Source organism: Chiroxiphia lanceolata, chromosome 2 (assembly GCF_009829145.1).
Source record: "Chiroxiphia lanceolata isolate bChiLan1 chromosome 2, bChiLan1.pri, whole genome shotgun sequence".
Classification (NCBI taxonomy): domain Eukaryota; kingdom Metazoa; phylum Chordata; class Aves; order Passeriformes; family Pipridae; genus Chiroxiphia; species Chiroxiphia lanceolata.
Genome location: NC_045638.1, coordinates 81,886,091 through 82,005,439, shown reverse-complemented (window position 1 = coordinate 82,005,439; position 119,349 = coordinate 81,886,091). Strand labels below are relative to the sequence as shown.

General features: G+C 40.3%; 5 protein-coding genes and 9 non-coding genes across 27 annotated transcripts; 4 read left to right on the top strand and 10 right to left on the bottom strand.

Annotated features, from left to right (window-relative positions):
• Positions 1–14,328: 14,328 nt before the first annotated feature.
• CEP295 (centrosomal protein 295) lies at positions 14,329–59,362 on the top strand. Of its 9 annotated transcripts, none has more exons than XM_032679690.1 (29): positions 14,329–14,369; positions 16,001–16,134; positions 18,013–18,213; positions 20,093–20,217; positions 21,057–21,150; positions 26,798–26,905; positions 28,269–28,409; positions 29,507–29,690; positions 31,489–31,680; positions 32,601–32,825; positions 34,051–34,154; positions 35,561–35,773; positions 36,849–36,946; positions 37,068–38,154; positions 39,094–39,265; positions 39,403–39,555; positions 41,111–41,332; positions 45,682–45,788; positions 47,296–47,410; positions 48,952–49,179; positions 50,733–50,887; positions 51,123–51,282; positions 53,145–53,785; positions 54,430–54,600; positions 55,690–55,807; positions 56,548–56,754; positions 57,314–57,416; positions 57,952–58,051; positions 58,851–59,362. In XM_032679690.1, exons 2-29 carry the CDS (start codon positions 16,027–16,029, stop codon positions 58,896–58,898), a joined length of 5,580 nt encoding a protein of 1,859 aa, XP_032535581.1. In that variant the 5' UTR covers positions 14,329–14,369; positions 16,001–16,026; the 3' UTR covers positions 58,899–59,362. The 9 variants fall into 9 exon arrangements, with proteins under 9 accessions (XP_032535581.1, XP_032535577.1, XP_032535582.1 ...); XM_032679686.1 differs by having other exon boundaries at positions 34,030–34,154; XM_032679687.1 differs by lacking the exon at positions 14,329–14,369 and adding an exon at positions 14,395–14,638 and having other exon boundaries at positions 34,030–34,154.
• On the top strand, positions 46,973–47,056 carry LOC116783547. The gene has a single exon (XR_004355743.1). It is a non-coding gene; the product is annotated as a small nucleolar RNA U2-19 (small nucleolar RNA).
• A 725-nt stretch (positions 59,363–60,087) lies between the features above and the next one.
• TAF1D (TATA-box binding protein associated factor, RNA polymerase I subunit D) lies at positions 60,088–72,754 on the bottom strand. Of its 3 annotated transcripts, none has more exons than XM_032680311.1 (15): positions 72,707–72,754; positions 72,288–72,361; positions 70,812–71,063; positions 70,241–70,709; positions 69,802–69,977; positions 68,953–69,010; positions 68,381–68,656; positions 66,751–66,802; positions 65,389–65,525; positions 64,994–65,041; positions 64,110–64,147; positions 62,749–63,597; positions 61,947–62,027; positions 61,068–61,140; positions 60,088–60,425 (listed from the first exon to the last, which is right to left on the bottom strand). In XM_032680311.1, the coding sequence occupies exons 3-7, from the start codon at positions 71,048–71,050 to the stop codon at positions 68,501–68,503; spliced, it is 1,098 nt and encodes a 365-aa protein (XP_032536202.1). In that variant the 5' UTR covers positions 71,051–71,063; positions 72,288–72,361; positions 72,707–72,754; the 3' UTR covers positions 60,088–60,425; positions 61,068–61,140; positions 61,947–62,027; positions 62,749–63,597; positions 64,110–64,147; positions 64,994–65,041; positions 65,389–65,525; positions 66,751–66,802; positions 68,381–68,500. The 3 variants fall into 3 exon arrangements, with proteins under 3 accessions (XP_032536202.1, XP_032536201.1, XP_032536204.1); XM_032680310.1 differs by having other exon boundaries at positions 63,524–63,597; XM_032680313.1 differs by lacking the exons at positions 60,088–60,425; positions 61,068–61,140; positions 61,947–62,027; positions 62,749–63,597; positions 64,110–64,147 and adding an exon at positions 64,154–64,282.
• On the bottom strand, positions 60,895–61,024 carry LOC116783541. The gene has a single exon (XR_004355738.1). It is a non-coding gene; the product is annotated as a small nucleolar RNA SNORA25 (small nucleolar RNA).
• LOC116783540 lies at positions 62,142–62,280 on the bottom strand. The gene has a single exon (XR_004355737.1). It is a non-coding gene; the product is annotated as a small nucleolar RNA SNORA8 (small nucleolar RNA).
• Positions 62,854–62,985, bottom strand: LOC116783545. Its single transcript, XR_004355741.1, has one exon. It is a non-coding gene; the product is annotated as a small nucleolar RNA SNORA18 (small nucleolar RNA).
• Positions 63,875–63,947, bottom strand: LOC116783537. The gene has a single exon (XR_004355734.1). It is a non-coding gene; the product is annotated as a small nucleolar RNA Z40 (small nucleolar RNA).
• Positions 64,633–64,764, bottom strand: LOC116783542. Its single transcript, XR_004355739.1, has one exon. It is a non-coding gene; the product is annotated as a small nucleolar RNA SNORA1 (small nucleolar RNA).
• LOC116783538 lies at positions 65,159–65,297 on the bottom strand. The gene has a single exon (XR_004355735.1). It is a non-coding gene; the product is annotated as a small nucleolar RNA SNORA8 (small nucleolar RNA).
• Positions 65,621–65,747, bottom strand: LOC116783548. Its single transcript, XR_004355744.1, has one exon. It is a non-coding gene; the product is annotated as a small nucleolar RNA SNORA40 (small nucleolar RNA).
• On the bottom strand, positions 66,921–66,992 carry LOC116783552. The gene has a single exon (XR_004355748.1). It is a non-coding gene; the product is annotated as a small nucleolar RNA SNORD5 (small nucleolar RNA).
• A 190-nt stretch (positions 72,755–72,944) lies between the features above and the next one.
• Positions 72,945–83,939, top strand: C2H11orf54 (chromosome 2 C11orf54 homolog). 3 transcript variants are annotated; one of them, XM_032678745.1, is made up of 11 exons: positions 72,945–73,040; positions 73,874–73,960; positions 74,634–74,686; positions 75,603–75,726; positions 77,761–77,859; positions 78,753–78,826; positions 79,741–79,842; positions 80,674–80,850; positions 81,589–81,738; positions 82,327–82,443; positions 83,659–83,939. In XM_032678745.1, the coding sequence occupies exons 4-11, from the start codon at positions 75,669–75,671 to the stop codon at positions 83,830–83,832; spliced, it is 951 nt and encodes a 316-aa protein (XP_032534636.1). In that variant the 5' UTR covers positions 72,945–73,040; positions 73,874–73,960; positions 74,634–74,686; positions 75,603–75,668; the 3' UTR covers positions 83,833–83,939. The 3 variants fall into 3 exon arrangements, with proteins under 3 accessions (XP_032534636.1, XP_032534635.1, XP_032534633.1); XM_032678744.1 differs by lacking the exon at positions 74,634–74,686 and having other exon boundaries at positions 72,946–73,040; XM_032678742.1 differs by lacking the exon at positions 74,634–74,686 and having other exon boundaries at positions 72,990–73,126.
• Positions 83,940–84,272: 333 nt separating this feature from the next.
• MED17 (mediator complex subunit 17) lies at positions 84,273–98,699 on the top strand. Its single transcript, XM_032678741.1, has 12 exons — positions 84,273–84,542; positions 84,867–85,033; positions 85,411–85,630; positions 86,690–86,826; positions 86,925–87,009; positions 88,128–88,280; positions 89,104–89,234; positions 90,257–90,441; positions 90,970–91,107; positions 92,056–92,173; positions 93,399–93,558; positions 95,452–98,699. The coding sequence occupies exons 1-12, from the start codon at positions 84,311–84,313 to the stop codon at positions 95,655–95,657; spliced, it is 1,932 nt and encodes a 643-aa protein (XP_032534632.1). The 5' UTR covers positions 84,273–84,310; the 3' UTR covers positions 95,658–98,699.
• VSTM5 (V-set and transmembrane domain containing 5) lies at positions 86,115–105,681 on the bottom strand. 2 transcript variants are annotated; one of them, XM_032678746.1, is made up of 6 exons: positions 105,565–105,681; positions 102,286–102,615; positions 102,048–102,185; positions 100,372–100,496; positions 99,084–99,201; positions 86,115–92,208 (listed from the first exon to the last, which is right to left on the bottom strand). In XM_032678746.1, the coding sequence occupies exons 1-4, from the start codon at positions 105,647–105,649 to the stop codon at positions 100,453–100,455; spliced, it is 597 nt and encodes a 198-aa protein (XP_032534637.1). In that variant the 5' UTR covers positions 105,650–105,681; the 3' UTR covers positions 86,115–92,208; positions 99,084–99,201; positions 100,372–100,452. The 2 variants fall into 2 exon arrangements, with proteins under 2 accessions (XP_032534637.1, XP_032534638.1); XM_032678747.1 differs by lacking the exon at positions 86,115–92,208 and adding an exon at positions 96,589–97,021.
• Positions 105,682–119,349: the final 13,668 nt, after the last annotated feature.

The following is a 119,349-nucleotide window of genomic DNA, read 5'->3' as shown; positions in this document are numbered from 1 at the left end:
CCATGTGGAAAAAAAACCAGTTTGGAAGAAATAAATGTTTTATTTGCTATTTAGATTTTCAGATTTTAAATATTTAATTATTTTAAATTTTCAGAAGATTATCAAACCCCATTGGAATATTAGTTTTAATTTCAGCAGACCAAATTCTATAAGAATTTGCATTTGTGTACTGTCAGTGATATCACTGAACTGGATCATGAAATTTAGCCTCCATGTTGGTTTCTGACCCAGAAAGCTTTTCAGAAAGTTTTTCAGTCTGCAGATCTGATATTATTTCATCTGGAATACTCAAAAATTAGTTACTGTTATCTTCTGACTTGATATCAAGGAGAATTTGAATTCTTAGGGTACCACTCAGACATGATAAGAGGTCACTGGCCAGTGCATAAGGGCAAATCCGAGCAAGGAGATTAATGAGTGGGACTTGAACATTGTTCTGAGTGGAGCTTATGCATGAAGCTTGGTAGTGATCCTCTGTGTAAGGCTGAATTTTAAATTCAGTTCCCAGATTTTCAGCAAATCTATTATAAATGGGAGCTAACAATTTTTATAATGGATATATTAGAATTAACTAGGAGACATGAAAGTTGTATTTGTAAGTGTCTTCAAGTTATACTGCTTCAGAATTAACGCTGTTGCCACCACTTACTTGGGAGTGAACACGTGTTGCAAAAATATTTTCTATTTTATCAGAAATAGTGTAGACCCCTAAATTCTGCAGAGCATTCTGTCTAGAGAAGTCAGCAGACTCCCATGTTACTCCAGACCTCAAATGCTGACAGGTACCACTAGATCTGGAATAACTGTAAGTTGAAAGTGAATTCTTGGTATGCATACTGATGCCTAAAAGACCGAGGTAAAAAAAACTCCAGGCCCAATTAGGTAGGAAATAAGATAAGAAAGCAGAAAGCTTTAATGAGCCTCCATGCTCTGGGAATACAAACCGTCGCACGTGCACTTCGACTCAGGTGTTACAATTTTTATAATGATGTCCATCCAATCCCCGCTTGTCCATCTCTCGGTTCTGCCCTGTTCTGCCCCTTGTCACACCTCTTCGGGAATTGAGTCTGGGGGAGTTTGGGACCCCTCTTTCGTCACCTTCCTCTTCATCAAAGCACGCGCAGCCCTTGGAGGCCGTTGTCCATGTTTACATTCCTGGGGCAGGCGTTAGGGTGCTTTCTGCAAATCTACATTGAAAGAAGACTAAACAACTAATGGACTTAACGGAATTGATATGGGAAGGGGGTTTGATATGTGCAACCATTAGGCTACTGCTGTTACTTCTACTGGAAAATATTGATAGAAGATATAACATCATGAGAAACACATTACAGCTACATTTAAAATCTACATTCACCACATAACTACTTCTAAAGTTTATAGAAATTTAAAAAATCAAAAAACTCTAAGGCAACAATATGTAAATCAAAGTAACTGATATTCCATTGTTCTTTTGCTTTCAATTAAAAAAAAAAAAAAGAAAAAGAGGAGAGAAAGAAAAACTAAGAACGCTCCCCAAATATAATTAAGTATTTGCATATAAAAGACTTTTAACTTACCTTCTTTGCTCATTGGCAGCCTTTGGAAGCCCATTATTATTTTCTGCTGTTAAATTTACCAGAAAAAAACACACTTTTGGACAAGTAGGCATTAATAAAAAAAAAGCTGTATTGTTGTTAATTTATTTCCATAGGATGCAGACCTTTCTAGACACAACAATTATTTCTAGACACAAGTAGGAGAAAAATGTAAGATTCTGTGGTGGTGTGAGGGTTTTTTAAACATCCTAGATAAAGGTTTATAGATGCTGTTTCAGTAGAAATTCTTATTATAATAGCAAAGGAAACATAGGTATCTTCAGTTTCTCATCCTGAGTGTGCAGCTTTGTGACTAGATAACTGTGAGCAAATGACTTATTCTTTTGAGGACTTAGTTAGTCTTATTTCTACCAGTGTAATTCTGGAAAAACTCCACAGAAGTCAATGGAGTTACAATACTAATCCAGTGTTGCTTCCTCATCTGTAAAAGAGGTTAATGACATTATCCTCTCTTGGGGAATATGTCAAGGATATTTAGTTAATGTTGACTCTGTAAAATGCTAATTAATTTTTACTGCAAAATTTGTACTGTACAGGTGAAAGAAACAGCGCACAAGGTACTCATGCTTAACCCACTCTGCTAAAGACACATCATGATATATTGGCTTTCATTATAACATCTCAAACAACTTTCCCATTATCACTTTCATTAGTGAGGGAAGACTGCTCTATTCTATTAGGAAAGCAACCAGATGCATGTAAATAAATTAACACCAAAAGGTTACCAACCGTAGCATGTGCATATGTCCTACACTGTGCAGCTTTGCTTACATACGGGTCAAAAGAGAGCATTTTAAGTTTAAAATAAGCAGTTTTGATTCTGCTAAGTAATTTGTTGTTACATATAGACTGAGAGAGAATAAGATATACTAAAACGAAACGATGGACAGATAAATAATTATTGCCTGAAGTGATCTGCAGCTTTCAGGCAATTCTTTTAACACGTTTCTATCTCATTATTTATGTATATAAATGAGAAATGTCTTTGTAAGAAGTAGCAAAGATACCAGGCATGAAAGCTTTGGTATGTGTCTATCCAATGCCAGCAGGAATATAACTATAATTCTTAGTAAATCAGAATTAGTAATTTAAGTGATCATGGGACACTGTCACAAAGCAAGTATAAGCATGTAAAACTGCAATAACAATAATTTCCACTCCTGTTCTGAAGTTCATGCTGATAATTCTTGATACATTTTTCAAAAATGGGTGCATTATTCCCATTTTGCAGATGTGGAAAGTGATCACCCTAGGACAGGTGCCATGCCTAAACAAAACAGCTGGTGAACAAGGTGTGAGGAAGCCATGCAGCTGAGTGCAGAGAAGAAAAGGGCAGGAGTGGGGGATCCCATCTCCAGCAGCAGCCATCCCATGGATCTGCTCCCAATACTGCTCTCACATTTGGAAAGAGAAACTTGGCCTACCAGCTCCCATCATCTATCCACTGACATTAGATTAAAGGTAGAAGATAGAAAGATACCACATAAAATAGTATCAGCCTGTTAGAGAACTATTCCTTGTGAATGACTGTCTCAAGTGTTTGGATCTCCTGTTTTGTTCCAGATGCCACTCTTCTCAACAGTGTGTTAACACTGACTTTTTGCATTCCACCTTCAACTATCAACTTACCAGCCTGCTTTGTTATCCCCTCTACTAGTGCTGCAATGATGAGGAGGTTAATTGAAGTCCTTTAGTGTTCTAATCGTTCCAGGGGCTCAGCTGTGGTCTTTTGAATTATAGTACACAGCTTTCCACTGTGAACCAGCTCAGGTTTCTGTTCAGCTTGCAAGGACTGGTGAAATCAGACAGTAATGGTTAAAGTTTCCTTCTGTCCTAGTCAGCGTTACTGTGTCCAGTGAGATAATTTCTCAAGAGAAAAACATTGCTAAACCAGTTCCATATAAACCAAGAATGTTTTTACATTGAACTCTTGAGCTGGCAGCGTAGCTAGAGTAGCTTGGGCACCAGCTGTCAAGTATTTACACAGGATTTCAAGCTGGCTTGTTCAATTCATGCTATGATAGCTATGTTGCTACTGGTTCTTCATAGCTTTGTTTTAACAACACCACATGAGAATATGCTAGACTTACCTTTCTTGCCAAAACATTTGCAAGAAAAAGACAAAGACATTTCCACACTGGAAATCATACACTGAGAAAACATTTTATTTCCAAAATTAGGCTTTTGTATATTCACATGCTAAAAGGAAGAGACAGTATTTCCTATAAAATTTTAATTTAAGAAAAAAAATAATCAAGTAACTTTTTCCATAGCCTCTATAAATTAGCAATAGCATTGGTTTGGCCAACTTGTCCTGAAAACGAGTTCATTAAATCTAATTGCACACGCTGTATAGCAAAGAATCATATGAAAAAGGAACCTATGAGTTTTATGTCCAATTAGGAAAATACTCTGTGGTGTTCAGCACTGATTCCAGTGGTGGATGTCTGCCAAAATACATTTAAATAAAATTGATACATTTTAAGATAGAATCAGCCCTGACAACAGGGAAATCATCTATTAGAGGCAATAACTCAAAGATCACAGCAAAATTGCTCGTTAATAGAAATCACAAACTTTGGGAAAATATCAATGTTTATTAAAAATTTATTATATCTGATGGCTCAGTGGAAGAGATTAGGATATTCTTAAGATCTTGTAACTTGACTGTAGTGAATCAAAATGAATGAACATATGCCTTGCAAGTAGAAAATAGGACTCATACCCTTCCCTACAGTAAAAAGCCAAGGGAAAATGCACATTTAAATGATGTGAGGGTGAGATTCAGTGCCTATTTACGCATCACAAAGTCTGGGCTCAGCAGAGTGACTCAAGGAACTGAAATTATGCATGTAAGGTCCATATTCTCAAAGAAAATAATTAGACACTTTCCAGAGTAGCCCAGAATGCCACACAATGGGCTTAGTGGCTGGCTGGTATGAGATACTGAGGATAACGTGTCTGAGCAGTTCTCTTTCCCTGGAGCTTGGAGCTTCTTCCTGCTCAGAGTACTCAGTACCGAGCCTTCCCCCACTGCAGTGGCCTAACTGTGCAGGCTCATTCTTTCTAGGTGAATGTAGTGGCTGAAGGACAAACTTAACCGGAAGTCCCTACTCATTCATTAACTTTAAATGTTCATCTCATGATTGCCTAATGTAAAATGCAATGATAGATCAGAGCACAGCAGAGAATTCAGTCTTTGCCTGACTTCCAGATCCCCTCACCTTTCTTTCTGGGACCGCCCTGTCTGCTTTCTTTTCAGTCTCATCCCAGATTCACAGCAGCCCAGTTGGCACAGGGTGTGACCCTAAGAGACCTTCCTAGCCTGAGACAGGGCATTTGCAAGCTAAGGGTCACCCCAGATCTCCACTGCCCTGGGCAACTGCTTTGACCGCTAAGCAACAGCACTGAAGAAGCAATAGAGGCATCACTTTTAAATGGGGCAATTGGTTGTCATGTGTTACACTGGAAAAAAAATACAGTCCCTGTGTGATATATATTTAAGTTTATAGTTCACCTAGTCATTTCTGTTTGCATCATGGTGGACTTCCGTTTTCACAGAGTAGGCACCTACTTTCACAGAGAAGAGCAATAAACAGAAGTCTCATTTGAAGCATCGAGAGAGCTTCCAAGTCAAGTAGGGGCATGCCATCTCCAAGAGTAGGTTTTCTGAGGAACACAGGATTTTGAAGATTAATTTCTTATGTTCTTCCCAACTTCTTGTCTCTAGGCACTGAAGGGATGTCCCTAGAATTCCTCTGAACTGCAAGGCATGAGATGTCCTAACAGTCCGGGATTTGTTTTGCACAGACACTCAGAGTGTTGGATAGAAGGAAAGGGCTACTTGAGGTCTTGGTGCAGGGTAACACACGGTGAAGTAGATCTCTCAAATGGGATAGTTGGTTGTTGTCAAGATGACAACATGAGTTGCCGTTGCAAGGAGTCATTACAAGAGCTTCGTGACTGGATCATGCAATCCAGCTTATTAAACCACTGTTTTGTTCAGTTCTCAGATGATCTGACTGTCCTGTGATGCTATGTGACTACTCCAGCATGTATATGATCCATTTCTACATGTTATGTTAAACTCCATACAATTGTCATAAGTATCTACAAAGCTCCTATGTGACTGTTTTTATATCTGTAGGTAGAGTTTCTACTGCCAATTTACAAATGTCTGTGTAAAGGTTGGTCAGTTCTGCAGCAAGAACCATGTAAGGGTGTCTCTTGACCAGATTCTCCACTCAGAATGTTAACGAACACACGCATATAAATTGATACAGGGACAGCAGGAGCTGTCTGGGAAAATCTCTAGAACTGTCCAAAATTCCTACCTGGAGAGCTGCTGTGAAAGTCAAAATTTTAACTGTGAAGGTGGCTGAAAGTTCAGTCAATTAATTACCTTGTCTCAAGTTGGACCATTGTTTCAAATTAATCTAAATGCTTGATGCAGGTGACTACCTGGGGAGCTCCTAGACCACCCAAGGAACTCATGACTTAAGGGCTCTGGATGTGCATAAAGGTATGACACCCAGATATAGCACAGTTGCAGCTAAAGGATAAACTTGAGTTTCATACTACAACTGCAGCTCCATAACTCTTGTTATATTTCATTAGCTCAGTACCCAGTCTGTGTGGTCAGACATGGACAGTATTCTTCAATATACTTCCCAAATGGCTTCTTTGCTGGATCAGGATTTCTCAAAACAAAACCTCATATTAAATCTTTAGTGAGGGAACCAAGTATTTTAGAATAGAGATTAAAAGACTATATCCAGTATAGAAGCTAGCAAACAAGCAGGAAACTTAACTTTTCAGTAAATCTAGATATTTGTGGATCTCCCATCACTAGAGTACCTGAAGAATTCATTGCCTTTATGTATTATTAGTATTAACCTAATTTTATACTTAGGTAACAGAGACTCAGATTTTTTGGGTCTCAGTCCAGTATCTTCCAGTAGCTCAGGCATTTTGGTTTTACTTGATTATTGTTTTTTCTACTAGTGTTGCTTTTACAGATAAGAAAATCAAGAACATAAAAATTGTCTGATTCTATCTCCTTCATTCTTAAATGAAGGAGATGTTCATTTACATAGAATAAAATTTAACTTTCAGCAGAGAGCTGAGTAGTATACCTACAAACACTGACAAGCGCTGATTGGCCTTGTGCGCATAGAATTCAACCTTGGTCAATCTTTTCCATCCAAAGAATATCACTGTCTGGCACTGATTTGTGCCTAGCTGCTCTTTGCCATCTGCAATGGAATAAGATGCCTGACCAGCCAATCCACCCTGTTTGAGAGAAAGTTAACAGATATCTGCAATAGAGCTTTATTGTTTCCCCAGTATGTGTTTACTCTGCATCACAGAGAATTCATTTGCCAAATATTAATTGAATTCTCCAACATTTGGCATATTTGCATAACTATTATGAAACAGAGTATTATCTCCCCTGGTATTATACCCATTTCCCTTAGATGGTGACTCTTTGATCCGTTAATCATGTTTCCTGTATCCTCCCACAGAAACTTAATTGCTCACATCCTGCAGAACCCACTCACAAAGAAAGAAATTAGCTCTATGTAAATCTAAGGTTATTACCTTGCCTCTATAAATATAAAACAATTAAATTATCCTCTAAAAAGGACAGTGATAAAATTCCAGATGAGCACTGATCACCCAAGGAAGCAGATTGAGGCAATTTTATTGCACCAGTGGGAAAAAAGTGTTTTTGCTCTACCAAGGACATTACTGGGGCAAATGATACTGCTGTCTATGTCTTCCTCCACTACTGCTGCTGTCCTCTTTACTGACTTCAGTCTTACTGTAATATCTGAAACAAAGGGTTAGATTCAAGAGATATCTCCAATTTTAAGGCTGACATAGGCTTATACTAATAGGTACATCACTTAGGCTTTCCTGGAACCTCAAGGTATGATCTGAAGATGTGAGCACACCATAAGGGAATCATGAAAAGTCAAAGTTGCAGCTACCTAGCTCTAGCTTATAGGAAATACTGAGAAAAGAAATATATTTTAAATTACACCTCTCAGATCTGGAGGGATATGATTTTCAGAAAATATTTCTTGAGCCTCAAATCTCTACTAAATATAGCAACCCACATTAAAAAGGCTGCGTGAAAAACTGGAGACTTGATCTCCAACTGCCTCTTCTTTCCAACCACAGAAGAAAACAGTGACATGTTTTATACAGAACTCTGTGCAGTTGCTGTGTTGCATGTACTTTGAGTACGCTAAATGTTGACAAATGTATTAAAAAAAAAAGTAATTCCTGAATCTTGTTCAGGTTTAGATTCTGAACCATTTCAGTCCTGTCAACATTAGAACAGCTTGAGCATGTAAAGATCAGCAAATATAAAAGCTTAGGGATCTTTGGGATTAAAAAATTTTAACAACTTCTAGACTTCAGTAGCTTAGTGAGGCTGTTCAGGATCAGGATTCTGGGACTAAGCTCAATTTATCAGATCAATCCCAAAGAGACTAAGCCAATATCAAAGGGAATAAAATCTATGATCTTTTAGAAAACCAAAGGCAAGACTCCAGTTTACCAAGCTAGCATCTAAGTCATCAATATCTTCCCTTCCGCATTTGTTTTGCTCAGACTTGACTCTAAGTTTACCTCTTTGCAATCACTAAAGACCCTTTGTTCTTTCATTCCTCCTTGGTTTCTGTAATAGTTAGCAAAATCATGACAGAAAATGCCTCCATGTCTTTAGAGAGATTGCTTTCTGTTAAAAGGATAAAATGGGAGCAATAAGAACCAGTATATCACTGCTCCATGCTCACTGATTTCTTCTAAACTCATTTGTTCACTCTAAAGCTTTTCTGAGTTTCTCCTCTTGATGCAAATTCATTCTCACTCCTTGTAAATCTTTCTTCACCCCCCCCCATTCCTTTTGTAAGGTTCTCTTTGAAACATATTTCATCCATAAAGCCTTTTAATGACTTCATCTGTATAATCACTTTCTTTCTACTAAAGAAAACATCAAAGTAAATTTGCAGTATAATTGTAATCTGGTATATCATATGATCTGTCTGATCATATAGTCTCTTTGATTTAGACTGTGAAGGTCTTGATCAAACCAGGATCCACTCTTTTACACTGTGATCATTTTTGCTGGTATTCCATAAACTATATTAAGATATTATAACAGTTATCGAAGAATAATGGCATGTATTTTCCCAACAAGAGACCCACAGCCTGTATCTTATCCTGTATGTCACCCACTGTGGTGGTAAGTTGTTAGAGAGATAGCAGAAGCCAGGATTGAGGAAAGGGAGCATCTAAGATACATTTTTAGTTGCTTTATATATAAATGATTATTAGGGAAGCAAAAAGGATTCTGAGATTCTGTGACTGAACTGGTCATTAAGTTGGCAGGACCTGAACATTTACTTCTTTATGATTTCATCCAGAACCTTAAACCTCTTCTTTGGAGACCTATAGACTTAAAGCCTTAAGCTATTCTTCAAGATGTTTTTGCATTAATTTTATTGCTTATGGCATGGTATTTGGATGCACATCTGAGAAAAACTGAAACTTGTGAAAACTCCAGTGCCTCTTGTATTAAACGTAATAAACATAAGCCATCAAATGGAGGAGGCAAACAATACAAAACAAGCCAAATCATACTGGAGAAAAAGTAATCATTTTAAAATTAAAAAGAAATTAGTTTTCTCCTTTTGTCTGTACTACATGCTGAAAATACAATGCTTTCTACTAATACAGGACTTAACTAAAAAAGCATTTTTAATCACATAAGGAGGCCTTTTTCTACAAGGTAAAATTTGAAGCCATTTGAAGCCATTAAGAGATATTGCTGGAGTAGAATCTGTTATTTAAAGGAAATGTCAGAAAACGCAGCACTGATCTATTTTCTGCTTGAAACTACCTGCAGTAAAGAAAGGAATGTTCAATATAGTTTCTGAAATTGAATAAAAGTAGTTATTACAAGAAGAAACACAGGAAGGTTAGCCAAACAAGATATGGCACAGTAGTTGAGAAAAGCTGGCAAAGCCCAGCTGTAAACTCACTGGACTGAGAATAATTGGCCTATTAGTGCACATAGTTACTATGCATATCTTTTAACAATTGGAGAAAATTCTATGTGTGGTTCCCATATATTTTAGAAGGCTGAAAGCAGGTTACAAGAATTTTACCAAATTAACGTGCACACACCAAATTTGTGTTGTAGAATTCTAGATACACTGGCATCACTCAGTAATTAGGCAGACCAGTTCTGAGGACATACAACAGCTACATAAGGCTCCTTTTTTTCTGTAAAAACCTGAATCCAGCTCAGTTCTGTTGGCTTCAAGCTTTGGGAGAGTTCATTTTTTTTGAGAGTTTGGGAGCCCAATCAAAATGACCTTAGGCAGCACCATGGTTCATGCATGAATAATGAGTTCTTAATCACTTGTTGCTGCTCTTACCACCTCAAGGCTGGTTGTTTTCCAGAGACCCAAACCATTAAGCTGGGCTAAGGATGGTGGGAGAAGTCCCAGGAGCATTCGTGACAGAGAATGGGCATTGCTTAAGGTTGCAGTTTGTTCCCTAATAAGAGCTTCTGGATCAATGTCATAGGACAGCATGGGTTTTTTTCTGTAAGACAACACCATTTATATCTAAAACCACATCTGAATTTACAGCTATTTCTTTGTCTTTCCAGGACAATAATTTTAGGATGTCCATGGTATTAAATTTAATTACACATAATTATCCTTTTTCCAGCTACATTTTTATGCCTCATATTTTACTTCCCCTTTTTTTTTTTTTTTTTTTAGCTGTAACATCTTTTTTTATTAATAGAATCTGCACGTTGAGAATTTATACAGGCACAGCTCTGAATACAGTTGCTTTGGTACTGGAAAGCGTAGCTTAGCAGCTTTTTATTACATGACACAGAATATAATAACAAAAGCTAGCCTTCCACATCTGTCAAGAAAATTTATCTCCAAATCAGTCTCAGGCAGAGGCTATTACAGGCTGTGCTTGCACAGGCTGACCATAGTAGATTAGTCAGTCTCAAAGAGAAAGATTAACCCTTTTTCCTTCTTAGGAAACTCCATCTATTTTTGCAAAGCTTACACATAAACACACTTAATGCAAACTCTTTAACAAAAGCACTTTGCAGTTTTGAAAATGTATAAGCTGGAGGATCACAAACATTTGTAAAACCACATCCTGTTAGTTCCTGGCAGTCATGATAACTAGACATCAGGTGTCAGGTACTAAAAAAGAGAGAACAGCATGGGAAAAGTAATCACAGATCAAAACAAAATGAACAACAGGGAAACATTTAAAACTATATGACAGTGTGGTATGTGACACTGAGGAATACTGAACGCAGAGAAAGGCCAATTCAAGCTGAGAGAAGTTCTCATTTCATTCTGATACTTCAGTTATGAGCAAGAAGGAGACAAGAAGCAGAAAAGTGCAGTACTGTCTAATGAGGTGTTAGAGCAGTCAGGGTGGGGGGGGTTAGTGTCTGAATATGACACTTTCTCTAAAGCTCTTCCTTCAGGGGTTTTCAAGGAGAATACTTAATTCATGCAGGGTGCCAAGTCCTGCACAAGGGTGAGCTGTCAGGTGTTTGTACTGTTCCATTACTAGACCTCAGAAAACCTATAAAACCAGTGCCTCCCTGCTGAAGATGCAGAAAAGCCTACAAGGTCATCCTTCCCTTGTACAAGTAAGAGACATGAATGGACAGCGAAGAATTTCTAATGAAGAAAGGAGCAAGTGCTTCTATGTGGCAGTAGGAGGTACAGGTTGCATATGCTAGACCTGCCCATGAGACAGGAAATCTTTTCTCTCAGGCCACACAAAAGCAACTCCAGCCTCACTACTCTCATATTCAGACTAAACAGTCCCACAGAGCACACCAAGGCAACGCTCCTGTGCCAAAATCTCTTGCAATGGTTCATCTGCTGATGGAATAAACATCCTGTGATAGGGAAGTACAGACAGACTGCTCTAAAAAGCTGCTTTCTGGAATAGCACAAGGCCCATACTGTGATTTGAGCTCCTGGTTGCACACCGCAGGCCAATTCAGCAGCAGGCTTCACAGTCATACGACCCCTCTTCAACTTCAAATGCATGAAACTAAAATGATTTCTTCCAAATCTGTGTATTCACGTAGATTCACTCTGTGAGACATTTTTTATGTATGGAAAGCATTCTGTTCCTGAAAAGAAATTCAAATTTTCCACCAGCTATCTTGGGACTGTGTAGATAACTGCTGCAAGTATAATTCTTTTTCCCCAGGAGAAATGTGACCAGTAACTGAAGCTCAGGGGAGCCAGTACCTCCAGTTTTATATATGCCTGACTAGATGCACCGATACTGCTGCATCACTATTCACCTTTTATAAAAGGAACACCGTCTTCTTCACAAGGGGAAGGAATTAATGCAGGCCTGTAATACTGTAATACAAATGAGTGTAGTAAAAAGTCGAAAACATTACAGTATTAAAATCACTGCTTTTCAATATACGTATGTAAATTAAGTGGTAGCAGAAATAATTCTACAAGACAATGACAGAAAACACCCTTGAAACAAAATTCTTACCCAGCACATGTAGGTTTCATAATATCCCTTTTATCCAATAGTATAATTAAGGAGCACATATTTGACCTCTTTCACATTTTATAAGTAGAGGATTCTAAAATCCATAATCTCAATTACTCCCTTAATAGACTATCTTCAATTTTTTTTATTATCCGTTGACCTGCAGGATAAAGCTATTTAGAAGAGATGTTATTGTGGAAAGCGCTGCCATAATGAAAATGCTGAAGGACAAAAAAATCCAATAAGGAGACTGGAAAACAATTTGAAAGTGCACTTCTCAAGTTTAATTTATTCAATATGCATACTGTGAAACATCTGGGTGTCTAATCAGGTATTAACGTGGTATCAGCTATTACAGTCAGGAGGTTGCAGCAAGTTGCAAGCACTTGTCAGAAAGTAAAAGTCTGTGAACAAGAAGGCAGTTTAGCAGTGAAATGCAAGAGGTGGGGAAGAAAGCACATAAAGCTGCTGTGTTACCTCTTCTTCCTATGCTCATGTCTTTTCTTTTATAATTCTTTATTTTTTTTAGCCTATTTCCTGTGTGGCCATGCATCTGCATACACCAAATCACTAAGTTTTACCAAGTAATCTCAGCCTACTGGTTTCAATCCTGCAGGGCACAATTAAGTAGGTTACTAGGAGAGTTAGCTCCTAATACAAAATTTGTTTCTTCCTTTTTCTATAAGAAACTGCCATAGAAAGTAGCTACATTTTGCACTCAAATTTCAGCATGAGACAACCAATTTTCTCCTTTGTGCCTGGTTGGTTATGATTAAAAAACGTTTCTTCTATTTTTGCAGCAGCAGCTCAGAGCCTGGCAAGGTGCTCTATGCAAAGAAACAGTCTAGCACAGCCTCTCTTGCTTCATCTGTATGTGTGGCAGAATTATTTCTCTCAATGTGAATAACATTCACATTCTTCATAAATCAAGGATATCACACAACTCCACTTTCAAATCCCAACTGCTGCAAGTCTCACACGTATGATAAATGGTCTCTTCTAGCAAGAAAAGTAAAATGTGAGGAAGAATCATAGATTCATAGAATCATAGAATAGTTTGGGCTGGAAAGGGCCTTAAAGACTGTCTAGTTCCAACTGCCCTGCCACAGGCAGGGACACCTTCCACTAGACTAGGTTGCTCAAAGCCCCATCCAACTTGGCCTTGAACAATTCCAGGGATGGGGCATCCACAACTTCTCTGGACAGTCTGTTCCAGTGCCTCACCACTCTCACAGCAAAGAACTTCCTCCTATTACTATCTGATCTAAACCTACTCTCTCTCAGTTTGAACCCATTCCCACTTGTCCTGTCACTATATGCTCTTGTAAAAAGTCCCTCTCTAAAGCAAAGAAGTAAGCACAAAAGCAAGCAAATATTGCATCAGACTTACAGGGAGCAGACTTAGTTAAAGTTAGGTTTATAATGGAAATATCAGCAGTAGTTATAAGGTTGACGCAGCAGCAAAAATCTGCTGATTGTAGAAGTCATATGCAAGCCTAGAAGATGGGCAGAGCAGTACTGCAAGTCCAGGGGCACTGCCATGACCTAAACAGGGTTGGAACCAGGTGATCTTCAAGGTCCGCTTCCAACCTTCCAAACCAAACCACTCTACAAATCCATGATACTCCTTCTACTGATGCAATGCATCGAAAAAGAGTGCTGAACAGAGAAGCTACACGGAGGTAACATCAGTGAGGTAGAACTAGCAGGATTCAGTATTATTATGCTCCCTCAGCACTTCAAGTGTAGCCAGTGCCCCTCCTACGCGAACACTTAGAAACTCCGACTGCGGGCTGCTGGTGCACTGCTGTGAGACAGCCGGGGTGACAAACCCTTTCACGTACGTATTGAGATTGCACGATTCGGGGAGCGAGGCATTGCCCTGACTTAGATCTGTCCCGGGAAGGGGCTGACAGGAAACAAACTGCACCAGCGGGAGGTAACAAGGGTCAAGTGCCTCCCTCGCCCATAACGCCCATTTTATATTCGGCGCGCGCGGCCCCGCCGCCGCCACGAGACCCCATTGGCCACCGGGGGGAGGGGGCGGGGCTTGGATAGCTGGGGGCGGGCGGGGCGGGCAGGTGCGCATGCGCCCTTTCTCCTGGCGGCAGGCTCGGGGTCACGCGGCGGGAGCGGTGGCCGTTGGCGCCACGGCGGCCGGGAGGGCCCAGGCGGCGGCGGGTACGTGCGCGCGGCTCCGCTCCCTCCCTCACTCTCCTTGCCCGCTCCCGCCTTCTCGGGGCCGCTCTCCTTTCTCCTCCTTTCGCACTGTGCCCCCTCAGCTCTGGCGGACCCAGCTGCGGCCCCGGTGGGGGCTCCCGGTGACCGAGCGGACTCCGAGCCTCTCGCATGCTCCGTCCCCCGCGTTGTACTGCGGCTGAGCCGGGGCGAGCGCGGCGTTTGCGCTCTGCTTTGGCTCTTGTCCTTGCTGTTTTAGATCTCGGCTTTGTGTTGGTCATCCTCTACGTTTTTCCTCTCTTTGGGAGTGTGTTTGTGAGAATCTAGCTTGCTCCTTAGTTACATGGATAGACTTCTGCTTTGTGGCGCAGGCGCTGAGTAGGGGGGGCTGGCAGGAGCCGTGGTACTTCTGTCCCTCTTGATGCTGTAACAGGCTTGGGATTCATTGCTTTAATAACCTTGTACCAAGAGTATCTTATGGATAATTACTTCGGCTTTACACTTCACCTGAGTTTTGCTCTTTTATCTGTGATATTGTATCTATGTCTAAATATACTAAGTATATATACTTATCTTAGTATATATATCTAAATATATATACTTATCTTAGTGTATTTAGACATAGATACAATATGATACATGATACTGAAAATAAATCTTTCCAGGTGTCACATGTTGGTTAAATCGTTAGAGCGGTGTGAATTGTTCATTAGTAAAAACCTTCTGTTTTTTTAGAATTAAACAGTGGCTTTTGAAAGTCGTTGTCACAACCAAAGTCTTTCAAAAGTCTTTGGTTTGTTTTGTGAGAGTATTTTCAGGGTTATAAATATTTAAAGATACAATAAAATATTGGGGAGGGGGTGTGAAATTTTGGAGTAGGCTGCATATCAGATGAAGAAGTCCTTTTTTTTGTTGTTGTGCAGATGAAAATTATAATAGCAGGGAAAATGGGAAGCAGTCCGTAGAACCAGCAGATTCTGGTTTCACAGTGAAATCTACAGGGAAACAGAATTTGAAATGGCTGCGTAAGACAGCTTGAATAAAAAAATTGTCAGTAAGCAATTTCAGCTTTCCAGTGAAATGCTTGGCATGCAAACTGTTAAGAGTTTCACAGTCTTCAAAGCAGAAAACCTTGGACTGCAGCCAAAAACATTAACGAGCTCTATACAAGGGCTATGAGAGTATTTCAATACAAATCACCTAGGTGACCAGTCTGCTTTACTGTGTGATGTGCTTTTCAGTAGTTAGTGGGTTTGTTTTTTAAATCTTCCCAGGAATGGGTATGGTGTTCTCTGTTCATTTTGCAAATGTGCATGGCTGGTCCATAAATGTGATACTATTGCAGAGTTTGGTACATAGCTCAAAATAGCTCAGAAACAGTACCTTTTGTGACTGTGACAAAGACAGTGCCAGTGTTGTTGATTATAATTAGAATCATAGAGTTGTTAAAGTTGGAAAAGACCTCCAAGATCATCAAGTCCAGCTGCGAGTTGGAACAGATGTGAACAGTTGTAGCTCACACACTTAGATACCACGATAGATTTGGCAACATTATGGCAATGCCTGTTTTTTATAGGTGGTTTATCTATGTAACTTATGCACAATTTCTGTTTCTCTTTGAGTTGTTCTCATAGAAGTTGATTATTCACGATATCCAAAGATGAAGAGGAAAGTTACAACAGCTGGGAAATTGAGGCATAGTCCTAATGAAGAAGCCATGCTTCTGAAAGAAGAATATGAAAGAAGAAGAAAACTGAGGCTACAACAAGTATGTCTGTATTTTTCCGTGGTTTGTATTTCATGTGATGCTGTAACAAATAATTTTAAAAAAATCAACTGAAAAAATAATTTAATGTAAGCTAAAATTCAGGGTAATAGTATTGTAGAATCATGGAATTGATTAGGTTGGGAAAGACCTTCCGGATCATCAAGCCAACCATTAACCCAGCACTGCCAAGTCCACCACTAAAACATGTCAGTAAGTGCCACATCTACACGTCTTTTAAATACCTCTGGGGATGGTGACTCTGCAGCTTCCCTGTCCAGGCTGTCCCAGTGCTTGACAACCCTTCCTGTGAAAAAAATTTGCCTAAAATCCGATCTTGACTTCTACTGGCACAACTTGAAGCAATTTCCTTTCATCCTGTTTCTTGTTATTTTGGAAAAGAGGCCAACCCCCACCTGGCTACAGCCTCCTTTTGGGAGGTTGTAGAAATCAATAGGGTTCTCCTGAGCTTCTTTTCTCCAGACTAAACACCCCCAGCTCCCTCAGGCACTCCTCATCAGACTTGTGCTCCAGATCCTTCCCCAGCTCTGTTGCCCTGCACTGGATGTGCTCCAGCACATCAGTGTCTTGGAGTGAGGGGCCCAAAACTGAAAACAGGACTCGAGGTGTGGCCTCACCAGTGCTGCGTACAGGGGGATGATCACTGCCCTGGTCCTGCTGGCCATACTATTGCTGATCCAGGCCAGGATGCCACTGGCCTTCTGGACCACCTGGGCACACTGCTGGCTCATGTTCAGCCACTGTGGACCAGTACTCTAGGTCTTTTTTCACTTGGCAGCTTTTCAGACACTTTCCCAAGGCCCCCAAAACGTAATAATTCAGTTTGTGAATGATTTTAATTTTCTCATGTTTATTTACCACTAAGTGCGTATTTTGCTGGGGATACCTTCTCTGTTTGTTAGCTTCACTGGAGTACCTGTTTCAGAACCTTTTTCCCTACCATTTTTATTTGGCTGTGACCACACAGTTGTCTGTGACACATCTTCTCCTGATGTGTCATTTGTGTTAAGGATTCCTACCTCTTAGAGTGTTCCGGGTGTTTTCTCAGTGACTATGCAGAAGAAATAAGATAACTGCTATTAATATAAAACTTCACAGCTTTCTGCTAGACAAACTGAATTCCTACAATATGTAGGAAAGCTCTAAATGCTTTAGGTCCTGCTTCTTTTTGAAGAGTACCTGAGCAGAGTGAGTACCTTTGCATGGTTCAGAACATTTGATCTGTTGATCATTTTGTTTTTCTTCCATTTCTCTTCTGTCCTGCAGTTAGGCCACAGGGCTATTTCTCCAGGGGTTTTTTTCTTATGTTTTTCTTAACCTTCCTCTGCTTAGTCCTACACAATCCGTTAAGGTCTTTCACATCTTTAAAATATACCTGTCTCCAAAACATGTGTTATGTACTAATCTTTCACCCCTCTTGGGCTGTTTTCCTATATGCTCTTGTCTTTAGCAAAGAGAAATTTTACTGTCAAAGTGGAAAATAAAAACTTAGTAGACAGGCTTTCACTTATCAGCGTAGTTGTTGATTTTCTTTAAATCGTGTTGCATTGTAATAGGAGTCTTTCATAAATTACTATCTTGTATTTTTGGAGGGAAGGATTTTGCAATTTATTTATCAGTTGTGTGTTGCTCTTTGGATTTTAACTGAAGCATTTAACTAAGATTACCTTTATTATATGATATATTAATTTTTGAAAAAGAGAACAGAAACTTTAAAGTATTTTCTGGCCAGATGGTTAATGGAATAGTAGATGAGATGGAAAACTGGAAGGAGGGTGGACTTACATTGTGGAAAGTCTTGCTGCAAAAAGTATTGGGGTTTTTTGAGTTGCTAACAAAACATAAATGCTATTTCTACAGGTTAGAGAGCAGCAGAAGTATATCGCCTTGCAGATAAGGCAGAAGGTAAAGCAGAGGAGAGAAGAACAATTGCATCAGTTAGAGGAGGCACTGAGAGCTCAATGGCAGAAAGCACAGGATCAAAAGATGAAAGCCCTGGAAGAACTGTATTTATCAAACTTAAGAGCAATTGGTGAGGGTCACCGACAGGCCAAGGAGAATGTAAGTAAATACAGTATTAAATTATTGTGTTGTGGTTTAACTCCAACCAGTAACCAAGCATCACATAGCTCACTCCCCCACCAGTGGGGCACAGGAGAGAACTGGAAGGGGAAAAAGGTCGAAAACTTGCGGGTTGAGATAAAGGCAGTTTAACTGGGAAAGCAAAAGCTGTGCATGCAGGCAAAGAAAACAAAACAAGGGCCCCATTACATGTAACAGTGACTTGGGAAGACAAGCACCATCACTCCAACTATCCTCATCTTCCTTCTCCTTCCCCGAACTTTATATACTGTGGTGTGGAATATCCCTTTTGTCTGTTTGTGTCAACCTGTCCTAGCTGTGTTTCTTCCCAAATTCCTTGCCAGTGTGGCAGTACAAAAAGCAGAAAAGGTCTTGGCTCTGTGCAAGCACTGCTCAGGAATGACAAAAACATCACTGTTATCAACCCTATGATCATAACAAATCCAAAACACAGCCCCATACCTCTGCCAAAACCAGCACATGTTGTCAGAGGAATTTTTTATGTTCTTAAAATCGTAAGATTGCTGGTTAGTTTTGGTTTTTTAATAGTCTTAGTTTTAGAATCCTAATACCTAAACAGACAACTTTTTTAAGAATGGAAACTTTTTAGAAATGGTTACGTAGTTTTCTGCAGATACCTTTTCACAAGACTGCTCTACAGGCCTATCTGCTAAGGCTTTTGCTATGCAGACTTTAAAGGTTATTTTTTTTGCATTAGGTTGTATACATATATTATAGTGTATGTTTGTTCTTGACTAAATTGCATATAGTGACTCCTTGTCTCAATTATGGCAGTAATATACTAGCTTTTTCTCTAACCTATATCTTGTCTATGGTTAAGATAATACACTTAACATTTTTTTTCCCTTCAATGCTCAAATGACATGGAAAGCCTTGGTGAGAGCTTCAGAGGTCTTTGACTAGACTGCAAAATGATGTCACTTTTTATTCTGCACCTATAAACTGGTTTCACTTTCTTTAAAATCCTGTAACTTGTGTAGGCTCTGTTTGAGAGATCATTGTGGCTGTTGGGTAGAAACTTTGTATAGATTTGACTCTGAACCAGGTTTATAGAAATCAGCCAGTGGTCCCACAGATTTCTTACATGAATTTTGCAAAGTAGCTTCGTGAATTGGTCAGGATCTTTAACACAAGTAAAATAGCATTATGCCTTTCCATATCTGTGTCTTTAAATCAACTTCTTTGTAAAGTCCTTTCCAATGCTAGGATGGATGAGTTTGTGAAAGACTGTGGAAGCAATGTCATAAAAACAGAGAACTAATGATAAGGAAATGTTTCTGTTGATACATGACTGTTGCAGTTAATGACTGAAAGGTAGTAACATACTTTTTCTACACAGTCCGCATTTGCTAAACTGTGTATATACGTAACTATATTTATATATTTATATAAATATATTTATTTATATATAAGCTGTGTATATATGTAACTATATTTATATTATATTTATATTTACATATAATGTTAATATATTTATATTTATATATAATGTAAATATATTTATATGTATATTTAATATAAATATATTTTTATATATAATATAAATATATTTATATTATCCTCTTTATTAAACTGATGCAGAGAGAAGCTAAGGTTTCTACATCAATATTTGGTTAAATTGGCTGAGGAATGTGGCAGGTTTGCTGCTCTTGGTGGTAGAGAGGAAGAGAATAAAGATGGCAGAAAAAGAAAAGTTATTATTTTTACCCTTATATGGTTAGAAAGTCGTTTCTAGCTTGTGCTTCTTACCAGCAATATGTAATTTGAAATATCACACTGACAGTATGAGAAGTGAGTAAAATCTTGTATTAAGTGCTTACAATATTTTATTGTTAAGGAACCTGACTTAGAAGCTCTGGCAAAGCAAGCAGAAGAAAGGAAACAAAGAGCAGAGACGAGACATAGAAAAGCTCTGAAAGAGCAGAAGTACCAGAAAGAAAAAGTACTTCATGAGCAAGCCCGGTATGCAATAGTTGTTTAGTTTTATTAAGAATGCGTTTTACAGTATCACAAGGTGAAAGGCAAAAATTTTGATGCTTGGAGCTTTTTCATACTTGGAATTTTATGGGTTAGAGAATTAATGGTCATGGACAATGCTTGTGGATTTTGATAAGAACTGTAGCTATAAATCCAAGACAAAAATGTCTGGTATACAAGCTGGCCTTACAGACTCTCCATGAGTGGGAGAACTTTCATCCCTGTGTTGCTATTTTCAGTCAAGCTTGTTGGCTGACAGCTGTTCAGTGACATGAAGTGAAATGTTCTCAGGCCAGTTCCTGATGAAGAGTTACCCACTTGAAGAAGAAGACCTATTGCATTAGTCATGGTCTTCCTTGTTAGGATTTTTTTATTAAGCAGATTGGACCAAAATTGAGCTGGTATGAAAAATTATCTGTGTCCTCTTGGGGATAGTTGTGCTTGAGTCGATCTGAGACCTGTTGATTAAATAGTTAATTTTGTCTACATTTGAGCAATTAAAATCTGGTGAAGTGACATGGGTGCTTCCTGCAGAAGTGGAAAACAGGGATTTTGCACTGTTCTTTGGAAGGTTGTGTGTATTAACATTTTTGCATTACTTGAAATTAATTTTTAGTGGTGCCTTCCAGCCAAGTTCTCTTGACTTTTCAGTGTGCTTTTCCTTATGTCTCAAACATTCAGTGCAGGTACATCAAAATCTGTTTGGTTTTAGGTTTGCTTTTTATTTTGTACAGTGCTCTCACTGTTGCTTGAATAATTTTGCTTTTTTTTTTTGTTTGTTTGTTTGTTTTGTTTTGGTGGGATGCTTGTTATTTTTCCCCAAGACGAACAGATGCACGTAAACATGCTCTGGAAGTGGAAAGACAAAGAGCAGCCAAAGTTGCAAGCCTGCCACCCCCTCCACCACGTCCTTTTGAGGTATGTATCCATGATGCACTAGTGATCACAATTTCAGGGTACCATGTAATGTAATGATTTGTTTACTGGTCTGACTCCTCACAGCAGGATATCTAAAATTGGTATTTGCATACTGTAAGGAGAGTGGTTCAGCAAAAAACAAGAGAACTAATGAATTATGTTTTAACAGACTTCATACTACTAGACTTTGGTATTTTACTTCTGATCTCTTGTTAGGTGTGATATTTTATTTTTTTGGTTAATGTGTCTTTTTAAACTTTTATCATTATCTCATTTTCACTTAGTAGCCACAGTGGTATTAAACTCTACAGTGATCTTTCTCAGCATGTACACACCTCCTCAGCTTTCTGTCACAATGATGCAGTAATAGCTTTTTGTTTAGTTCTGTAATAAAGACATTACTACCTTTTTAGCTGTGGGGTTTTTGTTGTTTTTTTTCATCTCCAATTTCTTTGATTCTTGTAGGGAATGCTAAATATGGGGTAAGCTGTTTAATTTTGATAGGAAACCAGCACCCAAGGCTATTGAGGAGGCTGTAACCTTTTTAGGGGTAACTTTGTACCTCCATCATGCTCCTTTGATTTTACAGAGATTCTGCATAGGTGTAGAAGCTCCTGTAGGACTGCAGATCTGTGCTGCAGAAGGAACGTTATGTACATTTTTCTTTGGAGTTAACTTTTAATAAGTTTAATTTAACAGAACTTCATTAATGCAGAGTTTAAGTTGCCTTGTCTGCTGCTGTGCCGTTTCAGACCATTGGGTTCAGGGATTTTCAGACCATTGGGTTCAGGGATATTCAGACCACTGAAAAGGAAAGGAAAGAAAGGATTGAAGTATACTTGTGCCTCTCACAGCCAGTGAAGTTATCAAAACTTTTCTCAGCAACATCCACCGCTATGTACAGGTTAGGATGCAGGATGATGGGCGTTGGTATTGTATCTGGAAAAACCAGTTAAGGCTTGATACTCACAGTTTGCAGAATGTTTAGAGGGAATATCTGTATACTTTCATTTGCATCCCTCAGTACTTGCTTTCCATAGGTCTCCTCACTGTGTCCAAGGATTTTCATATTATGGAAGTTGGATATGAATGAGGATTAAAGCAAGTGTTGGAGTGGTAAAGTTTGGGGTTATTTCTGGTGAATTAAGTACATGCAATATTGAAATTTAGAACATTTGGAATAAGAACCTGTATAATACAGTTCAGGTAAATTCACACACTCCTTCATGCTGCTGTTTTCCTCTACATTGTTCCATGTGTAGAGGAACATTCTCCTCTGCGTTGTTCCTGTTGTATCTGCTGTAGTGCAGATGACGTCTGTATCAGTCCAGATTTTGAGTCTTTATTTCCTGCGTTTCAGATGTTTCTGTTGCTCAGTTTGGCATTGTTGGAAAAGCATGAGGTGCTGCAGCATTGCTTTCTAGAAACTTTTGCAGTTTAGGATGTCTTATGTTGCATTCTATTTTAAAAACCCCTGCAGGTAGTCACTGCAGTTAACCTCCATATTTGTAGATGATGTAACAGCTAAAATGACATGGTAGTTACTATTTAATGCTTTTTATCTAGCAACATCAGTGATGCATCTCTGCTCCTGTTTTATAAACACAGAATTTTCTCCTCGTTCTTTAGTCTTTTTTCACAAGGGTAGCATTAGACTTTGTTTTAGGGTTTCCCCAGGTTCTGATACAATTGAATTTGTTATTGTGTTGGATGACAGGTCTGGGTCAGTACTCTGTTTAAGTATTGCAAAATCGTAGCTGCCTTACCTAAAATCAATGTGAAAAATTAATGCATTTCCACCTATGAGCAAATGTCATTTACTTACCTTTTCAACAAATGTGATTTTTAACTGGTTTTAGCAGAGTTTGCAAACATCTGGATTTTCTACAATGTGTGGGTTTTGTTTCTTTTATGAAGTTCATGCTCTGATAAGGGCAAATTGAATCAGTAATTTTGCAGACATCTTGAGTTTTTGTTGAGGAAAGAAGTTGCTCTGTTTCAATATATCACAGTGTGTCAATTTGTTTCATTTAAAGACTGGCTGACTGTGAGCCTTTTTCCTAGTTATTGTATCTGTATGGATTTTAATCCTTTTGTGGCAGGCCTGTGTTGCTGGGAGGGCACAGGGTGAAGAATAAAGTTATTTTCTTCAAAGAGTTGTTGGGTGCCATGTACTTCATGGGGTAAAATGCTAAGTAATTGAAAGATGAGAAATTTTATTCCTGTTTCTCTTTTGAGAGAGAGAAAAGAAAAGATATTGACTGTTAGTTTGGGGGGAGGTAAATCTGGGGCTTTATCTTGTAAATGCATTACTGAAAAGGCAGTGAATTTGAATTGCTTAACTTTAAAATTTTGTGAATTGCAGCAAATTACAGGGTCATCTGCATAACCACACTTGCTTTCTTGAATCAATTTGCATAAGGAGCTTATTGAATATAACTATAATCATAATCTGATGCTTTGTTGCAAGAAAATTGACTAAAATTTTATAAAATAGAGCTGTTCATTGGATGATTACTTGGAATATAAGAAACACTTTCTGAAGATACTCCTATTATTGTTACTTTGCCCAGTTACAAAAGAAGTATTTTTACTCTATTGTCATAAACAATTTTAGTTCTCAGAAAGATGGATTTCAGGAATTGGGGCCATATTTATTTAGACCAAATGAGGAGTTACTTAACTGAAGTTAAACTGTAAACACCACTTTATTAACAAGTGTCATAGAGTTCTTGTAAACTTATTTTATTTAATATGATCTACTAGATTTTTATGTAATGAAAATAAACCCTAAAAAGTGTCACTATACTCTTATGGAGTATTCATAGCATTTGTAGAGTTGGGGTTGTGGCTTTTATTTTGGTTTTTTTTCCCCCTATTTCATGATACGTTGCTGCTCCAGTTTTGCCAGATTTAAGTATGAGATTCCTTGCTTTTTGGGGGCAGTAGGGGGAGAGGGGAAAGGAGGGAGGAGTTACAAAACCTTGATGCAGAGTATGGTATTATATTCAGCCTCAGTTGCTTTTGACATTAACTGGAAAACTGTAGCCTCCAATATAATTCTCATGTCTTCTTGGCTTTTGAATAAAATTCTGAAGATTTGATTGATCACATGTAATTATTAATTATTGATTTGTTAATTTTATATTTTTAAAATAATTCAGAAGACAGGTTTAATTGAATGTTCTGAAAGTAACACAGTGCAGGGCGAGCAGGTGGTGATCTGGCTAATGAGGTTTAGGCATGGGACTTCTCTGTTTTCAGAGCTATAATCAGTATCTACAAGTGTTTTGGTTAATGTAGAGCTGCTAAAATTCTATGTCTTTTATTGATTAAGAAAGTTAGCAACTATTTTTTTTCCTACCAGAATAACATGCATTTACTTAAGGACCATAAAATAAGTTACTGAAGTTCTGTTGTGAAGGCTAAAACTAGTTTCACCAGTTGAGGGCCTCTCACTCCATGAAAGACATTGAGGTGGTGGAGCATGTTCAGAGAAGGGCAACGGAGCTGGTGAATGGTCTGGAGCACAAGTCTGATGAGGAGTAGCTGAGGGAGCTGGGATTGTTTAGCCTGGAGAAAAGGAGTCGCAGGGGAACCTTCTTGCTCTCTACAACTACCTCAAGGGAGGTTGTAGCCAGTTGGGAGTTGGGTTTTCCCCCCAGGTAGTAAGTGACAGGACAAGAGAAAATAGCCTCAAGTTGCACCAGGGGAAGTTTAGACTGAATATTAGGAAAAATTCCTTTACAGAAAGAGTTGTCAACCACTGTAACAGGCTGCTCAGACAAGTGGTAGAGTCACCGTTCCTGGAGATATTTAAAAGATGTGGTGCTCAGGGACATGGTTTGGTGGACTTGGCAGTGCTAGTTGGACTTTATGATCTTCAAGGTTTATTCCAACCTCAATGATTCTGTGATTCTTTGATTTTAATTTAAAGGCTTCACTTTCTATAGTCTTTTTAAAATAGTAAGTGATAATCAATACTAAAATTTGTATGCCTAATCTTATGCAGAGATAAATTAAGAATATTCTTGAGACTTAATGCTGCTCTTTGTGTATATGCATTTGTTTACAGTCATGTTAGTTTTAAAACACTCAGGCTATGAAACTTGCTGTTTTAGTTAATGTGGACCAGAATCTCTTTTAGGGAAAAATCTGAGGAAGAGGAAGCTGAGAGAAAATTAATGGAGGGGATGTTATAGAAGTACAATGGCAGAGCTGTATCAGGGCTTAATTAGATGTTGATATTTTTGGTCTGTGTTGGCCGAGCCACCTGTGAGAGTTTATGTTTTTCCTGCCAAGTTATGAGAAAACAAGCACTGATAAATGGGAACTTCCTCCTTGAAGGAAGAGTTTGGTACAAACTACAGTTAACTGGTGTCTTATTATTGGCTGACCACCTTTCAAGGGCATTTGAAGGAGAAAGTGAAGAGGAGGAGGATGAAGTAAGCCCCTAGACTCATTTAGAAAAGACCCCCTGAGGTATAGTGCACAAACACGGGGGGAATTCCAAAGTACACACACATGCGCAGTAGGGGTACCACTTACATAACATTGGGAGGGACTGAAGGCCTCTAGCTGGGCAGTGCTGGCCACACCTGCCCAAGTAGACGTCACCAATTAATTGTATAAAAAGCAGATAGCTCATACTGGGAGGGAGAAGTAAGCTTCACATCAAAGGACAATGTTGCCTTTTGCGGGGACACCCGCCATCTCATGAGCCTGCCGACACTCCAAGGGCGCAACTTCTGCTATGGGTAGTTTTAGACATTCTGGGGGCGGTAAGATAACTTCATAAGCAACTTCTGGGTGACTAGGGGAGTTGTACTGAGGGCTTATTTTTCTCCTTCCTCTCTCCTGGGTTTTTTCGTTTTGTTGGCCACCTCTTGATGATAAATATTGTTTTTTGTTGACCTTTCAACAGTGTTTGGTTTTGATCTCGGCATCCTTCAGAACTCTCTCTGGAACACAGGTCCTACTGAATACTGAGAATACCTAACCTAGGTACCTAAGTACTGAGAACATCAGGCTGAAGCCAAAGAAGAGGGAGGGTCTTAAGCATCGTCCAGACTTTCAGAAAAGAGTTGAAATGTGTACCCAAAATATTAAAAAAAAACCAGCAACTTAGCATTGTATCAATTGACACTTTGCAGTGAAGTTACAGAAAACGCTCTTTGGTCAACTAATAATTGGACATGATGGTTCTGTGTTTCCTAGAGCAAGTCTGTACCTGGGAACTGTTACTTTGCTGTTAGGTGTAATTACATCGTAGGTCAGTGGTTGCCCTGCTCTTAGGTGAGTGTGACAGGTGTTGTAAGTGGGATTTCTATTAGTGCGTTAAACTCAAATGCTTTTAAGTTAGTGCTGTTGAAACATGACACTGATAAATGTCCTTTTGTGTGGAGGAGTTTGCCTAAAACTTTTAAATGCTCTCAGTTGTTAAAGCCCTCTATATCTACCTTGTGCTGATGTGGTTTATTAATTATTACATGTATAAATTTTAAACAAAAATATTTTCAGGAGAGAATTTGGGGTTGTGGATTTCTTTTAATAATAATCTAACTTTACAGATCATGTATTTTCTGTTTAATTGCTTTGCTAGAGATACTGTTCTGTGTTACAGCTGTAGTTGTACTTTTCTTCCTAGACAGTGAAAAATATTCCTCTGGTGAAGCCCTGTGGTTCTGGCAACTTTTCTGTTACACGTTACCATATTACTGGACCTTATGTGGACAGAGAAGTGGACGAAGAGCAGGTGATTAACTGCAAGTGTTTGTGCTACAGGCTTCCTTATAAGTTTCTCTACATTGCATAGTGTCTGGATATCAGCTATTTCGTTTTCTAGAACTTGTTTAAAGGTACGAAGTTATATAAAGCAGCTGCTACACAATTCACTAAACAGAATCTTAGGGCAAACTTGTAAAACCTGTTATGTGCACAGTCACTTGGGAGATCACACCTGACACTTCCTCATAAACAGACCTCTATAAGAAGGTGAGTTCACAAGACTGGCATGACATTTGAACATCCAAACTGGAAGATTTTTGGCTTACGCTGAATTAATAGTTGCGATTACCCTACTCTTCTCTATTCCCTTCTTCTTAGCAATGTCCTCCCAGATTTTACCTTGTATTTGTGTTCATCTGTTCATGCAGTCAACAGTTTCAGCTTGCCTAAAAGGTAGAAGTCTAATCTGGAGAAAAGGAACAATGAATAGATTTTTGCCAAATAGGAAAGACAAAGGCTAAAGTCTGATCAGATGAAGGGGAGGACCTGGAAGAATGAGAGATGGAGCAAGAGCTTAGCTTTTAGAGGTGATTTTTGAAAAGTAAACCAAATAACAGTTTGTTTTATTAGCAATGTGAGACCATATTCTGAGTTCCTGTTCTGGATCAGCCTGTTTTAGATGAGAAAAGGTCTCACTTTTTTTTTTTTTTTTTTATTCAGTGCATTCGTGAATTTTTAATTCATAAACTTTTAGGTTTTCTTTATATTTGAAGGACTGGATCTAAACAATAGCAGGGGATACTGTAGTTTGCTCAGCTTTGTCATGAAAAATTCCAAAATGGTAATTTTTTAGCCTTGCTTACATGGTATGATTTTTTTTCCCCCTTAAGTATTTTTTAATTTTCATGTTGGTAAAATTTTCCTCCTTTCAAAATTGCAGATTGTTTCTGGTTTCCTAAAAGAGTTTGAAAATGCTTCTGGATTATTTTTCCCCTTGTTTAAAACAAAATCGTGAGGGTAGAAGTACTCAGTCTGTGTTACTGACTGTATTATTCATTTTACCATGTATTATTTATATTTACCATGTAGGAAAAATAACCACTCTACTATAACAAATAAATCGTACAAATGGTCGTCCCCAGTATAACTTGAAACTGGAACACTTGGACACCTAAACTTATGAAATACAGAAATACACATTTCTTTTCCAAAGGTAAAAAATTGGTTTGGTCCTGCTTTCAACCAAGAGATATAAACATTCAAGGGTGTTTATATGGCATTGTATGTCTTTTATAAAGTGCTTTTGCTGCGGAATTATTCATTTATTTATTGTTATATATGCTTTAAACTATCAAAGAACTTCGTGGACTAAACTATTGATTGACTGCCAGCCAGATGCTCATTTAGCTGCTGAAGAAGAAGGGAAACGTTTGGAGGAACTACATAGGGAAGCAGAGAGGGAGAGAAGAGAGCAGCTTGAAAAGGCACATCTCAGAGGAAGTCATGCCTTGAAGAAGGTCCACTTGGCCAAGGTAGGCAAAGTAGTTATGCCTGTCTTTAATATCAAAATGACCACTGTTAAGTTGTATGTAGGTGTAATAAAGGAATACATTTACAGGAGGAAAATTAAAGGACTAAATGAAGTTTGCAGAATGTCTTAGAAAAAAAATCAAATGCTGTTTGCTTCTTTTGGCATCTGGAAGGAGTGAGAATGAAAGAACTCTAATTTTTGTTATCTGAATGTTTGACCAGCTATTAACCAATAGGTAATAATCAAGCTAAACTGTCTTAATAGGTGATGAGTTCTACTTTTCTACATTAGCTTTAGTTGGAGTTAGTTATTCTGTACTTCAAGGGGAAAATAGTTTATTATTAAGGAGGTAACAGGCTTTTTTATTTTTTAAAGACTTTTCAAAGGTTTTAGTTAAAGACTGTTAACATGCAAGTCTGGAAATGGTGAGATTGTTTCCTTTAAGAAGGAAAACCTGAACTATTGGGAAAGGTCTTTGTACTGAAAACAGCACTCAAAAGTTGTCTGTTACCTTCACATGTGTTTTTGGTGGCTAGAAATAGCAAAAGCTTCCTGTTTTATCAGTTGAAATATGATTGACCCTGAATGAGTAACCAAACTAAAATGGGGAACTATGTAAATATTAATGATGCTCCTGAAGTTAACAGAAAAAAAACCCAAAACAAAAACCCACCAAACTTCAACTTTTTTTTAAAAGGTCTCATATATAATCATAGCGTGCCAAAGAATACTTAGTTCACATCTTAAAAAGTAGCAATTGCTGAAGTGTATACTAACAAAAGTAACTTGCCAAAAGAAGTATTTGTTTACTTTGTAAAGTAGAAGATTTAATTTTGTTGAGGAAAGTTGGCCTACAAGTGTACAGTCTGATCCTTTATTTAACATTAGATATTCTAGGTATTGATGACTCCTGTGTCTAAAGGTGAGATACAGCCTTTTCCTGAGGAAGCACTTTCTCCCTAGAATAAGATTAACTTTGAACATTAAGGATTAAACAGACATCATGGTAACCAAAGGGATGCATTTTGTCAGTCCTGATATATGACTGTCTGAATGTGAACACTAAAGGTTTATGTTATCCCTTCTTTATACTTGAAGGACAGGGAAAGGCTACTGGAAGAACTGGAGCAAATGCAGAGTATGGATCGGATGCGCAGAAGGCAGGTTGTTGCACAGATGCCACCTCAGCTTTTAGTGCCAGCATACAAACGCCTGGAAGTAAAAGAAGAATGGCAGAGAGAACTGGAGTTTGCATTTGAAGAAATGTACAGTGAAGACAGGAGTAAGTCATTTGTTGAAGATTGCTGAATCTGGTAACCCAGTAGAGGAGAGACTGCTGCAGCTGCCTGTTCCCAGGTCCAGCTGGTAGCAAGGCAGCGTGTGCATTACAGTAGGTACACACACAAACAGCCTTTCAGTACACGCAGGCCAGCATAGATAACACACCATTCACAATAAACACGAACAGCACTAATGACCTCTTTCTGTTTACTGCTCTGGTTGATCAGGATGAAAGACTATTAGTGGGATGTATGTCTTTATGCGCGATATGGATCCCTCTAGCACTTAGTCTTAAACATTCAGTATATCTAGTAATTGTCCTCTGCATCCCAGATCTCTGTCTGCCACACTACGGATGCTGCAGTAACAGGTCTTAGACACCCAGTCTATCCAGTAGTTCGTCCTGGACCCTGTAGCCTTCCAGTTACCTCTCGTATCCACATACGCACTCAAATGCACACATGCTCAAATACGTGCTGTGGATCACTCAGTGAGTAGCTTTGGACACTCACTCTACCTAGGAGCTGGCCCTTGATCCTTAGTCTCCCGAGTCGCCAGCTCCTGGGGATGTGAATCCACAAGGTCTGCTGCTCCACTCCAGTTGTTGCTGCACGAGCCCAGTTGGGCATGTGAACATATGCACAGACATGCATATGCTATGAATCTCTGTGGGAACTGACAGTAAAAACTTGGTCTACCCAGTAGCTGACCTTGGATCATCTTGTCTTGGAGATGCACACACACCTGCTGACAGGTTTCTTAGGATCCCACAGTCTCCCTGGTTGCTGACTTGAATGCTTGGATCTCCTGATCCCTCCACTTGCCAACTCATAGATCCCCTGGCCTCTCCAATATCCAGCCCAGTCTTATGGGTGCTCCATACGTAGCTCGTAAACCTCTTACCATTCTTGCTGGCTAGTCTGGCTAATGATTTGCTAGTCACTACATGCTGATACTCATACCTACGTAACATGTCCTCATTATGGCCTCTGCATTTAGCAGTGCTCTGGATGCAGGTGTGCCTGTGACTTTTGGTCCCCGCTCCAGTTACTGGCCCTTACACTTCTGTGCACAGACATGCATACAAAATACAGGGTTCCTCACCCAGGATAACAGCCAGAAGTGAAATTTATGGAGAAGACAGGACAGACTGTCAGGCTTGGTGCATGACCAGACAGGTGCACTGACTGTCTCATTTTGTCTCCTTATTCTTGAATTTTTCCACACATTTCTTCTTCCCTAGACTAACTTGATCCTGCCTTTAGTTCCTCCCCTAAGTATGTATAAGCATACAATCCTAAGGTGATCTTCCCAGGTATCCCACATCCCTTGTAGGCAGTAGCACCCTTAGTTGGTAAGGTGATCATGGCAGAATTTCTGTTGTGTATTCTTCTGGGATTTCACAGCTGGGCCATCTGATAACTCTCCAGTGGCAGCTTTGTGAGCAGATAGGTCAGGATGTGCCTTTTCCTTGATAAAGATACTGGGATCCTGTGTAATTGTTTCTGTGAGCTGTTTTTTGTGTAAAGGTGAGCCTTTTATCCCATCAAGTTTTATTTTGAAAGACCGCATATTCCAGTGGAAACCCCTATGGAGATTCTGAATGAATAGATGGATAATGATCTAAACGGTTTTGAATCTTCTGCTTTGGGGAACAAAAAAAAGGTGGATTAAATCTGTTGTGAAACAAGATAATGATATTTGAACTTCTTGGGGTTTTGTATGTGAGTGTAGTGTTGCAGTCTTGTTTGCTTTGTATTCCAATTGGTCGTTCTGTGTCTTTGTGTTCTTTTAATTAGACATGAAAGGAGACCTGATTTTGCATTTTGAGCCACAACCTTTGCCAGCCCCTTCTGACAGAGTTCAAGATAATGATCTTGATATCTCTTTGGAGCAAGAATCTGCTTGTCACAGTCAACCAGAGCCTGCTTGTGATATTCAGCTAGAATCAGAACAAGTAACAGAAGAGGAAGTCCCTAGTGAATCAAAAAGTAAAACTTCTAAACTTCGTATTTAAATTAAACTTTTTATATCAGAGGAGATTTAGTTCGATATATCAAATAAATAATAGTATTAACTAAAATGTCTTAAGTAGTAAAATTTCTTACTGTGTCTGAAATACTTCAGTATCATGTGGCTTATGATTTTTATCATGGATGATAATACCCTAATGATTATGAATTTAAAAATGAAAATGTGACTTCTTTTTCTAATATGTGTCAATTTATTAGTATACTAAGAATAATTTTTAATTGTTCTAAGAACTACACTGTTAGTAGCCATAATTATTCCAATATAATTAGTATAAATTATGGAATGATCCTGGTGTATGAATTTAAATAACTATTTTCCATTTTGTGTTTTGAAATATTTCAGAGTTTAAGCTTGACTTTGTATGAAAGTCTACTTATTGATTGTCCTTTATGTTCAGGTTTGTGATTGAGTTGCTCCATATTGTGAGTAGGCTGTAAGAGATGCATGTGTGTGTACTGTTTGCTTGTGACATGTGCAGAGTAATGTGATGTGAACAAGAAGTGTGTTACTGAACTTTGCTGCTTGGCCAAGCGTTTCTGCCATATCCCTTTGTTGGCACAGTCTGGTTTATGGTTTATGGTCTGTGGTGCATTGTGTTGCCAGTGCTACTACAAAGGAGAAGGCAGGAACATGAAGGCAGGTGAGGAGATAGTACTGCTTGTTTCTGCAATAGTCTGACTGTGAAACACTGCAACTGGCTTAGTCTTTCTTTTTATAGCTTGCAAAGACAAATTACTGCTTCCCTCTTGCAGGTAAGAGAAAACATTGGTAAGCTTTTAAAAATATACCTGAACTATTTGTCCCACTGTGAAAAAAGTTTGTTTTTTAATGAAAATATTCATGACCTAAAACTCTTAATAGTATATATTCTTTATAGATCAAGAAGAGGAAAAAACTTGCCAACCTCGGTCAAAACGTGCATTAAAGAAATTGCTGAACAAGATTAGAAGCCAAAAAGAGGAGTGGACATCAAAATGTGAGAAAGAGAGTCAAAGTGAATTTGAGACTATTGAATCAGGCACAATTGCTAGTGAAGAGAGACCATTATGTGATTTAAATCTTGACAGTGAGCAACAGAAAAATACAGTATGTAAAACCGAAGGTACGTAGTACATACTTAAGGGGGGACTATGATAAAACTGTTTAATGAACTTTCAGTGTTAGTGTTTTGGCATGTTGACTGAAAGTACAGTTTTCTTATCTGTGCCCACAAAGCATTGTGGATTTGTTGAAACCACAAATATGAGAGGTTTTGTTTTTTGGTCTTATGTCCAACTTGCCCTTTAAGACCCTGTGGAGAACAAATGTCCAAAATACCTTCCTGTCTTTTAAGACTCACCCAAATTGTTGTCACACTTGATATTGCCCTGCTTTAATACGTGCTTGCCTCCAGGAATAGGATTCTAAGTGCAAAACTGGGCATTGAAGTTCTGTACCTGTTGAACTAAAAAAACGAGAGTCTTTGGAGAGAGTCACAGCTAGAAATGCACAAGATGAACATGAGCTGATGTGTGTGGGTTTTTTCTGCTTCTAGGCACCATTCTGAAATGGCTTTTTGTAAAATTGGAATTTATAGCAATTAGACATTCCAATTTGTTTGGCAGCCAAATCATCTTGGAGTTACTTCCCATTTTTATCCTTTGTGCTCTTCTGGTTAGGCTAGTGCTGAGGTTGGTGATCTTGTATGCCAAGTGGGATTTCTGAAGTGATCGAGTTGTGGCAAGTTTTTTTTGTCTTTTTGCTCTCGTAGGGTGCTTGTTTTGTAAAACACTAGAGAAATTTAGTTCTGTCGTGTACATGGATATGCCAGCATAACGCCTGGGGATTGGAGGGTGCAGCATGAGTGAAAACATACCTTGGGGGAAAGTGTGCTGCTATTTGAAGCAAATAATACAGGATTAAGACTGGCTTTTTGTGCAATAGCCAAATGTTAGATAATTTGCCCTGAGAGTGCCAGTTTTAGACCCTCTCTGTTCTAAGAGGTTAATGTGTGGCTTTTGATTCTTCAGGATGATCTTGCTACCTGGGCTCCCAAGTAGTCTGTTAGAAGTCATCTTCAGTCCCACTGTAGATGGGCCATTACTGTATATTCAAGAAAGACACGTGATAAAGGGCCATTAAAGACTTAAATAATATAAAAACCTGATTTTCTAACTTATGGAGGCAGGCAGAATAGTGGGATGGAGATATTTTTAAGAGCAACTTAAGCATTTTGTTTAGAGATATTGGGTAACTGTGAAGCAAGATGTAAAGAAGATCCAAGGCTCTTTCTGACTGCCATTACAGTTAAATAACGTGTATTTTAGACTCTGTGTTGGAAAATATAGTTGCAGATGAAAATTTGGTTCTAACCCATCCTCAAGAACAAGCAGCTAAAATCAGAATGGAAGAGGCAGCTAAAATTAGAATGGAAGAGGAGAGACACAAGTGGGTAAGTGTGTCTGTACCTATTACTATCTCAGCTATAGTGTAAAAAAACATGATTTACAGGAGACTTTAAAATGCTTCAGGTTATACAGCAGTGATAGGTGCTTTTAACAGTTAAAATTTTACTGTAACTTTTGCTATACTTTTTAAAAATTACGAAGCTGTAGCTGGAATTTAGAACAAAGTCGAAAACCCCAGTTTCTTAAAATCTAGCAAGTGCTATAGGCAAAATATGTAACCTTGTGGTTAAATGAGAATCCCCATGGTACATTAATACCTTTGCTTTATAAAGGGAGGATATAGTCAACAGTACACAGCTGAAAACTTTACTAACCTTGTGTAATACTGCAGGAAAGTCTAAGGGAGTGTGTTTATACCAGCAGGAAAAACATACAAACCTTGAGTCATTTTTTTAAAAATTAACTAGGAGACAAATGCAGAAAGCTTTTTGTGTGTCTGGAAATGATTCATTTATTATATTTAGAAAATAAGAACTTTGGGTACTGTTTCATTATATGTATCATATTTTCATTTTTGTTGTACCCCTAGAGACCTACCAGCCGCTATATGGTGGTTTATCAATTAAAAGTTGAAATTTAGGTCTTAGTGCAGAGTTAAATTGTAGAGTTTTAAGTTCAGAAGTAAAGGAAATGAAAATTTGACAAAATAGTAATATTTTGGAAAAAACCCACAACCGCAAATCCTCTATGAAACTGTGGCTACCTTCTTTAACATTCATTTGCTCCCCCTTTGCACCTGATCAGGTGTCTGACTGTGTCCACATTAACTGTTCTCCGGTCCAGCTTTTTCCCGCGTTTCTCTTCTTGATGTCTCTGTTCAGACTGGCTCATTAAAGGCTGTTGTCCGTTTCATCTTTGCCAGTGCTTTGAAATTTTTCTTTGCTTCCACTCTAAAAACGTATATGCTGTTGCTCTGCGTGGATCTAAGTGAATTGTAGCTGATAGGTACATGGAAAGAGAATAAACAATATTCAGAATAAACAAATTACTTCAGAGGTTTATGGAGTGCTCTCAAAGCTATTTCAGAAGTTTTGTAAGGCTTGAATTAACACACTTAAATGTGTATATTTAAGTACAATGCAAAATAGATTTCTGAAGTCAGTTTAAGAAAAGGACTTCTTTTGTAGTCTCTGGAAAATCATAATGTATCTTGAATGGTTAGATTCTGATTTTATCCATTCTGTTAATTTGAGGATTCAGGGACTGAAAAATCATTCTTATAAACTTTGGAACTACTTTTAAAGGCCTCTTGCAATTTGGAAATGCCTGTCACAAGCAATAGGATTTCTGTTGTAATTTGGAACAAAGTTGTGTGTGATGATGTGTATGAGGGGTCTGATTTCTTTGTCATTCTGTTCTGGAGATTCACCCTCGTTTTTCTTTTCAATAGCATGAGAAAATAGAGCAACAGAAACAGGAGCAGCTGGCCTTGCTTAAACGAATCAAAGAAGAGAAAGCACGCCTGGAGGCTGATTTTCTGAAAATCCAAATGCAATCCTGCTTGGAGGAGGCTAGGAAAAAAAAAGAAGAGGAAGAGCAAGGTCAGCTGGTACAAAACCACAGTCTTCCTTCTACAGATCAGCAAAACCAAGTGGAACATAAGGTGAAGAGTTGTAGAAAATTGTTTGTAGGTTTTTAATTATTATTATAATAAAAATCAAGAACGCTATTTGCCAATTTTAAATTATATCAACTAAGACAGTTTTTATTTCTTAGGCTGTAACAGAAATTTGTACATATTAAAGCTTCTTTTTCTAACCTAGAGGCTTGTATTTCACATGGTATCACTGGATCTGAGGGAATGGCATGAATCTGTGTCAGGGGAGGTAAATGTTCTTCACCCAGAGGGTGGTTGGGCACTGGAACAGGCTCCCCAGACAAGTAGTCAGAGCACCAAGCGTGATAGAGTTAAGAAGCGTTTGGACAATGCTCTCAGGCACATGGTGTGACTCCTGGGGCTGTCTGTCCTGTGCAGGGCCAGAAGTTGGACTTTGCTGACCTTGTGGGTCCCTTCCACTCAGGATATTCTATGATTCTGTGACTGACCACTGTATTACTTATGCATAGTCCCAGGGGCAGCCTATGTGTTTAAAATACCTATTAGTACAATCTAAATATAGTCACATAATAATTATGCATGTAGTCATAATCTTTTTCAAGAAGGAAAAAAGAAATCGTAATGAAAGAAAAGGACTAAAAAAATTTATCTGTGTGTTTTTGTCTGTCTAAATCTCAAGCAGATACTTATAGGAAAGGAATTTATGGAGGATGTTGAAGGAAGGTAATTTTTTTAATAGAAAAGCTTGAATCATTTGCACAACCTGTGCTCCTCTGAGAACCTGATTGCCTTGGCAGTGCAGCTTTATTGGATTGTTGCTCCCTGAGTTTGCTGGATACATTTATCTCTGAGCTAAGTTGCTGCAAGCACCATTGGCTTTGATGGTGTATGCTCGACTTGCCAGGAGAGACTGTAGCTGTAGGCCATCTGTTCCAGGAACTCCTTTGGTTTCATTGCCTCAGGCTGAAATCTCACTGATTTCAAGTGGTGATACAGAGTGGCTTCTGTAAACTTAGGAGAAAGAACATACAGCTTAAGGTTGTTCCTGTAATAGACTTCTGTGAGTTAGTTGTGTATGTGCAAAATTAAATTAAAATTATAATTACTTTATTTTGATTAGACTGGAAATACTACTGTATCAGAAATTAGGAGTCCTAGAGAAGACAGCCATTTACAGATGATTCGTAACTTTCAACAACGTCTTCTACAGCAAAATAGGTAAATAAATGCCATTATGAAATGTAAGCCTGTTTCAAAGTAATTTGAATTTCTTTGATTATTGAAATTGATGTTTCTTTTTACATCACTCTGAAAAGATTCATGTTGTCTTTCCATTGAGGCTGCACAAACAGACTATTGAAGCAGCTAGAAAGCAGCTACAGGAGTATCAGAATACACTGAAGCTTAGATACTTGTCTCCTTCTGCGACACCTTTGAGCTCAATGGAAACAAAATCAATTAATTTGGAGCCTGTCTCGGAGCCACTCCTACAGAGGCAAAGAGTGCTGCCAACACAATACCAGGCATTGGAACAAGTTAATGCCCAAGAATATGCGCGGTCATTACCAGCACTTTCAGGAACATTGCATGTGTTGGAAAAACCATCTTCACGGAAACAAGAAGAGAAAACACATAATATTTGTCCTGGCAAACCTGTGCAGTTTGCAGAAGCATCGAAATTGAAGCACAGAGAGTTTCACTTGCCGTGTTACTGTCCTTCACAGGAACAAGTGGGAATGTTCAAAACCTCCAGTAATCACATCACAGAACCATCTCAGTTCCAGTTGCCTCCAGGGTCAGTCACAAAAGATGTCAGTGCAATCAGAACACAACTAGAAGCACACCGACAACAACACGTTAGATTTTTGTTGCCTGCAGAAGGTTCCTTGGAGTCTCCAGAAACAGTACACTTAAAAGAGTCTTCTCAGAAGATACCTTATCATCAAACAGAGATAGAAGCTGGAGAAGAGCCTCCACTTAAGATACCCCTCATACCAGCAACAAAGGGATCTTGTATAGTTCAGACAGGCTCAGTTGATTCTTTGGCCCATCCGCAGGGATCTGTAGAGAGCACCAGCAAAACAAGCCCTGAACAACCCTTCAGTCTTTCTCAACCCATGACTTTAGCACATGAAGAATCTAAAGCCCAGAGTGTTGAGGAGTTCTTGATATCAAAATCGGGAGATGCATCTTTGTTAAATTATTCTAGTATACTGAATTTAAGGGACAGAGTGTTGGCCTCATCAGAAAGCATCCAAGCTCAGCAAAAGTATTTGAAAGACTTGCAAGAGAAGCTAGATGCACAAAGAGAAGCTCTTCTTTTTAGACAGAAAATGCAAGAACAAGTACTTTTACAGAAGCAAGATAAATTGAAGGGACAGATGCAGAGACAGCAAGAGGCTTTGAAAGAATTTTTGAACAAGCAGGTAAACTTTATAAATGCTTTGCATGGGGAATCATCCAGTAGGTGATCAAGCTTAGGAGTGAATGCTAGCAATTAGCAAAGTATCCCGTAGAGTCTTGATAGTTTTAGGTGATTTACCATAATAGAAATTTTAATTAGGACTCGTGATTTGTAATCAGTAGTTCTTCTCTGTAAGCCCCAAGAGCACAGTTTTGTTCAGTCTGACAAATACTATGAATACCTGTGCTTGGTCTCTGAACATAACTCCTGTTGAAATTGTTAGATTGTCCGAAATACCTGCAGGTACAGTCTTCATCTCTATAAATGCAGCTGTGTGAAAAGCAGCTCTTGTATTAAAAATACTTAAGCAATACCTGGAAGGATATCATAAGCATCTTGAATAAATTATTTTTAAAGCTTGTCTTTGTGTGTACTCGCTAGGAAATTGGTTTGGCAGCTGCAGTCTTGACTTTGCTTTTTCTCAGTAACTGAAGAAAAATCGAAGTTTATTTTTGAGCTTCTAGAAAGCCTCCTTTTGCCTCCCTCTGTGTTGGTATTTTTTTAAGCAGAAGGTGTTTTAGGAAAATAATTGTTCCCTGTACTTCCTGTCTTTTGAGTTTTCAGTCTCCAGGCAGCTAAAATTCATGAATTTTGGAGCTGAAAAACTAAAAGCAGACTTTTCAGAAATTGTTCCTGTTTAAAATGCTGACTATTCTGATCTAACGTAACAAAGGTCTTGAAAATGTAAATAATTGTGTTTTAGCACATTAGGTTTGTAGAGCTAAGTAAAATACCTATACATTCTGTGAGCTAAGCAAATCTGTCTGGTATCTTACATACTTGAACTACTTTCTCAACATGTTCAATATTATTCTGCATGGAATACACACACAAGAAAATTCTTGTTTGATAAATGAATATAAATATAATCTTACATACATTTGCCTCCTGCCCTTCTAAGGTGAGACATATATGCTCAAATGAAGAAATCACAGCGGCACAAAAACCTGACTGGATTAATAGAACTGACTTTTTCAAAGTCTCAGAAAACTACCAGCAAGAAAACTGCAGCAGGAGTAAATTTCATGGAAGTGAAATGGTTTCGCAGTGCATTGGTCCAGTTGAGCAAACTGGTAAGGCTGTATGTTATATTCTGTTATAATTTTAATGGCTTTACAGCTCAGATGGAGTTTTCTTCAATTTCCCCAAGTTAATTTTATATCTGTCTATCTATCTATCTAATTGCAACATACAAAACTTTGTTTTACAGAACAATCTGAGAAAATTCTCTGTAGAGAACAGAAATGGAGATCTTCCAAACCACCTGTGACAAGAGTCAAGTTAGGGCTTGGTTTGGAACAACATGAACTTAGTATTATACCAGAGATAGACACACCGAAGAGTTGCAACCTTTCTTTTGCAGGTAATATATAAAATATGTAATAATCTGCAAGAAGTAGATTGGAGGAATTTAATCTTTCCTGAAGAATCTGTGAGATGATTGATTATGAAATAATAGCTGAGGTTGGTGGATAGTGTTTAAAGGTTTAGCTTTTGAGCATACCAATAAAGTGACTGTGAAGTTTTTCAAAAAAGGAGTTTAGTATCAAGTTTCTACAGAAATTTTTAGACCATCTTTTTTTTTTTTTGTGGTGGTGGTGGTTGTGGTGGTTGTGGTGGTTGTGGTAGTGATGGTGGTGGTGGTTGTGGTGGTGGTGGTTGTGGTGGTGGTGGTTGTGGTGGTGGTGGTTGTGGTGGTGGTGGTTGTGGTGGTGGTGGTTGTGGTGGTGGTGGTTGTGGTGGTGGTGGTTGTGGTGGTGGTGGTTGTGGTGGTGGTGGTTGTGGTGGTGGTGGTTGTGGTGGTGGTGGTTGTGGTGGTGGTGGTTGTGGTGGTGGTGGTGGTTGTGGTGGTGGTGGTGGTTGTGGTGGTGGTGGTGGTTGTGGTGGTGGTGGTGGTTGTGGTGGTGGTGGTTGTGGGGGTTTTTTTGGTTGGTTGGCTGTTTTGGGGGTTTTTTTGATTGGTTGGCTGTTTTGGGGGTTTTTTTGGTTAGTTGGTTGGTTGTTTTGGGGGTTTTTTTTGGTTAGTTGGTTGGTTGTTTTGGGGGTTTTTTTTGGTTAGTTGGTTGGTTGTTTTGGGGTTTTTTTTTGGTTAGTTGGTTGGTTGTTTTGGGGGTTTTTTTGTGTGTGCGTGTGTTTGGTTTTTTTTTTATTACAAAACACTATAAAAAATTTGGAGAGCAACTACACAAGCAATTATCATTTTATAAATATATTTGTTACAGTCTGGATGCAGTCTGTACTTCTTCATAAGGAACATTAATTAACAAACTGATGTTTTCTAAATGTAAACATTTATTTCTTGTTGTATCAATTTGGTATCTTGTTTAGACAGCAAGTTTTGTTGGTGAAGGTTTTGATTGAAGAATATATTTATTTTCTTAAAAGCTCTTGGTTTAGTAACTTACACTTAGCAGTATAATCCCATTATCACAATCCACAGGTGATGAATTCCTATATTATCAAACCATTAGTCATGATAGGTAGTAAAAAGTTGGGATTTTTATTGGATTGGGTGGCCAGAAAAGGGCTGTTATGTGGTCCAGGCTGGGGAGAAAAGAAATCTTTTAAACCAGAGCAGAGAAGTTCTAATACCTCTGGATTTGGAGAAATTACTGAAGGTTTTGGTGGATTTGATGTGTGGAAAAATTTGTTTGAATTTTTTTGGAAGAAATAATTTGGAAGAGCTAGAAATTATTTTTTGATAAGTGTATGACCTGTATAATCTTTCAGCTTGTATAATTCTTAGACTGTGATGCAGAAGTGTTTACTGACCTGATGGGGCTAATTTAGTTAAAATGGAGACCGTACAAATTCAGATGGTTGTTTCTGTAGCGTAGAATGTGCATCTTAGTGTTCCTCATTAAATGCAAAACACTTCCTTTCTATACCTAAACTGATTACAAATATTTTAAATCCAGATAAAGCAGATTCTGCTGGCGGAGAACCTTCCCCTGTTTCAACCACTGGGGAATTTGCTTATGTGAAGTGCTACAGTCCCACTTTTTGTGAGAGCAGGTTACCCTTGAGCATAACAAACTGTGAGGAACAAACCTCTAATGGAAGTCCAAGGCAAACTAAACCATCAGGGAGATTATTACAAGAGTTGCTGATGATGGCAGCTGAAACTTCATATGATTCAGGTGAGGAAATCCTCTTCCTTTAAGAGATTACATGAATTCCTTTCAGCAGTGCTGATTTTACTGCTGTTTATTTGTAGAATATGACCTTGACTTAAAGGACATGCAGTGCTATTTAAATGCTGTTGAATTTTAAGTGTAAAAAAGGGTGTTTCAATAAGCATGTTTCAGAACGAATGAGGTTTTTATCTTTTTTTACTATTTACTTTTTACCATTCTAGTAACAAGTCTGCACTGCAGTACTGTTCATTGCTAGTCAACAGTTTCTTATCCAAGGCATGTGCTTTTTATCTTCAACTTGTAGAATTGTCTGTAAAGGTTAGCAGGTGGGAGCAGACCACACAGACCACTGGTGTTCCTGATTCAGTACCCAGTGATTCCCTGTATTGACAAAAAGGAAATTAAAGCTTAAAAAGAACTCTGGAGTGTTAACATGATGATGTAGATGTCCACTGAAAGATTAGTGCATATAAGAAATTACTTAAAAATACAGTTGAGACAAAAAATAGAAGGCTGAGGTCATCATCAAGCTCAAAAAACAGCTTTGAAAGAATAATCTATTAGGTGTGACAGACATGAAAATTGAGAATTGTAGAATATCTCAAGTTGAGAGGGACCCATAAGGATCATTGAGTCCAATTCCCTGCTCCTCACAGGATTACCTGAAATTAAAAAACTATGTGATTATGAGTATTGTCCCGCTGCTCCTTGAACTCTGTTGGGCTTAGTGCTGGGATCACTTCCCTGGGGAACCTGTGCTAGTGACTGGCTACCCTCTGCATGAAAAACCCTTTCCTAATGTCCAGTCTGAATGCCCTGATGCAGCTTCATTCCATTTCCTCGTGTCCTATCGCCCTGCTTAGTGAGAGGTAATTATTTTATATATGAAATTCTTGTTTTATTAGGAAGTTCTGTCTACCAACTTACAATGCATTAGTGTTGACTGTCAGCTTGTGAAAGTAGCACAGTGCTGGAGTTGAACCAGACGCCTGGAATTTTCAAGGGTCTGATCTGCCTGAATTCCAGACAGGTCAATTCTGCTTTGGCTTTTCTGGTAGTCACTATACACTTTTTACATGTTCCACTGAGTATGTCAAAAGGAACAATACTGCAATAATGTAAGGATTACTTCAACTGTGTTCTTGTCCATTTGTTCATTAAGAGCTCTTATTGGACATCACAGCTTTGAGGATAGGCTGTGTCCAGCTGTGCAAAGTCTGATTCCATGAAATAAAACAGTTTGTTCAGTTATCAAGAAAGCTTTTGTTGAAGTGATTTGGGAATGTTCAAAATAATTTTGTTACAGGGATGTTTAAACCTACTAAACATGTTATGGGTAACTTGACTGGCTTTATAAAGGGACAAAGATGGCTAGTCTTAGGTAAACAAAGAAAACAGGCTACTAAGTTTGTCAAGAAATTGGACTAACAAGTGGATGTCAAGGTTTTTATTTCCTACTGTTTTTTCCCTGTCTATACGAATCTAGCTTGTCTCTCCAGTCTTTTAACTCAAAGGCTGCAGTACTTTCAATTGCAATGCTTCTTCAAATGCAACTTGCTTCTCTTCAAGTTAACTGCATATTGAAATGCAGTTTATTGTCACTATAATTGAAAAATACTATGCCCGACTTGCTGGGAACTGTTAGACAAAATTTGTAAAACCCTGACTAAAGGAATTTGAAACTGAGTACAAGGTGACAGTGTTACATGGTCCAGGACAGTTTTCAGTATCCATTTAAAATGAATTAATACATTACTAGAGCTGCAGAGGAGTTTTCAGAAACTTGGCAGCATTTATATGCACAGCGTTACAAGCAGTACAGCTATGTAGTACATATCTGGTTTTGCTAGAAATTTCACCACTGCCCCTAATCTTTAACTGTTCATTTAGTTTTTGTTGAGACATCACTTCCAATCCCATCCAAGCTCATTTTCTTTCAGCTGCTTTTTTTGTTTCTCAGAATTGTCCTTTTGAAGTATATCTATATTTAAACTTAAATTATCACTGAAGAATTTTGTCCTTTAACAATATTTGAAGAAAAGGCTTGTATTTTTCTGAGTAAGTTGTAGAAGCATTGCTAGAGCCGCTGTTTTTGAATTAATATGAAATATCTTGGTGTAGTGTCTTTTTACGTTAGAGAGTATTATATGACCAGTGCAATAGTTTATGTAAGAGGATTAGGAAACTTTATTTGAACATCTATATTAAAAGAGAAAAACCCCAAAGCTTTCTGTGATTTTGTGTAAGAGGATTGTTCTCTTGAGCAGTTCAACAACCAAACTGCCAGTAATATCTTTATAATTTGTAGGCTGTGAGGCTCCCTGTGATACTTTCAATAACTGTTGTGGTATTTCAGCAAGAAAATCTACAGTCCCTTGTGCTTTAAAGTTTCTGAAGGAAGAATTTAAGGTGCATTTTAGGTTGTTGTTTATGATAGTAACTTTGATTATTTTTTATTTGGTTTTTTGAACATTTTTTTGCTACTTGATTCTAACCAGGACGTGTTTGCAGTTTTCCCATGTTTTCAAGGTATAATTGTGTCTCTAAAAGTGAGAGCAAATGAGTGCTCTGTGTGTGTGATCTTTGACCTTTTTCTTTGAAGTTGTATTCTTGGTGGTTTCTACCTTTGACCACATAATGTAAGGCTCTACAACTTAGGAGTTGCACTGCTTTCATGATTACAGTACCAATAGATGTTCACAAATCCTATTAATCAGTGCTCACATGTTTTTTCAAAGTAAACATTGAAGATAAAAAGGTAAACTTGGTAAATCTTCTTGGATGCTTTATCAGCACAGGTAACTTTTCTTTGATACGAGATTGTCCTTGAGTAACAGGTATTTTTTTAAAGAAACTTTTATAATTAGCTGTATTTCTGTCTTCCAGGAAGAAAGATAACTTCAACCCTCTAAAATTTAGATGCAGATATGTTTGAATGTAAAATGTCTTAAGGACTTTACTGTGAGGACGGTGAGACATCCCTGGAAGTGTTCAAGACCAGGTTGGATGGGGCTTTAAGCAGCCTGGTCTAGTGGGAAGTGTCCCTGCTCATGGCAGGGGGATTTGAAACTAGATGCTCTTCAAGGTCCCTTCCAGCCCCTTAGCATTCTGTGATTCTGTACTTGTGTGGTTAGGGAAGGATGAATCCCTGTGCTCAGTACTGAGTGGTTGCAAGTGCTCCACAAAATGATCAGCTGGTTGCAGCCAGAGAGGGCAGGTAACTGCTAAAGTGATGTTGTCATAAGTGACACCAGTGAGACTAAGATCCCAACTGCTCTCTTGTACTATGCTCCTAATGCATGATAAAATGACTTTTGGGAACTTTGGACATTTGATATTCTTTCCAATCCACTTTGGTTAGAACTGGCTAATAGAATCCAAATTGTAATTGGGAATTACAGAGTAACCCAGCAGATGAAATGAACGGTTTGATGGCATAAGCCTAATTTCCTTAGTAAGTGAGCCTGAAACTAGTGACTAGATTTGATACATACATCTCTTTCACAGTTCTCCTTCATTACATATCAATATGCTGGTCTCTTGTTATTCATTCTTAGTGGTTCCTGTGAGTAGTGTTCCAGATGTGATTGTCTTCATGTCTCTGTCACTAGCAGCCCTCTTAGAGTTGGGAGAAAACACTTCAGTTTCATTTCAGTTTCACACTTAGCACTTCTTTCTTGAAAATTATTTCTGGAAATAAGAATACATATTTTAGACTTGTTTGTGACAATTAATCTACAGTCATAGAATTATCAGACTTTGGAGGTGCTTGTCAGCACTGACTGCAGAAATTGCATTTTTTGGGTGCTGCTGTGGTGCTTTTTTTTGCACAGATACTCATATTACTTATTTTTATGTGTAAGAGTATTATGCCAAAGGTGATTCAGTTCCGTGGTAATAGTCATGCTGTACTTCAGTAATTCAGTGTTTCTGACTTCACTGATATGCTTGGAATGTCTGCTTTTCTTTGTAATCACTGTAATGGTAGATTGTAAAAGATTCCCCCCACCCTAATGAAATGATTGCAGTTAACAGTAGCAAAGCCACGTTTCATTCTGCAAAGCCAGAGCATAAATTTTGAGCTCTTCTTGCCTGCTCTTCAGAGAGCAGTCTGAGTAATTAGAAATTTTAGGAAGGCTCGTCAAGGAGAACCACAGATTTCTGCTGAAATTGGTGGTACAGTGGAGCAAAAAGTGTGTTGTAGGTGAGAAGAAAGTGGTTTAATGATGGCCCAAAGGGTGAGGCAAACAGCAGTGGAGTGTTACTGCCCTCTGGTGTGCCACAAAACATTGCTCACTATGAACTCAAAAGCTCTTTTTGTTCCTTATTGCTTCTGTTACGTTTGTGTTCAGCCCAGTCCCAGGATTCTCAAGTGTCTCAAGATTCACCAGTGCTTGCTGCTGAAGTCGGAGAGGGAGTTACAACATATTCTGGACCATCATTCACACTTGATAATACGGTTGGTCATATCAGTGTAATCATATAACATAACCCACTCTTTATTTTGTGATGTAATCTTTCTTTCTCATATTGGGGGGATAAGATTAGGTGCACTGTTCTAGGTGCAGCAGCATAACAAACACCAAGTAAAGAAGGGTAACTACTGGGATGGATCTGCTGGCTCTGTTCCTGCTCATACAGCACAAGATGCTGTCTGTTGCCCCACTGCTGTTGGCACACCGTGGGCTTACACTCAGCTTGCTGTCTGATGAGGCTCCTGGGCCCTTTTTCACAAGGCTGTTCCTTAGATAGACCCCAGCTGGGACTGGTGCATGAGCTTCTTCCTTCCAGGTGCTGGACTTTGCATTTGCCCTTGCTGAGTTTCACACTATTCCTGTAGGTCCAACCTCATGAGGTGGTTCTAGATGCCAGCCCTGCTGTTCAGTGTATGACTTGGTCCTCCCACCTCAGCGTATCTGGAGACCTGATTAAAGTACGGTGTCGTCTCCTCTGGGTCACTGCCAAGGGTGTTAAAGGGGACAGGTCCTGGGACAGAGCCCTGTGTACTCCACTTGTTCCCTTTAATCGTGTAACCCTTGAATCGCTGACCTCCGAGCCTGATTATCCAGCCAGTTGTTGTCTATCCATTCAGGTTGCCAAACTGGGACCAAAGAATATTGTGAGTGTTAAAAGCCTTGCCAAAATCAACACCAATCTCCTTCTGTTTCCTCACCCAAAGATCCTGTCATTTTGTCAGGAAATAAAAACAGTATTTAAAAAATGCTATATGTTACATGTGTATATAGAAGTACGTTAAAATGTAGATGTTTTAAATGTAATATATTTTGTATAAGGTAGTATATAATGAAAAATGTAGGAAAAGGGTTTCTTAGATATTTTTTTTATTTTCTTAGTGCACATTTGAAGTCAGAATTTCAGAAGAACTGTTTGTATCTTATTCTTCAAAATTTTTAAATACAAGAACTCTCATTCTCTGTTTTGTGACTTTGTAAAGCTTACCTTAAAATTAAGGAAGATGATGTTTTAGGGTATTTTGTATATTTTTGGTGTAATTTCATAGAATTAAATTTTAGGTCAGTAACTTGTATGCAAAAGACTCAGTGTTGCAAGTACTTGTAAAATTCCTGAGTTTTTGATGTTTTGCTTATATGTTCCTCTGAGATCTACAATTCTACTGAAGTGGGTCTGTGATGAGAAATAGCCAAATCTGATCACCAGAAGATAAAACAGTCTTCCAGGTGTCATGATTTGTATGCCGTCCTGAGAGGCTTTATAACTGTGTGTGTGTGTGGGTGTGTGTTGAGGGGAGGGGGTTGTTGTAAGTGATGTGTCTGGGACATGGGGTGTGAATGTGTTGTACTGAGCAAGGATGAATCTTTATTTGCCTGACTGTGCAAAACATGAAGGCTTCTACACTTGAACTGAGCTCAGAATAAAATGTGTGGGTTTAAAGCTTTAATCCGGACATCTGAGTACTTTGTAATAGGTGTGTTATGTCATCCTAGGAAGTACTAGTTTCAAAGGCTTTCATGCAAGGAATACCCTGTGATTTAACTTCAACAATTTCCACTGGGAGCTTTTCAACTAGTGAAATGTTGGATGCAAGCCCTGTTGGCCCTGGTAAGTGTTTGGGGTTTGTTGTTGTTCTTGTAAAAGGAAAATTGTGTTTTCTATTTATTTTATGGCAGAATGGGTGTAACTCACTGCAAGTTCTTCTGAAATAGGCTAGTGTCAAACTTCATTTAAGGTTTATTAATGCATCCTGCAGAGTTGAGCATAACCAGAATGCTTTAAGTGCTTATGATTTTTTACTTTTATTATAATTTAATATGATAATACATCTGCTTTAGCAAAGGATATCTTGAGTTTTATTAAGCAACTGTAACGCTAACAGTTTTCTAGTGGCAGTTTTTATTTTAAAATGATCTTCAAATGATACACTGATAGAAGTTTACTAATCAATACATATCATGGATTCTTACAGAGCTATGACTTCTGTCTTGCTGTTAAGAGAATTGTTCCAGTATCTGCTTGTCACTATAGTAATTCTTAATCACTTTTTTGTGAAAATGTTGTTTGAATGTCATATTGACCTTTGATAGTTTTCTGAAAAATACATGATCTTATCCATTTGGGGTTTTTTTTGCAGTCTGCCTCTTGATCTTGTTAGCTTGTTGTAAGATCAAAAATAATTCCTTTATAATAAATATATAGTTGTTCCTGACGTTATTACTTGTGGACATGGAAGTGAGCTTGAAAGTGATTAGATAGTGATCTGTAGATTTATTTACTTTAAGGCTTAATATTGTGTTAGTCTGACATCTGATTTCTTAAGCAACCTGTGTGTATATGAGTTATTCTATGTTTATAAATCAGATTTGAAGACTACAGTTTTTACAGCCTGAGATTTCAGTGTCTTATTTTAACCCTAATGATATTACATAAACTTCATAAGTCACTTGACAAATCTGTGTTTTATTGATGTAAGAAAGCAAATTCTAAGATCACTTTCTTGTAGCTTTTCTTATCTATTGTTTCTTAGTTGTGGAATTAAAATACCAGAAGTTTTGGTCATTCGGCTGCGTGAATAAATTTTTCAAGTCTAGCTGTGTCTTCACCGTACACTCAGTGCTTAGTGATGACCTTTTCTGATAGCTTTGTGCAATTCGTCTGTAAGCACACAGACAAAGAAGGGTTGGTGCAGTAACTAGGAACATGATTTTGGTTGCCTTGATCCCTCAGATTTCTTGTGTTGGTATTAAGCAATTTCTCTTTAATCATGAATAAAACTCTTGCACGGTGTCATAAAGATATTCAAGATCACATTGAAGGATTGACATGTTTATATGCAGTAGGAGGTTACTTTATGCTAGCTAGCATAAAATAACAGTATTAATTCTTTTCTGATTTTATAATTTCAGTATTTCCTAATTCTACATCCTGTAAAAGCGCTAAGCTGTACCGGCTGCTACCTAATTAGATCAACTTGTATTTGTGAAAGTGCGTGGTAAGATTTATAGGAGCACTGACAGGAGACAATTAAAAAAACAAAACACCAGAACTCTTTATGAATATTTCAGGATATTAAGCAGAGTCTTTTCAGATGATGTCATGTAAGTGATTTATATGCAAAATTGTGAACATCTAACTTATTATTTCAGGATTGTCTTCTAATGGTACAGAAGGTGGAATTTTGAGAGAAACAACAAGCCGTCCTTGGAACTCCTTGCTGTCTTTTACCTTGCAACAGAGGCAAGAGAATTTGTCTGGAGCATCTGAAACTCGGCTGTCTGAAGAAGACATGCACCTTTATAAAGAAAGTCAGACACAGCAGGTCTTGGGGAAACATACTGGGAACTTGAACTCAGAGGACAATACATGTTTCCAAGGTATTTGCTATTTTATAGCATTTATGTGCTGTGCTCTCATCTTACAGAATGAGGAGTTAAGTCGATGTTATGTGTTGGTTTCTCTTGTTTATGTTCGGCTTACATTTTAAAGTTAATAAGGATTCTATGTGCAAGAATTTAATACTCTGATATTCTTCGTCCTTTGTGTTAGATATATGTTAATGAAGCATTGTCTGGTGCAGAAAAGCAAGGTAGTCTGATCAGGTGTCTCTCAGTTCTGTGCAGCCCCTGCTACCATGGCTTGGCTTTTTGCTACCTGTGCCATTTTTATTACTTGTTTATGCACAACTTTTACTTTGGGAAGATAGAGAAATAATATATAATACTTCATTATTCACATGGGGTCACATAGTTGATGAAACACTCACTGATTAACAGATTGGTGGGGGTTCTGTGCTCTCTAGAAAAATGTAACCCTTCATCAAAATTAAGAACATCATTGTTAGGTATCATGACGATAATGTTAGTGTTTTAATTCAAATTGCTTCCTCCTGGAATGTTTGAAAACCTGGAATCACAGAACTATAGATTAATCTAGACCAGAAGGACTTATGTTTATGTGGCCCAACTTCTCCTTGCTCATAGCAGAGCCAGCTTAGGTTGCTTAAGGTCTTGTCCAGGCAAGTTCTGAATATTGCCAAGGATAGAGATTCCACACACCCCTGGGCAACATTTTAATAACTGTTCTTTTCCTCTTTTTTTTTAATTTTTTCATTGTATCCAACCAAAATTTTCTGTGTCTGTCTCTTTTTCTTTCACTGAACATGTTCAAGCACACTGACTGCATTTTCCTTAAACTGAAGGAGGTTAAGTTTAGTTAGGTATTAGGACGAAATTCATCACTCTGAGGGTGATGAGGCACTGGAACTGGTTGCCCGGAGAAGTTGTGGATGCCCCATCCCTGGAAGTGTTCAGGGCCAGGTTGGATGGGACCCTGAGCAACCTGTGTAGTGGAAGGTGTCCCTGCCCACGGCAGGGGAATTGGAACTAGGTGATACAGCCCAAACGATTCTAGGATTCTCTGTACTGTCTCTTAGGAGGTAGTAGGCAGCAGATATTTTTGTGCCATTTCCCCGAATTCTTCTCTTAAGATTGAACAAACTCAGTTATTCAGCTTTTCTTTGAACATCATGTGGTACATCCACCCTTTGATCATCCTTGTGGCTCTTCACTGGTCTTGCTCTGCTGTGTCACTGATTTTTGTACTGAAAAGCCCACAGTACTTCTGATGCAGTCTCACAAGTGCTGAACAGAGAACTTAAGGACTTAATCTTTTCATCAAAAAAAAAAAAATTTAATCAGTGTATCACTTTCTTACTACTTTTTATACTTGCATTGTGTCAGGGTGGAAGAATTGAATGCTGTAAAGGTTTTGGTTTTACAAGCTACTATTTGTATAACTGCAGAATATGCTTTATTTACTGCATAAAGATACAACTTTTGTTTGGGGTTTTTTTCTTTTTTTTGAGGGGGGTTGTTTTGGGCGTGTGAGTGATGTGTATTTGTTTTTAAAATAACCTTTTTTCTTACAGCTCTAGCAGCTGAGCTTTGTTTTCCAGAAAGAGAGAAACCTTTTCCAAACTTCCACCACCATCTCTTTCAGCCTTTGGAACCAAGTGTTGACTTTGATACGTCATCATCGTGTTCTCAATATGGAATTTCACAAGACAGCAGAGAATTTAGCAAGGTACTACACAAAAACTGGTGGAGGAAATACTTTAGCATAAGGGTTTTTTTTAAATATATAGTCCCCACACTGTGTTTTATCTAGAAGAAACACAGGAGTATTTTTTGATATATGTAGAGCTTGGAAGTGGTTTTGCTGGTGGTAGCAGAAATGTGATCCAAAAATCAAATACTACCTTCAGCTTTTTATTCTTCACATTTCTGAGAAAATTATTTTTTTTTTTTAATACCACTAGACTTCAAAATTTTCAACAGAAAGTCCAGACATGCTTACATTTCTAGAAGTGGGAAACGCTGGTCTGAGTGTGCAAAGAAGCAGTCTACCTTCTTATCTTGAAACAAACAGGCAAAACAACATTCCATCAGAAGAGTCCATTACAGAAAATCTTACTCCAGGTATGTACAGTGTGGTCAGATTGGTGCTTTCAGATTCAGCCTGTTGGTAATTATGAATACCAACCCTTAGGATGGGTTTGCCATGTTGAAACGGGCACAGATCTCTTTGCTGCTCTCAGTCCTGCTTTGAAATGTCTTAGCTGCTGCTACTTTCTCACACAGTCTCTTCCACTACCTTTAATGGGTAGAACTCCTAAATTCTGTGAAATTTATTTCCGCAGCAGTTACTACTTTGGTACAAAAGCAGACCTGCTTATTTAAGTCCCTGTAATGGATATTATGTTACTTATTCCTTCTGCAGTAATTATGTTAGTGAAGAAATATCAACTCTAGCTGAAACTGTCAGTTTAAGTCCTTTTCCAGACATTTGTTCACGCATATCCATTACTTTTTAAGTTTGAGGAAGTTAAGGAAGTTCCAAAAATTGATAAAAATTTTATGAGGTGCATGTGCTAGTCTCTGAACTTAATCATTTGTTTTTTATATACATTACGTTCTTCAAGGAACAATTTAATTTTCTTTTCCCACTGTTAAGTCACAGCAATGTTCTATACACTGATTCTTGCTCTGATTATAGAATTGCTTTATCTCTCTACAAAGTAAGGGGGAGGGACAAGAGAAGAAGAAAGGAACTTTTAAGTGATAATGTTGTAATTAACTTAGTAGATTAAAAGTTTGTGATTGCAGAGCAGCATTACATTAACTAGCTCATAGGAGGAAAAATATTTTTTAATGTTTTGCAGTTGAATTTAACTTGGTATTTCATGTATTCTAAAGAAAAGGACCAATCTGAAATTCCAAAGGCAACTAGTAGCAAACTAAATATTTCATAAAACATTATTTGCCAAGAATCAGGTATTTTCAGTGTTTTTCAGCTTTCTGTTGGAGCACCTTAAAGTAACAGGAAATGCAGCACAGTATCTTAAGTAATAAATAGATGTATTTACAATGTAAACATTCCTGGTCAATTATGTTTGTGATTTGCATATATATATGCACTTAAAATTTTTGGACACACATTATTCCTGTTTAAAGCTGCAAGCAAGTGGCTATTATGCTTTTCTTTCTCTCTAGCTGGCAGTTGCTGGTACAAGAAAAAAAGAAAGTAATAAAAGATGCTAAAAGAGGTTTACACTTAAAGACTTTGTGACTGTGGTCACAGCAACTAGGATTTAAGAAGCTCCCTTCTAACTTCAAAACACTCTATTTCTAAATTGCTTATAGAAACAATCTTTGTGCTTTGAGTCTTAACTGCAATATCTCCCCATCTCTTATGTGTTTTTATAATCCCAAACTAATTACTGTTGTGCTTTAGAAGTATGGAAAAAAATAACATAAGCAACAGGCTAAGCGAGTAAAAAGCATTTTGGGTTGTCAGTTCAAGGAAGGTAATTTAGGGTGCAGTGTTGTAACTTGTAGGAACAGCAGTCCTTATTCCAGTTTGAATGTTGTCTTCTGCTTTGAAAGTTTCTGTAATGGTGTTTTGGATTGTTTTCTTTGTGGTTTAGAGACTTTGTTGGAGGTGCAAAAGGGACTCAGAGGACTTCCATTTACAGAGTATAAGTTGTAAAATGTATGGATGTCATTATGTCACCACCATCACAAAGTCCATCCCTAAACATATTCTAAGAAGCAACAAAAAGTATAGTTTTTCAAAATTTTGTGTGCAGTGATGGAATCATTTTCTCTAATGTTAATGGTACTATGTTTGAGGAAACTTAAGCAGACTTTTTTAAACAAAATGTTTCTTCCTATTTACTAGACTTTTTGTTACACATTACTGAAAAGTCTTATTATGGGGAGACTTTTAAAGTGAAAATTTTGTTAGCAAGCAGTTTGACTTCTGACAATTTTTGAAACAGGATCTGAAGAATCTTTTCACCCCCTTCAATTAGAATCTGCACTGAGTGATATCTCTCAGAATGCTGATCAGCCAGTGGATTGTAGGGCTGCATTACAGAGATCTTTTGAGCAAGCCCCTGGAACTGAAGATGGGGGCCATGAGAACTGTGTTTCATCTGCAAGAGAATATGAAGAACTGTCAAGAAGTATGGAAGGTATTAGCCTCCAGTGTTCAGTGGAAGGTTTGCGAAATGAAAGTCTGATTCCACTGGAAGAGCAAAAATCATTTTATCAAGTAGATACCACACCAGTTACAATGGATGAAACTTATTCTCCACACTTATTAAAAGAGACTGTGTCTTCAGAAAAATTACCTTCGGAGGAATTTGATAAGAAGCATGTGAAGCTTCCTGAAAAATCAGTTCCTGTACATGAATTAAATAATGCTGTGGAGCTGAATTCTCAGTGCAATATGAATATAAAGGAGCCAGAGCAAAGCTTTCCAGAAGGACAGGAATGTTTGAGGGTTCTCAGAGAAACCAGCTTGGAAGACTCAGACATCCATTTGCATGCTGTTGTACAACAAAACAGTTTTTTCCTGGAAAGACATGAGAAACATTCTCGTTCTGTGCCCAGAAGCTCATTTTGTATTCCAGTCTGGGTGAGTAAAACAGATTTCCAAAAGCAGGGGGTTTTGTTGTTGCACCAAGTTATTTTAGACCTTTAATATCTGAAAGCTTGGCAAACATTGATTTTACAGTTCTGGTTCCTATTTTCTGGACTTCTGCCCTACTACTTTCAGATCATAGCACTGAAATAATTAGCAGTAGCTAAAATGAGCTGAGTTCCCACAATGGTTTGAGGAGCTGTTTCTTGAGGAGCTCTCTTACTATCGGTTGGTAGAGCACACGCAGCTGGGTTTCATGTCACTGTTACCTCAGTGTCCCCATTTAGAAGCCTGAAGGAGGTAAATAAATTAACCAAAGCATAAGCAAACTTCAGGAAATAGCTTTGATGTAGCATTAAAAGAAATTTGCCCTAGAACTAAGTAACTTAAACTTGAGGAGAGTGAAGGAGAGGTGGAGGTTTTTTTGTTTGCCTGCTTTGCGTTATTTGTTTCAGTTTTTTGAACTCTGATATACATATTCTCTTTCTGTATTTCATGTATTGCTTGGGGCAGGTTTTCTTCTTTCTCTTGAATGAGCCTCTTCTTTCTAACAACAGCTGTTGCTATTGCTGGAAATATTTTTGTTTTGTTTTGTTTTTCTATTTTTACATTGATGACTTGTATATTTTCTTTTCTAGGAGACTGAGTCAGGACGTGGTATTATGGAAGAACCAGAACTCACTCTGATAAGCTCAAATGACATCAGTACTGCAGAATCGGACATTGAACATATTAACCAACAGAAAACTGAGGATAAAATCGATAACCCAACCTGTGTGGGTCAGTCTGAATGTAATGTTTTTACTGAGGTGAGCATTATCTAATGTAATTCTAACTTAGTATTGATCATAATAAAGAGAGGCCCCACTGTAGCAGTTAATCCACTGTTGCAAAACAAGAGAATGTTGGGTTATCCGAGCTTAGTAATTGCTTGGATCATCCTAGTTTGACATTAGGTTTTCTGGAGAGATCTAATGGATCTTAAATTCGGGCTATTCTTTAAAATTACTACCTTGTCATATTGGTGCAGACAGAGTTTGGAAGACTTGCTGCAAGAAACAAACCGTTTTGCTGGTGTTTGCAAGATTAAATTGTATCCCACTAGTTGAAAACTTGAATGAGATGAGAATGTAGGACTAAAGGAAAAGGAAAAATCCCCTACCTAGCAGATGGAGCCATAGCAGGCTCACACAGCAGTTTGAGGTTTATGGGGAAAAAATAACCAGCTTGTCATTCTGCCATGCTTAGTTAGCACATGGTGTGCTTTTTGCTGTTTGCTTATATAAAGCAAAGGCTGTAAATTGCAGAGGGGCTGGGTTTTAATGAGACAATAATTTGGGTGCTGAAGCAATAATGTAGAACCAAGTAATCTGTGTCAGTTAGATGAACAGATTAGATGAAATCATGCTTTAATTGCAGGAGGCATCTACAGAAGATCCTAAAAGTGTCCAAGGCTGGGTCTTTATAAAGTAATTGATACGAGGGAGAAGTGAAGGTTGACAGCTGGGGGCTGTACGGCTGCAGTGGGTGTCACCTGCCACTGAGAAAGAGAGGAAGAGTCAAATGGGATAAGAGTAATGGGGGAGAACTAGAGAGAACAGTAGGAAATGAAAGCAGATGGAATTATGCTGCCCTGTATTAAGAACAAGCAATTGAGTCTGGTGGGCAAAAAAGTCTTCAATGGATTGGGTTTTTTTTAAGTTTTAAAATGTTTTTAGAAAGTAGATTTTTCATAATTATTACAAAGATCCATTTCTGATTTTTCTTTGCATCTGCTATAAGGGCAAAAGAATGTATTTTATTTGCATTGGGTCTAAGCTAGTGGTACAGTAGTACTGCTCCACTCAAATTGGTGGTGTATTTTAAGCATTTCCAGCCACTGATTCCTTTTGAAACAGGAGAGAGAACTTTTACCACTAGCTCCAGATGCAGATTATTCGGCGTTCACAAGGCCTGACAGCTCTCCCAAAGCCCAGAGTCCCAACAACAGTCACTGTCCGTCACATCGGGCTGCAGGTAATTATGTGTAACTTAAATATACTGAAGCTGAGATAGAGATAGTAAATTTTTTTTATTATTAAAATAATCAGTAAAATACACTTCTCATTTGGAAAATTTTTTTAGAGCTGCTTTTACTTAGGCGAGTGCATCTTGCTGTTCAGGCTTGGTTTGTTGTGCGTTTGACCCAGGTTTAGCGTGTGTCGTATTGCTTGTCTCATCCTGTCCCAAGTTATGAAAGTTCTACACTACACTTGTTTTTGTATTGTAACAGCTTAACTTAGAAAAATTCTGTGTTGTTTTGTGATTTGTTTTCACAGTTGCACATTCACTTATTTCTCATTTCCTGTTAGTCTCCCAAGCCCTGTAGCCAAAGAATGGGGTTTTTTTGTTTTTTCCCTATTCTGATAATAGTGTGGAACAGCAGTAAAATACTGAAATATTTTTTGTCTAAAATGAACCACAGTAACATGAGTTGACAGAACTTAACTGTGTTAGGGACTTATTAGGTCTTTGATATGTTTTGAGGCATCAAGATGCTTTTGATGCAGTATTTGTCAGCAGACCTGCTGACCATGACTGGATTTCATAGGTCTGAATTGCTGCCTGTTTTGCAAGATGCCTTGTCACTCACAATGCCATTCTCCTAGTGCCATTTACAAAAGTGGTCAACTTCAGTATATTAGGAGAAGTACATTGAAATGCATGACTTACTGCTCGTTGTTAACAGTGAGAAATGTTGAGACTTTCCTTCACAGTGATGCTGCTGGAGTTTGCAGCTACATCTGGAAGTTTGCAAAAATCCTTTTTAAAAAGAAAGCAGAACTTCATCCAGGAATCTCTGAAAAGAGTAGAAGAAATAAAAAATAGAGAGAGAGAAAATGAAAAGCCGGAAGCCAGAAAGCTTCGAGGAGGAAAGTCTAAGGAGTTGAGAAGCAGACAAAAGGAGTTTTGTCTTCTCTCTGGTAGGTTTATCTGGGGACAAGACACACCATTAGGTACCTTTTAATTGCCGTTGTGTATCAAAGAACAGAGTTTATATTTATTATGTGTTTGCTATTGCAAACTGGGATATTCTTTGTTTTCTTGGGGATGCAGGGAGCTTCCCCCCCTCCACTGCCCTGCTGCCTCTTCAGTTCAGTGTTGTAAAGGCTTTTATGGGTGCTCTTTCACAATCAGCCCACGTTTGTTGTTATAGGTATCTTTGCAAGCAATGGCTGTTTATCAAAGAACAACCACATTACTTGAACTGGTGCATCTCTAATGCCTGTTACTGGGGACTTGGAGGTCGGCTGTTGAGAGCTATGGCTGGCCTAAAGCACAGGCAGCAGCCTAACGAGTGAGACTGTGAGGATTTATTTTAACACAAGACATCATCTCCATTGTGTCCATTGTGCTAGCTTGTTTTCTTTTTCTTTGTCATGTCATTTAAAAATCTTTGAAAACCCGTCATGCTTTTGAGTTAGCTAAACTAGAGAGTCAAATTTAAGATATGTTTGGCTTTTTATTTTTTTTTCTCCCTAGGAAAAAATGGTGCCAGTCAGTTGAAAAAAGTAGGAGAAGTGAGAGTATCTTCTCCAGAGGACAGGAAGGCCGGAGAAATTGAAATGCACCAGCGTACATCCAGGTAATGCATGAACACAAGTGGGAGAAGTTTGAATTAAAACCAACAGAAGTAGTTAATCTGTGTCTTATGAAAGCTCTTGGTCAGACAAAACAGTTTGTGATCTTCCAGTTGAACCCAGTGCTGCTTAACACAGAACAGTTGGGAGAGAGGAGCCGAGTGTTTGATCCAGGTACCTGCTGGGAAAGGCCCTTGCATGGGTGGCAGTGAGGAACACAAGGTCAGCCTGCTGGTTTCACCAGGCTGAGGCTGCTGTGCCACTTAATGCCTGACACTAGATAAAATTTGAAGCAAAGTTCACCGTTGCACTTGGGCACTTATGAGCAGTAACATGAACCATGTGCAGCTCCTGAATGTGGAGAGTGTTTGTTTGATACAGCAGAAGAATTTGAAGTGATTCTAGATTATTGGAGAGATGTGTCAAATTTTCCTAATTGCTAGCAAGTGAGCCAGTGTAAACCCTTAAGCTTGTTAACTTACTCCAGCTTTGCCACTTCCTTTCTGCCAGGACTCAATTTTCTTCCTGCTGTTCCCACAGACTTTATAATCAACTTGAAGAAGTAAAAATCAGAAAGGAAGAAAAAAAAAGGCAAGAAACTTATGCTAAAAACAGAGAAAAAGCTAAAGAGTTTCAAAAGGTAATAGTTTGTTACACTGTCCTCCTGGCTGGTGAGTCTCATGACTTCATTGAGCTTCTAATCAGTCACTTAAGTGTAGTTTGAGTGCAGTTGAAATGGAGACCATCCAACCAGTCTGGATTTTAAGTGACGGCATCGGTACATCCACATAAGAATTTCCTTGTCAACACTATGACTGAGCTGAAACTTCATCTAAAATGCATGGCTGCCTCAGGCTGAATTTTTCTGGTGATCTGAGTTTGAGCAAAAAGGCTCCAGCTGTTAGAAAATATACATGGTGAAAGAATGGCAGAGTTTTCAATAGTTCAAACTAGACTGAATTAGGTTTGGTGGGTTTGGGGCTGCTTTGGCTGCTTGAGGTTAGGGTAACGTTCTGAGTATGCCTGAAGTTCAGGTTGCAAGAATCTTGTCTGGGTTTTCCTCTAGTTGCTGTAGAAGAGGGCTTGGACTAGAGGACTGGAGTCATTAATTCCCTGTTCTCTTGCTGGGCCTTGGACAACTGGAAGGAAGGAAATGCTTGATGATCCTGAGAGGCTGTGACTACTCCAGGGGGCTCCAGGCCCAAATCCTGCCTTTAGCACTGACCACCCCAACTTCTTTTTGGTAGAATAAATTGGTGCTCTCGTTGCATTGCTTTACAGATTCCATAATTAACATAAAATAAATAAGCACACCTCTCCCACCTGATGTTCAGGTCAAACAGATGGGGCAGTACCTCAGTTGTGCCCCTCTAGCTCTATGCTGGTTTTTAGTGTAGTCGCTTAAGCTGCACTAGTCTCATGGTTTGTTTTATTTGCAGAAAATGCTGGAAAAACTACGAGCCAAGAAGTCTTGGAAAGCACTGTGACAGGCAGCAGACTTTGAGCAAAAGCCTTGCTATGGTATTGGTACAACCCAGACAATGTTTAATTGCAAAGCCATTAGGAATCCTCAGCTTTAAGCTGTAGGAAAACAGTGATTAACCCAAAACCCCTGTACTACCCTCCTGTTCAGGGAAATCACTACAGAAGCAGATGGCCTGCTGCTTACAACATGGTTTGTCTCGAGTACACAGGAATGAAAGGCCTTTCTAGATGTGCATTTATGTTTTAAAGGGAGATACTAACTTTTGTAATATACATGTATAAAACATTTTCAAATAAAGTTGTGTTTTAAAGATGACTTGAATCATTTTGAGGCAAGACATTTCTGTAAAGCTGGAGTTTTTATAAGTTCTTTGGACTATGATTTAAGAAGTGTGGGTTCCTGTACACATGCAGTATGTCTTTCAAGCACTTGAAGAGAATAAAAATCTTACTGTTGCTACTTCCATATTTTTCTGCCCATGTTTGATGAACTCCAATTCATAGTTAAGTAGTTAAAGCACCAGGGCAAATTATAGCAAAAATTGTGCTTTAAAATTTGAACTTGGTTATCAGCAGGTGCAATAGCAGAGATGTTTCATTCCATCTGATCAGGGTTAAAACATACCAGTAAATCACAGAATAGGTGGGGTTGGGATTTTTAAAGGTCATCTAGTCCAAGCCCCTGGCAATGATGAAGGTGCTATAAAGGTCTCCCTGGAGACTTCTGTTCTCCAGGCTGAACCCCAATTCTCTCAGCCTGTTTTAACAGAAGAGATGCTCCCATCCAGTGACTTTTATGGGCTCCTCTGGACCTGTTCCACCAGAAAGCTTAGCTTAGTTTGGATGTACAATTAATTACACTGTACAGGTCCTTTCACTGATTTCTTTGAGTCTGGTGCAGTTCCATGTACTGGAGTAGCTAAACAATTGTTACCTCCTGCATAAGTAAAAAGCCTAAGCCAGAATCAGTTTGTTATGCCACGGAGGTAAGTGGAGGCTGTTTGCAGTGCAAATAATGAGCAGTACAGCAGGTATATGGTCTCAGCTTCACCAGGGCAGTTCTGCAATATTCTAGCTCCTTTCTGAGAATATGATCAGAAGGGAAGAGACCAAGGCTCAGGAGATCATCGGTGAGGATTTTCTCACCCTTCTTTGAAAGCCACAATGTAGCAACAGGAAATAATCCCAGGCTGCAGCTCAGAGACAGTTTTATTTAAATGCTGTGACATTCTGTACAGAAAAAATACCTATCCAGGGCTTCAGTACAGTGAGAATTCAGTGACAGGGAAGTTAAGGAAAACACCTGATCAAGTTATTTTCAGTCAAATTACAACACAATATACTCAGCTGGGTCTTTTCTAACATCACACAAAGGCACCTTCATATCTCACAGGAGGGCAAGAGGCAAGTCACAATATGCACTACTTTTCATGCCAAATAACTGCAATTAACACTTTAGGTAAGATCTTTCTCCATTTGGAACAGCTGTGTAGCTCACTGCAGCAGACTTTCAGCAGTATCACCAGAGCCTGAGAGAGAAAAAAAAAAATCTATTATCACTTTTACTCCAAAAAAAAGCCATTTTCCCACTATCCAGTCTAAATGTCCCCGGCACAACTTGACATTTCTTCTCATCCCACAGCTTCTTAAATGGCAGACTGACCCCCACCACACTACAGGTAACAGCAAGAAGGTCCTCCCTGAACCACTTCTTCTCCAGCCTCAATATCTCCAGCTCCCTCAGCTGCTCCAAAATGAACTCGTGCTCTAGACCCTTCACCAGCTCAGTCGCCCTCCTCTTGACACACAAGCAGCAACTGGGCTACAAGACTGCTCATCCCACAACCCTTTTGTTCTCCAGCTTCAACTTTCTGTGCTACAAATGTCAGCTGGTTTCAGAATGAAACTGAGCAGCCTTTCCTCTTCATCAGCATCACAAAAACCTAAGGGCAGAAGATTAACATCCTTTTTCACCTCAAAAGGCTTAAGGACATAAGGTGTATCTCCTCATAAATAGACCATAGCACACACTACGTGTCCACGGCATCCTGCAGAGGATTTCAATTTGCGGTCACCGCGTTAAGAGCTGCTGGTTTTTCAGCCATGCAAACCCTCTTTGAAGTGACCTTGAATCTCCTTATAGTACCAACCATTTTGGTAAGTGCTCTTACCTTCACACTCACTTTGGTAGCACTCAGGTGGAGTTTCTCATCCCTCTGACATGCAGCAACTTGGTAGCAGACACTGGAAGTTAAAGAGTCAGGTTTGGTTAGTGTAAGGGAAGAGTTAACAACGCACAAGTTGGATATAAATTGTATGGAGCAGCCTTAGTCTCCTTTTTTTTTGCTTCTGTTCAAAAGCACTGCTTTCTCAAGAGCAGCTCTGGAGTCCAATCTACAAAGGTTCCACCTAGAACTTCGGAGGCACCCAAGGATACCAACCCCATACCTACACCTCAGCAGCAACTTCCTCCTAACAGCAAAGGGAACATTGTGTCTGTGACCTACATTGAAGCTTTATTCCCAGCAGCCTTGGTGCCACATCCTATGGCAATACAAGAGTCTGATGGATTTGCTTTACGGTCATGTCCACAGCTCACCAGAAACAGTAACATCCCAGCAGCCTTGGTAATGACCAGACACTCCTCTCACCACCCGTACCACGACTTCACTCTGCCCATCCTTTCCAGTGATGGACCAATTAATCCTGCCAACATTAAAGCCAAGTTGTGTACCAACAAGCCTAAAATCTTTTAAAATTTTAAAGTACAGAGGAGATGTACTTGATTCCTCACAACCAACAGCAAAGACACTAGTACTACAAACCACTGCACAACTGTGACAGCCATTATATACACACACAATAATGACTCACAGACAAGTGACTGCTCAGATACTGCCAAAATCTGGAGCAATCACCATCCAGTAATCTCTGCTACTAGACAACCATTTTTATACTTCTTTCTAAAACAGTTTAAGTTTAAATGTCCTAGAATCACACTAATTTAGCACACAAACTGTGTAGTGTGATAGTAGTAACTTACTGCTTACCTGTAAAACAGGTTGCTTTTATCTTCCACAGCTCATCTTTTTAATACAGGGAGGTTCACTTCGTTCAGTATCCTAAAGCACCTGTTAGAAAGAAGAAACTGAATGCACTTGCTGAGTTCAGAGGCCAATACTCAGCTCTCACACTGGAACATGAAAATAGAAAGCAACTACACTCAAATCACTGAAGAGGTCAAAGACTGTTTCAGAAAAAATACCAGGTTTAACAGACACAGCTGAACGAAAACCAGTGATGCCAAACACTGCACTGCTGTAGCACAGCTTTTTGCACACCTCATCAGGAGAATGCAGCTGGGTGGAAGTGCCATACAGAGAAACAGCTGCAGTTCTCCATCCATGAACAGCTCATTTTAACATTCAGCCTTCTTCCATGCACCAGTTAGTGTCTGGGAATAAGAGGTACTTGTCATTTCACAAAAGCTGCCATGCAACTGGAGAGGGAAAACAGACTCCATGAATTTCACCTAATGCTCCTTTCACCTGAACAGCAGCTGCTCAGTGTGAAACTGTGGAGCATCTCTTGACATAAAACAAACGCAGTAAGTTACTTCAAGACAGACACCACAGTGCTGTCTCTTCTTGCCTACAGCCACTACAAGAATAATTACTCCATGACTGAAGGGGGAATTGACTGTTTCAAGCCATCCAGAACAGTCAAGCAGCAAAAAATAGTGTTATAAGTCAGGTATCTACACTAAAACCTAGGTGAAGAATAAGTTCAGCCTGTGTAATTTAGTACATTAGTTGCACCTGAAGTCCCAGAACACTATATTTTGACTCTTACCAAGCTTTTCCACTTGAATAATTTTTTTCATTTCTATCAAAGCATGTCACAGGACACCTAAAGGAGAACACGGTGCATTATTACAGTTCCTAGGATGCTACATGAAGATGTCTTGCAGTTTTATCCCACAGAGCTAACAGGTAGTTCAATGGGTAAAGCGAAACCACAAGTTTATTCTGTGAGGCATTTCCAACGACACGAACCTACAGAGAAGATCCTATCGGGATAGACCTCAGCATTCCTTGTACTATATATTAACATGACAGATACAAATCAAGCAGATTGGAAATGTATCTGGTATATATCCTGCTAAGTGTCTTTTTTAAGTCGTTTCAAGATATTTTGGGGAAGAAGGAGAGTAAATGATTTCAACAGCTGGCACCTGGAGAAGATGAAGTAACTCCTTCATATTAGCAAGTTTTAACACTGAGAGTTACCTGAAAAGCAAACATCAAAGGCAGTTAACTACAAATATGTAGAGAATCCTCCTTATAAATCTACTGTGAAGTGCAACTCACTTGTCCAAGCAAAACTATCAGTTTAAGCAGTTAACCTGATCACCTCCTTTCTGAATGAGAAATTTGTATGAATGCTTTTTAGGCAAATCAAAGTTACAATAAATTGTTCCCCTAAGAGAGTGAATGCTACAGTAATGCAGTGTTGAAACCAGTTCCTGAAACCCTAACAAAACAGTAAACTAGGTTTGATAGGACTTCCAGCCACCAGAGTTCTTCAGTCATTAAGGTACATGCAAAACTTCAAATGTCATACTAACCCTAGAGAAAGCTTCAGATTGCTGTGAAATGGCATCCTGCATTTCTTCTGTTATTTTCTCTAAATACATGCCTCCTGAAAAAGCAAAGTAATGTTACAAACCAGCATGATGTTCCTACAAACCAGCAGAACCTACGACAGCACTTAGTACTTAAGTGGTTCTAACTACCACAAGCATTACTGAGAGTTTCTATTTGGAAGCAACTATAGTGTCTGAATATTATGCTATTTGACAGCTCCTTTTAATTACCTGTTTATTTTTAAAAGAAAGTCACAGTCATGATCTTTCCTCACTGAGACAAGACATTTTCATGTAAAAATAAAGTGATGTAGAAAGGACATTCGTGTAGTAATTTGTTCAGAAAGGCCATTCTCACTCACTCTCTTCAGAGCAGTTGAACATTTTGCCAATCATCACAACAATTTTCTCACAGCATTCTCAAGTTTGGGGTTAGATAAACTCATATTTTCTAAAACACTGCATTTTCTCAGTAAGAAAAGAACAGCACTACAACCAGCTTATCAAGTGAAAGACAGGCAGCTGACCTGCAACAGGCAAGTGTTAAAAACCAGTCACACACACTTACCAAGATGGTAGTTCAGACTGGACTACCACGTGGACGTCCTAGAACAAAGTGAATTGTTGCATCTGATCAATATGGCCAAGATTCTTCAGTATTTCAGTAATTTATTCGGACTTGAGTACTCTTATACTTAAAATGAAGCAAATAGACTGTGGTCCTGTTACACTGCCTGAATGCTAATGACAAAACAAAGCATTTCAACTGAAATCAAAGCCATGGTCCAGTATACCACACAACTACCAACAAGGTCTATCTGCAATTTAAGAAACTGGAGCACTATGGCACAGAAGGTACAACTAAGGGAGTTACCTCACAAAGAAAACACGTACACCATTTTAAGACATCTTAAAAATACACTCTAATAAACCACGTACAAGAATTCTTCACTGCAAGTATTCTTCCTCTACCTGCTAATTCTACTTCCTTTAGTAGGTAGGATGCAGAATTCAAGCACATCGAAACAAGTAAATTGTTAGATTTTACAGTAGCTGCATTAAGTACGTTTGCAGAACTGTCCCACAGAGTAAACTGTTACAGGTCTCATTGTCACCACTGCAATTAACTTTACAGTGAGGAAAGCATAACCTGTCACTCTTCTAGCCACGTTTTTCAATTCAGACACACAGTAGGTTGTGCCTATTTGCTGAAGAACGAGGCAAAACAACTCCATAATGCCTGTGGAATAGACTGTTTCTTAAGCCTAGCCAGTTAACTGCGAAAGAAACCTGTTTAGTGGTCACCTGCTACTTGGATTTATGTCTCAAAATAAAATGCCTCTTTTTTTTTTCTTCAGAAAAAGGCAGCCAAAAACCTAAGACTTGAGCTTTTATGATCCTCGTCCAACTACCTCCACCAAGGAAAAAGCCAACTATTTCCTTAATACTTACGCTTAAGTAGAGGCCTTCCACTTCATTCCAGACATCACAGGAATGTCCCTTAAAGAAGAAATAGTTTGGAAAAATGTCACTTTTTTAACTATATATTCATCCCATAACAGTTTAACAGTTTTTGAATGTATTTGACAAGCCTCCCAGTTTGGAAACACTAAATCTACTTGTTTCAACAGAAATACCAAGTTTAACAAGCACATCTGCATGAAAACCAACGATGCCAGCTGTTGAAATACTGTAGCACTGCTTTTTGAACACTCCATCAGGAAGACACTGCTGGGTGCAGATACCATCCAGTGCACAAATTAGTCTGATTAACGTGCTGTGGAAACAGCATGTCTGAAGAAGTCCAATACTCATACAATGAAGCTCAAATGGAATTCAAAGCTTACCTCTTTCACTCCCATGTTGAACAGAAATTCACTGAACTGACAGATTTGTGAATCAGCGGGCCAGCAAACAGCCATAATAAATCAAATGCTCCCCAAAAAATTAAATCTGCCCACTGCTGCAGCATTGGTGTTCTCATCTGCAAAGAAAGAGATACAACTGAGCTACCTACACTTCTACAAATCTGGTACATTAAACTCATGCCTGAGATTGACCAGTGGAGTTCATGCAAATATTGTCCCTTCATATAAGTAACACAACTAATACGTTCATCAGCTGTGGGTTGCAAAAGAAGGGTTTTTTCTAAGCACTAGGTTCCAGGTTTTTGTCTACAGAAACAGACAAAACCTGATCAAGTGCTAGAACAGACTGAATGCATTCATCTTTTACTATCTTTGAAACAGCATGTGAAGCTATTTCCCAATTCACTGTAGTTACTGTTAAAAACTGTCACCTTCCACTACTACTGTGTTTTCTCATACTAGAGACGGGTAGGTTGAAACAAAAAGTAACTGTGGCAAGGTGTTCAGCATCAGACATGCCATCCCAAGAACAACCTATGCTGTGTTAAACAGTGCAGTACTCCTAACTACATCACTGGCCAAGTAAGACGCCCTGTTCCTATCCTCTTTATCCTCTTACTGAAGAATGTTCTTGTACGGTTTCATTACTTGATCACCTTTAGCTCAGCGCTTCCCATGTTACAGGTGTTTTCCTATGCAGTAACCTAAATGGTGCTTTCTTCCATGCTATTTCCTACACTGTCCTGAAGCCACACAAACTTGATAACATCCTACAGTAAGAAGCTTTCACAGCTATGTACATGCAAGACTACCAGCTCCTCTCTGCTGTCCCTCCTGTTCTTGCATGGGACATGATTTAAGATGGAATTTTACCACAGGGAAGCCATCAGAAGCTGCAACTGTATGATACGCCCTGGTACAGAAAGTGTGTGTGAGGCACCACGATGAGGCTAAGTGTACAGTAGTTCCTCAACATCTTCAGCAGAGAAAATCCCAGGTAGCACTGTCCAAACCAGACAAAGTTGCCCTGCAGCACGCAACATCAGGTAAAAACAAAGTATTTCAATACAAAACTTCTAACAAAAACTGCACTTAACAGATATTCAACAACTCAAGTTTTTGTTTTCATTCAAAGAGGCTATAGGCGAATTATGGTCAGACTGGTGAAAGAGATGTGGGACTGAACTCTAGACCTTGGAACCTTCACACACAAAAGCTGCGCAGCTGTGAAGCACTGTAATGCATCCACTTCAAGTATAGAGCACTGTTTTTTCAAAACCTCTTGTGGAGTACAGCAAAAAAAGCTACCTGAAGGAAACAAAACTGAAACCAACAGCTTACCTCGTGCAGCAAGAAAACTGACTGGTATTTCATCCTCCAAAAGCAATATAAACTAGAAGAAAAAGCAAAGTAATAAGAACTGTCATATACGGTCAAGTCAAGTCAAAGCTAGGTTTCAGCAATCAATGTAACAGTTGTAATAAGTTGATCTGCACGTGTACTTATCCAGTTCTAATCAGAATTGAAATTTAGTTCATTTCTGAGTCACTCAGCAGTTGAACAACAAAATTCATCACATGAACTGCAGAATGAGCAGGACTCCACATACTCCCTTCACTATGCCTTACCAAGCAAGAACCCCACTCCTAGATCCAGGATTGAGTCTTTCAAGCCATTGAGTATTTCTCAGGTAGATGCCTAAAAGAGTTACACCTGGCCATTAATTATGGACTATTATTAAATGTGATCTTCAAATACTGAAGAGTAATTTTTCAGTCCTAGAACCACCAAGTTGTGATTGGGAAACTTCCTTCACAAAGGTTTGGTATCTTAGTTCAAGCACGTAAATAATCCAGCTTGACTTGCTCTCAATACTGAGCACCTACTGCCAATCACCTCAGACTACCATTAAACCAGTAGATAAAACCTTTCCTGGACAACATCCTTGTTCAGCACAGACTACTTCTACCTGCTGAACAGCTGTTAGTTGCTGACAGCAATTTGGTTAAGAGCATCTGAGGCAGGCAGATGACTGTTTGGTCTCTAAATCTTCTTTATTGACAAGGAAATTTTTTAAATTTTTTTTTTATATTTTCAGCTACCATGACACACAGTAGGACTTGGCTGTATTCAGACCATTTCTAAACACTTACTGGTCAGGTTTCCTACTGACTAAAACACCTTAGAGAAAGTTATTTTCCGCTGGGGCAATGCCTGTTAAGAACTGTCATTATGAAGAGCTTTTATCTTCTGCTAAGTCATGTTCACATCAGAACCCATTCTGGATAGCAGAGGGCAAGAGGGGAAAAAGAATTTTTAACCCAAGATTCACTACACTGCTACAGTTATTTTTAAGATAACTTACAAATTCAGATTATTGTATTAGTTCAGGAGCAGAGAATTAGTTTCCTGAAAAGGTATTCCACATGGAATAGACAACCTCAATCATAAAAAATCGATTTTATGATTATCTGAATGCATTAACCATATTTTGCAATAGACTTCTGCTGAAGTTGACCAACCACTTCGGCATTTTTGTTGTTGGTACTTATTTGCATTAAGCTTCAATTCTGTCTTCAGCCTTTCAACTCTAAGTATTTCAAATCTGCACCTCTAATCCACAGACCATTCACAAAGAAGTCAGCTATGAAAACCGAAGAAAGGCATTTAAACTGCCCTTTTAACTTGAGCATATAGGTGTATGCATGCAACTGCATACTGTTCTATACTGTGCTGCTGCTATGTTATGGTATTTGGACCTTGTCTGCCTGTTTAATTACATAAATTCTATGATCCACTGGTTAACAGAGGTCAAGTTGCAGAAGCCAGAACTTCAGCAAGATTATCAGCCATTGAACCAAGGATATTATATTCCTGATAGAGAATAGCACAGAACATACTTAAAAGCTTAACAAAACAACAGATTATACTTGCTTTGTAACTGCATCAGACACAAGCCCAATATACTCACATTACACCAGATGTGACTGGGTAGCCTGGTGGATAGCTCAACATTGACTTCAGACCAATGCTTTAAAGGAAGCAGGCCATGAAAAACGACCACTGACACCTCATTTGTCCCATCTGCTGTTCACAGAGGTGAACCTTGCACAGGCAAGGAGTTCTCCTCAGCACTGTCTTCGTCATCCTCTATTTCAATCACTTCAGTTGATTTTGCATGTTTTGTTTCTGGTTTTGATTTTTTCTTACTGGGAATTGTGCTGCTTATAATGAATGAGCTGTTCTCCTAAGAAAATGGAAGACAAGTTGGGTTTTGAGATTCTTAAAATACAAGTAAATAGTGAATTTGCAAACTTCATTAACTCTTGAGAGAACTGCAGAATTCCTATACATTCCAGCATGTTATTTAAGAGAGTGTGGACTCTCAAAATAACCCCCTTCTCCATTACAGATCGAGATTCACGGGTATCACGCTGTTAACTCTGGATCTAAGCTCAAGAACTAAGTACTGAAAACATTATTATCTACTAAGTCCTTAGGTTTAGCAGAGAAAGGTTAGAGAGTTTCTGAAGTATTACTTACCACTACTCTGGCATCATATTGTTCTTTATTATCAGAATTCAAGCTGTCCTCATCATCACTGAAATATAAAAAATTCAAATCAAACTCCGTACTTTGATAGTAGCTCAAAATGTGTAAATTATTTTCCTACTACAAGCCCTGTTTTCTCTTAGAGCCTTCTAAAGTGCTACAGCTTGTAGGTAGGTAGCTTGTAGGTTTAAGATACTTCTACATAAGGTCATTCTCAAATGATAGTTTTTGACAGCAGAATGACATCCTAACTAGTAACACTAGTTGGACAGAAGGAGTGCTTAGGAGCAGAACAAAGATTTAGTAGCAGATATCAACAGCAGTATTAAGATAATTTGCATTACACTGCCACAGGCTAGAAAGCCAGCAAGTTGGAAAGGAAGTAGAATATAATCACAAGCAAGACCATAAGAGGATAAGCCTCAGCTAATAAGGGTACACAGCTTTCTTCTCAATATTGTAACTGAAGTTTCTCGATAGTGCCACGAAACACCAGTTATGAACTTAATTCCGCTCTCATCCACAGATTTTCTCTGAAGATAGAAAGGACTCCCTAAAATCACACAAAAATCACATGCTACTACAAGCAACTGTACTACCTCCTGAATTCCTGAACTGTGAAGAGTAGCAGACTGTACTGGTCTGGAGTCAGTCAGCTCTCTTCACAGCACCCTGTGCCATGCTTTTTTTGGATTTGTGACTAAGTGTTGAAACCCTACCCATACCAGCAAACTGGCTGAGGGCAGTGCGGGGTGTCATGCACCTACCTGTACACACACATTTATATTTTAGTTAAAAATAAAAGTCTTATAACATGTAAAAATATAAAGATCAACTTACTTCGTCTCCTGAATAGGAGAAATGGGGCCTTCATCATCTAGGTATTTGTGCTTCCGTAACACCACACATTCTTTTTCTAAGTCTTCACCAGCCTGAAGGGCTTTTAAAGCTTTTTTAAGATGTTCTTCATATTTAAGCACTTCAATGTACTTGAAATATCCCTTTGCAGCTGCTTGCTGAAAATAAAAATTTATCAGGTAAGATCTTATAAACACCACTAAAAGCATTTATGTTATGAACTGAATTTGTAATATTACACTGACACTGATATATGTTCTTTCTCTGTTTGCCTTAAAGGGTATTGGACAACATCAGATGTCTTGTTTAATAGAAATAAAATCTGGTTTTTTAATTGTTCTATTCAAGCACATCAGGTAGAAGCACAACACAGCCAACTTACTAAAACAGTAATACTTATCTCACAAATCAGAAGACTTACCTCATAGCCAAGAACCATCTTTAAGGGAATATGTTTCTCCCCATAATGTTTTTCGACAAAAGGGAACTGAAAACCTCTGTCCAGCAGCCTCCTCTTTTGCTCCTGAGGTGAGGCTGTCAGTGGTGGCCTCCCTGTGGGCATCCTTGTGCCCTCACATTTTTTCTTTTTCTTCCTTTTCTTCCCTGAGCCAGCTTTGTATTTTCGGTGTGCGGCGGCTTTAAACTTCTTTCCCCTGAAGTGATAGGCAAAAATGGCTTTCAAATTGAGTTTTGACTTCTGCTGCTTGGAAACTTCCGATGATTTCATTGGACTTTGGGGAGACAGAGAAGAATCTGACAAGCTTTCATTGTCAGGCACTTCTGCAACAGATTCAGCTTGTTGCCTTGAAGACTGACACCTCCTTTTTTGCTTTGAAGGTGCAATGGAGCACTCAGGACGGCACTCACTGCCACGAGCAACACAGACATCACTGAAAAAGAAGAGTATTCACTTTCAAAAGAATGTTTACTTCTATGATATCTGAGACAGGTTCTTCACAGTAAAAAATTCTAAACTAGAGGTAAAAACTCACATTTCTGAATCACTGCTGATAAGTAAAACCTCAGCTGAAGCAGCTGATGATTCACATATACTGTTAAGATGATTCGAAAACTCCCCAGGAGCAGCATTCTTCTGCCTTGACTGTGAACACTCCTTTCTTGTATTTGTCTGCCATGTATACTCCTTGGATGGCTCCTGATGACCATGTATCAGACCTTGGGCACCATGGTAATCAGAGCCAGAAGCCTGAGGCTCATCTTGATCAGTCATATTTCAATTTGCCCTAAAAATCAATGAGAATTAAAGAAAATAAAGAAAACTATATGTTAATGAGGTAACAAGCTTTCCACTACTCCAGTCTCACAGGGTAAACTTAAAAGACCAATGCTGAGCAAACTTCAACATAGATTTTCCTATGAACCACGAGCAAATAGATTAAAAAGTAACAGTTAAATCACAGCCACTTATTTCGGGATATTCATAGCATTTAGCTCAGAAAGAATTTTTACAGCACTTTTGGTCACCAGTGGAGTTTCCCAAGGCTCAAGACTGGGGACCAAGTGCACCCTCAGTCAGTTTGCAGATGACACCAAGTTGGGCAGGAAGGATTTCCAAAGGATCTAGACAGGCTGCCATCTATGGGCTGAGGCCAACTGTATGAGGTTCAACAAGGCTAAGTGCTAGGTCACAACCACCCCAGGAAGTGCTGGAAAACTGCCCCACAGAAAAGGACCTGGGGGTGCTGTCAACAGCAGCTGAACATGAGCCAGCAGTGTGCCCAGGTGGCCAATGGCATCCTGGCCTGTATCAGCAACAGTGTAGCCAGCAGGACCGGGGCAGCGACTGTCTCACGGTATTTGGCACTGGTGAAGCTGCACCTTGAATCCTGTGTCCAGTTCTGTGCCACTCACTGCAAGACAGACACTAAGATGCTGGTATGTGTCCAGAGAAGGGCAACAGATCTGAAGGATCTGAAGCACAAGTCTTACGAGGAGCAGCTGAAGGAGCTGGTGATGTTAGCCTGGAGAAAAGGAGGCTCGGGGGAACCTTCTCACTCTCTACAACTGCCTGAAAGAAGGCTGCAGCCAGGTAGGGGTTGGTCTCTTAAGGACAAGAGAAAATGGCATCAGGTTGCACTGGGGAGGTTTATATCATTGGAACAGGCTATGCAGGGAAGTGGTTGAGTCACCATCCCCGAAGTGGAATGGTGTAAACGTACACGTGTAAATCCAGTGCTTTGAAACTATGGTTTTGTCCTGGACTCGTCAATAGTAGGTTAATGCCTAGATGATTTTAAACACCTTTTTAAACCTAAACGACTCTTTTATGCTATGAAAGGTAATTATGGACAGCAACCTGCACCTATGCCCCAGCCACACTATGCCTTACAAGGGCATACTGCTAACAGGCCTGACAAACATAACAGAGAGACAGATCAGCCCAATACCAGAGCCAGGACACAGGCAGAAATGTCACTCCGACCACACAAGCTGTGGCTGGTACTCACAGATCGCAGCTCAGCATCCTTTGCGGCCTCTCCTGCAGCTCCGTCCTGGACAGCTGGTAGAGCACGCAGAGCCCCTAGGGAGAAAAACCAACATCTAAACTTACTGTTTCACAGAGTCACAGTGTCTCCTCCCAGAACAACCTCAGGCTGAAAGGCGCCAGGTACACCGCTCGGCCCCTCGCCAGGCTCGGCCGCCGGCATCGCGCCAGGGTCGGGGCTGCGGGAAGGCATTTTGAATGCGGGCCCCCACCAGGTCGCCACGGCCGAGGACACGCCGTGGCCCCTCGCACACCGCCGCCACACGCCCCAGTTCTCGGAGGACGGCTGAACACCGCCGGGACTGTGACCCCGCCCCGGTTCCCTTGATGCCCGGGTACCGGCACCGCGGATGGCGGCGGATGCGCCGCTACACAACCCACCTCCTGCTCCGCCGCTGCCCCAGCGCAAAGAGCGCAATATGGCCGCCCCGCGGCTTAAATAGCGCCGGGAGCTCGCGAGAGGCGCGCGGGCCGACGGGAGGGAGGAGGAGCGGGAAGCGAAGGAGGAGCGGGAAGCGAAGGAGGAGCGGGAAGCGAAGGAGGAGCGGGAAGCGAAGGAGGAGCGGGAAGCGAAGGAGGAGCGGGAAGCGAAGGAGGAGCGGGAAGCGAAGGGAGGAGCGAAGGGAGGGATGCCAGGGGTGGCAGCAGGGTGGGCGGTCCCCGGACCGGGGTGGGGTGAGCCGAGCGAGCCAGCCGAGTCCGGACGGTGGGGCAGGTACGTGCGGTCTCTGCGGAGCAGGGATCGGGCAGTTCCCGGGTCCTTCCACCCGGCTCGCCCAGGACGTCCCGGCTTCCCGCTCGGTGAGAGGCTGTCGTTACTGCTGTCCTGTTTCTCTCCAGGCTTCTCCGAGCTGGCGGCTCCAGCCTGAGCAACCCTTTACTTCCTCTCGCAACCGTGCCAAGCGTGCTGCCAGCTTTAGTGCTTCCTTGCTCCAGAGCTCCTCGCTGCCTTTGCCTGCCGGGATGCTCTCTCTCCCTAAGGACCCCAGCCTCGCCTTCCACGCCTGTTCCTGTCCCGCCGTGTCCCGTCCCTTCCCAAATCCCAGCCGCTCAAGCAGCCCTCTGCTGTCCCGCAGCCTTCCTCTGTCCCGTGCGGGGTCTCCTCGCATCGCTCCAGCCGAGCAATACGTCCTCTGCATCTACAGATGTTTTGCTCCTCTTGGTGTCATGCTGAGTTTCTCCTCTCTCATTGACTGACATCTTCAGTTTTTTCTCTTTCTGCCCCCATCAGTCCCCCTCCCTGACTCTTCTCTAGCCTGCCTATAACCTCTCCCTTTTGGCTTCAACCCTCCAAACTACTTTTAATTCAGGTTATGATAACAGACCCCCCCCCATCATTAATATAATGGTTCACATTCCATCTGCAGTCTCCAGACACTTAACTACTCTCTCTGATGCTTTCTTCCTGCTTCAAAGGTAAACTTTCAGTCTTTACATGCTTGTTCTCTCCGTTCTTGTTGCACTTTCTTTGAAAGTCTTCTGTGGCAATTCAATGACAGTGCACCCCTCTGTGATGGATCTTAATTGTCTGCTGTTGTCTCCTTTCAGGTTCACCCTGTCCCACACCACACAATTCACTCCCCTGTGAATTCTTGCAGTGCTGGCTCACGGATCTAGCCTTTTGTGTCTTTCGTGGTAAGGCCAACTTTCTAGCAATCAGATCGGGTTTGACTACGGTACATCAAGCTTTTTCACAGTCTTTCCTTCCTTTCTTGATTGCAGGGAGCTCACTACTGTCCATTACACAGCAGGTGATGGTCTAGGTGTTATATCTGAGCCTATTTATTTGAATTGTGTCCAAGTCTTGCCTCTGCCTTTTGCACAACAACAGTTCTAGGTTGTCTTCTCAGTCTCAGGGCAACCAGTGTGTTGAGTGCTGGCACAGCCTCCTTCTGGATGTGGCAAGAGGTTCCTGAGGGGATGAGGATCATCTAAAACAATGCTGCCAAAGCCATCTTGTCACTTTTTTCTCTGGCTAATTACTCCCTTTCTTGGTGCACACTAAAAGCCTTGGGATGTGATTCGCTCCATCTGACCAAAGGCTTTTACCAGAGACACCAAATCCAGCCTTTCTCCTCTGTTACTTTCTCCTTTGCAGCCTGAGGAGGGGGGAGTCACCCGTGGATATGGACAAGATCAACTACAGGTTGCAGTCTTTCTTCTTTTCTCTGCTGCTTGCTACAGCAGTAATTTGGGGTGGCTGAACGTTGTCTCAAAGACTTCAGTTAGGTGACTCCTATAATCTCCCCACTCTTCTTATTTCTTTTTTTCCCCCACTGTCTTTTTTTTTTTTTTTTCCTTTATGCAGGCTTAAGAGGCTGATTGTATAAGGACAGTTACAATTTTTGACAGTCATAAAAGGTGGGATTTTTTAAAAATAGAAGCTAGAACTATACATAAACAGCTAGCTCACACTGTAGTCCTTCCTAACAAAGGTTCTGCCATGTCTGGGAATGTAGTTAGGATTTTGGCATTTTCCTCCAACACCTGACATCTGGATAAGTGGGATTCATTTTGTTGGTTTGGTTTTTTTTTTGCTGTGCACAACAAGCATGTGCCTAAGGAGTTAATAATTGCTATAGCTGATTTTTAGGTAGTGTACAATCAGCTGTTTCTGCCCTGAGCTGGTGGTTTGCCCTAGTTACTCACTTTGCTGTTGCAAGGCTGACTGAAGTACGGTTCATTTGTGAAAGCATTCTTAAACTTATGTTCAAACAAAACTTTTTGTTACAAGCTCAGTACCCATACAGAGGCTCATACCACAGAACTTGCTGCTGTTTATCTCTATTTTGATTCTTGCCTTTTCCCCCTGGAAGGGAAAACGCATGCCCAGAATCAATTGGAGACCATATCATAGCTGGGGTTGAAAGTCCACTGTAGCCAACGCTGGCAAAGTAAATATTAAGGTTGGGAAGGCCTGAGGAGGCAGCTAACATGTCAGAAAAGCCCAGTTTTCTTTCAAAACCAAATTGTGATTCCAGGCTTACAAAGGACACACAGATCTCCTGACCTGTCCCTTGAACTGAATTCAGCATAGGATGTGTTGCCTACACCCAATTGCAAGCTTGGGGACTAGCATGTGTAATGTTCTGAGCCAGCTATAGATCTGACAGACATGTCTTTCAAAACTTTAATGTTACTATTGAAGCCATTAGTCTTTCCTGATGGCAGAACTACAGTTCTACTATTGTCTTTGCGTTCTTGAGTGAAATTGAAAAATAATTCCTCTATTGAAAGGAGACTGTTTTAATTGTTAAACTGTTATCCTTGTTGGCAGATCAGTTGCTCCTACAGTGTGCTGTACTTTAATTTCTTACCTCAAGAAATCAGCACCAGTTAAGAAATGGCCAAAGTCGAAAGGTTTGCTTTTCACGTTCCAAGTCTGGAGGAGCTTGCTGGGGGTAAGTTATGCAGTGTGTACTTTTTTACAAACTTATAATGTACTCTTCAAACTTACATTAAAGCTCATACCAAAACCTTTCTACAGGCAGTACATGGAGAATTCCTGCTCTTAACACACTGAGACGTAAAGAACATCACTATTTTTCTATATGCTCTGATTTTCGTAGCGCGAGCAATGACTCCTCCCCCAAGCCCCCATGATATTTAAGCACACAGACAGGCTCTCAAACCCTTTAAAACTGTCTGCTGCATTTGCAAATTTGTGCACGGGTTGTGAAATTTTGACAGCTACAGAGCAAACTTCTCTACGGATACAGGATCATCTGCTCTCTACCCTCCAGGATTTCTTTCTTTTTCAGGACTACTCAAAACACAGCTGGTAAGATGCAGTGTAGCATGGCAGATCCTCTCTCTTGAACATAGTTGGCTCCTCTTTTGGTGATTGCCTTAGAACAGGGCTGCAGGAAACATCTTCTTTAATATGTTTCTTTCCAAAGCCTTCCCAAAATGTGCTCTGAGTAACAGAATGGTTGAAGTTGGAAGGGTCCAATCCAGTTGCTCATGAGCTTCTTTCCTTGCACTAGTAGAAAGGTAGTCTCTCCCCTGCAGCAGGTCTACTAAAGGTTTTTATCTTTCAGATTGACCCTCAAGTTCAGTTTGCCACTTCCCCAAATCTGTGTCAGTTTGACGTTTCCATGCATTGAGAAAGTATGATCCCAGGATTACCCTGGGTGGTTCTCAGTGCTTTTCTCACTCAGTCAGACTAGGGCAGTAGGACACAGCTGCTGTAGACCTGTGAGCTCACGTCACCTGAAAACACCATGTACTTGCAGTAGAACAGCTCAAAAGAGTAGCAGAAAAATTTCATCATAAAGCAGAATTTTCCATTTTTCCCTCCTGAAGACCTCCTGTAAGCTGTGAATTTTGTTGCTATTCAGCTGTTGGGTATAATTTGAGGAATGCCCTTTTATTGTCCTTGTCCACTTACCAGAAGGTACTGAGATGTATTTAGAAATGTGCCAGGTACTTCTACTGACCCTTTTGGTCAACAGCTTTGTAAATCTGCTCTTGAGAAGTAAGGTATGGCTGAAATCCTAATTGGACGAAACAAAGGCTCAGGAAAGTCTTCTGAGCAAATAAGGAATTGCCTGATTTGAGAACAGACTTGATCTTGTGTTCTTTAGTTTGAGAAATCTGTCAAAGCAGATCCCCAGGTATTAAAGAACCTGGACCTTTTGACATAATATTTGAAGCAGTGTATGTAAAGACAATCCTACACTCAATTTAGGTTTGGAAGTTGTTTCCGAACAGTGCACTCACCTAATCCTCCCTGTTGTTTGAGTGACTTTGCAGGTTCTGAGCCTAAAAACCATTGATATGAAGCAAAACCAAAATTTCAGATTTGGTTCATTATCACCAGCACCATTCATTATCTGTCTTGTACTGACAGTGGCACTTGCCAGAAAATCTCCACAAGAGCATAAACCCAATAGGCAGTATGCTGTGGCAGCAGAAATTTCCAGACAGCAGAGACGGTTTGAGCTTATAATCAAGCTAATACAAACAGTCTGGTTAATGTATTTGAAGAACTGATTGTCACTTCATCTAAAACTTGCTTCCTCCTTTGCTCTTGCATCATATTTGACTGTGATCATAATTGTCTGCTCTTTGAAACAAACCCACTGCTGAATGTGATTTAAGTTTACCCATATTACTTCACATTGTGTTGCTCCTAGTGCTACTAGGAGCAGTCAGTTATTATATTTCAATGAAAATGTTTTTAAAGTACTTTAAATTAATTGATGTGGCAGACAACAATTATCTGAACAAACTTTTGCTCTTCTCTGAAGCTCTGATGCATGAAACAAGTGTCTACAGACAATTAAATCAATGGAGTTACTTAGGGTAAACAGAAGTAATGTATCTTGCTGAAATAAATCTAAACAGACATATTTATAGTTGCTAGAAACTTGTCAAACAAACTCTTGGTAATTCTTCATCGTCAATAACTTTGCCATTATTCTTTATTACAGTTTTGCAGAAAGGGCTTAAAGAGAACTTTGCCGACGCTCAAGTCTCTGTTGTAGACTGTCCTGATTTAACTCAGGAGCCCTTCAAATTTCCTGCTAAAGGTAACCTAGCATTCCCTTCTTCCACTAAGTCTTCTCCTGTTCTTTTTACCTAATTCTGCTTGGTTTTGATCTTCTGAAGACATTGGGAGAGTTTAAATTGTTTTTCAGATAAAGAATATACATGAGAGGAAAGCTAAATTTTATATCTCTGGATTTGCTTTGTAGTATGAACAAGGACAAGTCATTGCTAAGTACTTGTCATAATTTTTTTTTCTTAATCTATCACTGCAATACCCACTTTTTTCATAAGATTTATTTAGTGTACTGAAAAGGTTTTGAAATTAAGTTGTTTTCTTCCAGATGGGGAAATTTTTTAGATCCATGCCAATCACTATCTGAACCTAAGGTGTTGTGCTTCCATTAATTTTTAAATTCCTGCCATTCATATATGTCAGTGAAGTGAAACTATCTTACTCTGAATGGGATTCATCTTCTTTGAATTAGCTGTCTGGAAGACAGACATGTCAACTGTGCTACTCATCTGAGTTCCCTCTGGCATCAGTGTAGTGAAAGAAACACTTCCAGAAGGTGATTCATCCCTTCTTAAAATACATGGCCAAGTAAGTGGGATGAATTGTCCTGAAACTCAGAGAGCTTCCAGCTTTGCAAAGGGAGCCCCAGCAGAGATATCCACTGTGTAGTGGAGAACTGGCAAATGGAAGGTGTTGCCCACTCTACTAATTTCTTTGTGCTTAGAGAATGTTAATTTTACAATAGGTTGCATGGCACTGAATCCTACTGTGAATCATTTTAGGGCTTGGACTTCTTAATAGTGCAACACTTTAAGTATTTAGAAGTTTGAGGAACCAGTTCTTTGGTGGTTTAGACTGCATGCTCATTTAGCATTAGTAGGAAAAAATATTTTACCAAGCTAACTGGCTGTATTCTTCCAGGAATCTGTGGAAAGCCTAGGATAGCAGATGTGGGAGGTGTTCCTTATCTCATACCTCTCGTACAGAAAGAAAAAGTGAGTTTTTCCTGTAACTGTGGGGTTTAATGTCAAAATAAAAGCAGTATCTTGTTGAAATATAAACAAAACTAACAACTAAGAGGTACTATAAGATTCCTCTTGTGAAAGGGACTTCTCAGTGTTTTACGAGATTGATTCTGATGTGTATTAAACATAGACTATGTGACAACATCTTACACATTGTAGCAAAAATAGCGTATGGTGGTTGATGGTTCATCTTCTGTTCTCAAATACAAGTTAGTTTTAGAAACATACCATCTGTGACAGGAACCATGGAAGGAACTACTGAACAAGGGACACGTCTGTATATTTGTATATGGCTTGTTTCATACCTGCAATTTCAAGTGACAGCCACGCTTCTTTGTAAAACCTGGCTGTATTTGTGTTTTCAGGCCAACACTGGATTTGCATTACCCTACTTTTCCAAGAATATCATGCCTTCTTGCTGACACTTCATTCAATCTGTCTCTATATGATATTTCCTTCCATTTTTTCCATGGAAATTTCAACAAGAACAATAATTCAGTTTTTCAGTATAATGACAGAGGAACATACAGGCAAAATTCACCTGTCAGAAGACAAATGGACATCTACCAAATTTGTTATTACCAAATGGTTTGTTGTGTTCAGAAACTGTGTTCAGCCTAATCATCCAAAATATTAATGAGGGTGTTGTGAATTAAATGCATCCAGAGATTACAGTGAACAGAATGACAATTCCAGCTCAGAGCACCACAGTAAAATCATAGAATCATAGAAAGGCTTGGGTTGGAAGGAACCTTAAAGATCATCTAATTCCAACCTCCCCTGCTATGAGCAGGAATGTCACCCACTAGATCAGGTTGCTTAGGGCCCCAACCAGCCTAGCCTTGGACACTTCCAGGGATGGAAGAGTTGTTTCTATTTTGCAGGTTTACGATCTAAATACAGTTGCAAAAGACATAGAGCTGCCTGGAGCATTCATTCTTGGAGCTGGAGCTGTTTCATCTAAGATTCTTGGAGTAAATGCTGAGGTCAGTAAATAAGTGCAATGGTTCTCCATGAATTCGTGGGAGTATAATAATAGAGCAGTGTCATACAGGGTATTTCCCATTTACCACAAAATACTTAATAAACACTTTTCATGCCACAAGCACATAAAACACATTAGAAGGAATTCAGATGAGGGCCATCCACTGAGGTGCACACTACTGAGATAATAAAGATTAATTTTTAACTTGTAATTCTTCGGGAAGCATGTGGTTGCCTTGGAGCATGCAAGAAACATGATTTTTTTGAAACTAATTGACAAAGACCTGACCAGAGGTTTTAACTCCAAGATTTACAAAATCTTTTCAAACTTACTGGTAAATACCTTTAAAATACTCCCTGTATTTTGCCCTCTTGGATGACTTTACCACTGTAAATTTTAAAAATGCCATATACAACATGGTGAACTGTAAGAGAGGCAGGAGATAAAAACTACTGCCTATGGAGACTGGGTAATCAGAGTTATTTCAGGCATAAACCTCTGGTCTTGCCATCTCCTTTTAATGGATTTATTGGCAGGTGAGATAGCCCATCTCAACATTAAATTTGGGCCACTATTATAGTGGTTGTTACTGTACACTGTCAAAGTATTACATAGAATTTCAGTACTTGAATTGGACCTCAGACACTTTTTTTCCCTCTTTTTTTTTTTTTGTTTATTTTTTATCCTGAGAGACAGAGCTATGTGATGAAGAGGATTATTTCTTGGGTTCATGATGCAAAGCTTAAACAGTGTTTAAGTGAATTCAGTTCATTTAACTCACTCTTACGTGTTCTAATTGACTCACTTAACTCTTATATGTTCTTTTTCTCAGCTTATCCCTATTGTTCAAACTAAGAGTGAAAAAAAGCCTGCTGTAAATGGGAGCTATGTTGCTCAGATAAATCCTGCAGACAAAGGGTGCCTGCTTGAGAAGTACAGCAGTAAATATACTGACTGTGAGTTTGGACTGTTGGCCAATCTTTATGCCAGTGAGGGCCAACCTGGTAAGGTGTGTACTTGGATCAAAGGTGACTTGTTTGCAGAGCTTTGTGACTGAAGGGAAACTCATGATTTAATGTTCTACTATGTGTTTTCTGTGGTAACAGTAAAGTTGTAATTCCATGAGAAAAACATGCAACCGTAAGGAACTGATGCCAGTGAACAAGGGGAAGAATTGGTGGAGACCGAGAGGCATTTGAATTTTTGAGGCATAAGTATTAGCTTAATAAAACCTTTCCATCATCAAAATCATTCACCCAAATCCACTCCAAACTTGCAGTGATTTAAGGTAATGGTTGTGTGATGTACTTGTGTAAATCAGATGTGGGCACTTGTCTAGCTTTTTGTAGAAGTGCTGCCCCTGACACAGCCAGCACAAAGACGTGTTGGCAGAGCAGTCAAAAACTGACTATTGCATGGAAACTGAAAAGTCTTCTCTGGTACCAGTAGTTTCTTGACAACAGAGTGGAAGCCAGCTGATAGACAGAAAGGGGTTGCTCATATCACTGTCTCATGTATTGAGTAAATCTCTTGCTGCCCAGCACCCTTCACAGGCAAAGCTAGCACTGAACAGAAGTCAGGAAAAGAGAGTTGCTCAGGTACTAGAAAGAGTAGCACTTGCAGGGAATTGCATTTTCAGAAGGTAATTTTGGGTTATCAGCTTGAGAGAATTTCAGAACAGCTTTTACAGACCTTTGCAGACTGTTGCAGCAGGAGACAGCAGTGACCAATTAACTTTATTTTCCAGGTCATTGAAGTGAAAGCCAATGGAAGAACTGGGGAACTTAACTTTGTTTCCTGCCTGAGACAAACTTTAGAGAAACACTATGGAGAAAAGCCAGTTGGGATGGGTGGTACATTTATCATTCAGAAGGGGAAAGCAAAGATTCACATTATGGTACGTTGTTCTCAATTCATGTAACTTTCTATGTCCTCCTGAAAATAGAATTATAAATCAGGGTGTAACATCTTAGTGCCTTGACTTTGTTTTGTATTGTTAAATGTATGCATAAACTATTAGGATAAGCACTGTATTAAAGCAAGGAGCTGACATTACAAAATCGGTGTTACAAAACTAGTGATGCTGTTTTACTTGGCCTTAATACCATCATCTCTTGAAATCCTTGGGCAGCTAAAGAATTGGAGAGCTATTGTAAAATGAATTGAAATGAAATATGTGAACTGAGATGATATTTACAAGAAGCATTAGACTCCTTTGAAAATAACTGAGCTTCTAAAATGTACCAGGAGCAGGAGAATCTTCACTTCAGTAGTTCTTCTACTACCTGTGCTATGAAAGAAGCAATATTCTAGTCACTTCTATTTCTGGCAGAAACACAGTGATGGGCACTGGTGAGCTTCTTTTCATCGAGAAGTAAAATGAACAGAATAGTGGGAAGGGGAAAAGTGAAAGAAAGTTGCTAAAGAAAAAATATCTTGATGCAAGTGTCTTCCTTTACTTATAAAGCTTTCTTTTTTGCTGTAGCCTCCAGAATTTTCTACCTGTCCCCTGAATACTGATGAGGATGTGAATAACTGGCTCAAATTCTTTGAAATGAAGGCTCCACTGATTTGTCAGCCAGTAATAGTTTCCAGAGATCCGGTGAGTCTCCTTTTTCATTTTTAAGTGTAAACTGAGACTTGTAATGAATTTTGTCTTAGCTGTGATCTTCCTTTTAAGAACAGGAATGTGTAAGTATTGTGTTAGACTCTTCCAGAGGTGGTGTAATGAAATAGAAGTTTCTTGTTTCTGTGACTTGTTTGAATTGAATCTAGGTCAATCTGTTCTGAAACCTAGTTGTTGTTCATAGTGGTGGAACTTAATGATTCAGTTCCAATTGCAAGTGTGCAAGAGTTTGCATTCCAAATCCAACAGCACAGTTTGCATTCACTGCTGGCCATGCTGGAAGAAATGCCAAGAGCATGGAAGCTGGTTGAACTGTGTGTGTTTACGTAGTTCGCTTTCATAAGAACTCTCTCTGCTAATGCTGTGTTGAAATACATGAAAGCATGTGTCTTGTTGCTGATGGAAATTCAAGTCTGCAAAGCCTTACGCTGGAAAGTTATCTAGCATCTTTCACAAGCACTAAATTCAACAGCAAATAATTCAGTAATAAAACTAATCTAGTTTCAAAACCCATGGAGATGCTTATCATGAGGAAAACTATTTATTTAAAGGTAAGCAGAAAACCATAGATGAAAATGACTATTTTATAAATAACAGTGCAGTCATAAGTAATATAAAAACATTTTTCCAGAGTTAAATGAGACATACTGTAGGCTTAAATATGTTCAAGGGTGTGAGTTTATTGCGTCATGACGGGGCAGTTTTTGGCTTACAGATAAATTGTGTGCATCTTGCCAGAATAAACTGATGTGCGCTGTTCATCAGTATATTCTTGTAGCCCAGAAAATTCCTGGACCGCATCAAACAAAGCATGGCCAGGTCAAGGGATGTGATTCTCTCCCTTATGAGACCCCGTCTGGACCGCTGCATCCAGCCCAGAGGCCCCTAGAAAGATGTGGACCTGTTGGCGTGGGTCCAGAGGAGGGTCATGAAAATGATCAAAGGGCTGGAGCACCTCTCCTATGAAGACAGACTGAGAGAGCTGGAGGTTACCGTGGAGAAGAGAAGGCTCCAGGAAGACCTTACTGCAGCCTTCCAGTACCTAAAAGGAGACTTTTAGGAAAGATGGAGAAAAACTTTTTAGCAGGGCATCTGCTGACAGGAGAAGGGGCAAGAGTTTAAAATTGAAAGACTTTTAAATGCTGTTCACGTGCATGCCTTGTTGATCGACCTTTCTTTCTCTGGTGACAGGGCTTTGATCTGCGTGTGGAGCACACCCACTGTTTCAGCCACCACGGAGAAGGAGGGCACTACCACCAGGACACCAGCCCGGACAGTGTGCAGTACCTGGGGTACTTCCAGCCTGCCGAGCTGCTCTTCCGCATTGACAGGCCCCAGGAGACACACCTGGTCGGGAGAGACTGAGCCTCCCGCTGGGCAGTTTAATCTTCCCGAAGTACAAATGCTGATTTTTGTAACGCTTTTAATTATGCACACTTATCAGATTTAAGAATAAATATGAGAGCAATAAACTGCCGACTTCTTAAGTGTGTTAGAGGGAGGAACTCGGAGTGTACGTGTTACTGGAGTTATGACCCAATTCAAACTGTAATTTCATTGCAATGTTATTGTATATTTTCCTGATGTTTGGTTGAGCGTCCTGCGTGGTCATAGCTAACGAGGGGGAACCAGAGGTGAAATTATGTTTAGAACGGATCATTAAGCCAACTTCTGGTCAAAAATAACGCTGTGAAAGAAAAGCTTCAGCAGCCCAGCACACCAATATTCCCCACCGTCCCCTCACGGCGCTGGCACCGCCCCTTCCCGAGCACCTCCGGAAAGGGCCGAGCCCTCCCGGTGCCGGCCCCGCCCCTGCGGGCTGGAGGGCGGGGGTCGATCCAAGATGGCGGGAGTGCCGGCCGTGCGCATCAGCATCGAGTCGGCGTGCGAGAAGCAAGTGCAGGAGGTGGGGCTGGATGGCAGCGAAACCTACCTCCAGCCGCTTTCCATGTCCCAGAACCTGGCGCGCCTGGCGCAGCGCATCGACTTCAGCCAAGGCTCTGGCTCCGAGGAGGACGAGCCGGGCTCGGCGGGCCGCGCCTGGACTGAACCGGGCGAGGCGGAGGATGAAGAAGGTGAGGAGGGGCGGCGGGGCCCACGGCCCGGGCTCTCCCGCCGGGATGGAGCTAGTGTAGGCCCGCCCAGGTGTGGCGGTGCCCGACCTGCAGCCCCACCGGTGCTTGGGCCTGGCCTGCCTTCCCCCTGGGATTCCACGGTTGGCTGTGGATCAGGTTAGGATAGTCATGACCGAGTCCCTGCAAGCTGTAGTGGAAAAGGATAGCTCCAGATACGTCATGTTGTATTTCATGCCGTTATGGTCTCTTCGTGGTTTAAGAATGAGTTTTAAACCATATCTTTTTAAAGTCTTTTGTTTTCCCTTTCTTTGTCTTATTTTTTAGGATTGGTAAAGTTTCAGCCATCCCTCTGGCCTTGGGATTCAGTGAGGAACAACTTAAGAAGTGCCCTGACTGAGATGTGTGTGTTATATGATGTTCTTAGCATTGTGAAGGATAAAAAGTTCATGACTCTAGATCCAGTCGTGCAGGATCCCCTTCCCCCAAAGCAGGTATGTTGTACCTAAGTTATGCACTTCGTGTAGCTTGATGCTAAAGATTTTATTTTGGTGGATTTTTTTCATGTGTGATGTGTACAAGACTTTGTAAAACTTCCCTTGTGCTAGGACAGTGCTTTGTGGGTCAGGGTAAGGCTGGGAATGGGAGGTGAGGCCAATTTCAGAGGCCTCTTTGCTGAAGTTCTAAATCAAAATGCTACCTGTGACTGTATAATGCTGATATGAAAGTAATTCCAAATCAGTGGATATCCAGCAGTAACAACTTATCAATTGCTGTCAGTTAGTTTCCATTAATAATAATAAAGAATGATTTTTTTGAGAATTCAGGTAGAAGTATCTCTGTATCTTTTTTTTTTTGGTGTTGTTACCAGAATCCTCAGTTTCTACAGTTGATTTCAAAAAAGAAGTCATTAGCTGGAGCAGCTCAAATCCTATTGAAAGGTGCAGAAAGATTATCCAAATCGGTTGCAGAAAACCAGGAAAACAAGCGACAAAGAGACTTCAACTCTGAACTGCTGAGACTGAGACAACACTGGAAGCTGAGAAAAGTGGGAGACAAAATTCTTGGTGATCTGAGCTACAGAAGTGCAGGTAAACAGTAGGGTCTTTTTCACAAGAATGTATATATTATGAAATTTGCTTTTTGTAACTGGAAAAAACAGATAAAATATCTAATAATAGATTATTTCAATATAAGTTTATTGTAATTTTGAGACAGGATTATAAAGCTCCTGTTTTATTATCAGGAAAAATATATTGCCAACCTCAACCTAGAAAGTACTTTTAAAGGCTCACTGTGTAGGATTTTAGTAAGGATTTCTTTATGGAAACAATTTGGCATTGACAATGTAGTTGATCAGTTGACAAGGAGACCTTGTTAAGTCTTTGGCTTTTATCTACATTTGGTCTCTAAAGCATTTAAAAAAAAGATGAGAAGTGTGTTACATTTTCTTGTGAGTGAAGATCATAGAATATCTCAAGTTGGAAGGGATTATCAAGTCTAACTCCCTGCTCCTCAGAATTCAGACTAAATAAAACTAAACCATGTGACTAAAGGTTGTCATCAAAGATAGATTTATTATACCTATTATTCCTACACTTGAGAGACATGATACTGAGAATATGCCTTATTTCATGGATAAGACAGTAAGAGAAGGTGACCAGAGAGACCAGGGTTTTAAAGGCCATGATGGAGTGACAAAGTGAATACAGAATCCCATGGAATTTAAGATACAGCTACAAAGCAGGCATCAGAACTGGGTGTGTTGGGTTCCTGTTGTCATCAGTGGAGGAGGGGAAGGACAAATTTGGGGTTGTTCATGTTTCTTTTATTTTTCCTCTTTCCTTGCATCTATTGACACCATTTTGAAACAGTTGGTTTTCCCTCGTAATTATTAAATACTCTATGCTAATTTACTGTAAAACATTACATGTCGCATACTGGAGGACTGAGATACTGATGTGCTGAAATTAGCTTTCTAATTTATCTGGTTTTTTTTAAGAAGTCATTGAGAAATATGAGTTAAGTGCACCTCTGGAGGTTTGGAGACTTGGAAATACGTATTCTTCCAAAATAAAGGAAGGAGCTTTTTTTTATTTGCAGAAGGTGCTTTATTTTTAGTATGTATGTCTTTGCCCTTCTTTTCTCAGGCTCTCTTTTTCTTCATCATGGCACATTTGAGGTGATAAAGAACACTGACATTGACCTGGATAAAAAGATACCTGAGGATTACTGTCCTTTGGACGTTCAAATCCCAAGTGATTTAGAGGGATCAGCGTATATCAAGGTTTGTCAGAGAAACTGTAATAACGTAGCATGAGTTTTGTTTTGGTATGTGTATGCTTGCAACAGAACAAACACCAAATAATGTTCTTTGTTGCCTAGGTTTCTATTCAGAAACAAGCTCCGGACATTGGTGACCTCGGGACAGTCAATCTCTTTAAAAGACCCTTGCCAAAATCAAAACCAGGTATGTTGTTTTGTGCGCATCTTCTCAAGAACTGGGTTTGAGTATGATGCTTGTTTGAAAATCATAGCATATAGCTTACAAGAAGAGTGAACAAGAATATCCTTATTTAAACTGAAATTTTCTGTTTAGGTGCTGCTTGGGCTTTGAAAACGTGATGCTTTCAAAGCACACTCCTTCAGTTTTTCAGATGTTTATTCAGTTCTGAAACAAAAGTATGGGAGTTGTATTTCAAGTATTCTGGAGCACCTTCTCTTAGTCTTTAAAAAGTTTGAGCACATCACCAAAATCAATCCAAGGTATTGTGTTTCAGCCAGTTACATCCCATAGTGCAGCTGAACTGTATGACTGTTCACTCTTAACTTTGCCCAAAATGCATTGTGTCTATGGCTCATATGTTTTATCTGGATCTGAAACTGTGATGGCAGTCTGTGCGTTAATTACTGACAACCCACCTGGCAGAGAGTAGATTGATTCATCTGATATGTGCTGGTATTTGAAGTTGTAAACTATTGGGATTAAAAAGTCATCCTTTACTCTTTAGGGTTAAAAATAAACTGGCAGGATTTCATTTCACAGTGGTCTGTGACACAGATGCTCATGCTGTCCGGAACATACACAGAGTGCTGTACTATGGAAGTGTTTCATCTGGTATTCAGGATACATTATAGAGCTTGTGTACTTACACCAGAATCTCCCAAGAATTTTGGGCCTCTAAATCCTGTGAAAGCACATACACAAACTAAATATTATTTGATAGTTCATTGTAGAGTGAATTTAATAAAGCTGGAAGTATCATTGAAAGTAAATTGCAACTTAGGAAGCAGAGGTTCGTAAGCAGAGTTCACAAAAGGCCTGGGAGCGTAATACGTGGTTCCAGAAGGGCCTTTCATTTCGCAGCATACATATATGTTAAATTGAATGAAAATGCATTAGTGTTACCTTAAAGTGCTTGCTTAATTGAGATAAAATTCTGATAATACTCAGTTTGGCTATAAGGTACTGACTGCTTTATCTCAGCAATTGTGTCTAGCCTATTGCTGCACAGTGTCTGGTATCTGAACAAAAAGGTGGCTTCTCTTTAATCTTTTCTTCTGGAAACACTGATTTGTATTTTTCAGGTTCTCCACACTGGCAGACAAAGTTGGAGACTGCGCAGAATGTTCTTTTGTGTAAAGAAATTTTTGCCCAGCTGTCACGAGAAGCTGTTCAAATTAAATCACAGATTCCTCACATTGTTGTGAAAAATCAGATAATCTCCCAGCCTTTCCCAGGTAGGAAACTTTCCAAGACCTTTTAGCAATTATTTGCTTAAACGTGAATTGAAATTCCTGATTGATGTGACCATTTTTAATGCTCTGTTCTTAAAAACCAGACTCCTTGGTTTTCAGAGTTTTTGAAAAACAGAATTTCACAGTTAGAATTTTGCTTACTAATTCTAGAAAAATTCAGCTAATGTGCTTTAGTTTCTAATTTACTCTGTTTTCCTTTGTGGTTATGTTTCTTGTCAGCAGCACTTAAAACTGTCCACTGTAATGCCATGTGCACATGCCAGTTTGGAGCTGTGCATAGGTCATTGCTCCTGGATTGCACACAAGTGAAATTTAAGGCTTGAGTTAATGGGTCTTCAGAAGAACAAAAGCTAAAGCCCTTCAGTGAGGATAATTAAACAGCATGAGGGTGGCTCTGAGTCAGCTGCTGAATCCTCTGTTCTTACAGGGGGTACACAACTGATTGAATCATGTGAAGAATATATTTCTGGATTGCTTAAAATGTGCATGATGGTAAATCATCCCTTCTTTGGGGAAGGAATGGGGTCCTGAGGACTTTTCTTTTTGTGTGGGATTGAGTCATAGAAATTGGAGAGAAATGCAGCTGGTGAGTTCATAGCTGGCCTGTCAACACTTCAGTAAGTAGCAAGTCTTACTTGCCTTTGGTGCTGTGCTCTCCACCATCATTCTTTGATTTTTCTCTGATACGGTGAATTCTCGTTGTTAAACTACTCCTATAAAGTGTGAAGAAAAGTAGTTCTCAGTAGCAACCTTGACAATTGTCAGTGCTCTCTTTTGTTTTTTTCTTCCCATCTGTTTTGTACAGGTTTGCAGTTGTCTATCTCTCTGTGCCACTCGTCCAATGACAAAAAGTCACAAAAGGCTGCTTCTGAGAAACAGAATCCAGAGGATCATCTCTATGTTCTGGAACATAATTTGCATCAACTTATCAGAGAGGTAATAAATGCATTTATGGTCAAACACTGAACAGTTTTTGGGCTTTTGTTTAGTCTTTTGCCTGGTGTGTGGCACTGATGTAACAGCCGAGTGCCGCTAGAGGCCAGTCTCTTCCCATCCATTTGTATAAGGCAACCTATTGCTCGGTTTCAATGGGTATGGGTGGTTCAGGAGTTCCACTTCATGCTTTCATGGAATGCTAGTTCTTAACTTAACCTCAGGCCTGGCTGCTCACTTCAGAATAGTCATGCAAAGCTTTTCCTCTAGAGCTCATCAGTCTCCCTTTTTGCATTGTGTCTGATTAATGCTTGGCAAGCACTGTAAGGGAGCATCTAGTCAGACTGTATCCCCATGAAGGAAGAACAATCAATTACTGTAATAGCTTTGCTTCTTTTAAGATCCACTTCTCTGCTTCAGTGTTTAATATTCTTGTATAATCTAGCAGAATGACCTGGGGTAGAAGGTTGAGGTTGCTTCTGTTCAGGAAAGGAGCGCAATTTTGCATGTCTGAGCAGAGTTGAAACCATATTCCAGTGAGTGTTCATCTCTTAGAGCATGGCTCTGCAAGTCATGCAGCCATGTGGAATAGTCCAGTGTTTTAAATGCTGATTTAGGTTTCATGGAGCTTTGGCTCAGTGCCCAACTCTGCTGTGAATTTCCTTTCTTTACTTTGGACAGGTTGCTAAAACTTTTTGTACCTCAGTTTTTTTTCCTCTACAATGCTTCCTTTGTTTTTACTTGACCATTCTTTCTGTCTCCAGAGATGTATTAAAGGCATGGTTCCAAATTTTGGTTAGCTAGCGCTTTTCAAAAAGAAAAAAAAAATCACTTTCCATAAGTTTTGAAAGACACACATAAAGTTGGCTTTAAAATACTGTCAGGTTTCTAAAGGTAAAATGTTGCACTGTTGAAAGTATGTAAACTTAAAAAACCTAATGTGAAGCAGCATGTTGTATATGTAGTATTTCTTGCAGATACGTTATTCGGTCACTTCATTTTATAACATCTGTTGTTTGTTTCAGTGTCACAAGCAAACCCTGAGCTCAACAGTAATGCCACATCCAGCTAGTGCACCTTTTGGCCATAAGAGAATGAGACTTGCAGGACCCCAGGCTTTTGATAAAAATGATATCAGTTGTCTACAGTCAAATGAAGGACTTCTGGAAAAGATAATAAAACAGGCAAAACATATCTTTCTGAGACGCAGGTAGGTCACATGCTCTTCTTGTTTACAGTTACAATAAAATGTACCATTAAGTAGAATGCAATTGATCATTCTTAAGTGTTCTTAAAATTAGGCACTGTTTCCTTCACAGTTAAAATAGTCTTTATTTGCAAGTACTAAGAAACAATAATATATGATAAAATACGAGCAAACAACACTCAGCTAGTAAAAAAAAAAAAAAGTCAGATTTTTTTTTGAGATTGCTGTGACAGTTAGGACGTACGCTGCTGATAATTGTCCCTACTTATCTTAAACTGCATAAAATATCTTTTTCCATATTCTTTGCAATGCAATAGCTGATACTGAGTAATACCGCTTTAATATGGCTGCTGAACGCTTGAGAAATGTACATAATAAACAAGTGGCCTTCATTAGCACCAGAATGGTGCTGAAATAGAGCTTTGATCCACATGGTTCCCTTAAATGGAATAACCTGCTCAGTTCCTTTAAACAAGAGAACAGCACAAACTGTCTAGATCATTGTGTGTGGGATATGGCTTTATCTTCTAGAACTGCTCGAACCATTGACAGTCTGGCGAGTCGTATTGAGGATCCTCAGATTCAGGCTCACTGGTCCAATATAAATGATGTTTATGAATCCAGTGTTAAAGTTCTAATAACTTCTCAAGGATACGAGCAGATCTGCAAGTAAGTATGAGAATGCATGTCTCTTTTTACTGGTAGAAGCATGCAGCAGAGAATGTGTATCCAAGTTGTGCTTTAAAGGTTTAGATTCTTCTCAGACAGACAAGTAGGAGTCCATTATTTGTGTGTGTTTGTCTGAGTTGTGGGGTGAGCAGCCACCCTAAGAAAACTCTTCACCCACTTTGCACTTTAATGAAGAAACGTATTACATCTTTAATTAGCACAGTTTCCTTTCAAAGAAGAGAATAGAAATGAGAGCGGCCATTTAAGGGGGGGGATTTACTTTTGGTAGAGATGACTGAATACAAAGTATCATTTGATATGTTGGATTCTAAACTTCCAGCTAATCAGTCCTCAGTCCTAGCTTGGTTGTATAGGTACTGAAATGTGGAATTCATGTAATTCATGCAATTAGTTATGCACATTGGTGTCAAAATAAGTAATGTCATGTTCCAGAAACAAATGTCTGGATGTTGACCAGCAGTAAATTAACTAATGCATTGACAGTGGTTTTTTACATTTGGAGCAGTGTTCTGTGTGCACAGTGTGGGGCAAACTGCTGTCACTGGTGCAATTGCCAGTCTTGGTTCCAGAATGCATATGCTGCCCAAGTCTTGGCTGTAGTATAGAACACACCATTTTCCCTGCACCTCTGGAAGGAAACTTGGGCAACAGTGGCAGGCGGGGGGGAACTGTGAGGCCTCCTTGACCTGAACAAGCAGTGGGCCAGGTCTGGGAACACGCCACAGAATATGTCCCCTGCAGTATAGAGGGAGCTGTTGTGGTGAGTGATGAAACTGAAATGGTTGGAGTTGCTGTCACATTCTGTAGGCTTTGCACCATCCATCTTAAGAGTTCTTGTCAATGACTGGGGGGATTCTGTGTTCTTAGTTTCCTGTCTTCTTTAGTGTTGTAGTGCATTTTGAATAAATATGCCTCTTATCTTCAAAGATCCATTCAACTACAGCTGAACATTGGAGTTGAACAAATCAGAGTTGTGCATAGAGATGGAAGAGTTATTACATTGTCCCATCAAGAGCAAGAACTGCAGGATTTCCTTTTATCTCAGGTAGACTCATACACATTATTCTTCCCTTTCTTGTACTGTTTGAAAAACAGAAGAATCTCACCTTTATCTGTATAGAAAATATTTAAAAACTTCAAATAAAGATAGTGAAAATGGGAAGGTGGATTACTGAATTTTCACAATGTTTGTATAGTGACTTCAGCAACTGTTACTAAAATATAATGCCAGTTTTTACTAAGGTCAGTAGTAATAATGATTTTTCCCTCCCATTTAAAATACATTTCTTTATGCTGCTCATTGTGGTAGAAGCAAGTCAGTGAGACTCATAACAAACAGTAAGGTATCATATATGTGAAACTTACTGTAACCAAGTTCTTAATGAGCCCACAATTACTGTCATTTCAACATTGTCTGTTAGTGCTCACTTTGCATCAGTCATTACTAAATCAGCTGATATTTGAATGAACTGTATTTACTTAATTGCTTAGAACAAGCTGCTGGTTTTATTCAGAAGCAACAATCTCCCTACTATGCATTATAAATAGTCAAAATACAGGTCTTTAATAATAGTGGTTGGCCTGTTGCAGTTATATAAAACTCCACGACACAGAAAACAGGTTGAAACAGATTCTGCTGAGAGCACGTCTTTTTGGTCAAGTGTTGTCAGACTTGTTCACAGAGAACTGCTGAACAGCGCTAGATAGTTCCTTGGTACAAGTGTTAAGTCATAATACAGAAAAACAGTAGCATTTAAACTCCTAAGCTGTTAAAGCTCAGTGCTTACACTCGAGCATTAATGAAGATAATCATGGATATGAGAACCTCAACTTTTTTTTCTGAATTGTTTCTTTTGATACTTTTAAGATTTTTATATACTTTACAGCAGAACTCTTGTTTTTATTCACAGACAGGATTGTTTAAAAATCCCGTTTGAATCCCTTGAATTAGTTTTTGAGTATTTCTAAATTGAAAGCAATATTTAAATAAATTGCATAAACCCATATACCTATGAAAAATTCATCTAATTGAATAATACAGTGGTCTCCTCTGTCTGCAGAGGAAATAGTCTAAATTCAAATAACACAAAGCTCTACCAGCATACATGTAAAAAATAAAAAAGTTCCTCTAAAGTAGAGAACTTAAAATACAAAGTCACTTTTATAAATAACTATTGTATAGAAGAAAAAAGGCTTGGTAAACCCAGTAAGCAATTCTTCCTGTGGTGTGCAAATACTGAACAGAAGGTGAACCTCTTGTTATCTTTCAGATGTCACAGCACCAAGTACATGCAGTTCAGCAGCTTGCAAAAGTTATGGGATGGCACGTGCTGAGTTTCAGTAATCATGTTGGTCTGGGGCCAGTGGAGAGTATTGGCAATGCATCAGCAATAACTGTAGCATCACCAAATGGAGACTATGCCATTTCAGGTAGTATTTCTATTGTAAATGCATGCCAAGTCATAGAATTCTTAAGTGAGATCTACAGGCTTTACAAGTCTCTTTCTGAGATTTTTTTGTGGAGCATTTTGCTATAAATTGATACTATTCTATACACTTGTTGAGACTATTTCTTTTGTGTATGGAATTGACATCTGAATAGAATTGATACTTTCCTCAGGAATCCACTTAATATAAACTTGATTTAATTTACACAAGTTTGAAAATATTTCTGACAGTTAGCATAAAAACAGGAGATTACACAAACCATCACGATCCTGAAGGAAGGGGAAAAGGTAAACAACAGGATCACAACTCTGGACTTAAGGAGAAGAGAGTTTGGTCTCTTCAGGGATCTTTGTGAAAGAATCTTAGGGAATATGATCCTGTGGGATGGAAAGAAGAGGAGTTCAAGAGAGCTGGTTGTTTATTTTTTTTAAGGATCACTTCTTTCAAGCTCAAGAATGGTCATACCTATGTTCTGCCAGTTTTGCAAAGGTGACAGAAAATCTGTGTGTATGAACAGGGAGCTCATGACTGAACTCATGACAATAGAAAAGAAGCTGCAAGAGATTATAAGCCTGACCTGTTGACCTGGGAGAGAGAGAGAGAGGCTGTCCAAGCATGCATTGACAAGGATAGGAAAGCTAAGATCCTGAGAGGTGTACAGGGCAACAGGAAGAGTTTGAGCCGGTATGACAGCAGCAAAGGGAAGATTAGGGAAAATGTGGGACTCCTTTCAAATGGCCAGAGGACCTGGTGGCACGGGACATAAAGAAGGCCAAGGTACTCAGTACCTTCTTTACTTTGATCTTAAGACTGGCCTTTAGGAATGGGTCCGTGAGACCCATGGGAAATTTTGGAGCAAAGACAGCCTCAGTAGCAGAGGAGCAAGCTAGAGAACCTTTGAACAAACTTAGACATTGACAAGTTCACGGGACCAGGTGGAATATATCCATGAGTGCTGAGGGAGCTGATTGATGTCATTTGTAAGGCCACTCTTGATCATCTTTAAAAGGCCGTGGCGATCAGGAAGGATTCCTGAGGACTGGAAGAAGGTAGATGGTCGCATCCTATATTCAAGAAGGAGAATGTGGGGGAACTACAGTCTGATCAGTTTCATCACATTACTGGGAAGATAAGGGGGGAAAAACCGGTCCCAGAAGAAGTTTCCAAACATATTCCATAGAAGGTGGTGACTGAGAGTAATTGGCATCAATTTATGAAGGAGAAATTATGTTCAATCAGCCTTACACTCATCTGTAGAAGGCTGGCTTGGTAAATGAGGGGAAAGCTAAGTGTTGCCTCCCTAACTGCTATTTAAAAAGCCAACACACACCACTACCCAGCATCAAAACACAGAAATGCATCCAACCAACAAAACACCACCCCCCCTCCACCAGTCTTGCAGAATTTTGAGATTAAAAACAACAACTATGCTAGTGACTTTGTCCCTGTCCATTTGAGATAAATGCACTAGAAACAATACATTTTTGCTCACATTTTTCAAAGAATAGTTGGAAATACATGCAAGGAAAGAATGAGCATAATAACCTTTGCCCTTCCTGGCATCATTAGGGAAAAAGAAATGTGTTTATAAGGTGTATGTGTGGGGGTTTTATCAAATGTATCTCTGGTTTAATCTAACCAGAATTAGATCCAGTTAAACAGTTAGTGCTAAAGCAACAAAATCGTAGAGAACTGGAAGATAAGAGAGAGAAAATTAAAAGAAAAAGCTTTTAAAAAACAAAAGAATTTCCCTTGTTTGCTTTCAGCATGCTTGGGATTGAGTAGGAGTAATGTATAGTATACACAAGAAAGAATATTTAATAGGAGGAATTCATACAGTGTAAAAATGCTCATTAAAATCTCTGTTCATTGCAGTACGTAACGGTCCGGAAAGTGGCAGCAAAGTTATGGTTCAGTTCCCACGGAGTCAGTGCAAGGATCTCCCAAAAGGTGATGTACTGCAAGACAGCAAGTGGAATCATCTCCGAGGGCCATTCAAGGAAGTTCAGTGGAATAAAATGGAAGGGCGTAACTTTGTGTATAAAATGGAACTGCTCATGGCTGCTCTAACTCCCTGCTAATGATGTGTCGGCCTCTCTGTGGGGGCTTTGAATAGTCTCTGGGCAACAATCACTGCCCCTGCAGCAAAGGGAAATGGAAGCTATGGGCCAATACAAGAAAGCAAACCCAAATTTATTTCCTGTACAGATATGTCCATTGTGGAGTTTGTAATAAAACTTTTTTCAATGCATATAAAATACATATAATTTTTTGAAAAAGTTCCGCTCAGCTGTATCTTTGCTGATTGCTCTGTCCAGAGTAACATAACTGAGTAACTAACGTATTTTTTGTTTATAAAATTAAATTCAGTATTCCTTTTACTACATGAAAGGTGTCTGCTTGGAATCATTCCCTTTCCTCTCATGCCCTTATTTTTTTCAATAGATCTTTGCAACTATTTCTGAAAGATTAAAAATATTAGAACTGAACTGGGCTCTCAGTGGGCCTTTTAGTGGTTTATACCACAGAACCTGGCTATCCCTGTGGATGCTCATAAGAAGTGGGACAACAGTAGAAGCAGAGCTCCTGTGTCAAGAATTGAAGCTAAACAAAACTTAAGATCAAGGTAACGCCTTCACTGTGTGGCATTCTTGAGTTGGATTGTTTGTACATTGATGGGGATTCTGGGTGACCCATTTATTTTTGAGAAATATATTTACTTGGCAGTTTGTTTAAGTTGAGAGTGTTACAAAGTCACAGCTTGTGTTTTCTGTCTCTCTTTTTTGCAAGAATATAGAGGAAAGGTCTTACTCTGCTTGCAAAATTCTGACAATTTGAGTTTGTGAGTGATTTGTGTAAATTAATGTCTGGATAGAAGGTGGTAACTCTCATGCAGTAAACCTTGGATCTCCACACGTGCTGCTGGGTTTTTATCCTGCTCTCTCAATGATTATCGTCCAGGGAAACAATAATATCCTCCTGAATATCGGCTCTTTTGAGTTCTTTCAAAATAAAAAAAGTCATGGTTTAGATGGTTTTGGCTTGGTAGTTGTAGCCTTGAAGCTTCTAGTAAGGTGTTAACAAAGCTTTTATTTTGTTTGGTACTTAATTGCTAAAAGTCTTTTTGAAACCTGTCTTTATGAACTGGTTCAGATTCACGTCCATGTTGTGTTATGAGGTGTGTGTATATATGTCTATATATGTATGAGAATTTCTTGCACGTAAACATGTTTGAATTGAACATCATACTTCTATGATGACACTTATTATTTTGTTGTACTCTCAAGTAATAAAGAATAGTTTTGGGAAATACATATTAAGCAACTGCTTGTGGCAAGCTGCTGCTCAGTGTGTGTACCCAAAGCAGCTCTTGTAGTTCTCTTGATGTTTGCCAGCATGGAGCATCGTTTCAGTTCCTGAATGTACTGGCTTCTGTGTAACTAATCTGTGAGAGAGAAAGGGTTTTCCTTTCAGGTTCTGATGAGTTGCCCAAGACAACTGATGAAAATGAAAAATACTAGTAGAAAATAGTCTCCTGATCTTCTTGAAAAGTGGGTGAATCTTATTTAACACTCATCATGTCACATCCTGTATTGCTGGGCTAACAGACACTGTACCACTACAGGCAGGGAGGACTTTTGTTTCTTGGTGAACAGTTCAGCCAACAGCCTGATGCATCCAACTGTATGAGGCTGTTTGGACTCCTGACAACACAACAAGTCTTTCCTTACTAATAATTAGAAGATGAGTCTATGAAACTTGAACATGTCTTTACACTTCACTGTTGTTAACCTAAATTGACAGGTCTGCATGTAGTGACAGCCTTTTCATTAGGTAAGTTCTTCATTACCATGTAATCAGATCACTACGGAACTATTAGAATCTCATGGTTGCAGGACTTATCTCCTGAAAAGAAATAACGGATGCAAGAGGACATCTAATGTGTTGTGGAAGTGCAAGCACTGCATGTTAGCAGTGAAAATATTTGTCAAGACTTCCACATCTAGCTGAAAAAATAATAACAACAACAACAAAAGAATTCTTAGAAACCTGGAGGATCTCTATTTTAGTGTTGAATATATAGGGATTCCTAATTTTAATGGAAAACAGACTGATTAGGCCTCTAACAGAGGGACAGTCTTGAAAATTGGTAGTGCATCTTTGAATATGAGATGAAGACAGAGAATGATTAGGACCTTTACTACTGATTGCCAAAGCAATCTTGTGAACTTGAACATCTCTTTAATTAGTTTAAAAGTAAAATGCCTTAACCTGTTTGATCATCTAGCATGCTCTAAATATTAAATTCGCTGGTGTTCTGCAGGGAGTTTACAAGAGGAGTAACAACAGCTATTAGTTTCTGAACTTCCACTGTAACAACTTGCCATGAGACTTTAGATGCTCCAGAGTAGCAAGAAACTGCTATAGACAGCTTAGTCTCACCTTCTGTACATAAAATAATACTTGCATTAATAATGCATATTGACAAACATAATTTTCAGAAAAATGTTAATATTTTATAAAAGACCCTACGTGTGTACAGTAAGCATGTTAAATTCTGGGTAAAATTTGTGAGTGAGGAATTGTCTATAAGGAAAGCTGTACATAGGCTAACTGTACTGGATGTCATCAGTGAATGTTGAGTCCCTGTTGTTCATCTGGGATATTACAGCCTAAAAGCGAGGCTGGCACCATGGTCAACAGCCAAGAATAGGTGCCTGAAGTTGCAGTGACTTTGGCCAAGCTAAGAGAGGTAGAACAACTGTGCCAGGTGGAAACTTGTTACTGCTGTTGTAGTACATCTTAAACTGAAGAATTTTAAGTGGTCATTTCCTACTTTCATCCTAGCTTTCAAATATTGTAGTTTACAAGTGTTCGTGATCTCTACAATCACAGCAATGCACTTGAATGGTCATTCATGTCTGGATGTGTTTCCTGACTTCCTTTGGCAGTTGGAGTGTTCAGGGCAATGTTAGCAGATAATAATGGTGTTAAGTGCACGCTGCACTTTTTGTACTTTCTAAATAAGTCTGGCAGAGCACCTACTACATATTCAGTTCAGCCTAATAACTTCACATTCAAATTCTAAGATTTAGGGAATAAAAAAATATGGAATAGAAAAAAAACGCAATAATATTTTCCATATGCTATAAGTATACTTCACCAAGTACTTCAAGCTTGGTGATTGAAACAGATGCACTTGACAGTTTCTCTGTTGTCAAAGCTTAGTGCACTCAAAGATACGTTTGATTGGTAATACACATTTAAAACAGAAAATTAGAACAAACTGTCAGTCATCTGTGCTGTATCTGAGATCTTTAAAATTTAATTTCTTCCCTTTTCTGACCTGTTCTCCTAAATGCAGGAAGGAACAAACAGCTGAATCTAGCACCTGAATTTATGAGTGGGAGAGAGGCCCTTGTACTACAAATGGCCAGTTCAATCTGGGGATGACTTAAAGGTATTGTGTACAGGGTGCTTTGGAAAAAAGCTTGTTTGACACCTACCTGCATCGTTTTTCACTTGGTGAGAAATTCTCTGAAAGTTTTTCCAAATGGAACCCATAGTACCTCTGCACCTGGTCATCCTAGTTCCTGACCAGAGGGGAAGCTCTGTCAGTCTGTCCTGTAAAAGGTTTTTGCAAACAAGTGAGACAAAGAGTGAGAGAGGTAGTAGGAACAGTTTGACTCAAACAGCCGCGTGGCAATCTACAGGCACAGACTAGTCCATGGTCTCTTACATTTTCAAAGTTTATTTCACACTGCAAAATTCTCATTACAAAAGCAAAACAAAATAACTTGAAGCTTGGTCAGTTTACTGCTTTCTCACTGACAAACGCAAATGTTATGCCACCTGCAACAGATCTGCAAGTGGAGGATTGCATTAAGTGCAATATGCAGATTCAAGAAAGCATTAGTTGAATCACTTCATGTTTTCTTTGAACATACGGAAAGCAAAGGTGGCTTCTCAACAAGAGCAATTTCAGAACTGTATTTGTAAATACTAAATTTCAAAGTAATGCTGTTCTAACTTTTCTTCTCAGACTGTTTGTCACTGGGCTAAGTTTGCAAAGGACTGGACATCTTTCACAACAAAACTGTTTAGTACTTTGCCACCTCACTGGTGCGGTGTATCAGTATTTTGTGACCCCTCATATCTTTGTAGACAGCATCCTCTTTAGTGCCTGCACAGGCTTCCTTGTATAACCACCTGCTCTAGTAATGTCATAAAATGTGTGTTAATATCCATTCCGGGGCAGTGTAAACAATTGCAAACATAAGCGGGAGAACTTTGACCAGCTCAGCATTCTTTCCAAGTCAGTTTTGTCTCATGAAAAATTAGTTTGTCTTCAGAGCTTCAGGAAGTTCCTTACGCCTGAAAGTAGCAGCATAGCTGCAATAAACAGGATTCAATGCTTGCAATTAATTTTTAATGTAATACTGTAATTAGATATTAAATTTATTATGTTGAAGAATGCTAATGACCTCTCTGTCTTAATAGGAGACTTGCTGTATCCAAAATACAGGTGTTCTTCAAGACCATGATAATTTCCTTTATGGGTTGGTCTTAGAGGCTTGGTTGCTTGGTTGGCTGGTTGTTTTTAAGAGTGGTAGAGGCTGTAGATTTTATTAGTTAGCCACAAAAACATGTTCATGCTTAGCATGAAAGCATTCTCTTTTTTAATGTGACCTTGACTAGCAGAACCGAAAACTTAACAGGTCAAAACAGCTCCATCAGACACTGCTGATTTAATTGCAAGTCAGGATGTTTCTGCAGTAGTCACAAACATTTTACCTTCTAGGTTTGTTCTTGCTTTCTTGGTCAATATTTTCTCCTGAGGTAGAATCGTTATTTTTGCTATGATACAGTCCTTGGCTAACACTCAATGGTTTCCAATTCAATCTCTTCCGTTGTACTTGCTGTAAATAAAAGCATATTATTATTGATTGGCGAATGGATTGGAAGGCCAATGTTCCAAAATTATACGTGTTGTGCTAATAGCCGATATATTTTGAAATTTTTAATATTAGCTCAAGCCTGCTCATCTACAGTTAGGTTTTAAATACATCTTTTCAAAATATTTAACTGCATAAAGAGGCCCTCACAATCTTTAAAGTGACACCAGTTTCTTCCAGTACAAGGCTAAAGGCACTATGAAAACCTAAGTCCACAGGGCCCATCCTTATACCTCTCTTCATAACTTCTGAAAGGAGGGCTCTTCTAAGGTGGAACTGGGGCAGAAGTTAGGTCCTTGCTTTGGACCATGTTCTCAGAGATGACACGACAAGTTTCTGGAACTGGGGTTTTCCTGAACTCTGCCGAATAACTGTATTCAATTCAGCTCTGTAGAAAGATTAGCTTTAACTGGAGGAAGAGGCTTTATCCCAACAAAAGCCTATATTTTCTGGCATGATAGGAAAATTTTCAGTAGCTACAGAACCTTGTGAATGGTGTGTGTACCATGAAAACAGCAACAGCCCTTAAGAGCTGTATGTGAGTGACAGAAAGGAATAGGCAGCTCAAGCCACATTAATTTATCAGGTTTTGCAGAGTTGACACAAAGTCTGGGCCATGACACTTAGGATGCTCGAGTATCTGTTGGTCTAGTAAAATCCTGATAGCTATGCTGCTTGTTGTAATGTAAAAGCTTAAGCAGCACTCATTATAGAAGAAATACAGACCTATTACCTACAGGGCAAGAAACCACTAGTGGATCTGCACTTACAAAGTATGGAGGTAAACATCTGGAATGTTTTGAAGTTGTAAAAGAAACCTCCCATTCCAAGGATGCACCTAAAGAGCTTGATCCCAGGTCCATAAAGTGGCACCTTGTCTTGCTGCCTAGGCCAAATATCCCTGGCAGTGGCTTGGAAATTTCTTCTCTAATATGTGAATGTTCCCTTCAGTGCAGCCCTCATGTTCCCTTGACCTGCTTTTCATGACTGTTGTCTTCAGTGTGTGTCAGGAGTCTAGTTTTGATATTAGTCAGTGTTTGTTGCAGTCTGCAACTGGATCAAAGGTGAGGACAGATGAAGGGGGGGGTTGAGAGGAGTGGGAGAGGTGCAGTCCTTCATGAACTGAAGGGCTGTTTGATTATTTTCCCCTAGGACATACTCTTCTGGTGTGAACTCTTGAAAGAATTGCTGATGCTCTTGACTTTGTCTCCTGCCCTCTGATAGGGGGGTTATTGCAGCTCTTGCCTTTTCTCCCCAGGTTTTGCAATCAGCAATATTGCTAAGTGTTTTATTATTTCTGATGTGAAGTGTATGAGGTAGATGTCCTGTGGCTTGTTCTGCAACTAAACACCTGTTATTCAGTTGCCTTAGCTAGTAAAGAGAACAGGATAACTGATTTTGAGCCCTTCAGTCTTGTTTCTCAGTGTCCCTGTTTAGCACCCTTATGGCACAAATTTTAGGCTCAAACTTCAGACTTGAAACCCCTATACCTTGACTGCATTCTTAGAGAGATACCTGTGAGTTTGTGTGTCGTCTTCTGAAACAGATGCAGAGATTTATTACACAGCCACATGAAGCAGATCAGAATGGCAGATACTGCAGCGAGAAAGGCAAAGAGAACTGCTACAAAATGTAAATCTTCATAGATAATTTCTGTAGGGAGAATGGAAAAAAAATAATATTATAAAATTGATTACAAACAGATTGGTATTTAAACACAGGGTAAAGCCAAGAAGTCCCATCTACTTTGTACCGTAAACATTGACTATGATGGTGCCGTAGGCGTTGTTTCCATACTCCTCTGTTACAGTGACAAAATAGTAGCCGGCATCTCGCATGCCCACGTTGTGAAGCTGTATAGAGCCATTTTCAAAAGTAGTCACTCTGTCCTTGTAGACTGTGGATATGTTGACATAATTCCCAATTTTCCACTCAACAATGCTGGTGGTGCCCCAGCTTGACACATGCTTCCACTCAATGGTAGCGATGCCTCTGCAAGAGTATTCAACTGAGAGGAGGATGTTTTGTGCCACTGTTGCATTGATGTTGGGTTGTGGGACAACTAACGATACTCCTCCGGGAGCTGAAAGACAAAGGAGGGTGATGAGTGTGAAGGTGATGCTGCACCAACCATCCAGGGCAGGTTGGGACCTCTGGGTGTGATTCATCCTACCTGTCTCAGTGGTCTGTTTTAAGAGAGGATGGATTATGCTTTGCAGTATCTCTTTCTGCTGTCCGTAAAAGTAACATACATCCTTAAATACTAAATACACATTCGCAATTGGTGATAGCAAAAATGTTTCTACTATAGAGGATAAGTAATTGTGTGTGTTTAAATGTTTTCATACCCAAATCGAAAGAAACTTTGGAAGGGTCTTTTCAGATAAGGGAGCATAACATTTTCTGAAAACTGAGCAACACTTTTGTATTCATCAGTAACTGGCTTTCTTTTAAAATCCTGCATTTAGATGGAAAGTTTAATTGTTATGTCCAAGGTAACCTATTAATTAATTACCATCCCCCAAAAGCAAGACCTGTAGTAGGCATAAGTATGTGAAGACTCAGCAAGGACTTGGTCTTGTTTTCAGGATGTGTAATCAACATTTGAGACATGAGCTTCTTACAGGCAGCCAGTTAGACGCCAGCACAGATAAACTGCATGTAATCAAAGGTACGCAGTTCCATGAGAAGCCAGGGACTTCACGTTCCTGATGATGTCCGGGCAAAAATGCACGTTAAAGAATATTTAATTCTCATCTAGTTCCTCCTGATGTGATTACAGAGCTGTTCATATCTGTGAAACTGAACTGACCACTTAGTTTAATGTGTAACAGCAATAATTTCTGCTTGCATGTGGGTGTTTTCTGCATGAAGATTTGGATGAACACCAACATCTGAGTTTCAACTGGCATACATTTTTTCTTTTTATTAGTGGTATGTTTGAGACATTTGGCTAGAGGCTGAAATCCTGTTATCTCCCCACAAAAATCAAAGCAGACAAAAGGCAGATAAAGCACAGAGTAAGGCTGAAAGCCTTTTCCTGGTTTGGCTTGGAGCAGCTCACCTACTCTCCTCTCTTGCTGTGGGAACAGCCTGACTGCAAGAGCAGAATGAAAAAGTAATGCTGACCTGCAAATGTCTGTAACCCAGTAAGGAGTGAGAATGAGACCCCTAGCTACACTGCAGGAGTGTAAAGCAGGACCCCTGGGGATGATCCTGGAGGTTCTGCAGAGTCCTCAGAGATAAGAATGATTTAAAAAGACAAAGAAAAAAAATCTCCAAGGGAAAGAAATATATTTAAAAATCTTGAATTAAGAACCCTCCATGAGCAACCAGAAATGGAAGACATGGGTAAATTAATTACAAGCTGGCTTCGCTGTATTTGGGATATGTAGCAAAATTCACTAACTCTTCTGGTCAAGGTAAGGCAAGGAAGCTTGAGAAGCCAGTTCGATTCCCACCCAGGCCCTCACCTATGGGACCAGATAAGATGTAGGCTTTTCCCCAGATAACACTTTTGGGATTCTCCCTTCCTGGGCTTTGTCATGATCATGCTGCCCAGTCACTCTGCAGGAACATCATCACACTTTCTGGGCAGCCCAGTGCATCCTCAGCCGAACTGTAGTCTGCTGTTCAGCCTGTGTGCAGGAGAGACTAACCAGAGCTGTGAAAATGGGGTTTGTGCCAGCAACAGACACAGAACAGCCGGGAACCTCTGGTAATCGCTGCAAATTGTTCCAATTGTTTTCTGCTCCATGTGTTTATTTAAAGGCCTTTCCCACTGTTTCTGACCAGACAGGAGCTGAGTGTCTGCCCTCAGTGACTCTTTTGTTTTGAAAGAGGCATCTTTCCATTGAATTATTTGCAAACGTGTCCTGTCCGTATCCAGCATGCAAAGCTACACAAGGCAGTGCAATATTTAAGCATTCAAAAATATTTTTAATAGGCATTGTGCCTAGATCACCTGAACCGGTCTAATCCCAGCACAGCTGCACCAGGCTGGAGAGCAAACATCACACCCACCTGCAGGGCCCTTTGCATGCCGCTCTGCTCTGCTGCTTGCAAAACCAGACCCTTCACGCCCAGTAAAACATGCACCCAGGAGAAGAGGGGACCGGTGCTGCTCAGAGCACAGTGAGTTTGCTGTCCTGGCACGCTGCTCTGCTCCGAATTATTCGCCTGGCCGAGTGTCAAAGTGACAAGTGTGGCTCTGTGTACCAGACTGGCCATAGCTGGGGAGTGAGTGGGAAAGGGCTGGCAGTGAGGGGCCTCCATGCAGGAGCTCTAAACTGGGGGACAGCTCTAAAACAAAGCTCTGAAACCCTTGGGACAGTTCCTCCACCCTTTGGTGTCCTGTTTGCGCATCACATCTGATGATGGAGTGTTGTGGCGTGTCCAAAACAAACTCTGGTGGCACGGACATCCCAGTCCCCAGGGCTGGGTGGGGTTGGCAGCAGTCTCCTCCAGCCCTAGCTGGAAGAGCGAAGATGGTTCTCTGCAAGTTGTCCCATCCCCACTCACCCATCCTGGAGTGCTGGGTTGGAACCCTTCTCTCTTCACCGCCGCGTTTCCCAGCGTGACCCGACGCCCTTCGGACTGGTTAACCGGGCTTAATTCCCCCTCCATGCCTTGTCCCCTCGGTTGCTGGAAAAGCAGGGGGCGAAGGGCGGTGCGTCCCCCCCGCGGCCGCTGCTCCCCCCCCGGGCGGCCGGCCTGCACCTCCGGGCCGGCCCCGCTCGGCTCCCCAGCTCCCTCCGAGCAGCAGGAGCGGGGACGAGCCTCCCCAGACCATGTACAGCCCGCAGGGAGTAGCGATGCCTGCCTGAGTCCCGGTATGTTCCGTCCCCAGCAGCTCCCGGGAGCACGGCCGGGTTGGGAACAGCGCTGGCCGCGGGCGGGGGGCGGCGGGCGCTCTGCACCGCCCCGAACAGGTGCCGGGCGCTGGAGCCGAGCCAGGGTATCGCGGCGAGGAGGAGGAGGAAAGGAGTGGGGGAGGAAGCGGGGGGAGACAGGGACGGAGTCGGAGACTTACTCTGCAGAGCCCACCCGGCGGCCAGGCAGAGGGTGACGGTCCCCACGACGACGCCCCGTCCGCGACAGCCCTGCAGCGGTCTCATCAGCGAGAAGCCGACGCCCCAGGGGTGGCATTTAAGTGTCTGGGCCGGCCGGCGCGGCCCGCCCCCGGGGGTTGCCTGTCCCAGGCCTCTCCCTCGCTTCCCTTCCACTTCTTCCTCCCCCTCCCGCCGCGGCGCCGGGGCTGCTCCCAGCTACCCCCCGCACCGGCCCCAGGGCGCTCCCCCGCCTCACGCCCCGCGATCCTCCGAATCGCGCTGGAGATGCAATTGGTTGAGGAAGGGAAGGCGCTGCCCGGCCGCCGGCCGTCGCCCAGCCGGGAAATGAGATGGGCGGCCGCGGAGCCGCGCAGCCCTGCCCGGCCCTGACGCTAGCCGCCGGAGCTCGGAGCCGAGAGCCGAGCCCACGGTCGGGACACCCGGCCGAGGAGGCTGCTTTTAGGTATGACTGTGCATCTGCGCGGGAAATTTCTCTTCGAGGTGTTAAAACTGACTTTATTGCCCTGAAGAGCCTGGTGATCTTGCAGGGAAGACGGTGGAACTGGGCATCAGCATCTCTGCCTCCAGGAGTCATCTTTGATGACCACGCTTGAAAATAAGACTCGTTCCCATCCCATCATACCCAGCACATGGGCAGGGTGCTCTCTCTCCCTTCATTGTCCTCAGGCGAAGGTTCCCAGATACCCTTGTCCTTCTTTCAGAAAAGCACAGGACAGTGTGAGTTAGTGGGAAGCGTGATTAGAAAACGTGAGAGTGTCCCAATCCTGAAATTCATCCTTGCTCAGAGGAAGCCTTATATATGGCTGCCAGAAGCCATATACATCCCCAGGAGAGCCACTCCTCTGACCAGGGAAAGAGTTACACACCAGAACGGCCCTTTTGCAGGTCTACCAGCCTTCTCTTCCTCACATTTCCTTTTCCTCAAGTTCTCTTTCTTAGATTGTGGGTAAAAGAGACACACTTCAGTGTGCTGGTCAGCAATGGCTCCTCAGGGTGGGTGGGAGAAAAGGTCAGTCCCCCAGGTGAAGAGATACAGCTGGGATCTGCCAGGGCCCTCTGTGCTGGGCAGTCACATCTCCCACTGCACTGTATGGACTAGTTTAGGTTTCCCTGGTACTGGTTGTCTATGAGGATGACAGGTGAATCCCATGGGGGTCTGGGTGGCTGAAGCACAGCTCTCGGCAGGGGGCTGAGCAGGAGTAGGGCTGGGCTTGCACAGGGATCAGCTGTGGGGGACCCACTCCCACTGGGGCTTTCCAAGTGTGATGCTGTCATGTGCAGCCAGGCGAAAACCTCCCTATGGCATTACAGCTTCCTTCTTGCACACCTTAGAGGGGACTTCTAGGACTTAAGTGTCAGGCTTTGACAAGAGAGGGTGCGATCTGCATGGCCTCCAGGGCCCAGATTTTATTCAGGTGCAATAAAATCTCCAGCTTCCCCAATTTTGGTGTCTCCCTTGGAGCTTCAGCAATGCGAGTCAGATAAAGGGACTGGGGGAGAGAGGCCAGTGAGGACGTACTGCTCAAATATATAATCTCACATAGGTTTTTCAGCCTGCCATGGGGTTGCATGAAAGTGCATTTGCACTTAATCTTCAGAGGCAGGCTATGAATTGCTTACCTTCCACCCCATCTGGCATCAAGCAAAGCATCGCCAGCCAGTTGAGGGAGGTGATTGTCCCACTCTGCTCTACACTGGTGTGGCCTCACCTTGAATATGTTGTGCAGTTTTAGTCACTGCAATATAAGAAAGATATCAAGCTATTGGAGAGTGTCCAAAGGAGGGCAGCGAAGATGGTGAAGGGCCTTGAGGGGAAGCTGTATGCAGAGCAGCTGAGGGCACTTGGTCTGCTCAGCCTGGAGGAGAGTGAAGGGAGACCTCATTGCAGTCTACGACTTCCTTGTGAGGAGGTAAAGAAGGGCAGACACTGATCTCTTCTCTGTGATGACCAATAGCAAGACCCAAGAGAATAGCTTGAAGTTCTGTCAGGAGAGGTTTAGTTTGCATATTAACAAAAGGTTCTTCACCCAGAGAGTGTTTGGGTGCTGGAATAGGCTCCCCAAGGAAGTGGTCACAGCACCAAGCCTACCAGAGCCCAAGAAGCGTTTGAAGAAGCTTCTGTGATCTGTCTGAGCTGCTCCTGTGCTTTGCCAAATCCCCTCTGCTTATCAGGCCAACATCGTGCCCAGATGTCACTGCTGAAAATGAAATTACATTAAAAAGTGCGTAGCCCTTCCCCTGGAAGAGATTCCCACTGGCAAAGCTTCTTCCTGATCCCATCACTTTATGGAAGTGCTTCAAAGCATTAAATAAGGTCTCATGGTGATGTGACAATGTGATTTTCCTTTTTCATTTCTTTCAACATCTATTTAAATTATTTTTGAGCTTTTGGCCCAGTGACCTATTTTGGCAGCACAACATATGAGGCATCTACTCATATAAAATGAACTGAACTTCACCTATTTGAAATGTATCACACTGGTTGCATGGATTTAATCCACCCTATTGGAAAGACAGATGTGAGTCATGAAATTGAAATCTGTATCTGGAGCTCTTTTCAAATATTGAATTTTGGCTCTGCAGTATAGGTCAAATGTTCAGTCCTGGGATAAGAAATGAGTGTTTGTGTTTGGCATCAATAATTAACAGCAAAGAGCTTTTAGATTCCTTCTTTTTAAAGGGAAAACTATAAAATATCTAGAGGTTGGTTTTTTCCAACATAAACTGCACATCAAGAAATACAGTGACATTACAAAATGCCCAGCATTAAGAAAGCATTTAATCAAGCTATTATAAACCATATTTATTTGAAAGCTGACTGGTTCCTTTCTCCTTGACAGTCCATTGGAAACAGTGCTCCTTCCCTCTGTGGTGCAAACATTCCCTCTGAAAGAGATAAGGCTTCTCTTAAACAGAAATACACCGTTTCACCCTGTGAAATGGTGGCAGTGGGTGAGTGCTTTGGGCAGGGTGTGAGCCCGGTGGTGGGGAAGCGGAGCAGCGGAGGGCAGGGGGGATTTTCAGGGCAGGCTTCTTGCTAGCAGCCTGTGGAGGAGTGTGGCCATAGCAAGCTGCACTGTGGGGGCTGGTACTGGGGACCATGAGGTGCAGCCCCATCAACAAGTGACTACAGAGAGAACCACTTGGCTTCAAGGAATCAGAATCATTTAGGTTGGAAGAAATCTTTGAGTTCATCGAGCTTGATTGTTATCCCAGCACTGCCAAGTCCACCACTAAACCAAACATGTCCCTAAACACCACATCTGCAGTCTTTTAAATACCTGCAGAGATGGTGACTCCACCATTTTCCTGGGCAGCCTGTTCCAAAGCTTGACAACCCTTTCAGAGAAGCAATTTTTACTAATATCTAGCCTAGACCTCCCCTGGCACAACCTGAGGTCATTTTGTCTTGTACTGATGATAGCTGTATAATTGCAGCCAATCTAAGTTTGATGCTTGACCTCTCTGAGTTCCCTCAGCCTCTGCCTGCCTCTCAGCACCCCCAATGCAATGGGGGATGAGCCTCAGCAAGTATCTCCTGCTGTTGGGATGGAATATGAAGAGGATGCGCTGTGGATAAGCTGGTGTATAGGTCGTGGGCTTTGGTGCTTGGGCATCAGTGTAAGGCTTCAGCAATGGAGCTGTTTCTGCCAGGTGAGAGCAAAGTCAGGCATCCTGCCTGACTCTTCTGCGGGATTGCTAATTTGGTAGCTAACTCAGGGTAACTTTACAGGAAGGCCAGATTGGAGTGTTATTCCTGATTTTACTTACCTTAGCATATTCATGATGTATTTTCCTAACGAAGCTTTTTATTAAAGTCCTGTCGAACCACACCCAGATGATGCTAATGATATGCCACTCCAGGTTATAGATGTTTCATCCATTAGTGCTGCTCTACTGGTTTTACTTTTCTCTGCTTGTCAAACAGCAGTTCTAGGAAACAAGGACATATCATGCAATACAATATAGACTGTAATAGATGAGTTTTTCTTTGTTTATTACCAAGTGGCCTTAAACTAGCAGGCTCTGGCAATGATTTACAAGGCTTGTAAGAGATTTGGCTCACAATCCCTGCGCTGCTATAGATATCTGCTGATTTTATTGCTGTATGCTCAGTATTTTAAGTTTCCTTTCCCCTTCCCTTTGCTTATTTCCTTTATTTTAAGCATTTTTTCCTTCCTTCTTGCTGGAAGATGTCAGATGACAGTCTCTCAACTTTGTGTGGAAGGCCTGATTTCTTTTTCTGGTGTCATTAATAATGGAACAAAACCACATTAACAATTGCAACAACAGCCAGATTGGAGCCAGAAAGCTCCTTTTGCTCTCTAATATGCTGCATAAGTAGTCTGAAGTGCTTTATACAGAGGACTTGCTTTTTTTTCCCCTCACCCTTTTGCATTGATATCTTTTTTCTACTTGACAAAATGCTTGACCTTGTCTTTGTCTGCTTGACCTATGTCTGAAGAAAATATAAAAAACACCAGAGTTAAAAATTCAAAGAGATTACAGACAGGAGATAACCCTTTAGAGGTAATTTCATCCTGCAGGAAACCATGGGAAAAAACTGAGCAAAGAAATGTTAGCAGGGGCTGCAGGACATTGCATCTGCAGGGTCAGAGGGCTCCAGAGGCTGGTCACCATTGCCTTGAGATGCTTTTGATTGATGCAGTGAGCTGGCAAACAGCTGACAGAGAGCAGGAAAGAGCTGCAGGTTTCTGAATCAGCATCAGAAATGTACACCAGGCACAGGAGTAGTCAAAAAATGAGTAACATCCTGCTGGCCCCTCCTCTTTCACATGGAGTTGGTGGTCCAGGCTTAGCTTATTCTGGTCTTCTCTAAGGGAAAAGAACATTCATCGTGAGGTCTTGGTGTATAAAAAACATTAATTCCACTTGTATAAGATAAAAAAAAGACTTTTTCATCATCTGAAGTAGAACCTGGCCAAATCTGCACTTTGCGTGTCAGTGGTTTCTTTTTGCCTTTTATGTTTTTGGCAGAGGCACAGTATGAAAAGCCCTTCTCTTACCCCTAATCAATCAGTAGTTGTAAGAGGAGAGGGCATGGTCTGTTCTGGTCTGTCAGCATTCCTCCACTTTTTAAGCTATCTGGACTGCCTGAGTCTCCTTTTGAATTTGGTCTGTGGGTTTGCAGGTTAGGAAAACAGGAGAAAAAAATCAAATGATGGTGCAGAAATGTGTATCTGAGAATGTACAGATACTTAGTAGAAGGGAGACATTTGGAAACAGTTGTTATCAAATTGGAGGTACTTAAAGCACACCTTTGAGCTGGGTGATTGCATTCGTCCATGAGGTACTGCTGCAGCATTAAAACTCTTCCAAAATCATCCTCCTTCTGTTTTTATAGGGAGTGTAATATCCCTGTGTTCCTTCAATGGGAAACCAAAGCACAAAATTACTTTTTTTTCTAGGAAGTTTGTGCCAAAACAGAAAATAAATCCTCTCTGTCCTGAGTCTCTGAGGAGGTCTTTATTCCACCTCTCTGGGCAACCTGTTCCAATGTTTCACCACCCTCACTATAAAAATTTCTTCCTTATATCTAATCTAAATCTAATCTCTCCTTCAGATTAGAACCATTACTCCTTTTCCTATCACTACAGTTCTAGCTGTGCCTTGGCCTTCCTCACCCCGTAGTTACACACCTGGGCAGTGTCTCTATACTGTTCTGGTGATACCTGTCCCTGCTTCCACTGCCTGTGTGTTTCCTTCTTGCTCTTTAGTTTGGCCAGTAGGTCTCAACTCAGCCATGCTGCTCTCTTGCCTTCCTTTTTTGATTTCTTACAGCTGGGGATCAAGAGCTCTTTTGCTCTATGGAAAATGCCCTTAAAGATCTCCCAACTCTCTTCCACTCCCTTGTCCCTGAGGGCAGTTAGACCTATTGACTAACTCCTTGAATGGCTGGAATTTTTCTTTCCTAAAATTCAGGGTTCTGATTTTATTCTTCGCCTGACCTGTATTCCTCAGGACTGTAAACTCCACCAGTGCATTATCACTGCAGCCCAAGCTGCCTCCAGTCTTGATGTCACTGATTAACTCAACTCACGCTGTGGTAAAAATAAAGCAAAATAATAATGCCCTTCCAATTAAATAAAAATAATTATGTTCTAGTTTGGCACATTCATATAACCTTTCACCTCACATCAATGTCTGAAGTTATTGTCTGTTGCCTAGAAAAGGCCTTGGTTAGTGTTACACTGTACAAAGAATATATAAGAGGAGCCTTTATCCAAGGTACTCTAGTTCTACTTTGCTGGCCCATGGTAATTTTCATTGTTGATCATTAGTGGCATGAATATTTTCAATTGCAGAATTCAGCAAAGCGAATGACATGTCTATCCACTATGTGCAGAATGAAAACAGTCTCAAAAAGGGGCAAATGCAAAAGGGTCTCTTGTGTTTTCCCTTTTTTCCTGTGAGTTTCAATGATGTCCTCTCCATTACCAGAATAGCACAAGCTTCCATCATCTCAAATCTTGGGATGCCCCAGGTGCTCAAGCCTGTCTTCTATGTCCAATTTGGTCACTTCCTAAGATGCAGGAGTAGTGATATGTACAGATGGAGTGAGAAATTAAATAAAATTAAGCATGAGTAATAATTAAGCAAAGCAATGATTAGACATGATTAAGCTGGTACAGTTGAAATCAACTATAATTTAAATATTCACACTTCAGTCTCAACCGCGCTTTTATATGGATCACATGAACACCTCTCCAATTCATTTGGCATAAATTTGGTGCAAAGAATTTACTTTGACCTGCCCTGTCAGCACAACAGTGTCCTCACAGGGTCTAACTGAGCTGCCAAAACCAAAACTCTCTTTTTGTACCACTGATTAGGCTCACTCTGGGTTTGCTGAAGCACTGAGCTGAGGCTGCCACAGGGTCTCTCTAGAGAGCAGGGCTTGATGCTCCTCACTACAGGCTGTGTTGGCTTATTGTCTGTGTTGGTTCCTGTGTCTGGAACAATGCCTGCAAGGCAGCTGGGAATATGGAGCACCGAAGCAAATTGAGTCAAGCTCAGCTCGTCTGGCCCTGCAGAATGACTGGTGAAGCATGTTAGGCATGTGGCCTTTCAAATAATAACTATGATTGAGCAATGGTGGTATAATTATGGTGCCTCCCGTGGAAACAAATATGGGTAACTCAAGGCAGTCACAGCTCAGACCTTTGCACGCGCATCATGGGTGGTTTCCTCCTGGAGCACCACAGACGTCACAACGTCAATTATAGCCTTGGCCTTATGCCCCACCTCAACCTGTGTGTGTGGAGGATTTAGGAACTGCTCCAAACATATCAGAGATGGAAACTTCATTGATGTTTCACCTCTAACTTGCCGGAGTACAATGTGGGAAGGTGGCTTCTGGAGGAGGTCACACAGCACCATCGCTGACAGCCGAAGACCTCCCAACAATTTCAGCAGTGTCACACTGTGGGTAGTGAACTGTTGTCATAAGCCCTGCCTGTGAGAAAAAAAAAAAAAAAGATAAAGTAGCAGAAGCATGCTCTGGGTAAGACTGATCTCCTTTGAATCTCCGCATTACAGTGCATAGAGTCACTTGGACCTTCTTTTTAGAACAACACAGCCAATGGCTGGGTTTAGACTGTGATACACCTGATCTGTCTATAGACACCTGCATTAGATTGTCTGTGAGCCCATACTGACCTGTAGCTCATTTGACCAGCTGAGCACATGGTGTGGACTGGTCCTCATTGCCTGCCCAGTCACTGGTTAGTGCAGTAAAATTACACGATGCCAAGAACCAACCTCAATAGAGGTTCAGATACTGGATGATAATTTCCTACTTGTAATTACATTTCAAACCTGTCAGTTAGCCAGTTGTTAATCTACCTAATGTACATGGCATTGATTTGGTATTGTTTTTCTTTCATAATCAAATTTCTGTCTGATACCATCTCAGATGCTCCGCAGATGAACTATAAAAATGTCAAGGAAAACCAAGACAATGGAAGCCTCAGGGTAACTCGGTGGATCCTGCCAGCCCAGACAACAACAGAATGCTGCACAGATGCTGGTGTTTGCTGCTTTAAGTCTGTCTACTGCAAATATTTCATCCTTTCAGTTCAGTCCCAGGTCCCAGACCATTCACTGTCCATTTTGTGTGAATGTTAGTGCATTCTCTGGACCTTTTTTGAGTGAACCAACTGGTTTACTTGAAATGAAAATTCACCTGCTATTCTGGAGACAGTTCACCTCAGATGACTCCAGAGAACAGAGATTGGACAAGATTTGGTTCCTCCAGCTTCTACAATCTTCTATTCCAGCAGACTTTGCATCCCCACCTGATTACATTAACTTTACAATTTGTCTTAGGGCCAGGGCTGCTCTATCATGCAGAAGCATTTAGTCATGTAGACATAACCTTTGAGTCCACTAGGTTCTCTCCCTGCCTCATGGAGTGACCCTGTCTAAGCAGTGTCCAAGAGGCTTTTCATCTTGTTGGAGGTAGCAGACTAAAATCCAGTCCAAACATTCTTTTAGTCTGAAAGCATTTTTTTCCACATTTTTAGAATCTTTCTCCTCATTGTCATGCATAAACTACAATGGCACTAGAAACATTGAAGAGTTCTTATCACACCCATATCCACAGAAATGATCCAGACCTTTCTGGCCTTTTTATCCCAACTTTTGTTAGTTTTTCATACAGCCAGCTAAGCTAGACTTGTGTTATTGTGGAAAATTTTAGGTCCAGACCACTGTATGACAATAAAAAAAAATAGCTTTATGATAACTTTAAATAAAACCTTTCAAAGATGGAACTGTTTGTTATTGCCAGTGGCTAAAGTGAGAACATGTCTAAAAGGAGTCCCAGTCCACCAAAGGGCTGCTGCTGCTGAAGGCATTTACATTGTGCCACGAGACTGTCATTGTATTCTTCCAGGGTCACAAAATCACACAAAGACTGAGGTGAGACGGCATCTCTGGAGATTCTTTAGTCCAGCCTTCTGTTCAGAGCAGGGTCAGTGAAAGTAGGTTGCTCAGACCTGTGTCCAGTTGACTTTGGATATCTCCAAGGGTGGAGACAGCTCAACCTCTCTGAGTGACCTCTTCCAGTGCCTGACCATGCTTACAGTGGAAAAGGCATTTCTTATGGATTATCCTGGTTTTCAGTTTGTGCCCGTTGCCTCTTGTCCTCTCACTGGGCACCACAGAGAACAGTCTGGCTTTTCTTCCCCCAGCCCTGCCTCCCTGCACCCCCCAGAAATTTAAATGCTTTGGTAAGATCTGCCTGAGCCTTTTCTTCTCCAGGCTGAGCAGTCCCAGCTCTCTCAGCCTCTCATTGTATGACATATGGTCCGAATCCTTAATGACCTCTGTAGTCCTTCACTCAACTCTCTCACCAGGGCTGAGCAGAGGGGAAGACTCATCTCCTTCTGGCAGTGCTCTGCCTTATGTAGCCCAGGAGGCTGTTGGTGTTTTTTCTCACTAGAACGCATTGCTAGCTTGGCTCCCAGCCTTAGTGCCTGGTTGATTCCTCCCCAGCTGCAGGACTTGGCACTTAGCTTTGCTGCAATTCATGAGGTTCCTGTCAATCAGTTTCTTCAGCCTGTCCAGGTTCCTGTGGATGGCAGCACATCCATCTCTTGTATCAGCCACTCATCCTTGTTTTGTATGATCTGCAAACTCACTGAGTCTGCTGTGCCCCAACACTGAGGCCGTTAGTGAAGATCCTAAACAGTAGTGGGCCCAGCATTAAACCCTGGGTCACACTAGGTTTTGGCATCCAAAACCATTGCTGTAGATCACAGATCTCTGAGCCTGGCAGTTCAGCCACTTTTCAGTCCACCTTACTGTCCACTTATCTAACCTGTAATTTATCAGCTTGCCTTTGAAGCTTTTGTTAGAGACAGTGTTAAAAGTCTTGCTAAAGTAAAGATAAATAACTTCTACTTGTCCAGTGTGGGAATTAAACTGACGGGGAAAACTGCCCTCCAGCTGTGGGCAGAAATTCTCACATGATGCAAAAAGACTGTTCACCATATGTAGCAGAGCATTCTTCCAAAGATCTCAAAATCCTTCTCAGAATGAATTAAAATGCTGTCTCTCTTCAAGGGACTGGGTAAGCAAAGCACGAGTCAGTCAAGTGTGTTGCTTAAAGGAGATCTGCGAAGTCGAACTCGTGCAACAGTACCTCAGGGTCAGGTAAGACAGCTGGTGGAGGAAAACTGAGGAGGGAAGGAGGAAAATGGATACCTCTGCCAAGACAGGTACTGCAAGAGACCTGCCAAAAGATTTTTTAAAAAAACACAACCATTTGCCCTTTTGGCCGAAGAATCGAGACTGTTTGTTTCTGAGGTTGTTTAATGTTGAAGAAAGACATTTCCCAGCAGAATTCAGGAAAACTTTATCTGTACATCTTTTGGGATGTTCATGCTTTTGTGTCTGATAGTATAAACCTTACTCTAGTTCATGTTATTCCACTTCTTTTGGTTATTCCAGACAGCCCAAATTCTAGACACAAAGGTGATCCTGTCCCTACTTGGGGGCAGAGAAAGCCATGCAACAGCATTCCCATCCCTGGGGATGATGAATCATCTTGAAGTTTTAAGGATCAGCAAAGAAATCCATTTTTTTTTAACATATTTACAATTGCTTTGCTGTGGGAGATTAATGGCTTTCAATTCTTCTTTTCTTAGAAGAGCGCAAAAGTCAGTGGTACTCTAGAGCAGGAAAAGTTATTAGAAGACTAAAAAGCTTTGATAACTGAGGTGATGTTTTCTGCAGCAGAGGTTGTAGCAAAGTCTAAGAACTGCAAGGCAAGACTGGTGTGTGGCATGTGGGGAAAAGCCAGAGAGCACAGAATTTGGAAACAATGAGAGGTTCATCCTGGCCCCATGCAGCTCATAGTTCACCTGGAAGTATCTCCCTGGCAGTGCTAGAAATGTCTGGCAAACCTACGTGTGTTTGTTTGCTTTCTTGTTGAATGCAATTGTTATTCCATTGAGGACACATTTAGGAAATCCTAAAAATTAATAAGTGAAAAAGGGAAGAGATGCAGATTTCCCTTCAGTAGCATTATCTTCCTGATTTTCTTGTCTACATAAATGAGACATCTGAAGATGCCTGGTGAGGATCTGATGAGATGCCAGGAACTCATAATAAACCAAATACTTCCCAAATTGCAGGTTGGGTTGGTTTTTTGGTTTTGGGTTGGTTTTTGTTTTGGTTGGTTTTTGGTTATTGGTTTTTTTTGTTTATTTTGTTGTTTTGTTTTGTTTTGTTTTTTTTAGTTAAACATGACAGATAGGGTATTATTAAAGTCAGAAAACATCAAAAATGCCAAAACCAGGTAGCAGCTGTCTAGGCTGAGGAAAGTTTATGAAAACTGAAACTGAATAGAGTCATTGGCATGGACACATCTAAGGGTCAAAGGAGATAAATCCATATGTGGAGAAGTAAACTGAGGCCCTCCAGTGACCAAATGAATTTTTTATAAAGAGGGAGAAAGAAAAATAAAGGAATACTGAACTGGAGGCAGTTCCTATGAGAAGAAGACTTTCCTGGGAGCTGGGTCGTTTTCCCCCATCCAACACCTCAAGGACTTTGGGTGTGCTGGACTGGAACAACTAGGCATTTGGTCATTAAGTATAGGCTAGAATTACTTTTATATTTATTTTACTTGCAGCTAATTGCTTTCAAAACTTTGTCTGACCTTGATTAATGTTTTCTTTTTAAGCTTGATGGAGGATGTTCTGAGGAGGGAGTCATAAAAGGATGGAAAATGGTAAACATTCAGGTGAGCTACAGTAATTGTGTATTTGCCATTTTCCTCTCTTCACACAAAGCCGAGCATTTTTAGTGGTATGAAATTTAGGGAGGCTTTGAAAGGGCAGAGTATGGCTGAGTATGCCCCCTTACAGTGCTGAGATGTTCCTGTTTGAAGTCTCTGGGAGTTTCTGTGGTGACGCTGGGTGGTAACATGGTGGTGGTGGTGTCGCTCTTCAGCAGTGTCCTTTGACGCTCTCTCGGGAAGCTGTGGATCTACTGTCCACCACGCCAAGCATGTTAGCACAGAAAGGCTTTTGTGTCAAACTTTGGGACTCTGTGGGGAAGCAGCCAGAGAAGTTGAGCACAACGGTGTAGAGAAAAAGTATCTCAAGATGTAGGCATTTGCCTTTCAGAGCTGCTGCGTGGGATGGCTCCTGGGCTGCGTCAAAAGAGATGTGGCCAGAAGGTCAAGGGAGATGATTCTGCTCCTCTACTCTGTTTTTGTGAGACCCTACCTGGAGTGCTACATCCCGGTCTGGGGTTATCAGCTCAGATAGGACATGGACCTGTTGAAGTGGGTTCAGAGGAGGCCACGAAGATGACCAGAGGACCGGAACACCTCTCCTATGAAGATAGACTGAGAGAGTTGGGGTTGTTCAGCCTGGAAAAGAGAAGGCTCTAGGGAGATGTTATTGTGGCCTTCCAGTACCTAAAGAGGGCTTGTAAAAAGGAGGGAGAAGGATTTTTTATATGGGCAGATAGTGACAGGACAAGGGACAATGTTTTTAAACTGAAAGAGGGTACATTTATGTTAGATATTAGGAAGAAATTCTTTACTCAGTGGGCAGTGAGGCACTTGAAGAAGTTGCCCAGCTGTGGCTGCCCCATCTCTGGAAGTGTCCAAGGCCAGGTTGGATGGGGCTTTGAGCAACCTGGTCTAGTGGCAGGTGTCTCTGCTTATGGCAGGAGGGTTGGAACTAGATGATCTTTAAGATCCCTTCCAACCCTAACCATAGTATGATTCTGTGGTCAGGGAGCAGGGTGCTGACTTTGGCATGAGGACATCAGTTTCACTCTCAGCTGGGCCATGCAGCAAATCTGTGCCCTGGTTCAAGTGCAGTATGTCAGCTTTGGTCTGCTCCATGCAGGGGGAGGTACAGGTCCCCAGACTAGGTCAGCCCTATATCTTACAGGGGAGTATGATTGAATCAGCATACAACAACTGCGATTTAACAAGAGCCCTGTTCTTCTGGTGCTAAGATAATGATAGCTTTGATGTCTCCCTTAGCTAAGCACAACCTCACGTGCTCCCACTCAAATTACTGGGGTGTGGAAGATTTCAGTGGGTGACCACCTAGGGCCATAGTAAATGATAATGCTTTTAATTTTCAAAACAAGTTTTTTTTCCATTTTCTAGACATTATAATTAATATTTCATGGCAGTCTCTAGAGACATAGGAAAGAATTTCTGGTCCTGGTTTAATAAAGCATATAAACAGGACTGCTGTGCATGGGGAGCTAAGTGTTTCCAGCTGTTCACTAACACTAGGGCAAAGCATAAGGTTGTGTGATATTTATCTGATGGGGAGCAGAATCTCTACCTTACTGAGGATGGATATTTTAAAGGAGATGAATGCTCCCATGGGGAGCAGAGTCATCAAAGCCATATCTACAGCAAAGAGCTGCCAGTCCTCCTCCTGAGCCATAGCACTTACCTTTGTATAGTTCAGAGTGACTTGTGGCTCCTTGCTGACCTTGGTGCAGCTGTGCGTCGTGGCACCAGTGGAGTTTCTCTCTTTGTGCATACACATGCTGGAAGCAATTTGTGGAACAGCATATTGTTTTCACCCTCAGCAGTTCAGTTGGCTGTGAGGGTTGCTCTGCTGTGGGATATTTTGGTTATGCCAGTAAATATCTTCCCTCCAACAGTGCAGGTGTTTACATGCACAGCAGCTTCCACAACCACTTTGTGAAGGTGTTGGGAGCATGATTCCTGCTGA

What these genes read in the sequence shown, in the direction of transcription:
- CEP295 (XM_032679686.1), top strand. Translation starts at nt 16,027, where the DNA reads ATGAAGAGGAAAGTTACAACAGCTGGGAAATTGAGGCATAGTCCTAAT. An exon ending in TGAAACTTCATATGATTCAG is followed by an intron (nt 41,333 to 45,681) that starts GTGAGGAAATCC and finishes GTTTGTGTTCAG; the next exon opens with CCCAGTCCCAGGATTCTCAA. An exon ending in AAGCTAAAGAGTTTCAAAAG is followed by an intron (nt 58,052 to 58,850) that starts GTAATAGTTTGT and finishes TTTTATTTGCAG; the next exon opens with AAAATGCTGGAAAAACTACG.
- VSTM5 (XM_032678746.1), bottom strand. Translation starts at nt 105,649, where the DNA reads ATGAGACCGCTGCAGGGCTGTCGCGGACGGGGCGTCGTCGTGGGGACC. An exon ending in CGCCGGGTGGGCTCTGCAGA is followed by an intron (nt 102,616 to 105,564) that starts GTAAGTCTCCGA and finishes TTTGTCTTTCAG; the next exon opens with CTCCCGGAGGAGTATCGTTA. An exon ending in GACGACACACAAACTCACAG is followed by an intron (nt 100,497 to 102,047) that starts GTATCTCTCTAA and finishes TTTTATTTACAG; the next exon opens with CAAGTACAACGGAAGAGATT.
- TAF1D (XM_032680311.1), bottom strand. Translation starts at nt 71,050, where the DNA reads ATGACTGATCAAGATGAGCCTCAGGCTTCTGGCTCTGATTACCATGGT. An exon ending in AGATGGTTCTTGGCTATGAG is followed by an intron (nt 69,978 to 70,240) that starts GTAAGTCTTCTG and finishes TTTTATTTTCAG; the next exon opens with CAAGCAGCTGCAAAGGGATA. An exon ending in AATATGATGCCAGAGTAGTG is followed by an intron (nt 68,657 to 68,952) that starts GTAAGTAATACT and finishes CCATTTTCTTAG; the next exon opens with GAGAACAGCTCATTCATTAT.
- MED17 (XM_032678741.1), top strand. Translation starts at nt 84,311, where the DNA reads ATGGCGGGAGTGCCGGCCGTGCGCATCAGCATCGAGTCGGCGTGCGAG. An exon ending in TGCATCAACTTATCAGAGAG is followed by an intron (nt 89,235 to 90,256) that starts GTAATAAATGCA and finishes TGTTTGTTTCAG; the next exon opens with TGTCACAAGCAAACCCTGAG. An exon ending in CATATCTTTCTGAGACGCAG is followed by an intron (nt 90,442 to 90,969) that starts GTAGGTCACATG and finishes TTTATCTTCTAG; the next exon opens with AACTGCTCGAACCATTGACA.
- C2H11orf54 (XM_032678745.1), top strand. Translation starts at nt 75,669, where the DNA reads ATGGCCAAAGTCGAAAGGTTTGCTTTTCACGTTCCAAGTCTGGAGGAG. An exon ending in CTTCAAATTTCCTGCTAAAG is followed by an intron (nt 77,860 to 78,752) that starts GTAACCTAGCAT and finishes GTATTCTTCCAG; the next exon opens with GAATCTGTGGAAAGCCTAGG. An exon ending in CTCTCGTACAGAAAGAAAAA is followed by an intron (nt 78,827 to 79,740) that starts GTGAGTTTTTCC and finishes TCTATTTTGCAG; the next exon opens with GTTTACGATCTAAATACAGT.